General features: G+C 40.3%; 1 protein-coding gene across 3 annotated transcripts; it reads right to left on the bottom strand.

The window, feature by feature from the left end:
* Positions 1-10,227: 10,227 nt before the first annotated feature.
* On the bottom strand, positions 10,228-94,936 carry LOC136386863 (eukaryotic translation initiation factor 1A, Y-chromosomal-like). 3 transcript variants are annotated; one of them, XM_066357981.1, is made up of 7 exons: positions 94,470-94,936; positions 89,359-89,442; positions 86,668-86,771; positions 82,437-82,487; positions 57,209-57,290; positions 55,778-55,869; positions 10,228-10,349 (listed from the first exon to the last, which is right to left on the bottom strand). In XM_066357981.1, the coding sequence occupies exons 1-7, from the start codon at positions 94,483-94,485 to the stop codon at positions 10,329-10,331; spliced, it is 450 nt and encodes a 149-aa protein (XP_066214078.1). In that variant the 5' UTR covers positions 94,486-94,936; the 3' UTR covers positions 10,228-10,328. The 3 variants fall into 3 exon arrangements, with proteins under 3 accessions (XP_066214078.1, XP_066214077.1, XP_066214080.1); XM_066357980.1 differs by lacking the exon at positions 10,228-10,349 and adding an exon at positions 15,225-15,425; XM_066357983.1 differs by lacking the exon at positions 10,228-10,349 and adding an exon at positions 52,447-53,488.
* Between the last annotated feature and the right edge of the window lie 36,915 nt (positions 94,937-131,851).

Here is a 131,851-nt window from a genome sequence, read left to right as displayed (position 1 = left end):
TCTCTCTCTCTCTCTCTCTCTCTCTCTGCCTCTCCCTCTCTCTCTCTCTCTCTGTCTCTCTCTCTGTGTGGATCACACACACACACACACACACACACATATTATTTTTCTCTTGCCAACTGACTGGAAGGTGGAGACCTAGGCAGTGATGTGAGCATGAATCTGTTGCCAAAATTGCTGAGACTGCCGCTGCTGAACACAGCGTGGGGACTAAAGGCTGAATTCTAACAAAGCTGCTCCTCTGTGCCCTCTTCTCACTATTTCTTGTGGGCTAAAGACTGAATTTTGATAGGATCAAAGCTGCCCTTCTACGCCCTCCTGTGCTGCAATGAGAACGTTGCAGTGCCGCATCAGTACCAAAGGCTGATTTCTTACTAACGGGTGCTGCTTTGTGCGCCTCGACGTGGTGACTTAACAACATTGCAGAACACCAGCTCCGCGTGCCCTGCTAGCCTGCTATTTGCCCATTATGCAGTCTTCTGGCATCATTAGTAAGTTTCCTGTGGAGCATATGCTGTGAAAGCTGTCATATGGAAGAACCCTCTGCAGGTCCACAGTTAATATTATCCTGTTTTGCTACAGACACCTGGCTAGCCTGCAACTCCAGTGCATAGTACAGTATATCTGCCTAAATATATTTATTTATTTATTTATTTATTTATTTACTTTTTACCCCGCAAGTGATGTGAAGGTGGAAAGCTAGGCAGTGATGTGAGCATGAATGCATTCCATGGATTCCTGAGACTGTCTCTGCAGAACACAACATGTGGGGAGAAACGCTGAATTAATTCCTATCAACTCTGCTCTTTGGCGCCCTCTTGTGGTGTAATGGGAACATTGCAGCCCGCCAGCAGGACCAAAGACTCCATTCTTCCAAATGGTAGCTGCTAGCTGCGCCATCTCGTGGTGAATGAGCAACATTGCACCACAGCTGCTCCCTGTGTCCTGCCCGCCTGCCGCTTCTCCACTTGGCTGCCTTCTGGCATCAATAAGTTTACCCGAGAGCAAAAATGTGCAGACAGTGTTGTTCAGACAGAATCCAAGCAAGACTGGGATATCGGTAACAACAACATTATTAACTTTACGAAGGATTTGGACCAGGCATTAGGTTGCCGCATCAACAGAAGTTGCTGACCATTTGGTCTAGAACAGCGATTTTGAACCTTTTGACACTGATGGCACACAATCTATTAATATTCTGCAGGACACTGATCTGACCCCCCAAAAAAGTAGGTACAATTTTGATTTATTCTCACCAGATGGCGATTGTTGTGTTGGCTGTTGTCTTCGTTTTTTATTGGACGATGTGAGGATACAGAGTTCAGCGCCCCTGACTATATACTGTGGTATTGCATACTTTAAAGATTGCTGTGGCATACTGTTGGAAAATCCCTGATCTAGAAGGAATACGTACTTGCATTGCCAAGAGCACGCTCATGGGCCATTTCTCTAAGCACCGAAAGGAACCTAAGCGAGACGCTGTGCCATGATGATGACAGCGAGCCTGTGGGACGCTCTCTCCTGACACCATGGAGATGGGAAGGCAAGAACGCGATTCTAAAGCATGAGAAATGTAGTCAGAGCATATGGGCTAAGGGCCATGCCACAGCCCTCTCAAAGCTCTCCCTGGATTTTCGAAATAGATTCCATCTCCTTCAAGCTACAAGACCCAGTTTCAATATGGCTTTCGATTGTGCAAGCAACGGAACCGGGAGTGGAACAGAGAAAGGGTTGTGATGGTGTCAGTGTCCTGGCAGGTGTCTCAGACGCTTCAGAGAGGTTGCACTTAGGAAAGATATCAACGTGCATTTTTGCGGTTGCATGGCCACCTGCCCTCAACTCCGTTAGGTCACCAAAGACAGGGAAACCACCCCCTTTTCCAACTAAGACAGCTCCAAGTTGTATTTTCACAGATGATGCCACTGGTTCCCAGAGGGTGGAGGGAGTCGGTTATCAGTAGAAGAAATGCAAACGTTTTCCTGCTCAGACCCATCCTAAAGGGCTGCATAATCATTCCAAGAACACACTTTCCAAGACCCGGTGCGAGTCCTTTGGTAAAGGTATCTGAATCTTTCCTTCATTTGCAAACACCCTGGTGGCTGACGGGTTCTAGGCTGCGTGTGAAGAATGCAGAGTTGGAAGTCAGAAAGCACGATGCTCTTTAAATACGTTTGTGGGGCAAGTGACTATCCTCTGTGCATATAGCCAGCACACCTACAACCTCCACAAAGGGGCCTGGCTGATAACTGCAGCCTCCGCCCATGTCCCCCAGCTAGCCCGGCCTCTTGCTCTTTTACACCTCAAGTTCACCACGCCAATCGTCACTGTACCTCTCTTTTCATCCTGATTAGTCTCAGGGTTTGGTGCTACACCTCCTCCAAGTCTGAATTCTAATGTTATCTCATCCCCAAAGAGGCATCGGGGCCACATGCCTTAAACGTCCTGCGCCCTCCTGACTGTTTTCCTTCATAGGCTTCATAGTACGTGGAAGAGAACGTAATCACTTGTGGTTTTTCTCAGTCTCTCAGCAGAATGGAGAGTGTCAGTGTGTGTAGTGCCTCACGGGACTCCGGACACATGGAACCAACTGAAGGACAGGTGCTATGTCGTTAAGTCCAGCCCGGTGCGTGGCTTCACAGCACTGGACAAAGCCTAAATTCATGAGCGAGGGCCACGGAGACTGGTGAGTAGGAAGAAAGGCAGAAACGGCCCTGGCCGGTTAGCTCAGTTAGAGTGTCGTCAGGAAACTCCAAGGTGGTGTGTTTAATCCCAGGCCGTGGCACAGAGGGTATGAGTAAAGGTAATTGTGGAAAAAACAAAGCATTGTGGGAAAGATAAAGATTATAGCTGCTCCGGGAAGTTGTGGATATATAGTGTATTGTGGGAATGAGAGAAGTGTGATGGAGTCAGGTGTTCATGGGCGTGAATAGAGAAGTGTCGGCCACTGGAAGCATATGGGTCGTTGGAGAGAGGGAATTCTGGTCAGAACAGGGAACTGTGGGATAAACAGCGAATTGGGGGAGACAGGAGACACTGTTGTAGAGACAGAGGCAGGTTGCCCACTCCCGTCACTATGTTCTTTATAGGACATGACACTCAAATCAGTGTCCACGACAGCTTCAGTCCCCCAAATGCCCGTGCGTCCTACGTACAATTCCTAGTGAGCCGAAACGCAAAATTGTTTACAGCCGAGCCCCATATCCATGGCCAGCCCTTCCCCTTGGCCAACGCAGGGAAGGACTGCCGTCTTCAACGCCTCTTTCACCCTTTGTGGCTCTGCCCACCACTCCGCCTGTATTGGCCCTCCTTCCCCAATGCACACTGTTAAAGCTGCCCTTCTGCGCACTCCTGTAGTGCAATAGGATCGTTGCAACACCGCGTGAAGACCAAAGGCTGACTTCCTGATCAAACTGGCCCTTTGGATCCCTGTGACGGTGCACGAAGATGACTAAAGTGCACCTGCTCCATGTGTATTGCTCACCTGCTGCTTCTTCAAATTTGCTGCCTTCTGACATCATCAGTCACTTTACTGGGGAGCATTTCCTGTAAAAGCTGTAATACCTCACAAGATAGTATTCTGCTTTGAGCAGGCACCTGGCTGGCCTGCAACTCCAGTGTACATTACTGTAGTATTTCTGCCTACACGCTTGACCGCACGCGGGCACACACTCAGACACATACACACACACACAATTTTATTTTAACAACTGCAGGTAAGGTGGAGACCTAGACAGTGATGTGAAGGTAAATCAGTTGCAGGGGTTCCTGAGACTGTCAGAGCTCAAAACAGCGTGGGGACAAAGGCTGGAGTTTAGTTAAAGCTGCCCTTCTGCGCCCTCCTGCGCTGCAATAGGAACAGTGCAGCACCGTGTGTGGAACCATGGCTGAATGCCTAACGGAAGCAGCTCTTTGGCGCCCTCTCGTGGTGCACCGTGGACATTGCAGCACTGCCGCTCCGTGTGCTCTGCTCACCTGCTGCTTCTTTCTCCAGCTTTGCTGCCTTCAGGTATCATCGGTAACTCTACCCAAGAGCATTTGCTCTAAAATCTGTCACATGGCACAGCTGTCTGCAGTGTCTTCAGAAAATAACATCCTGCTGACCTGGCTGGATGGCTTAATTGGTTAGAGTTCCATTTCACGGCACAGATGTTGCTGGTTCTATCCCTGGTCAAGGCACATACAAGAACAGATTGATCTTCCAGTATCACTTTCTCTTTTTCCCTTCCTGTCTTTATAAAATAAATTTTTTAATCTTTTTTTTAAAACAATGCAATCCTTTTTTTCCGCTGACACCAGGCTGGCCTGTATCAGCAGGTATTTTTACAGTATTTCTGCCTAAAAATAAACGCACATATACTCTCTGTCTCTCTCTCTCTCTCTCTCTCTCTGCCTCTCCCTCTCTCTCTCTCTCTCTGTCTCTCTCTCTGTGTGGATCACACACACACACACACACACACACACACACACATATTATTTTTCTCTTGCCAACTGACTGGAAGGTGGAGACCTAGGCAGTGATGTGAGCATGAATCTGTTGCAAAAATTGCTGAGACTGCTGCTGCTGAACACAGCGTGGGGACTAAAGGCTGAATTCTAACAAAGTTGCTCCTCTGTGCCCTCTTTTCACTATTTCTTGTGGGCTAAAGACTGAATTTTGATAAGATCAAAGCTGCCCTTTTACGCCCTCTTGTGCTGCAATGAGAACGTTGCAGTGCCGCATCAGGACCAAAGGCTGATTTCTTACTAACGGGTGCTGCTTTGTGCGCCTCGTCGTGGTGACTTAACAACATTGCAGAACACCAGCTCCGCGTGCCCTGCTAGCCTGCTATTTGCCCATTATGCAGTCTTCTGGCATCATTAATAAGTTTCCTGTGGAGCGTATGCTGTGAAAGCTGTCATATGGAAGAACCCTCTGGAGGTCCACAGTTAATATTATCCTGTTTTGCTACAGACACCTGACTAGCCTGCAACTCCAGTGCATTGTACAGTATTTCTGCCTAAATATATATATATATATATATATATATATATATATATATATATATATATATATATTTACTTTTTACCCCGCAAGTGATGTGAAGATGGAAAGCTAGGCAGTGATATGAGCATGAGTCCATTTCATGGATTCCTGAGACTGTCCCTGCAGAACACAACATGTGGGGATAAAACTAAACTGACAATTAGAGGCTTTTGGCAAGGTAGCCTGTATCATATCTAACTGGATACTAGATACGACTCTTTTCAGTTTATTTGCCTCTGTCCATTCTTTTTCTCCATCAGACCAGGTGTGGGTCAAGGACTGGAATTCAACTCTCCTGTGACCCAGGTGGAAAAGACCCTACAACATAATCCTGACAACTTTCACTCCAAGGTGGAAGGCATACCTGCCTGGATTCACAACAGCCAGCTGAAGCTTGTGGCCCCTGTGGAGATGCTGTTATGGACAGCAGAGACAGACCCCATCAACCCTTGTAAGTGGACATTGAGAAAGGCAACATGCCCTGCTCCAGCCACAAACCAGAAGCTGGGTGGTCCATGCATGGTCAAAGCCTAAGGAACTTATTTTGGGAATTCTTATTTTTGGACCTTGGTGGGGGACAGGAATTCAGGCAGAGGACTGTGAGCTATATATATTCATATCACCAAGGGAGATTAAAAGGTCTTCACCACCTTGCTTTTTTATAGCTTCTGTGAATGTAAGGGAACTCAGAAAGGGACCTGTACCTAAGACTCAATACTCAGTTTTTGACTCAGGGAATAATCAGCTCTATGTCTGTTATAATCCTACAGATCCTCCTACCACAATAGTATTTGAAGTAAAAATAGTAGCAGGAAAATGGAGAAAATGGATAGGACTAGCAATATCCCAAACCAAAGTTAAAGGATACCCCAAGTCAAGTTACACTGAGATTTGATATATGTGCAGCCATAAGCCAGGCACCATGGGTAGACAAAAGGACCAGCAGTCCTCTCAGCTGAAAGAGAAGCTACAAGGTAAAAAATAAAAGTATATATGCTCACAAATGTTTCACATTGTAAACAATGGTCATGTGTCTTATGGGCAGCCTGGGAAAAACATAGCTCCAAGAAAAGGGAAGTATACCTGAGAAAAAGAACAGCTCTGTCAAGTTGCACCCATGAGTACAATCCCTTAGAGCTAGTTATAACCAATCCTCTGTACCCCTGCTGGAAGAATGATGAGATTTAACACTTGGCTTAATGAAGCTGGCCTAGACACTGATGCTTAGCTCATCATCCAAAGCCAGGTGCAGAACCACTCAGTCCGAGCCTTCCAAGTATAAGTAAGCAACTTAGTTGAGGAAGCAACTAAGCCCCTATCCCCATCACCCCAGTCTCTAAAAACTTATTCCTCAGGCTATCAGAAGGGATAGCTCATTCCCTAAATATCATCTCCTGCTATGTGTGGGGAGATACCTTAGTAGGGAATTGGTGGCCATGGAAAGCCAAGGAACTGGTCCCCACCAAGGCTTTACCTAATGCCACAGCCACCCAGATCTCTGAAGATAGTCAGTGGACTTTGAAACATACTACCGTATGGTAGTACTGCTTAGCCAGAGGAGGAGGAAATCTGACTGAATCAGTGGGGAACTGACTTGCCTTGGGCAATGGTATTATAATGCCACCTCCAAGAAAAGCATGTGGTAGGAAAACCAGATGGAGAGAAATTCATTGGCCAGATTCCCAGAGCTAACTGGAGTTTGGCAGGACCTAGGCAAGATCCAAGACTAGATAGCACCATGTGAGCTTTACGGGACCTGTGAAAACAGGGCCTTTATTTGCCTCCCCAGGAATTGGGAAGAGAGCTATATAATTGGTGTGATAAACTGATTCATCTTCCTCCTGCCTCTGAAAACAGGGGAACTGCTTGGCTACCAGGCTCTGTAGCCCTTAGAAAGGGTAAAGAGATAACTCCAGACAGGGGACTGGAAAGATGATGAGTGTCCCCCAGGATGGATAATCCAGTATTATGGGCCTGCCGCCTGGGCAGAGAATGAATCTTGGAGATACCTTATTCCAATTTCCATGCTAAACAGGATTATCCAATGGCAGACAGTTCTTGAAATTATTATCAATGAGAATGAGAGAACCTAACCCTTATTGCACATCAACAAACCCAGATGAGAAATGCCAGGTTGGCACTAAACTACCTATTGGCAGCAGAAGGAGTGTGTGGAAAATTTAATCTTAATAATTGTTTCCTGCAGATAGAAGACTATGGCCAGGCATTTGAGGACCTTGTCAGACAAAACGACAAAACTGGCACCTGTGCCTGTGCAAGTCGAGCACAAATGGAATCATGATAGCCTTTTTGGGGGATAGTTCTCAGCCTTTGAAGGGTTTAAAACTTTAGTAGATGCACTTTTACTGCTCCTAGGGTCTGCTTGATAGGTTTGTGTGTGTTTCCACTGTTAATGAACAGCATAAGGAACATGATAGAGGCCACAGCACAGCAACAAACATGGTCCATGTATACTTTACTCACCATAATTAGGCATATGCCCAGGGCTTAGACGAAGAACGTGAGACTCCAGTATAAAAGGAATTTCTAGAGTCTCAAAGGGGGAAGTGAGGAGGGAGAAAACCTCCCTTCTGATTTGAGAGGAAAGAAACCAAAAGAATACAAGGAAAAGGAGCCAGCAGAGAAACCAAATCAGACAGTTACAAATTAACTACAGCAGGGATAATTGAGCCATCCAGTTATAAATTAACTACATCCCATAATACTCTAAATGGTTGCCTAGGTCCACTGTAGCACAAAGCAAGAAAAGTAGCATCTGTATGTAGCTATGACCAGTGATCCACAAACCCCTTCCCACTTGCCGACCCCAGCAAAATCCCCCCTTCCAATATCCTTGAGTCCTGGGAAACCTTAAACAAAGGAATCACATGGTTATTCCTTGGATGCTGTAAAGGTATATAACCTGTAAGAAAATCTAATTCAGGGAGCTCGTGCTTTGGTGCTACTAGAGCCACATGCTACACTGGCTACTAATAAATTCTCCTTCCTCTATTAATCAAGTTGTCTGAGTGTTGCCTCCATTGATGTCACTTCCTGCAACAACACAATTAGGAATATGTGTTGGGTAGATTCTGTCAATTAAGGAGATCTTTCACATATGTTGATTACATATTCCAAGTAAAGATGTATATCAAAACCAAGAGTAATTTCTTGGTGTTCTGTGAGATGATCTTTTAAATATGGAATATTTCATGATAAAAACTGAAGTTAGCCCCAGGCTTTGAGAATATTCCGTCATTATTAAATGTAGACATTTGTATGTTCAAGTTCTTATAAATCTCACTTTTTTTTTTCTAATGGAAAGCTATCCTTGGAGATTTTTCTGTGAAACTAATAGCACTAACAGTTCAAGGTCTTTCATTTTTACATTCTCTTTCCAAGACCATGCAATGGATCTCTTTATCATCTATATGGTAAGCCTGAAATGCCAAGGAACTAAAATTCTCTGACATTAACTAATATGCATTTCTTAAATACTTATCTATTTGAACCAAAACAATTGAGTAATAAATACTTAACTAGAAGTGAAGTTGGTGCTTAAAAAGATAAAAAATAAACTCTAAAGTTTTATGCAGAAAGCAACCTCAGGAAGCAGCTATTAGGGCTGCTTTTCTAAGGATAGAAAACAAAGCTAAGATTATCCATAGCATACAGACCACCTGCATTAATTAAAGAAACTAACAAAAATTTTGGCAAAGAAGGAAAAGCTCATTGCCTGAGCTACTACATTATTAAATTTAAATGTTTAGTTTTCAACAACTCCAAACTGGTGGCATATGGGAAAATAGAAAAATTTGAACCATTCATTGGAGAAAAAAATAAAATAAAATAAACCAATAGCCTTGGCCAGTTCGCTCGGTGTTTAGACATCCTGGGTTCAATTCCTGGTCAGTGCACACAAGAGAAGTGACCATTTGCTTGTCTCTCCTTCCCTCTCCCCCTTCTCTCTCTCTTTCCTTCTTGCAGCCAATGGCTTAATTGGTTGCAGTGCATGGGCAACAGGTGCTAAAAATAGCTTGGTTGATTAGAACATTGGCCTCAGATGAGTTCTTGTTGGGGCATATGTAGAAGTCTGTCTCACTAACATCCCCTCCTCTTACTTAAAAAAAAAATCTAAAAAAATAAATTAACAAATAGCTTCAAAGAAAAATCAGATGTCAGATCAGTTTTAAAAAATCACTTTAAAAAGACTTTTTAAAAGATGCTCAAGCCCTAGCCAGTTGGCTCAGTGGTAGAGCGTCGGCCTGGTGTGCAGGAGTGCTAGGTTCGATTTCCAGCCAGAACACACAGGAGAAGCACCCATCTGCTTCTCCACCCCTCCCCCTCTCCTTTCTCTTTGTCTCTCTCTTCCCCTCCCACAGCCAAGGCTCCATTGGAGCAAAGTTGGCCCAAGTGCTGAGGATGGCTCTGTGGCCTCTGCCTCGGGTGCTAGAATGGCTCTGGTTGCAACAGAGCAATGCCCCAGATGGGCAGAGCATCGCCCCCTGGTGGGCGTGCTGGGTGGATCCCAGTCGGGCGCATGCGGGAGTCTGTCTGCCTCCGTGTTTCCAACTTCAGAAAAAAACAAAACAAAACAAAACAAAAAAGGATGTTCAAAAAACTAGAAGAGATAGAGATTTTTTTTAAATGTATGAATAGAAGAGAAATATCAATACAGACAAAACTTAAAATTCTGAAGCTAAAAATTACAATCAAAATAAAAAATTTACTGAGGAGTTTCACAGGCAATTTTGAGCTGGCAGAAAAAATAACCATTAAACTTTACAGTAGAACAATTAAAGTTTCTGCATCAGGGAAGAAAGAAAAAATATAAAGTGAAGAGAACCAAAAGGATTTATGGAATACTTATCAAGTAAATCAACATAAAGTATATGGGAGTTCAGAGAAAAAGAAGTAAAAACATTATTTATAAAAAATATAGGGGTCAAAGTGTTCCAGAATTGAGGAAAAACATGAACCTTTTCCAACTCTAAGTTGGACAAACTCAAAAAGACTTACATGAAAACACATTATAGCTAAACTATTGCAAGCCAAAGAGAAACAGAAATTTTAGAGCAGCAAAATTTTTGACGCATCACATGAAAGAAAAACTGTTCTTCAAAAATGTGAGGGAAGTTAAGAAATGTCCAAATATGTAAAAGCTGAGACTGACCTGTGGTGGCAAGGTAGATAAATTGTCCACCTGGAATGCTGAGGTTGATGGTTTGAAACCTTGGGCTTGCCTGGTCAAGGCATGTATGAGATGCTTCCTGCTCCTCCCCTCTTTCTCTCTCTGGCTCTCCCTTTAAAATGGATAAATGAAAATCTAAAAAAAATCAAAACACACAGAAAAACAGCTGAGAGACTTTTTTTTTAAATCACTATATGATCCCTGCAAAAAATGCTAAAGGGAGTCCTGCAGGTTAAAATGAAATTACTTAAAACTGTAATTTTAATTCTTATGAAAACATAAAAATCAGAGTAAGGTAAATTCATGGGCAGTTATAAAATCTAATTTTAATATTAGTGGCTTGTAACTACTTCTGATTTTTACATAATTTAAGAGATTTAATATACACACGCACATGCACAAATTATTGAGTTGACATGGTTTCAAGTGTTCCACTATATATAATGCCTTCTGTACAACACTTCATGCCACCCTATGTTCCATTCAAAGCCTCTTTCTTTCCACCCTCTTTTTTCTCTTTCTACCCCCCCCCTTTTCTTACCTCTAACCCACATATCTGGCTATTGTTATGTTACCCTGTAATATATATATATATATATATATATATATATATATATATTAGCTAAAATTATACCATGTATATACATACATATATACATGGTATAATTTTAGCTAATATATATATATATATTATATATATTCTTTACCTTTGTTGTTCCTGTTTCCTTTCCCCCTTTCCTCTGACAATTCATCTGTTCCCTGTGACCCTGCCTCAGTTTCTGTTGTTCTTCAGTTTATTGTGTTCATTAGATTCCACATATAAGTGAGATCAAATGGTACTTGTCTTTCTCTGTCTAGCTTATTCCACTTAACCTAAGCTCCAGGTTAATCCATGCTGTTTCAAAAGGTAAGATTTTCCTTTTTTTTCAGCCACATAGTATTCCATTGTGTATGTGTACCACACCTTTTTTATTCACCCATCCACTGATGGACATTTTAGCTGCTTCTAGATCTTGGATATTGCAAACAACACTGCAGCAAACATGGAGGGGCATATTTTATTTTAAATTAGTGTTTTGGGATGTTTAGGATATATTCCTAGAATTCAGATTGAATGGTAATAAGGAACTTCCATTTTTAATTTTTTTGAGAAAATGTCATACCATTTTCCACAGTGGCTGCATAAGTCTGCATTCCCACCAGCAGTACAGGAGAGTTCCCTGTTCTTTACACCCTCACCAGCACTTCTTTGTTGATTTGTAAATAAAGGCCATTCTGGCAGGTGAGAAGTGATATCTCGTTGTGGTTGTAATTTTGAATTTCTCTCACAGGTTAGTGATGTTCAGCATTTTCCCACATGCCTATTAGCCATTTGTATATTCTATTTGGAGAAATATCTATTCAGGTTCTTTGCCCATTGTTAAATTAGATTGTTTACCTTCCTGGTATTGAGTTTTAGAATTTCTTTATACATTTTTTGTTATTAACCCTTTGTCAGACATTTTCACAAATTCATTGTTCTAGTGAATGAGTTGTCTTTTTTTTTGTTAATGGTGTCTTTCTCTGTGCCAACTTTTTATTTATTTATTTATTTTGTATTTTTCTGAAGCTGGAAACAGGGAGGCAGTCAGACAGACTCCCGCATGTGCCCGACTGGGATCTACCTGGCATGCCCACCAGGGGGCGATGCTCTGCCCATCTGGGGCGTCACTCTGTTGCAACCAGACCCATTCTAGTGCCTGAGGCAGAGGCCATGGAGCCATCCTCAGCACCTGGGCCATCCTTGCTCCAATGGAGCCTTGGCTGCGGGAGGGGAAGAGAGAGACAGAGAGGGAGGAGAGGGGGAGGGGTGGAGAAGCAGATGGGCGCTTCTCCTGTGTGCCCTGGCCAGGAATCAAACCCAGGACTCCTGCATGCCAGGCCAACGCTCTACCACTGAGCCATCCAGCCAGGGCCTTGCTGTGCCAACTTTTTAGTTTGATATTGTTCCCTTTATTTGTTCTTTATTTCACTTGCTTGATGAGATATGTTGAAAAGTATATTGCTACAAGAGAAGTCTGAAAGTCTACTGCCTATGTTTCTTTTAGGATTTTTATGGTTTCACCACTAGCATTTAAATATTTTATCTATTTTGAGTTTATTTTTGTGAATGACGTATGTTGTTGGTCTTTTAAATTTTTTGCAAGTACTTGTCCAATTTTCCTAACAACAGTTATTAAAGAAACTGTCTTTACTCCATTGAATACTCTTGACCTTAAAGGCATGGGTTTATTTCTGGGTTCTCTGTTCTATTCCATTGATATGTATGCGTATTCTTTTGCTAGTATTGGGCTATTGTTAGTACAATGGCCTTGTAGTATAACTTGATATCAGAAAGTGTGATACCTCCCACTTTGTTCTTTATTTTCAAGCTTGCTGAGGCTATTCAGGTTCTTTTTTGGTTTTATATATAGTTTTGAAATATTTGTTCTAGATGTCATTGGTATATTAAAAGGCACTAAAATGAATCCATTAATTGGCTTTGGGTAATACAGTGATACCTCATTTATCATTGGAGTTAGGTTCCAGAGCCCCATAGATTTTGTGATAGGCAAAAATCTATGAAGTAGCAACCTTATATTTATTTTATTATTTAAATATTTTAAGGCTTTATAAACCTTTCCCATACTCTTATAAACCTTTTCCACACTATTTGTTATTAACCTTTCCCAAACTTTTATACACACTTCCTATGCTCTTAAACATTTTCTAACTCTTAAACCTATGTAATTTTAACAACATATAAAATTCTGTATGGGTACTCACAAGTGAATATACTACAAGTTGAATGATGAAATGAGGGTGAGGATAAGATGAATGTACTGCACAGCTATTCTGAAGGAGTCACTTTAACCGATGCTTCATCAGGTGGTACAGTATCCATAGGTGCAAGTCTTTGTCTATTCATCTGCTATATGTTACATATTTTATTTCAATTTAATATTCTTTGTATATGTTTTAATTAATATTTTTATACTTTTTAATATTGTTTTCAACTTTTTAGGCTAGAAATTGCTTATTTTACCACAAAAGTAATTAAAATAATTAATATTAAAAAATACCTGTATACTGTAAAATCCTATGATATAGCAAAAAATCCGTAATACAAAAATAGATATATACAAATTAAAATTTTTCAATACAGTGAGATTGTGAAAACTGAACTGCGATATGGTGAAGAATGACTGTATAGACATTTTAATTAATGAATTAATTAAGAGGAGGATATGCAAAGACAGACTCCTGCATATTCCCTGACTGGGATTCATTTAGCAAATCCATTAGGGGGGTGATGCTTTGGAGCCCTTGCTTTGTTGCAACCAGGTTCATTTTTTAGTGCTTGAAGCAGAGGCCAGGCCATGGAGCCATCCTCAGTACCCAGGACCAACTTGCTCCAATAGAGCCAAGGCTGCAGGAGGGGAGAAGGAGACAGAAAGAGAGAGAGGGAGAGAAGTGAAAGGGGGAGGGGTGGAGAAGCAGATGAGTGCTTTTCCTGTGTGCCCTGACTGGGAATTGCTTCTGGGACATTCACATGCTAGCTGACACTGTACTGCTGAGCCAACTGGCCAGGGATGGTATAGACATTTTAATGATGTTAAGTCATCTTATCCTTGAACACAATATATGATTCCATGTGTTTGTATGATCCTCTATTTCTTTTCTCAATGTCTTATAATTTTCTGATTACAATTCTTTGACCTCATTGGTTAAATTTATTCCTAGATACTTTACTTATTTGGTTGGAATAGTGAATGGGATTATTTCTTTAATTTCTCTTTCTGAAACTTTATTGGTGTATAAAAATGTCACTGACCCTGAACTGGATGGCTTCACAGACAAATTTTACCAAACATTCAAAAAACTAACACATATCTTTCTTAAGCTACCATATTTTTTACTCCATAAGATGCACCTGACCATAAGACACACCTAAGGTTATAAGGAGGAAAATAAGAAAAACAATATTCTGAACCAAATGTTGTATTAAAACATTTAATAAAATATACCACAATAATATTTCAACAATGTAAACTCAACAGCAGTATTAACAACCATTAGCACTGTTATTAACAAATGAGAAGACACTGTAATATTCAAATACTCTTCTAGTTGTCTGGGAACCCCAGGAACTCATCATGGCTAGTGTCAGAATTTAAGAAACTCAGTTGCTCACAATCACTGGTATCACCTTCTTTGCTATTTTCATATATGATACCATCTCCAGTGCCATCTAAGGCATTGCTAATGCCACATTTTTTGAATGACATACCATGGTTTCATTCTTCACTGACTGCCATGATGTTTCTACCCACTCACAAACTTGAGTGATAGTGGGTCTCTTCATTTGTCCAGCTGGTGTCAGATCATGATTATCAGCGGCCATCCATTTGTTCCACTCTTCTCTCATGAAGACTTTAAATGGTTTGTTGATGGAAATGTCAAGAAATTGCAACTGGCTGGTAAAACCCCAGGAATTACAGCTAGATGAGTCTTCACTTCTTCAAGGTTTATTTTTGTGTGTGGTTTTCACTAATATGTGCTCTAAGCTGGTAAGCACTAATAGGGCAGATTATTTTTTTCAGAAGCCCTCTAAGACATTTAAATCAAACCTTTTCAATCCACACTCTCATTTAATTTTCATCCACCCATCCTTTCTCATGAACCCCCTGCTGCTGCACCAGGGAAAGTCCAGTTATTTATGACTCTAATGTCCCTACATAGGTAAACTACCTGGATTACAGCTGGAATGAACTGATGGAGATGAGCAGGATAGCCTGTTCATCTGCCACTGCTTTGCCTGTGCTCACACTGGCTTCCCAGCTCACTGCTCTTGCCTCGCACCCTTGGACCCTCCCCTATCTGCCAGCCAGCCAACGAGATGTTATTAGGCTGGCAACAAGTGACGCCAGCACTTCACACAGAGCTCCAGCGGCTGCAGCACAGCCCTCCACCACTGCAGCATATCTCTCATGTCTGCCCTCCATGACACCAGATGAATGCGCCCACACAATGTCGCTTGCCTTTCCTCCTGTGCTGCATGCAACTGTGGAAACCGGAACCAGCAGATCACTCAGTAGAGGCCGGGGCTCCACATGCTGCCATGATGGGTATGATTATGCTCCCAATGGTGCTCCTTCTATATATGTTTATCGGTATAGCACCACACAGCAGCTAAAAAAAATGAACATTTGCTCCATAAGATGCACGGGCATTTTCCCCTCCACTTTTTTGGGGGAAAAAGTGTGTCTTATAGAGAAAAAAATACTGTATTTCAAAAAATTCAAGGGATGTTATGACTTCCAAGCTCATTTTATGAGGCAAGCATTATCTTCATTCCAAAAGCAAATAAAGGCACTACAAAAAAAGAATACTATAGGCCAATAGTCCTGATGAGCATAGGTACTAAAATTCTCAACAAAATATTAGCAAACTGGAGCCAGCAACACATTAAAAAGATTATACATCATGATTAAGTGGGATTTACTGTATTCTATGGAGGCAAGGCTGTTACAATATTAACAGATCAATAAATGTGCTTTGTCACATAAACAAGAGGAAGGATAAAATACATAATTATATCAAATTTAGAAACAGCAATTGATAAAATCTAGTACCCATTTATGACCAAAACTAAGAGCGAAATTGGTATAAAGGGAACACACCTCAACATAATAAAGGCCATATATGACAAACTGACAGCCAGCACCACACTCAATGGGCAAAAATTAAAATCAGTTTCCTTAAGATTAGGAACAAGACTGGGGTGTTCCCTTTCACCACTCTTAATCAGCATAGTTCTGGGAGTTTTAGCCACAGAAATCAGACAAGGGAAGAAATAAAAGGCATTCAAAATGGAAAAGAAGTAAAACTGTCATTATTTGCTGATGACATGATATATATATATATATATATATATATATATATATATATATATATATATATGACTCTAAAGTCTATTAAAAAAAACTAGGCCTGATAAATTTGGCAAGGTGGCAGGATATAAAATTAATATTCACAAATCAGTGGCATTTTTATACCACTGAATACATTGTCAGAAAAAGAAGTAAACAAATTCCTTCACTATTGCAAGAAAGAAAACCCACATAGGAATAATTTTAACCAAAGAAGCAAGAGACTTATACTCAGCAAATTATAAAACATTGAAAAAAATTAAGAAAGATAAAAACGAGTGGAATCATATATTGTGTTCATCAATAGGAAGAGTTAAAATCATTAAAATGTTCCTATTATCCAAAGCAATCTATAAATTTAATGTAATTCCTATTAAAATACCAATGGCATACTTCAAATATATAAAACAAATATTCCAAAAATGATATGGAACAAAAAAAAAAGAACCCGAATAGCCTCAGGAATCTTAAAAATAAAGAATTAGAAGGTATCACACTTTTTTATATCAAGTTATACTTCAAGGTCATGTATTCAAAACAGCTTGGTATTGGAATATGAAGAGGTATACAGATCAATGAAACAGGACAGAGAACACAAAAATAAACCCATGCCTTTATGATCAATTTATATTTGACAAAAGAAGCAAGAATATACAATGAAGTAAAGACAGTCTATTTAATAAATGGTGTTGGGAAAATTGGACAGGCACATTAAAGAAAAATAAAACCAGACCACTAACTTATACCATTCAGAAAAATAAACTCAAAATGGATAAAAGACTTAAATGTAAGTCATGAAACCATAAAGATCTTTAAAGAAAACAGGCACTAACTCTCTGATATCTCTTGTAGCAATATTTTTGCCAATGTATCTCCATAGGCAAGTGAAATAAAAAATAAACAAATGAAACTATATCAAACCAAAAAGCTTTGGCACAGTAAAAGACGCCATTAACAAAATAAAAAGACAACCCATACAGTGGGCAGACATATTCACTGATATATCTGATAAGGGTTTAGTAACAAAAATTTATAAGGAACTTCTAAAACTCAGCACTAGGAAGGTAAATAATGCAATTAAAAATAGGCTAAGATACTGAATAGACATTTCTCCAATGACAACATACAAATGGCCAGTAGGCATATGAAAAAATGCTAAATATTACTAATCTCTTAGGGAAATACAAATTAAAATCACAACGAGATACCACCTCACACCTGTCAGAATGATGCTCATTAAAAAATCAATAAACAACAAGTGCTGATGACTGTGTGGAGTAAAGGGAACCCTCCTGCACTGCTGCTGGGAATTCATACTTGTGTAGCCACCTTGAAAAACAGTATGGTGTTTCCTCAAAAAAATAAAAAAAATAGAACTGCCTTATGACCCAGCAATCTCAATTCTAGGAATATATCCTAAAAATCCCAAAACAATAATTCAAAAGAAGATATGCCCCTTCATGTTTGCTGCAGTGTTGTTTGCAATAGCCAAGATCTGGAAACAGCCTAAGTGTTCATCAGTGGATGAGTGGATAAAAATGTTGTGCTACATGTACACAATGGAATAATATGCAGCTGTGAAAAAAAAAGGAAATCTTACCTTTCGCAATGGCACAGATGGACCTGGAGATTATTATGCTAAGTGAAATAAGTCAGAGAAAGAAAGATAAATATATGATCTCATTTATATATAGAATCTAATAAACACAGTGAACTAAGAAATGAAATAGAGGTGGGGTCACAGGGAGCAAAGGGAGAGCTATCAGAGAGAAGAGGGATGAGGGGATGGAATTAAAAAAGGTGAAGAAATTAGCAAAATTATGTATATGCTAGCTGTACCTGGCCACGTGTTGCTGTGGCTCAGTCTGGTTAAATGGAAAAGAAAGACAAGAGAAAGCACCCATTTCTAATATATTTAATTTCACAATGCTTGTGGGTATACACTATTTTTTGTTGTTCCAGTTTCTGTGCAGATACAGAGATTGTCTGGTTTGCCGAGTCTAGAACACGAAACATATAATTGTCCATGTGAGAAGCAATCCATGTCTAGATCTAAACCACACAATTCTAAAGATTGGCCCTGACCTTTGTTGATGGTGATTGCAAATGCCAGTCGAATTGAGAATTACAATCTCTTAAATTGAAATGGCATATCCGTTGGAATCATAGGAATGCGAGGAATGAGGACTTTACCTTTGAAAGGTCCTGTCAAGATTGTTGCTTCTACAATGTTGCTCATTAATTTTTTACAGCACACAGACCCAAACACTTCATGTTTTACCATGAAATCCATCAGTGATTTCAGCTTCTGTCTGAAAACACGTGCTGTGATGTCATGCCTATCCACCCACTATTGCCCGGTAAGTAAGGGCTGTTGTATATCATCCCAAGCTGGGTTGTATGTGAATGTAATGAATAGGTCTGCATGCCCATAGTGACGAACATACACAATTGCATCTTGAGCATACTCATGCATATGACATGGACTGCCTGTATATGAAGATGGCAAAATCATTAGTCTTCCAACATTAGTTGTATTACTGTCATTTACAACTACATCTCACAAAAGAATGTATTCTTTAGAGCGAAGGTTGGTCTGATTCAAACAGATGAATATCAAACGTTCTGTTTCGATTTTTGCATACATATCTATGATGTATTGGTGAAACAATTGACGGTATTTCAAAATGTGATTGTCTTCATTCTCTCCAATCATTAATCAGTATGAATAAAGGTTTTTTGTGCCGCATTTCATACTTGTTTCTTTGCCACTGACTGGATTTATCATCTTAACATTGAAGTGATACCCATCGGCACCATCCCAAAAAATATGATTGGATATTGCAGGGCGTTGTAGCATTGATGAGTTTCTGCAACTTTTGTCAATTGATTGTTTCTCCCATGAAGAACAATATCTCTAGGTTGGAACTGATCTCCAAGTATAACAATTGCCACTTCTTCTATAGTTGGAGCATTGAATCTTCACACACGTTCTCCAGCAGCCATTTTGTCAGAATGAATAATTATCTTGTGTGTATCAGATGGCATCATGTCAATTGCTGTTTTAAACAAATGCACTAAATTGTTTTTTCTGTGAAGAAGCTCTTGCAGTTCAGAAACGATGGACATTTTTGTGCCGGTAGAAATTCTGCAGCATGCATTCAATTCATCATTGCCATCACTGATGAAATACATTTGTAGAAATTTATGTTGACCATCTGGGAATGGAAGTAGGGAGCCGGCTTTATGATAAATTTGTTCTTTCACTTTGAAAGTTGGCATGAATTGAGCTGTTAACAATTTCTGTGCCAAATGATGTCATTTGGAAGCATGAGTTTTTTTTCCTGATGTTAGTTAGATAGGAAATGCTTTGATTTGGCGGTATATCAGCACTCAAAGTTTTTAATGGCTCTGGCGGTTCTCCAAGTTGAGGCAGTTAAATTTTTCTGGCAGCACAACACATTCCTTTTGTTTCTCAATAAAATTTCAGAGCCTTGCAATAAGGACACACTTCAGTCATAGTGCCGATGAGAACATGCTGGCTCAATCTATAATCATCAGCTGGGTTGTACCAGAATGCAAGGCGATTGTAATCACGTGATTGCTGAGTACGAAGTCATGTTTGATGCTGATCTGCTGTTTCTCGATGACGTCTTTCAGCCACTCTCAGCCTGTCATGTTCATTTTTTTTTGAGAATGAAGCAGATATGAAGCTGCAGTACACAATCGCCATGCTCACAACCATGCATCCTCAAGTCTGGCTGCACGTAAATGGATTGTAAATTGAAAACATTGAAATGAAATTGTAAAATATTTAGTATAGTGTGGGTTGCTTTTATGTCTAATAGATGGAGCTGTGTTTTTTAAAAAGCATGTTTTTAGCTATCACAGGTGTGACATCTATAGCTATATATTAAAGTATATAGCTTTATATATAAAAAAGAGCTCATTGGAATGCAATGTTTTTTCAAAATTTCAAAGCAATCAGTGAAGAACTTTCAGAGATTTAAGGTTTTGAACAAACATTTACTTTTTTTATATATATATAGAAGATAACACATAGATACAGATAACAGGACAGTAAATTCCAGATGGTAGGAAGAGAGCAAGTCAGGGGAAGGCGTCAATGGTGGTGTCATGGGGGACACATTGTTGTGGGTGAGAACAGAGATGGATTAAGGTCAGTTGAGGCACTCAGGGCAGAAGAAAATATTGGGCCCCTCACATTAGAAAAAAGTGTAAAGTTTTGTGGGTTCCTTCAGAAGTCAAGGCCCAGGGCATATGCCCAGTGCATCCACCATTAACTTTGCCTCTGGGTGAGGATGTTATATTGAGTGGGACACTTGAATTTATGTTAACCAAAACAATTTAAAAGTAAAAAAAAAAGTTAATGCCACTGATTTCAAATGCCATTGATCATAAATGGGTGCTGGATGTTACTGAATGCTTTTTTCTGCATCTATTAATATAATTATGTAATTTTTATCTTTCATTTTGTTTATGTGATGAATCACATTTTTTGAAATGTGAATATTGTTCCAGTCTTGCCTCTCTGGAATCAACTCCACTTAATCATAATGTATAGTCTTTTTAATGAATTGCTGTATCTAGTTTGCTAATATTTGCTAAGAAATTTAGCATCTATATTTATTAAAAATATTGGCCTATAGTTCTCTTGCTTTTCAGTGTTTTTATCTAGTTTGGGAATTAGATAATGCTTGTTTCATAAAAGGAGCTTTAAAATCTTCCCTTTTTGAAGGTTTTGGAATAGCTTAAAAAGGATAGGTACTAATTTTTCTTTGAATGTTTGGTAAAATTGGCCTGTGAAGCCATCCATTTCAGAAATTCTGTTTTTAAAATTATTTTTAAGAGTTGTTTTAAGTCCATATTGTAATCAGTCTGTTTAGGTTTTCTGATTCAATTTTTGAGCACTGTATGTTTTTCAGAACTTATCCATTTCACCCAGTTTGTTCATTTTTTTAGCATTTGGTTCTTCATAGTGTATTTTTCCAATCCCTTGAATTTCTGTAATGTCAGTTGTTACTTCTTTTTTATTTCTAATTTTATTTATTGGATCCTCTTTTTATTCATGAGTTTGGTGAAAGGTTTTTCAACCTTTTTTTTTTACCTTATCAAAGAATCTGCTCTTGGTTTCATTGATTTTTTTGTACTTCTTTTTAGTCTTTATGTCAATTATTTCTGCTCTAAATTTTTTTCTTTTTTCTATTTACTTTGGGCTTTGTTTGGTGTTCTTTTTCTAGTTCTTTTAGGTTCAGGCATAGATTGTTTATTTGAGGGGTTTTTTCTTTGCTCTTTAAGATATGTCTGTAATGCTATCTAGTTCTCTCTCAGGACTGCTTTTGCTCTGTCTCATACATTTTTTTGTTGTTGTTGTATTTTTCTGAAGTTGGAAATGGGGAGGCAGTCAGACAGATTCCCACATGCGCCTGACTGGGAACCACCTGGCATGCCCACCAGGGGGCAATGCTCTGCCCATCTGGGGTATTGCTCTGTTGCATCCAGAGCCATTCTAGCACCTGAGGCAGAGGCCATAGAACCATCCCCAGCGCCCGGGTCAACTTTACTCAATGGAGCCTTGGCTGTGGGAGGGGAAGAAAAAGACAGAGATAAAGGAGAAGGGGAGGGGTGGAGAAGCAGATGGGTGCTTCTCCTGTGTGCCCTGGCAAGGAATCGAACCTGGGACTTCTGCACGCTAGGCTGATGCTCTACCACTGAGCCAACCGGCCAGGGCTCTGTCTCATACATTTTTATTGGTTGATTGGTTGTATGTTTATTTGTATTTGTTTAAGAAAATATTTTATTCTTTTTTGATCTCTTTATTAACCCATTTGTTATTTAATAACATGCTATTTAGACTCCAATTATTTGAATGGTTTTCAGTTTTTCTATTGTAGTTAATTTCTAGTTTCATGCCATTGTGGTCAAAGTGGATGCTTGATATTTCAATCTTCTTAAATTTATTAGACATTTTGTGTCTTTACATGTAATCTATCCTAGAAAATAATCCATATGCACTTTAACAGATGTATATTCTGCTGCTTTGGGGTAAAATGTTCTAAAGATGTCAATTAAATTTAATTAATCTAGTGTTTTTGATATTATTAAGTGAGAAGTGGGGAGGCATAGAGACAGACTCCTGCATGTGCTCCAATTGGATCCCACCTAGCAAGCCCACTAGGGGTGATGCTCTGCCCATCTGCAGCCCTTGCTCCATTGCAACCTGAGCCATTTTAGCACCTAAGGCAGAGGCCATGGTGTCAACTTCAGCACCTGGGCCAACTGGCTTTAATTGAGCAATAGCTGCAGAATGTGAAGAGAAAAGAAAATGGGGGGGGGGGGGAGAGAGACAAGGAGGAAGGGATAAGAAGCAGAAGTGCACTTCTTCTGTGTCTCCTGACCAGGAATTGAACCCAGGACATTCACAAACTGGGCCACCACTATTTCACTGAGCCAACCAGCCAGTACCTAGTTTATTTTTTCAGACTGCTGCTTTTTTGTTAGTTTTCTTTGTGGAGGATCTATCCATTAATATTAATGGGTGTTAAAATCCTCTACTATTATTTTATTGCTGGCAATCTCTCCAGCAATATGTCTTATGTCTATCAAAATCTGCTTTATAAACATATTTAGGATCTCCTATATTGGGTGCATAAACATTTATAATTATATTCTCTTGTTGGGTTGCTTTCTTTATCATTACTTAGTGACCTTCTTTGTTTATTCCTATAGCCTTTGTATTAAAAGGTTATTTTGTCAGATATAAGGATTGTTACTCCAGCTATTTTTCCATTTTCATTTGTATTAAATATCTTCTTACATCTCTCCACCTTTAGTCTATGTGTATCTTTTGTTCTGAGGAGGGTCTCCTGTAGACAGCATATATACAAGTCTTGCTTTCTTATCCATGCAGCAACCCTATGACTTGATGAGAGCATTTAACCATTTACATTTAAGGTTTTATTGATATGTACATATTTACTGCCATTTTACCCTTTAATCTTATAATTCTCTTTCTCTGAATTTCTTCTTTCCTTTTTTTTTTTATAGCAGGTCTTTTAACATTTCTTGCAGTACTGGTTTGATAGTAGTAAACTCTTTGAGTCTTTTTTATTTTATACTTTGTCTGTTAAGCTCTTTATTTCTCCTTTAATTTTAAATAAAAATTTTGCTGTATATAGCAGTCTTGGTTGTAGGTTCTTGTTTTGAATTCCTTGGAATATATCTTGCCTATTCCTTCTGGCCTGAAGTGTTTCTGTTGAAACATCAAATGTCAACCTTATGAAAGCTGCTTTGTAGGTAATTATTTGCTTTTCTCTTACAGCTTTTAGCATATTTGTAGGGCTCTTAACTTGGCATTTTAATTTTATGTGTTTTCCCCCTGATAACCACTTCACTTTTTTTTATGTCCAAGAGTCTCAGTTTTATATCCCACCTATGTGTCAATTATACAGTTCTTAGCTTTTTCTGTTTTACTTATTTCACTCATAATGTCCTTAATGTTCATTCACATTGTTGTATATGGCACTATGTCATCATTTTCTGTGGCTAAGTAGTATATAAAGAGGGCAATTATAAAGTGATAGAACATAGTTTGACTTTGGTTGATGTGTATACATAATAAAATGCTATAGAAATGTTTGCTTAAACCTATTTACTCTTATTGATCAATGTCACCCTGTTAAATTTAATTTTCTAAATAAAAAATAAATTTATATGTCTTGATGTGGGCCTTTTGGGGCTCATATTTAATGGGACTCTGTGCTCCTTGAACTTGGGAGACTTTTTCCTTTGTCAACTTAAAGTTTTTCACTATGATTTCTTTAAATGTGTTTTCTATCACTTGTTTGCTCTCTTCTTCGGGAACCCCTATGATGTAGATGTTATTTTACTACACATTATCACAGAGCTCTCTTAGCATTTCTTCTGCCTCTTCAGCCTCTCTTCTTTCTGCTGCTCTGCTTCTGTTTTAATGTTTACTTTGTTCTCCAAATTTCTGATTTGATCTTCGCTTTATTCAACCTACTGTTGAATTCTCTAGTGCAGTCTTTATTTCAGATATAGCATTTGCCATTTTTGACTGAGACTTTTTTATGGTTTTAATATCCTTTTAATACTTCTTATCTCTTTAAGTTCTCACTGAGATCATCTATTTTTGCTCTAAAAACCTTGAGCATCCTAATAACTATTATTTTAAACTCTGCTTCTGTTAGTTTGGTTACTTTCAATTTATTATATTTATGAAGATTTCTCTTGATTCATTTAGGCCATATTTGTTTGTTGATTTTACCTCTGTGTTAGGTAATTCTTCACTGACTTTTAAATTTGTTTTGGTGTAGTTATGAGGAAGATGAGCTCAGTGGTACTATCCTCCAGACTGCTTGAGTTCCTTGTGCTAAGAATGCTTTTTGAGGGCTATACTTACACTCTGGTTGTATTTGAATCTTGAATACAGTTGGCTTTTATTTAGGTGAGGTTATCTCTTCAGGCCGGCTTGCTCTAAGCATTAACCTTGGTCATGTGTATTAGTTGCTGTGTAGTGTTTATCCATGGGGCATGTTCATTCTCCACAATGCCTGGTGCCTGTTGGACTCCTCCTTTTGGAATGCTACTTGTGTAGCTACCTGACTCTAGCATCGGTTCAGTCTGCCACCCACTACTGGTTCTGTTGGTCTGGGTCCTTTTGGGTAGGGTTCAGGTATTGGTTGGTGTCAGCTATTATTTGGAACTTGCTATGAACTATCTGTCAGGAGCTACTGTTCTATTGACTGTTTGTGTCTGCATTTTGTTTGCCTGGGTGGTATGGGAGGAATCAACTTGTGTACAAGAATCAGCTTTCTCATGCTTATAGCTGAAGGCAGCTTGGTCAAATGGCCCAAGTTACTTAAGGTTTGCCTTTACTTTTCAGGTGCTTCACCTCCTTTTGCAGCTGCCAGTTTCCCCCACAAGGTCTTCTGAAGAAAGTGTGAATTTAGACTGACCTTATCCTATCAATCCCTCTACAGGTTGAAAAGTTGCTGGGTTAAGGAAGCTGATTGTGAGATGACTACATTAGTGGGACCTCCGACATCAGAGGTCTCTTGATCAGGAGCTCAGTACAGGGAAAGTGACCTCTAATCCAGAGTTGATCACTCAGACCCTGCTGAATGTTCCACTTCTATTTCTTTCCAGTGAGTTGGGCAGCAGGTTCATATTGGGAGGGGCTAACAGTCCCTTCTTCAGAAGTTCTTCCAGCTGGGTAGCCCCTGACTCAGAGAAAAAGATCTGAGAGAGTCTAGGCCCCCCAAAAAATGGGTAAGCCCCTTGACCAGCCCCAATAATTGGCTCTACGGAACCCACACCTTGAATGTCTGTGCTCCAGGCCTCTCCCCTTGCTCCCTGTGTAACCTATTTCAGTGGAGCAAGATATCTGGGACCCAGACCAAAGGTGGTAGGTATAGTTCCTGCTTTCAGGGTTCCATGTATCTATTTGTTTTAAATAACTTTATAGAACTCAGTGGGTGTGAGCTGCAGTAGTCCAGTGGGTATGGTTTCTAAAATCCAGTGATTTGGTCTTCCCACAGTCTAGGCAGCTTCTACAGATTCTCCATGAGGCAAAAACATGTTCATATTCTCAGAAAAGTGAGGATAACAGCACTACCTTAACACTAAATGACTCAGTCACTGTCATTGCCTGAGTCTTTTCAGCCCCCTGCTTTCTTCTGGTCAAGGTTGCTTACATCTCAGTTCTGGTGACTCTCCCCCACTATGTTACTCACCAGAGACTTTCCTCATGTAACTCTAGTAATCTCAGCCTTCCATTTGCTGGAACTCAGTGTAAGTGGCCATAAGTGAGATTATTTTGTGTTGGCCATTTAAGAGGGTGCCTGAATCAAAGATACTAATACATTTAAAAAAACAATTATTAGTCTAAAATTAGTATTATTGTAATTTAAGTTTGTAACTCAACAGTTTGTTTTCTACATAAGACACGGATGTAATTTTAAAAACTTATTGATTGAAGGTTTTCAATATTATGTAATCTTGTAAGATCAAAAACTGGAAAACATAAGGAAAAAAGTGTAAAGAAGTAGATATCCTTGTATGTTATTTAACTTAACTTGGTAAATTCAAATTATAATGTTAAATGTGATCTGTATGGTAAACACAAAAACTAGCAATAAAAATACACAAAATAAATAATAACAGAATTTAAAAACTTTACTATTTAAAAAAAAAGAAAGTAGACTCCTGGAGACAAGATGGCCACAGAGTAAGTGGACACTCCATCTCCCACTTCCCAGACCCAAGGTGGATTATAACAATTCTGAGAACACTCATCTTTTTTTTTTTTTTAAATAAATTTTTATTAATGTTAATGGGATGACATTAATAATTCAGGGTACATATATTCAAAGAAAACATGTCTAGGTTATCTTCTCATTAAATTATGTTGCATACCCCTCGCCCAGAGTCAGATTGTCCTCTGTCACCCTCTATCTAGTTTTCTCTGTGCCCCTCCCCCTCCCCCTAAATCTCTCCCTCCCTCCCTCCTGGAGAACACTCATCTTGAAAGACAAACTTTGGACTAAACTAAGAGTATTCTACAGCCACAGACCACCAAAGAACCCACACTCAGCCTGGTAGGAAAGGTAGAGATGTGGAAAGGGCTGCCCCGCTCCCAGGAGTGAGTGGTGGCCGGGAGGGACTCTCACAACAGGGGGGGTTCCCAGAGAGTTGTGGATCGTCAGCCCCCAGACCGGAATTGCAGCCTAGCGCCCTGGAGCCTGGAAGGGGCTTACAGACTGTATTTGGCTGAGAAAAGAACCTAGATACTGTTTCAGAGATGGAGGCAGAACTCTCAGACCCAGGCTCCATATTAAAGGGACTGCATGGAGAGCCTCACTCACAGCCACTTTCCTAGAGCTCCAGGATTGGGGAGTACTGGGAGGACTGGAGTTGCCAGGGGAGAGAGTGGTCTCAGAGGCACAGGGGGAGACACTTTGAGGGATGGACACCCTAACCCCTGGGCTGAATCACTTCCCAAATTTAAAGTGAACATTTTTCCTTGGAGCAGCAACACCACCAAAGGAAAGAAATTATCCCATCCACTGAAGCAGGGGGCGGGAACCTATGGCTCGTGAGCCAGATGTGGCTCTTTTGATGGCTGCCTCTGGTTCACAGACAAATCTTTAATAAAAAAATAATAACGTTAAAAATATAAAACATTCTCCTGTATTACATACAATCCATTCATTTCCTACCGCTCATGTTGATGGTTGCGAGTCGCTGGAGCCAATCACAGCTATCCTCCAGGACAACACCAAATTTTTATTGGATAATGCATAATGTACATGGGTCATTGTGAAGTCAGGAACTAAACTTTCCTCCTTTTAATCAAGTAGCTAATTGCAGAAACCCTTTTAATGAAGAAGGTAGCTAAAAAACAAAGATGAAAAGTAGCATACTTTTCAGCAGGAATGGACAGAGGAATTCAGCTTTGTGGAGAAAGCAGGTTCTGCAGTGTGTCTAATATGCAATGATAAAATTGCATCGTTGAAATGGTCAAATATAAAGCGGCACTTCGACACACGCCATACTACATTTGCATCAAAATATCCAGTGGGGGCCCTGGCCAGTTGGCTCAGTGGTAGAGCGTCGGCCTGGCGTGCAGAAGTCCCGGGTTCGATTCCCAGCCAGGCCACACAGGAGAAGCGCCCATCTGCTTCTCCACCCCTCCCCCTCTCCTTCCTCACTGTCTCTCTCTTCCCCTCCTGCAGCAAGGCTCCATTGGATAAAGATGGCCGGGGCGCTGGGGATGGCTCCTTGGCCTCTGCCCCAGGCGCTAGAATGGCTCTGGTCGCAACAGAGCGAGACCCTGGAGGGGCAGAGCATCGCCCCCTGGTGGGCAGAGCATCACCCCCTGGTGGGCATGCTGGGTGGATCCTGGTCGGGCGCATGTGGGAGTCTGTCTGACTGTCTCTCCCTGTTTCCAGCTTCAGAAAAATACAAAAAAAAAAAAATCCAGTGGGGGACAGCAGGAAGAAAGCATGTCAAGAGTTACTGTGCAGAGTGCAAGCTGGTCAGCAGCAACTCCATGTTTGGACCCAACAAGGTGACAGAAATTCAGCTATCTTTGCTGGTGCTTTAGCAATTGTGAGAAATGGAAAGCCATTCACAGATGGGTTTCACCAAAACATTCATGCTTGGTGATGTCAATGAACTTTTTGATGACTTTTTGGATAAAGACAAGATAATCAAACAAATAAAAGACATGCCTCTGTCAGCAAGAACTGTTTATGATCGTACCATCTTGATGGCAAATCAAATTGAGGCTACACAAGTGAAGGACATAAATGCAGCACCATTCTTTTCTCTCACTTTGGATGAATGAACAGACATAAGCTATTTATCCCAGTTCAGCATGACTGCAAGGTATGCTGTTGGTGACACACTACATGAGGAAAGTCTTGCTGTTTTGCCTATGAAAGAAACAACAAGAGGGGAGGATTTATTCAAGTCTTTTTACTGAGTTTGCCAAAGAAAAAAATCTACCGATGGATAAACTTATTTTGGTGTGTGATGGTGCTCCATGCATAGTGGGGAAAAACAGAGGATTCGTAGTGCTTCTTCATGAACATGAAAAGAGACCCATCCTAAGTTTTCACTGCATCCTACATCAGGAGGCACTTTGTGCTCAGATGTGTGTCAAGAAGCTTGGTGAGGTGATGTTGCTGTTCATTCGGGTGGTAAATTTTCTTGTTGCCTGAGCTTTAAATAATTGCCAGTTTAAAACACTGCTAGATTAAGTTGGGAATAATTATCCCGGTCTGCTTCTGCACAGCAATGTGCATGGTTGTCAAGAGGGAAGGTGCTCTGCCATTTTGCAGCTTGTGTGAGCAAAATTCAGACTTTTCTTGAAATGAAAAACATTGAGCACCCTGAGTAGCTAACTCTGAGTGGCTCCTGAAGTTCTACTATCTCATGGACATGACTGAACATTAAAACCAGCTCAATGTGAAAATGCAAGGCATTGGAAATACAATCTTATCCCTTCAACAAGCAGTGTTTTCATTTGAAAACAAGCTGGAGCTCTTCATTGCAGACATTGAAACAGGTCATTTACTACACTTTGAAAAACTGGGAGAGTTTAAAGATGCATGCACAGCAAGTGACTCTGCTCAACATCTGATCTCCAGCCACTAGCGGGCTTCACATATAATCTCCTGCAGTCATTCTAGCATGCTTTGGAAAATTTCGTGAGCGCACTCATCTTTTTAAGTTCATCACCCATCCACACAAGTGTGCAGTGGACAGTGCAACCTGAGTTACATCCCTGGGGTCTCCGTCAGAGATTTTGAGCTACAAGCTGCTGACCTGAAGGCCTCAGACATGTGGGTGAATAAGTTCAAGTCATTGAATGAAGATTTGGAAAGACTTGCACGACAGCAAGCAGAGTTTGCGAGCAAACACAAGAAATGAAAAAAATTCAACCCACGGAGCAGCTGATTGTCAAAACTTAGAAAGCGCTTCCCATCACATACCACACACTGCAGCGTGTGAGTATTGCTGTACTGACAATGTTTGGCTCTACATATGCATGTGAGCAGTCTTTCTCACATCTAAAGAATGCTAAGACAAACCTACAATCACATTTAACGGATGGAAGTCTCAACGGATGCATGAAGCTTAATCTCACCACGTATCAACCAGACTACAAAGCCATCAACAAAACCATACAGCACCAGAAGTCACATTAATAAGAAGTACTTTATTCATCATTGGTTAACAACAGCATAACAATGTTATTAAAAAGCAATCAGAGACTTATTGTACTTTAAAAGTGTTGGTCTTACATAAAATGCACAAATTCACTTGTATTTGGTGTTAAACATATTGTATGGCTCTCATGGAATTACATTTTTTTTTTCATTTTTCCGAAGCTGGAAACGGGGAGGCAGTCAGACTCCCGCATGCACCTGACCAGGATCCACCCGGCATGCCCACCAGGGGGCAATGCTCTGCCCCTCTGGGTCATCACTCTGTTGCATCCAGAGCCATTCTAGCGCCTGAGGCAGAGGCCACAGAGCCATCCCCAGCACCCGGGCCATCTTTGCTCCAATGGAGCCTTGCTGCGGGAGGGGAAGAGAGAGACAGAGAGGAAGGAGAGAGGGAGGGGGGAGAAGCAGGTGGGCGCTTCTCCTGTGTGCCCTGGCCGGGAATCGAACCCGGGACTCCTGCATGCCAGGCCGACGCTCTACCGCTAAGCCAACCAGCCAGGGCTGGAATTACATTTTAAAATATGTGGCCTTCATGGCTCTCTCAGCCAAAAAGATTCCCAACCCCTGCACTGGAGGCTCACCTGCCCCAGTTAGAACAAAGAGGTGCTTAGGGCCAGGCAGTACGTTAGGGACATAAATATGAAATGCAGAGGTTTATTTAGCCTACACCACCTCCTGTACTGCTGAGTGCTCAATGGGGGGGGGGGGGCGAGTGGGCCAGAGGTGGCAGGGAACAGCTGCAAAAGCCAGTATGTAGCTGAAGAGACCAGGATGATTTGAGTCAGCAGGTCCTGGAGTTGACAACTGTGGCTGCCACTGCAGAGTTCCGGGTTCACACACAGACCTGCTTGTAGCATGGACCTGCCCTCTTTGGGGGTGGAGACACAGGTGACAGTGGAGGGCATGCATGAGCCAGTCAGCAAGGGCAGAAGTCGTGAGGACCTCTGTGGAGGTCCCAGCCAGAGCACAAAACTGCCGGTGGTGTGGGTGCGCCCTCAGTGGCAGTGGAAGCTGGGCGAGCTCGGAAGGTCCATGCAGTGTGTGCAGGTTTGCCAGCACAGGTGGAAGCCATGGCAATGGCTGAAGAGGTCTGAGCCCACATGCAACCCCTCACCCACAATGTGGACCAGCCCTCAGCAGCAGCAGAGTCCAAGGCAGCCCTGGAAGTAGAATAAGTGGCATGTGTGGACCCACCCATGGGTGTGGAAGCCACTGCAGATGCTGCAGAGGCCCAAGTCCTTATAGGCCCACAGTGCAGGCCAACCCTCAGCAGCAATAGAGGCCGCAGCAGCTGTGGGACAGGCTGGTAGAAGCAGCACCTGAGTCCAAATGCCCCAGGCAGCAACAGTGGTGGCAGCCCAGTGGACAGACCACACAACAGGAGTACAGGGGCCACACCCACTGGACCCCTGTGACTATACCCTACTGAGAGCTGAAAAAGAAAAACAAAACAAAATAAAATAAAGTTTGAATAGAATGACACTTAAGCTTAAGGAGCAGGCCACATCCAATAGCATGCCTAATCACTGAATTACAATACTGAGATCAACAAGTATCCAGCAATAAAAGGCAACAGAAAGAGGATCTCAAGGGAACTTGAACTTTTAAAGAAACTTTCCGCAGGCCAAGAGTAGACAAAAGCAAACCGAGGAGTGCAGCTGATATCTACAACAACACCTCAGCCCAGCAGAGGCAGCCACAAGATCTGGATTGCCTCTAGTTCCAAAAAGGTTGATAAGACCCAGTCATAGGCAGTGACCCCCACTGATCTGCGCCAGGTCCCGGCCAGGGAGGACAAGAGCAGGCACATTCAGCAGCCAGATATAGAAAGCACCAGTTCAGGACCTAACAACCCTTGTTAGAGTGGAAGCTTAAGAAAAAGCTACTCACACCTGACCCAGCTAAGACACAAAAAACGCTGACACAAAAAGCAAAAGACCAGTGATAGCAGATAAGTAGCCCACAGAGGATTACAAAAAGCTGATGGCAAACTAAGAAGACCTAGAAATAACACAACAGAAAATTGGAGGCAGACAATATCAACCCTAGACTTAGCTAGCTTCACAAACCCAAGTAAGGAGTGTATACATAGGCAAAATGGGAAGACAGAGAAATGCAATCCAAATGAATCAAGAAGAGAAACCCCCAGAAAAATAACTGAGTGAGATGGAAATAACCAAACTACTGAAGACAGAGTTTAAATAGTGATTATTAGAATGCTCAACATTATACAGAGTGAAATAAGTAAATCAGAAAAAAACTAAGAACTATATGAACCAATGCATAGATGGGACATAAAATGAGACTCAGAGACATGGACAAGAATGTGATGGTAACAGGGAGTGGGGTGGAGAGTGGGGAGGGGCAAGGAAGGAGGGGGAGGGAGTGGGAAGAGGGTAGGGGCACAAAGAAAACCAGATAGAAGGTGATGGAGGATAATTTGACTTTGAGTGAGGGGTATGCAGCATAATCAAAGGTCAAAATAATCTGGAGATGTTTTCTTGGAACATATGTATCCTGATTTATCAATGTCACTGCATTAAAATGAATAAAAATAAGATAAAAAAGATCTTAGAGCAATAATGGATGAACACAATAAGCACCTAAAAAAGGATATAACAAGCATCAAAAAGGACATTGAAATAATAAAGAAGAACCAGTCAGAAATGACAAATATTATATCAAAAATAAAGACTACAATAGAAACAATTAAAAGAAGTTGGATGAAGTAGAGGATTAAAACAGCAATTTAGAAGACAAGATAAATGAAAGCACAAAAGCAAAGCAGAAAAAAAAAGGCTCAATAAATCTGAAGAAACTTTCTAAGAGAGCTCTGTGACAACCTAAACATAAACAACATCCACATCATAGGCGTTCCTGTAAAAGAAGAAAAAGAACAAGAGATAGAGATTCTGTTTGAAAAAATCATAGCTGAAAACTTCCCTAAGTTGATGCAGGAAAAAGTCACACAAGTTCAAGAAGCACAGAGAATTCCATTACAGAGAAACCCAGAGAAATCTACACCGACACATTATAATTAAAATACCAAAGCAAAGAGATAAAGAAAAATTACTAAAAGCTGCAAGAGAAAAAAAGTCAATCACCTACAAAGGAGCCCACATAAGGGAAACATCCGACTTCTCAACAGAAACACTTGAGGCCAGAAGAGAATGGCAAGAAATATTCAAATGCAGAAAAAGAGCCTACAACCAAGACTTCTTTATCCAACAAGGCTATCATTTAAAATTGAAGGAGAAATAAGCTTCCCTGACAAAATAAAACCAAAACCAAAAACAAAAAAACACCTAAAAAACTCAAGGAATTCATTATAACCAAACCAATGCTGCAAGACATGTTAAGGGGCCTGTAAACAGAATAAGGGTGGAAAATAATATATACTAAAAGAGAAATGTAGCTTTAAAGTATAAAATGGCAATAAACAACTACATATCAATAATAACCTTAAATGTAAATGGATTAAATGATCTAATCAAAAGACATAGGGTAGCTGCATGGATAAGAAAACAGGACCCCATATATGATATATGCTGTCTACAAGAGACACATCTTAAACAAGAGACACACAGATTAGAAGTGAAGGAATGTAAAAAAATATTTCACACAAATAAAACCAATTACAACAAATGAGATCGAAACAGTTATCAAAAAACTCCCACCAAACAAAAGTCCTGGGACAGATGCCTTCACAGTTGAATTCTACCAAATATTCAAAAAAACCCTAACTCCTATTCTTCTCAAGCTATTTCAAAAAATTCAAGAGGAGGAAAGACTTCCAAGCTCCTTTTATGAGGTAAGCATAATTCTGATTCCAAAACCAGGCAAAGACAACACACACACACAAAATTATACTCCAAAATTTCTGATGAGTTTAGATGCTAAAATCCTCAACAAAATATTAGCAAAGTGGATCCAACAATACTTGAAAAAAACAATACATCATTATCAAGTGGGATTTATTCTGGGGAGGCAAGGCTGGTACAATATTTGCAAATCAATCAACATAATTCATCACATAAACAAAAGAAAGAAGAAAAACCATATGATAATATCAATAGATGCAGAAAAAACATTTGATAAAATCCAGCACCCAATATGATCAAAACTCTCAGCAAAGTGGGAATACAGGCAACATATCTCAACATGATAAAGGCCATTATGTCAAACCCACAGCCAACATCATACTCAATGGATAAAAATTTTAAAAATCCCCTTAAAATCAGGAACAAGGTAGGGGTGCCCCTTGCACCACTCTTATTCAACAAAGTTCTGGAAGTCCTAGCCATAGCAATCAGATAAGAAGAAGAAATAAAAGGCATTCAAATTGTAAAAGAAGAAGTAAAGCTATCATTATTTGCATATAATAAGATACTGTACATAGAAAACCCTAAAGTCTCAGTCAAGAAACTACTGGACCTGATAAATGAACTCTGTAAGGTGTCAGGATATAAAATTAATACACAGAAATCAGTGGCATTTTTATACACCAAGAATAAACTCTCTGGAAGAAAAATAATAAAACAATCTCGTTCACTATTGCAAGAACAACAACAAAAATAAAATACCTAGGAGCAAATTTAACCAAGGAAGTAAAGTATTTGTACTCGAAAAATTATAAAACATTGATTTAAGAAATCAAGGAAGATACAAACAAGTGGAAGCATATACCATGTTAATGGATAGGAAGAATAAACATCATTAAAATGTCTATATTACCCAAAGCAATTTATAACTTTAATGCAATACTAATTGAAATACCAATGACATACTTCAAAGATATAAAACACATATTCCAAAAATTTATAAGGAACCAAAAAAGAACACAAATAACCTCAACAATCTTGAAAAAGAAGAATAAAGTGGGTGGTATCACACTTCCTGAAATCAAGTTATACTACAAGGCCATTGTACTCAAAACAGCCTGGTACTGGCATAAGAACAGGCATATAGATCAATGGAACACAACAGAGAACCCAGAAATAAATGCATACCTATGGACAATTGATATTTGACAAATGAGTTAAGAGCATACAATGGAGTAAAGACAGCCTCTTCAACAAATGGTGTTCAGAATATTGGACGGCTACCTGCAAAAAAATGAAACTAGACCACCAACTTACACCATTCAACAAAAATACACTTAAAATGAATAAAAGACTTAAATGTAAGTCGTGAAACCATAAGCATCTTAGAAGAAATAATAGGCAGTAAGCTCTCCTACATCTCTCGCAGCAATATATTTGCTGATTTATTTCCACAGGCAAGTGAAATAAAAGACAGGATAAACAAATAGGGCTGTATCAAACTAAAAAGCTTTTGCACAGCTAAAGACAATATGAACAGAAAAAAAATACAAACCACACAATGGGAAAACATATTCGACAATACATCCTAGAAGGAATTAATAATCAAAATTTATAAAAAACTTGTAAAACTCAACACAAGGAAGATAAACAATCCAATCAAAAAATGGGCAAAATAAATGAATAGACACTTCTCCAAAGAGGACATACAGATGGCCAATAGGTGAAAAATTGTTTAACATCACTAATTATTAGAGGAATGCAAATGAAAACCACAATGAGATACCACCTCACACCAGTCAGAAATTCACTCATTAACAAAACAACACAGAATAAGTGCTGGTGAGGATGTGGAGAAAAGGGAACCCTCCTGCACTGCTGGTGGGAATGCAGACTGGTGCAGCCACTGTGGAAAACAGTCTGGAGATTCCTCAAAAAATTAAAAATGAAACTGCCTTTGACCCAGCCATCCCACTGTTAGAAATATGTCCCAAGAACACCATATCACTGATTCAAAAGAAGAATCCCCCATGTTTATGGCAGCATTGTTTACAATAGCCAAGATCTGGAAACAATCCCACATGCCAGTCAGTGGAGGAGTGGATTTAAAAAGCAGTGGTACATATACACAATGGAATACTATGGGGCCATGAAAAAGAAGAAAATATTACTTTTTGTGACAACACGGATGGACCTGGAAACTATTATGTTGAGTGAAATAAGCCAGGCACAGAAAGAAAAATATCATATGACCTCACTCATTTGAGAAATCCAATGAACAATGTAAACTGAGGAACGGAATAGAGACAGAGGAGGGATTAAAGGAACCAGAGGAAACGAGGACAGAGAGAAAGGGGACGAGAGGATGATATAATCCTGAGGGGAATGGAGGAGTGCACTGTGGGGATGGAGGCAAGAGTGATGTTGAGTGTAATATGGGGGGAGAGGATGCATTTGGGGTGACACTCAAATCTCTGTAAATACAATAAATTAAAATCAATAAGAAAAATAAAAAGGAAAGTTAATACAAAATACAGTAATGCAGATGAAGGGAGAAAAGAACCATATAGAAAATAATAAATAAATAAATAACAAAAATAATCTCAGCCCCTTGAAATTACTTCAGTGTAAAATGATAAAGTATTCTAATCAAAAAACAGATAGAATAATTAAACCACTATAAAAGGTATGGAGATGAATGAAAATAAAAGTTAAAATAACACATACCAAAACATGTGAAAAAATCAAAAGCAGTGCTAAAAGGAAACTTTATAGCTATAAAAACATTTAAAATAAAGAGATCTCAAATCAACAACCTAACTTTGTAATTTGAAGCAGGAATTAAAACCAAATTAGAACCAAAGTTTACAAAAGAAGAGGAATAACATTTGAGCAGAGAGAAATTAAAGATGAAAAACAATAGGCAGCCTGACCAGGCGGTGGCGCAATGGATAGAGCGTCGGACTGGAATGCGGAAGGACCCAGGTTCCAGACCCCAAGGTCACCAGCTTGAGCACAGGCTCATCTGGTTTGAGCAAAGCTCACCAGCTTGGACCCAAGGTCACTGGCTCAAGCAAGGGGTTACTTGGTCTGCTGAAGGCCTGTGGTCAAGGCACATATGAGAAAGCAATCAATGAACAACTAAGGTGTCATAACGGCAACGAAAAACTGATAATTGATGCTTCTCATCTCTCTCCATTCCTATCTATCTGTCCCTATCTATCCCTCTCTCTGACTCTCTCTCTGTCCCTGAAAAAAAAAACCCCAAAACAATAGGCAATATCAACAAACTCAAAAGTTTAATTTTATAAAAAAGATTAAAAAAAATTGAGCCTGACCTGTGCTGGCGCAGTGGATAAAACATTGATCTGGAATGCTGAGGTCACAGATTTAAAACCCCAGGCCTACCCAGTCAAGGCACATAAGGGAGTTATTGTTTCTTGCTTCTCTCCCCTTTCTCTTTCTCTCTCTCTTTCTCTCTCTTTCAAACGAATAAAGTCTTTAAAAGAAAAAAAACTTGACAAAATTTTAAATAGATTTATTAAAAGAGAGAGAATTTAAATTACTAAAATTAGAAATGAACATGTAAACATTATGACTGCTTCTTTAGGAATAAAATGGATTATAAGAGAGTACTTCAAATTGATTCTGAGAGTACTTGAAAAATGCCAACACTTATATAGAAGGTACGTAAAATAGACAAGTTCCTAGAAACAGAAATTCTGCTTAGATTAAGTCATGAAGAAATAGAGAATCAGCCTAAACCTACAAATAGTAAAAGGATTGAGTTAGTAATCAAATACAAAGAAAAGCCCTAAGCCAGAAGAAATTACTGGTAAATTCTACAAACAAAATAGAAACACCAGCTTGACCAGGCAGTTGCACAGTGGATAGTGTCGGACTGGGATGAGGAGGACCCAGGTTTGAGACCCCGAGGTGGCCAGCTTGAGCGCAGGCTTATCTGGTTTGAGCAAAGCTCACCAGCTTGGACCCAAGGTCGCTGGCTTGAGCAAGGGGTTACTCGGTCTGCTGTAGCCCCACGGTCAAGGCACATAGAAGAAAGCAATCAATGAACAACTAAAGTGTTGCAATGAAAAACTAATGATTGATGCTTCTCATCTCTCTCCATTCCTGTCTGTCCCTATCTATCTCTCTCTCTGACTCTTTGTCTCTGTAAAACAAACAAACAAACAAAAAAACCCACCAATCTTTCACTTTTTTTTGTAAGAGAGAGAGAGAGAGAGACAGAAGAAAGAGAGAGGAGAAGCATCAACTCATAAGTGCAGTACTTTAGTTATTCAGTGATTGCTTTCTCATATGTGCCTTGACTGGGGAGCTCCAGATGAGCCAGTGAACCCTTGCTCAAGCCAGCAAACTTGGGCTTTAAGCCAGTGACCTCTAGACCCAAGCCAGACACTATGGGGTCATGTTTATGACCTCATACTCAAGCTGGCTAACACATGCTCAAGCTGGATGAACCTGCACTCAAGCCAGTGACCTCGGGGTTTGCACCTGGGTTCTCAACACATTAGGTTGATACTCTACACCAGTGGTCCCCAACCCCTGGGCCGCGGACCGGTTTCCGTCTGTGGGCTATTTGGTACCGGTCTGCAGAGAAAGAATAAATAACTTACATTATTTCCATTTTATTTATATTTAAGTCTGAACGATTTTTTATTTTTAGAAAAATGACCAGATTCCCTCTGTTCCATCTATCTAAGACTCACTCTTGATGCTTATCTCGGTCACATGATACATTTATCCGTCCAACCCTAAAGGCTGAGCCATGAAAATATTTTCTGACATTAAACCAGTCTGTGGCCCAAAAAAGGTTGGGGACCACTGCTCTACATACTGCGCCACCACCTGGGCAGGCTCACATTTTTTCTTTTAAAAAATAAAGTTGAGGCCCTGGCTGGTTGGCTCAGTGGTAGAGCGTTGGCCTGGCGTGCGGGAGTCCCAAGTTTGATTCCCAGCCAGGGCACACAGGAGAAGTGCCCATCTGCTTTTCCACCCCTCCTCCTCTCCTTCCTCTCTGTCTCTCTCTTCCCCTCCTATAGCCAGGGCTCCATTGGAGCAAAGTTGGCCCCGGGCGCTGAGGATGGCTCCATGGCCTCTGCCTCAGGGGCTAGAATGGCTCTGGATGCAACAGAGCAATGCCCCAAATGGGCAGAGCATCGCCCCCTGGTGGGCATGCTGGGTGGATCCCGGTCGGGTGCATGCAGGAGTCTGTCTGACTGTCTCCCATTTCCAGCTTTGGAAAAATACAAAAAAATGAATAAAAAAAAAATAAAGTTGAGGTAACATTTTTTGAATTATTTTATAAGGACATCACTACCCTGACACAAATGGTGTAAGAAAGTGGTTCAGTTTTACTCTTGCATATAACTGTCCAACTTTTCCAACGGCATTTATTTATTTATTTATTTATTTTCATTTTTCTGAAGCTGGAAACAGGGAGGCAGTCAGACAGACTCCCGCATGCACCCGATCTAGATCCACCCAGCATGCCCACCAGGGGCAATGCTCTGCCCCTCTGGGGCGTCGCTCTGTTGCATCCAGAGCCATCCCAGTGCCTGAGGCAGAGGCCACAGAGCCATCCCCAGTGCCTGGGCCATCTTTGCTCCAATGGAGCCCTGGCTATAGGAGGGGAAGAGAGAGACAGAGAGGAAGGAGAGGGGGAGGGGTGGAGAAGCAGATGGGTGCCTCTCCTGTGTGCCCTGGCCGGGAATCAAACCCGGGACTCCTGCACGCCAGGCAGACGCTCTACCACTGAGCCAACCGGCCAGGGCCCCAACTGCATTTATTATAGAGACTGTCCTTTCTTCACAATATATTCTTGGCTTCTTTGCTATGAATTAATTAACTTTATGTTTATATAGTATATATATTTCTGAACTTATTATTCTGTTCTTTTGATATATGAATCTGTTTGTCTTCCCAATCAATAATGTTTTAATTACTGTACTCTTGTAATATAGTTTGAGGTTGGAAAGTGAGATGCTTCTTGTTTTGTTCTTTTTCAAGATTGTTGTGGTTTTTTGGAGTCTTTTTGTAGACACAAAATTTAAGACTGTTTTTAACAAAACATTTTGTGTATGGAAAATGCAATTGAAATTTAAATAGATATTTGTGTCTTCAACTTCTTACACCAATGATTTCATACTTTTCAATGTAGTTTGTTAAATTAATATTTAGATATTTTAAATGGAAATTTTTCTTCTTTCTCTTTCTGACATTTTATTGTAAATTTTAAATAGAAATTTTTCTTCTTTCTCCTTCTGACATTTTATTAGTATATAAAAATGAAACTGATTGACTTTTTTTACTTATTGATTGTTCAATAGTTTTAAAAAATCTTCATATTTGTGAATTTTCCATTTCTTTCTAGTAATTGATTTCTAGTTTAATATAATTATGGTTGAATGTGCTTCATATTGTTTCAAAGTTTACTTTATTAAGATTTACTCTATGGTCTAACATAATTATTCCTAAGGAATATACCATTGAGATCAATGTGAATTATTTTGCTTTTAGATGGGAAGTTTAGTGCATGTCTGTTTAGTCCATTGTTCTAATGTTTATTTTTAAACCCTATCTTTACTTATAGTCTTTTTTGTCTTGTGGGTCTGAAAATATTTGCTTTATATATTTAGGTGCTCAAATATTGGATACATAAATATTTATAAAAACTATATTTTCATGTTGGATTTCACCCTTTTCATTATGTAATACACTTCTTTGTTTCTTATTATGGTTATTTATTTTAAAGTCTATTTTGTCTGATATTGTATAGCTCCCTAGATTCTTTTTGGTTTTTACTTACATTAAATATATTTTTCTATTTCTTCAGCTTTAATCTGTGTGTGATTTTTTTTTTTTTTTTTTTTTGTGGCAGGGATAGAGAGTGAGAGAGAGGAACAGACAGACAGGAGGGAGAGAGATGAGAAACAATTCTTTACTGTGGTTCCTTAGTTGTTCATTGATTTTTCATAGGTGCCTTGCCCGGGGAGTTACAGCAGACCGAGTGACCACTTGCTCAAGGCAGTGACCTTGGGCTCAAGCTGGTGAGCCTTGCTCAAACCAGATAAGCCCATGCTCAAACTGGCGACCTCGGGGTCTCAAACCTGGGTCCTCCGCATTCCAGTCCGATGCTCTATCCACTGTGCCACCACCTGGTCAGGCTAATCTGTGTGTGATCTTAAAGTGGAAGTGAGTCTCTTTTAGATAGCCTATATATTTTTAAATCAATTTATTTACTGAATGATTATTATAGAATTTAGTCAATTTAAAAACCTGTTAATAGACGACATTTTAAAATGTTTTTGGCTATTTTTTAGCTTCTCTTTTTCTTCCTTTTTTGTTGCTCTACTTCTTTAGTATTGATGAGTTGCTTTTAGTGCTTGCTGTTTCCTTCATCTTTATATATTATGTATTTACTTTAGATTTTGCTTTGTGATTCTCACAAGGCTTTCATATAATAATTTATATTTATAAATATTTTCACTTGCTAACATCTTAAGCTTTAACATAATCATTTTACTGTTTGCAGTTTTCTGATTATTTACTTATTTTTTATTTTTTTTTTATTTTTATTTTTTTATTTATTTTGGTGGCAGAGAGAGTCAGAGAGAGGGACAGACAGGGACAGACAGGAAGGGAGAGAGACGAGCAACATCAATTCTTCGTTGCAGTTCCCTACTTGTTCATTGATAGTTTTTTTTCATTCATTATTGAGAAGGGGGAGAGAGAGAGAGAGAGAGAAGGGGGGAGGAGCAGGAAGCATCAACTCCCATATGTGCCTTGACCAAGCAAGCCCAGGGTTTTGAACCGGCAACCTCGGCGTTTCCAGGTTGACGCTTTAGCCACTGCACCACCACTGGTCAGGCTATTTACTTATTTTTAATAGAATTTATTGGGGTACATTTTTAGGTTGAAACTCAATAAAACATAATTTGTATAATAAACCATGTGTCCATTACTTCAAGAAAAGTCTTTCACATTTGCCCATCTACATCAACTCCAGCCCCCAACCCTTTTCATTTATCTGGCTATCACCTCATTCCTTTCTATGTCTATATGTTACGTATTACATATGTGTATATATATATAGGTAACTATACAACCCAACAACAAAAAATATTTTGCTTAATCCCTTCACATTCAGTATTCTAGTCCCTCAAGCCTTCTCCCAGTCAAAACTATCAGTCTGTTCTATGTGTCCATGTTTCTATTTTGTTTGTCACTTTAACTTGTTCATTAGATTTCACATATAAGTGAGAGAGCAGATAGCATTTATCTTTCTCTGACTGGCCTACTTCACTTAGCATAACAATCTCCACATCCACCCACGTTGTCACTAAAGGTCCATTGTGTAAATGGTAGCATTCCATTGTGTATATGTACTAATAGCTTTTTATATACTCATCCTCTGACGGACATTTGGGCTATTTTTAGCTCTTGGCTATTATAAATAATGCCACAATGAACATAGAGGTGTATAAATTCTTTCAAATAAGTGTTTCAAGATTGTTTGGCTACATTCCCAAAAGTGAAATTGTTAGGTCAAAAGGCAGTTCCAGAGTGACGTCACAGAAATGGCGCCGTGAGCAGCGCGTCCGACAGATCTCCCCAAAATCACAACAAATTTATCAACTAGAAACAGAAAAATTTATCCTCGGAGCATTCCGGAGTTCCACACAAACTGAAAGCGAAAGGACTGTTATCACTTGAATCTGAGAGAAGAGGGTGTGGAGGAAGCTAACTACCGCAGGGACGTTCATTCAAGCCGCGGAGGAAGTGCGCCTGTGGTGAGTCGGCGAGCAGCCGCCGGCGCACGCCCGGTCCAGTTGCAGAGCGAGCACCGCTAATGTTCCCAGCGGCCCGCGCACTGCGAGTGAGAGTCCCCAGCCACCGGTGCCTGGAGCACCCCAATCGCGCGCGTGCCCTACTGGCCCGCACACCCAGGGTGCCACATTATCCTGCGCCCGGTGCGCCCTACTGGCCCGCACACCCAGGGTGCCCCATTATCCTGTGCACGGTGCGCCCCAGCCGCCAGCGGTGGGGCGAGCGGGAGAGGCGCCAGGGCGGTCTTCCCTACTTGGGAGATTCTCTCCACGGGCGGGGCACCTCACCCAGCCATTCAAGCTAACAATCAAGCGTTGGGGGAGGGGCGCACAGGCAACCTGAAATACCTTCGGGAGCACAGCTGCGGACCCAATCACTGAAATTAGCTTAACCCATGAAATCTGTGCACCCACGGGCTCTAATTGATAAGATCTCTCTCAGTTCAGCGATCCAAGACAAGAGGCGTGATATTTCTTAGTACCTCTCGCTAAAGGGGCGGGGGCAAGTTCTGATTGATAGAGCCTCCATATTCAGGGATAAACGCTAACAACAGGGACTTGGCAGATAATAAGATCTTTACTACACTAGTCGCAAGCAGAGACTAGTGCCTCTTCTTCCCAGCCAAAACAGGCTACAAAGTGTGGAAAGCCTGGGTTGAGTGGTCCAACTGAATGTTAGGCGCTGAACAGTCACCTTGACAGCAATTGACTCCCACCCTCGCCTGATTACACTGGAGGCTCTGACTGCCAGAGCCTTTCCCAAAGCCTTGCACTGAGTGGGGATAGAGTGGGGATTTCCTAGCTCTTTGAGCCTCTTACTCCCCAGGCTGAAGCAGTAGCAGCCTTATAGCTGGATCACCAGGCTGCTAATTCAGGAAGGGGGGACTAGGAGAGAGACTCCAGGAAAGCAAACTCTCTCATCGTTGGACCCTGCAAACGCCAACAAGCCTTGACTACCAGCAAGACTAAAGCCAATTATATGACATTGCCATAGAATCCCATCAACTGCAAATCCCTACCTAAATGTGACACAGGGGCAGAGCCTGGGGTACAGAGTCACCGACCAGGAAGAGGGAGATAAAAGAAAAAGGAAGAAGTTAACCTCTCAAAATCAAGAAAAATCCACAGACTTTACAACTTGTTCCACTAATTTTTTTTTTTTGCTGTTGTTTGTTTCTTCTATCTTATTGCCTTTATTATTATTATTTCTATTTCCTCCACCTCGGTCCTTCTATTCTCTGCCCATCTTATGCTTCCCTTTTCTTGAACTACACTACCCATGAGTGTTACATTTTATTTCTTATCTTCATCCTCACCCTCCTTTAAGGTTATACTCCAAAACACTTAACTCTCACTCTCTCCTCTTTTGTTTTTTTTTGTTTTGCTTTATTTTGTTTTTTTCTCTTCCTTTTTTTTCCTTCCTTCGTTTTTCTCTTTTTCTTATTTTTTCCTTTCTCTTTGTTTTTTCTTTTCTCATTTTACTTTTCCTCCCATTTAATCCTCAATCACGAACAAATTAGTTAATTTGGGACTCAAGGGTTTTTTTGGTTTTATTTTTCTTTTTCGCTTTTGTTTTTGTTTTTTTGTTTGTTTATTTTTGTGGCATTTTGGATACTTTTTACGTTGTTTTTTAACTCACTAGCATTCCTCCCAACCCAAGGTCTCCATTGTATTTAGTCTTCGCTCCACTTAATACAACAGATTTTTACTTATTATTTTTATTTTTTTCTTTATTATTCTTTTTTTTCTCCTTTTTTCTGGTTCCCTCTTATCCCTCTCATTATATCTCTTAGTCGACCATCACTTACAAGCAAATCATCTTATGCTTGTCTAATATTTTCTTCTTATTTTTTTTTTTTTTTGCATTTAGTAGGACCCTACTCCCTTTTTTTGCCCCTTGAACTCTTCACCCCAAATCAGGCCCTCCATTATAGGCAGTTTATGTTCCATTTAGCATAATATAATGCACAGGTCATCACGATATTTCCCTGAGGAGGGGAGAGGAGGGAAAGAGAAGAAAGAAAAAAAAGGGGGAAATAATAAATTATTACTGTTTTTTTTTTGTGGGGTGTTTTACATTTTTTTTTTCTTTTTCTTTTTACTCTTTATTAATTCTAATTAGTGCTCTCAACAAGACCACCCTCAGATGCCAATAAGAAAGAGGAAATCGAATATTATGAATACAAAAGAAAGAGAGGTAACACAAATAGATGTGGAAAAATCTATGGAGAAAAGACTTAACATATTGGAAGCCTTGGAGCTAAATGACAGAGAATTTAAAATAGAAATCTTAAAAATACTCAGAGATATACAAGAAAACACAGAAAGGCAATTTAGGGAGATCAGAAAAAAACTCAATGAACACAAAGAATATATTACCAAGGAAATTGAAACTATAAAAACAAATCAAACAGAAATGAAAAACTCAATTCACGAGCTGAAAAACGAGGTAACAAGCTTAGCTAACAGAACAGCCCAGATAGAAGATAGGATTAGTGAAATAGAAGACAAACAACTTGAGGCACAACAGAGAGAAGAAGAAAGAGACTCAAAAATAATAAAAAAACGAGAAAGCCCTACAGGAATTGTCTGACTCCATCAGAAAGAATAACATAAGAATAATAGGTATATCAGAGGGAGAAGAGAAAGAAAATGGAATGGAGAATATACTCAAACAAATAATAGACGAGAACTTCCCAAGCCTGTGGAAAGAACTAAAGCCTCAAATTCAAGAAGCAAACAGAACACCAAGTTTTCTTAACCCCAACAAACCCACTCCAAGGCACATCATAATAAAGATGACACAAACCAACGACAAAGAAAAAATTCTCGGCCCTGGCCGGTTGGCTCAGCGGTAGAGCGTCGGCCTAGCGTGTGGAGGACCCGGGTTCGATTCCCGGCCGGGGCACATAGGAGAAGCGCCCATTTGCTTCTCCACCTCTCCGCCGCGCTTTCCTCTCTGTCTCTCTCTTCCCCTCCCGCAGCCAAGGCTCCATTGGAGCAAAGATGGCCCGGGCACTGGGCATGGCTCTGTGGCCTCTGCCTCAGGCGCTAGAGTGGCTCTGGTCGCAATATGGCGACGCCCAGGATGGGCAGAGCATCGCCCCCTGGGGGGCAGAGCACCGCCCCTGGTGGGTGTGCCGGGTGGATCCCGGTCGGGCGCATGCGGGAGTCTGTCTGACTGTCTCTCCCTGTTTCCAGCTTCAGAAAAATGAAAAAAAAAAAGAAAAAAAAATTAAAAAAAAAAAAAAATTCTCAAGGCAGCCAGGGAAAAGAAGAGTACAACATATAAAGGAAGGCCTATTAGATTATCATCAGATTTCTCAGCAGAAACTCTACAAGCTAGAAGAGAGTGGACCCCAATATTTAAAGCCCTGAAAGAGAGGAACTTTCAGCCAAGAATACTATACCCATCAAAGCTATCCTTCAAGTACGAAGGAGATATAAAAACATTCACAAATACAGAAAAGATGAGAGAATTTATCAGCAGAAAGCCCCCACTCCAGGAAATACTAAAGGGGGTTTTCCAACCAGATTCAAAGAACAAAAGAAAACAACACCACAAGTAACAGCTCCACCAAGAACACAATAAAACCAAACTTAAACTGTGACAACAAAGGAAAAAAGGGGGGGAGAGGATGGAGATTAACAGTAGCAAAGGACGATGAAGTGCAGAAATACTCATAAGATAGGGTACTACAATGAATATGGTAGGTACCCTTTTCATTACTTAATGGTAACCACCCTTGAAAAAACCACCACAAAAACACTTGACTTAAAAAAGGCAGCAACTGAGGAAAGAAGTATGGAACACAAACAAACAAAAACAAATGATAGAAAAACAAAAGAGAAGAATCAAACAAGATACAAAACTAACAGAAAGCAATTTATAAAATGGCAGTAGGGAACCCACAAGTGTCAATAATTACACTAAATGTAAATGGATTAAACTTACCAATAAAAAGACACAGAGTAGCAGAATGGATTAAAAAAGAAAATCCAACTATATGCTGCCTACAAGAAACACATCTAAGCAACAAGGATAAAAACAAATTCAAAGTGAAAGGCTGGAAAACAATACTCCAAGCAAACAACACCCCCAAAAAAGCAGGTGTAGCAATACTCATATCTAATAATGCTGACTACAAGACAGAAAAAGTACTCAGAGACAAAAATGGTCATTTCATAATGATTAAGGGGAAGTTGAATCAAGAAGACATAACAATCCTTAATATATATGCACCAAACCAAGGAGCACCAAAATATATAAGACAGCTACTTATTGACCTTAAAACAAAAACTAACAAAAATACAATCATACTTGGAGACCTCAATACACCGCTGATGGCTCTAGATCGGTCATCCAAACAGAGAATCAATAAAGATATAGTGGCCTTAAACGAAATACTAGAACACCTGGATATGATAGACATCTACAGGACACTTAATCCTAAAGCGACAGAGTATACATTCTTCTCTAGTGTACATGGAACATTCTCAAGAATTGACCATATGTTGGGCCACAAAGACAATATCAGCAAATTTAGAAAAATTGAAATTGTACCAAGCATATTTTCTGATCATAAAGCCTTGAAACTAGAATTCAACTGCAAAAAAGAGGGGGAAAAACACACAAAATTGTGGAAACTAAACAACATACTTCTAAAAAATGAATGGGTCAAAGAAGAAATAAGCGCAGAGATCAAAAGATATATATAGACAAATGAAAATGAAAATACGACATATCAGAATCTCTGGGATGCAGCAAAAGCAGTAATAAGAGGAAAGTTCATATCACTTCAGGCCTATATGAACAAAAAGAGAGAGCCAAAGTAAACCACTTAACTTCACACCTTAAGGAACTAGAAAAAGAAGAACAAAGACAACCCACAACCAGCCGAAGAAAGGAGATAATAAAAATCAGAGCAGAAATAAATGAAATAGAGAACAGAAAAACTATAGAAAAAATCAATAAAACAAGGAGCTGGTTCTTTGAAAAGATCAACAAAATTGACAAACCCTTGGCAAGACTCACCAAGGAAAAAAGGCACAGGACTCAAATAAATAAAATCCAAAATGAAAGAGGAGAGATCACCACAGACATCATAGATATACAAAGAATTATTGTAGAATACTATGAAAAATTATATGCCACCAAATACAACAATCTAGAAGAAATGGATAAATTCCTAAAACAATACAACCTTCCTAGACTGAGTCATGAAGAAGCGGAAAGCCTAAACAGATCAATCAGCAGGGAGGAAATAGAAAAAACTATTAAAAACCTCCCCAAAAATAAAAGTCCAGGCCCAGACGGTTATACTAGTGAATTCTATCAAACATTCAAAGAAGACTTGGTTCCTATTCTACTCAAAGTCTTCCAAAAAATTGAAGAAGAAACAATACTTCCAAACACATTTTATGAGGCCAACATAACCCTCATACCAAAACCTGGCAAGGATGGCACAAAGAAAGAAAACTACAGACAAATATCTCTAATGAATACAGATGCTAAAATACTAAACAAAATAGTGGCAAACCGAATACAACAACATATTAAAAAAATAATACATCATGATCAAGTGGGATTCATCCCAGAATCTCAAGGATGGTTCAACATACGCAAAACGGTTAACGTAATACACCATATCAACAAAACAAAGAACAAAAACCACATGATCTTATCAATAGATGCAGAAAAGGCTTTTGATAAAATACAACACAATTTTATGTTTAAGACTCTCAACAAAATGGGTATAGAAGGAAAATATCTCAACATGATAAAGGCCATATATGATAAACCATCAGCCAACATCATATTAAACGGCATAAAACTGAGGACTTTCCCCCTTAAATCAGGAACAAGACAGGGTTGTCCACTCTCTCCACTCTTATTTAACGTGGTGCTAGAAGTCCTGGCCAGAGCAATCAGACAAGACAAAGAAATAAAAGGCATCCATATTGGAAAAGAAGAAATAAAGATCACTTTTTGCTGATGATATGATCCTATACATCGAAAACCCGAAGGACTCCACAAAAAGATTATTAGAAACAATAAACCAATACAGTAAGGTCGCAGGATACAAAATTAACATACAAAAGTCAATAGCCTTTCTATATAACAACAATGAAATATTAGAAAACGAACTCAAAAAAATAATCCCCTTCACGATTGCAACAAAAAAAATAAAATACCTAGGAATAAACATAACAAAGAATGTAAAGGACCTATATAACAAAAACTACAAGGCATTATTAAGAGAAATAGAAAAAGACACAATGAGATGGAAAAATATTCCTTGTTCTTGGATAGGAAGAATAAATATAATTAAAATGGCCATATTACCCAAACCTATATATAAATTTAATGCAATTCCCATCAAAATTCCTATGAGATTTTTTAAAGAAATGGAACAAAAAATCATCAGATTTATACGGAAATATAAAAAACCCCGAATAGCCAAAACAATCCTAAGGAAAAAGAATGAAGCTGGGGGCATTACAATACCTGACTTTAAACTATATTATAGGGCCACGATAATCAAAACAGCATGGTATTGGCAGAAAAATAGACACTCAAACTAATGGAACAGAATAGAAAGCCCAGAAATAAAACCACATATATATGGTCAAATAATCTTTGATAAAGGGGCCAACAACACACAATGGAGAAAAGAAAGCCTCTTCAACAAATGGTGTTGGGAAAACTGGAAAGCCACATGCAAAAGAATGAAACTCGACTACAGCCTGTCCCCGTGTACTAAAATTAATTCAAAATGGATCAAAGACCTAAATATAAGACCTGAAACAATAAAGTACATAGAAGAAGACATAGGTACTAAAATCATGGACCTGGGTTTTAAAGAACATTTTATGAACTTGACTCCAATGGCAAGAGAAGTGAAGGCAAAGATAAATGAATGGGACTACATCAGAATAAAAAGTTTTTGCTCAGCAAGAGAAACTGATATCAAAATAAACAGACAGCCAACTAAATGGGAAATGATATTTTCAAACAACAGCTCAGATAAGGGCCTAATATCCAAAATTTACAAAGAACTCATAAAACTCAACAACAAACAAACAAACAATCCAATAAAAAAGTGGGAAGAGGACATGAACAGACACTTCTCCCAGGAAGAAATACAAATGGCCAACAGATATATGAAAAGATGCTCAGCTTCATTAGTTATTAGAGAAATGCAAATCAAAACTGCAATGAGATACCACCTCACCCCTGTTAGATTAGCTATTATCAACAAGACGGGTAATAGCAAATGTTGGAGAGGCTGTGGAGAAAAGGGAACTCTCATCCACTGTTGGTGGGACTGTAAAGTAGTACAACCATTATGGAGGAAAGTATGGTGGTTCCTCAAAAAACTGCAAATAGAACTACCTTATGACCCAGCAATCCCTCTACTGGGTATATACCCCAAAACCTCAGAAACATTGATACGTAAAGACACATGTAGCCCCATGTTCATTGCAGCACTGTTCACAGTGGCCAAGACATGGAAACAACCAAAAAGCCCTTCAATAGAAGACTGGATAAAGAAGATGTGGCACATATACACTATGGAATACTACTCAGCCATAAGAAATGATGACATCAGATCATTTACAGCAAAATGGTGGGATCTTGATAACATTATACGGAGTGAAATAAGTAAATCAGAAAAAACCAAGAACTACATGATTCCATACATTGGTGGAACATAAAAACGAGACTAAGAGACATGGACAAGAGTGTGGTGGTTACCAGGGGTGGGGGGAGGGAGGACATGGGAGGGAGGGAGGGAGAGAGTTAGGGGGAGGGGGAGGGGGCACAGAGAACTAGATAGAGGGAGGCGGAGGACAATCTGACTTTGGGCGAGGGGTATGCAACATAATTTAATGACAAAATAACCTAGACATGTTTTCTTTGAATATATGTACCCTGATTTATTAATGTCATCCCATTATCATTAATAAAAATTTATTTAAAAAAAAAAAGGCAGTTCCATTTAAAAATTTTAAAGAAAACTCCATTCTGTTTTCCACAGTGGAGGCACAAATCTGCATTCTCACCAACAGTGTATAACATTTTGTTTCTGCACACCCCTGTCAACACTTTTTTGTTGATTTACTAATAAAAGTAATTCTGGCAGGTGTAAGGTATGTTCTTATTATATTTTTAATTTTTACCTCTCTGATTAGTGACATTAAGCATGTTTTGTATGTCTGTTGGCCATAAATATCCCCCTTTTGGAGAAGTGTGTATTTTGCTCATTTTTTTATTATTTATTTGAAGACTATTCATTTTTAGAGAGGGAAGAGAGATAAAAGGGGAAGAACACAAAGCATTAATTTCCATATGGACAAAACCAGGGTTTCAAACTGGCCACCTCATCTTTCAGGGTTGATGCTTTATCTACTGCACCACCACAGGTCAGACTGGGTTACCTGCTCATTTTAAATTGGATTGTTTTTCTTCCTGAAGTTGAGGTGTATAGTTCCTTATGTGTTTTGGAAATTAACATCATATTAGATATATCACTGTCAAATATTTTCTCATTCTGTTAGTTTCCTCTTTATTTTGTTGATAATTACTTTTGCTGTATAAATGCTTTTTAGTTTGATATAATTCCTCTTGTTTATTTATTTTTGAATGAGGAGGTATACTGGCAATAATATTGCTGCAAGAGATATCAGATATTTTACTGCCTATATTTTCTTCTAGGATTTTTATCGTATCATGACCTACATTATTTTTTTTTAAGTGAGAGACAGGCAAGGGGAGACAGGAAGGGAGAAAAATGAGAAGCATCGACTCATAGGTAGGTCATTTTAGTTATTAATTGCTTCTCATATGTGCCTTGAGACTAGAGGTGCCTCCAGTTGAGCCAGTGATGTGTTGCTCAAGCCAGTGACCTTGGGATTCAATTCAAGCTGGTGAGCCTGTAATCAACCTGGTGATCTTGGGATTTGAAGCCTGGGACCTCAGCATCCAAGGTTGATGTTCTCCACTCTACTTTGACTGGGGAGTTCCAGCTGAGCCAGTGACCTCTTGTTCAAGATAGTGACCTTGGGCTTCAAGCTATCAACTTTTGAGCTCAAGCCAGCAACCAATCTCAGAGAGCCTTGGACTTTATAATCAGTCCTGGGGTCAGTACTGGTGGAAGCTGGCCCTGGTGCATAGTTTGATTCTTCCGAGTCAAATTCAGGCCCAGCAGAGTAGCCACAAACTGTAACTACAAACTGGTTGCCCAAAGTCAGTCAGACACTACCTGACATTGACCTGCAACAGTTCCTCCTAAGAGGCCCCAGAACAGACACATCCAGAAGCCAGCTTCAGCCAACATCACAGAAGGATCCATTTAGTTTCATAAGTAGCATATCCAAAAAGAGATCTTGGCAGGCACTTGACCCTGGTGAGGCAAAATCCACTTACTGTGGTCTGAACATGCACAGAAGTTTACATATTGTTGGTTAGAATTGATTCTCAGTCAGCAAGCCCGAGGGTCCTCTGCACACTAGTAATTGTATGAAGATTTATTCTGCTTTATATGTTACATATATTATTATTATTATTAAAACCAGGTAAAGGTGTATTCCTATTACATTAATTTTCTCTGCTGAAAAAAATCACTCAGGGTGGGGAGTGATGTTTCAAAAAAAGGAAAGACAACTATAATTTCCTATTAAAGTTGTATAATATTTAACTGTGGCTAGTGTTTAGCTCTTCTCTTAATTTCATCTTACTACAGTTCATAACTTTCAAAACAGAAAAATAGTTTTAAAAAAAGTTATAATGTAAATTCCTAGTAAAATATACACCAAAAAGATAGTTCACACAATAAAATACACCAGTGCAAAGTAAGGCCAAAATACTCAAAGGACATTTTATTACCTTTCTTAGCCGTGGTTCCATCCATTTCCTTACACCAGAAAAAGTTTTTCATTTTATGTAATTTAATTGTTCATTAAACCCAAAACTATAGATTACAAATGCATGAGTTTTGACAATAAATGACATATTTTAACACAATTTTTTTATGTAGTACAAACTATTCTCCATATTTTGCCATTACAATTGCCTCATTCAAGAAATTGTTTTATACATTAAATAAAAAATAGTTGACTAGTATATCTGTACTTCCAATGTTTAGTTAACTGGGTACTACCCAGCATTAAATTTTTGCAATTATTTACCCTATAAATTCAAACCCATGTTCTAAAATCTGCAGTTTGTAAATGCTCTCTATGATGTTGACAACATAGCATGGTGAAAAGAATTTTATCAAATACAATATAAAAATATAGTTACAGAAATATGAAAATAGCCCCTTTTCTTGACTTCAAATTAGTTGAAACTAGTACTTATCATTGATCTTAATGATAAGGCAATTTATTCAAAACATCCACTAACTGGAAACAATTCTTTTCTTTACTCTCTCCCTCTTCTTCTTTCTATTGTTTTAACAGTAGATATTGTGGTCTTTTACCACTTAGTTCCATTACATCAAAAGAATAGAGCATTAACATTTTTTTTCTTAAGATTTATTTTTAGATTTTATTTATTCATTTTTCAAAGAAGAGAGAGAGGAAGAGAGAGAGAGATTGGGGGGGGGGGCGCGCAGGAAGAATCAATTCCCATATGTGCCTTGACCAGGGTTTTGAACCAGCAACCTCAAGGTTCCAGGTCAACACTTTACCCACTGAGCCACCACAGGTCAGGAAGAGACATTAACATTTCAATTAAAGAAATATAACAAATATTTTAAGCAATGAAATAAATTGGTTAATAAACTACATTCATGCTGAAGTTTAAGTCTTCTTAACAGATGATGGTCAAAATCCAAACTGTAGAATATTCTGAAACTTAAGGTCAACTTAGATCTGTAAGTGAAAAAAAATTAGATCCATAGAAAAATAATTCTTATAATAGTCTGAATAAGAATCCCCTTAGACTGCCTAGAAAATAGATCCTTTTATTTTTATTTTATTTATTTATTTTTTATAGAGATAGAGAGAAGAGTCAGAGAGAGGGATAGATAGGGACAGACAGACCAGGAATGGAGAGAGATGAGAAGCATCAGTCATCAGTTTTTCGTTGCGACAGTGAACACCTAGTTGTTCATTAATTCCTTTCTCATATGTGCCTTGACCATGGGCCTTCAGCAGACTGAATGACCCCTTGCTCAAGCCAGTGACTTGGGTCCAAGCTGGTGAGCTTTGCTCAAACCAGATAAGCCCATGCTCAAGCTGGCAACCTCAGGGTCTTGAACCTGGGTCCTCCGCATCCCAGTCCGACGCTATATCCACTGTGCCACACCGCCTGGTCAGGCAAAAATAGATCCTTTTAAACAGAAAATATGACCACCTAATTTTTCTTAATTCCCATTTGCTTCTTTGAGATTGCATTGACAGTGTTGTATACTGCTCACAAAAATTGAAGGGTATTTCAAAATGAATATGAAGCTATAAAATATCTCCTAATTTTTATGAACAGTGATTATTACGCAGATTATTCTTAATGAAATTTAGTATCTCCTTCCTTTAATGAAGTGGTTATAGACCTATGTGTTGAGAGTTGGAACAAACTTGAGGCACTATAATTTTCCTAAGAATGGGATGGAAGTATGGCTTACATTTCAATCAGGCTTACACTCTTTTTTTCAATAAAACTATAGTTTAAAAACTGCTATCTAAATATAATGCATGTTTGGATACTAAGAAGAAATTTTAGAAAATGTAGAACATTTGTTTCTGACAAAGGTTGTGCAGCAAAATTAATAGAGCTTTTAAAAAATACAAGGCCTTTGGAAAGTCTAAGTTGAGAACCACAAGTGATTGAGAATCAGTGATGTAGGACAGGGATCTCCAAATTTTTCAATTACCAACATCTTTATTTATAAAAGCAGTTTGAGACATTCAGAGGAGTTGAAAGAACTGTAAATTCAAGAGAACACAATATAATCACCACCACAATTCTTTTCATCTACTCATGTTTTTTATTATTGATTTTTAGAAAGAGAGGAAGGGATAGAGAAAAAACCCACTTATTTGTTGTTCCACTTATTCACGCCATCACTGTTTGATTTCTGTATGTGCCCTGACCAAGGGGGATCAAACACACAACCTCAGCATGTCAGAAAGACACTCTAACCAACTGAGCTACCCAGTCAGGGCCTCTTAGGAACATTTTAAAGTATACCCAGAAATAGAAAATGGGAAGGATACGAAATTTTTCACATGTAAACATATACGTACTCCAAACAAAAAACCTGGCTAACAATGAGACCTAACAAATAAAACAATGTAATCTCAATATATAACTTGACAACAGGCCTCCATTTCAATAAAGCTTTTTTTTTTTTTTTTTTTTGTATTTTTCCGAAGCTGGGAAATGGGGAGACAGTCAGACAGACTCCTGCATGCGCCCGACCGGGATCCACCCGGTACGCCCACCAGGGGCTATGCTCTGCCCATCCGAGGCATCGCTCTGTTGTGACCAGAGCCACTCTAGCACCTGAGGCAGAGGCCATGGAGCCATCCTCTGTGCCTGGGCCAACTTTGCTCCAATGAAGCCTTGGCTGCGGGAGGGGAAGAGAGAGACAGAGAGGAAGGCGAGGGGGAGGGGTGGAGAAGCAGATGGGCGCTTCTCCTGTGTGCCCTGGCCGGGAATCGAACCAGGACTTCTGCATGCCAGGCCGATGCTCTAACACTGAGCCAACTGGCCAGGGCTCAATAAGGCTTTTAAAGTATTTTACAGTTTCAATGCTTCAGCAAGCTGGTTCAAACAAGATTCTTCTTGTAACATACCAGCATTTCATTTCACAGGAGACACATTCTCAGAATTGTCAGCTTACATTTATGAATAGCTATCTCTGTAGACACTCATAAAAAAATTACCATTAGGGAGTATCCACTGTCAGAGCTAGTGCTGATTTTTTTTAATACTTATCTTTTCAGAGAGAAATGTTTCAAAAGATTGTAAGATTTTCCAAAGTATAAAAAGTTAGACTAGCTGGTGTCTGAATATTCATGAATATTCAGTTTCACGAATAATCCTCCAAATGTACTAAATTTTAGTATTCAGCATTCTTAAAGTTAAGGGAAGATCTGTTTTCCTTGTAGATGAATAAAACAACCTAAAAACTCCAAAGGTTAGCTATTACTACTCACATCATCAATGTCTTCATCATCATCTCCAATGTCATCAAACTGAATTTCATCATCATCTCCAGGACCAAATGTATCCATTTCATTTATTTTAGCTAAAGACATAATAGTAAATATATTCATATATAATCAAGATGTTATGAGACGAATTACTTATTAAAACAATGGGCTTAATACAAAATATTAAACTATAAAAGATTCTTATTGTAAGAGCTGCTCCAATTCAAGTATTTCATTATAAGAAAAATCTTCCTATCATCTAAGAACTCATTATGGAACAAATTCACAATAAAATTCCCAGAAGTTCACTGCTAAGTAATTATAATGAAGAGTATATATTTTAATTTTGTTCAGAAAGGTATTATAAGGCAGGCAAAGTATAATTATGCTCTTAAACGCTTTCCAAATATACTTCACAAAGACTTTGAAGACATGCTAATAACTTCCTCAGCACATCCAAAGTTTTCCTAAGTTCATCAACTGGTAGGAAGACTTACGAAATCAGACAAAAAGACTTAGTCAAATCATGCTCATCCCTTTAACAAGTGATTTGCAAAATTTTTCATCTCATTGCACAAATAAACTAAATATTAAAATTCTGCAGCACACCCTAAAATATACTATATTTTTTGCTGATCTGACAAAAAGAAAGTATAATTTTTATTCATTCACACAAGATGGCTACTGACAATCTAAGGAAAAAGAAGTCTGTGCTACTGACTAAATACTCAGTTATGAAATATCTTTAAAAAAATTCTTGTAGCACACTGGCTAAAACCTGCTGTCCTAAGCAATAGAAGTAAAAGAGGAAGTACTGGTCCAATTCCCACATATTTTTTAAATACCTTAATCAAAAATTTCATGCTTACATAAAAATCTTAAAGTTTCATTATAAAATGAAATAAAACAACTATGGTAGCTTCCAAGTAAAAAAATGTGAGCTAAAAAATAACTTAAATGTTATAGTGAAGTTATTTTATGTTTTGCAGTATATTTCAGTGAGAATGCAATACTTTAGTCATTAAAAATGGAAAGAAACATCTCTTTAAAAAATTCACTAAAATGAAATACAGTATATTATGCTAAGATAAACTGACCATTCTTTTGTATAAAAATCAACACCAGTATCATAACTGCTGTACTGATATAGATGAAATTGGCAAATCTCTTGAGAATTGTTCAAAACACTAAACAAATGCACTCCCTTGAGATTATATACAAGTGCAGAATTTAAAACCTTTAAACTCTCCACTAGAATAACATTAGAAAATGAATTCTATTACTAAATAAATGATAAAGTATAGATAGGCATACTTGCAACTAGTTTTTGTTGATTACATACATACAAATAGAAAAGACAATTCTATAAAAATTGGTTCATGGAAACTTCAACAAATAATGCCATAAGACAGGAAAAAATAACTTAGATATTACCATGTTCTGGAAGCTCGCCATATGCCTTCAGACTTCTAGCTTCATCTGCATTGTACTTTAAAATTACATCAGCTTTGTTATCCTTAGAGATAAAAAATAACTTTTTAAGTGGCTATGACAAAATACCAACAATTGTTTCATAAATTACTGATATTTTAAAATTAAACACACTAAGGAAAAGATCACTTAACTATTCTCATACAAACTCTCAACATTCCTAAAATGTCTTAGAATTAAAGGAGTATAAATCATATTGTGTGACTGACTAGTGGTTAATAGCATAAAAAAATTGCTAACATGGAATTCACTTTAATAAATGAAATAGTAAAAAGGAATAGAAAAGAAAAAGTAGAAAAAAAATATGGGACCTACCCTTTCAGAACTGTTTTTGGAGTTTTAAAAAAAGAAAATTATGTGTGTTGAAGAGGGACAGACCTGTGATGAAGTCCAAAAATCTGTACTTAAAAAGCTTTTTGGTGTTTCTGAAGAAAATGCCCCTGAGAACTGTCCTAAAATGTTCACATTTGGCTGCTTTTTAAAATGAGTCATTTAAAAGACAAAAGAAATATTTGAAGAATAGTTACAATTAACTCCCCAAAGAAAGGAAACTAAAATAATCATGGAGGTACAATTACAAAACAATATAAAACAAGAGTTCTCAAACTGTAATGTGTATAAAAAATAAAGAGGGATTTTGGTAAAATTCAGATTCTGGATCAGGATATACAAAACTGAGCTAACAACTTGCATGTCTAAGTTTCTAACATCCACCAGGTGATAGTGGTGCTGCTAAAATAATCTTTGGGTCATTTTGAGCAACTGTATAAATATTGGATCACTCTTTGGAACTAGGGTATAGAATCTTTGGAGCAAGAATATAAATTATTCCCAAATGATTAAGAATCACTTTAATGTTTGAATATTAATCATTTTTAATTTAGAAAGGTAAATTTAAGGGGGTCACATTGATCAATTAGAGTACCTAGGTTTCAGGTAAACATTTCTATAGCATTTGAACTGTTCATTTTGTTGTGACCATCCCCCAAAGTCAAGTTATTTTCTGTCACCATATATTTGTCCATCTTTACTCCCTTTGCCCTCCCATCACCGTTTCACCTCAACCTCCCACCCCTCATAATCACTTTACTTTTTATCTATGTCCATGAGTCTCAGTTTTTATATCCCACCTATGTGTGAAATCATATAGTTCTTAGCTTTTCCTGATTCACTTATTTCACTCAGTATAATGTTCTGAAGGTCAACCCATGTTGTCATAAATGGCAATGTCATCATCTCTTATGGCTGAGTAGTATTCCACTGTATATATATATGTACCACATCTTCTTTATCCAGTCATCTATCGAGGGACACTTTGGTGGTTTCTGTGTCTTGGCCACTGTGAATAAGGCTGCAATGAACATGGGGGTGCATGTTTCTTTAAATAACATTTTTAAGTTTTGGGGGTAGTTACCTAGAAGAGGGATTGCTGGGTCACAGTAATTCTATTCTTAGTTTTCTGAGGAACCACCATACTTTCTTCTATAAAGGTTGTATTAATTTGCATTCCCACCAGCAGTGAACGAGGATTCCTTTTTCTCTACAGCCTATTCAACACTTATTACCTGTCTTGTTGATAATAGCCAATCTAACAGGCATGAGGTGGTATCTTATTATAGTTTAGATTTGCATTTTTCGAAAAGCTAGCAAAGATGAGCATCTTTTTATATATCTGATTGCCATATATATGTCTTAAGATTTGTGATTTCATTACCCCCCAAAACAAGACTTACTTACTAATCTCAACTTTTGGGGTTTATGTGAAGTTAGGACCAGATTATGGACACAGAAATGACACATATTTTAAAGACAGACCACAGGTCTTATTGCAGAATTTTAAAAAAACATATAGGAAAAATTTATAGATACAAAGAAATGAATTCAGGAAAGTTTCAAAACAGAAAACCAACAAAAACTATGTCAAGTAGAGAAAAACAAATATCATATGATCTTAATTATTTGTTTATCTAAAGAACAAAATAGTCAGGGGGGAAAGGGGTTGACAGTAGGTGGAGGTAGGCAAAATGGAAGTAAAATAGGTAAAATAGGGATGGAAAGAGATTTTACTTAGAGCAGTAAGTACAAGATGCAGTGTGCAGATGCACACTTGACACATGTATCCCAATAAGTTCAACATAAAAAATAAAAATAAAGAACGAAATAAACAAAATTGAAAAAGACTCATAGATACAGAACAAATGGTGGTTGCTGAATGGGTTTGGGGATGGGGTGAAGGGATTAGGGCTGTGATGGCAAACCTTTTTATAAAAACTGCCCACTTTTGCAGTGCTGGTCAACCTGGTCCCTCCCGCCCACTAGTGGGCATCCATCCCAGCTTTCATGGTGGGCCAATTGCGGTGCTGCCCACTAGTGGGTGGGAGGGACCAGGTTGACCAGCACTGCAAAAGTGGGTGGTTTTTATAAAAAGATTCGCCATCATGGGATTAGGAAGTACTAACTGGAGACTCAAAACCAGAAATTCATAGAATATAGGCAGTAAAATCTCAGACATCTCTGATAGCAATATTTTTTTTATATATCTCCTCAGGCAAGGGAAACGAGAAAAAAATGAACAAACAAGACTACACCAAACTGAAAAAGTTTTGTGCAGCAAAGGAAGCCATCAACAAGGTAAAAAGAAAACAAATTTGGCAAGACACCTGAAAAAAGCTTAATACCCATAACTTATAAAGAACTTCTAAAACTCAACACCAAAAAAACCAACCCAATTAAAAATGGAGCAAAGGACATGAATAGAGACTTCTCCAAAGGCGATATAGTGATGGCCTACAAATACGTGAAAAGATGTTCAATGTCACTAATCATCAGAAAAATGCTAATTAAATCCACAAGGAGATATCACTTCATACCTATCACAATGGCTATCACCAATAAACCAACCAAGAAGTGTAAAGAGAAAGGGAACCCTGATGCCCTTTTGGTAGGATATCACATTGGTGCAGTCACTGAGGAAACAGTAAGAAATTACCACAAGCCTGACCAGGCAGTGGTGCAGTGGATAGAGTGTCCGACAGGGATGCAGAGGACCCAGGTTTGAGACCCCGAGGTCACCAGCTTGAGCGCTGGCTCATCTGATTTGAGCAAAAGCTCACTAGCTTGGACTCAAGTTCGCTGGCTCAAGCAAGGGGTTACTAGGTCTGCTGAAGGCCCGTGGTCAAGGTACATATAAGAAAGCAATCAATGAACAACTAAGGTGTCACAACAAAAAACTGATGATTGATGCTTCTCATCTCTCTCTGTTCCTGTCTGTCCCTATCTATCTCTCTCTGTTCCTGTCTGTCCCTATCTATCCCTCTCTCTGACTCTCTCTCCCTGTCCCTGTAAAAAAAAAAAAAAAAAAAAAGAAGAAGAAATTACCTCAAAAATGAAAATGTGCCTTATAACCTAGTGTTCCACTTGTGGTAATTTATTTGAAAAAACCCAAATAATAGTTACAAAGATTATATGCATTCCTATGTTCATTGCAATGTTATTTATAATAGCCAAGATTAGGAAACAACCCCTGTATGGCTGTGCTATGGCCTGACCTGCAGTGGGACAGTTGATAAAGTGTCAACCTGGAATGCTGAGGTTTCTGGTTGAAGACCGTTGGCTTGCCTGAGAAAGACACATATGAGGAACAAGTTGATGCTTCTCAATCCTCTCCCTCTCTCACCTCTCTCTAAAATCTATAAAATTCTTTAATAAAAGATTTTCATAATATAATACTACTTGGTCATAAAAAATATTAAATAAAAGGAAGTCTTACCTTTTGTGACAGTATGGATACACCTGGAGAGTATCATGCTGAGTGATATAAGCCAGCCAGAGAAAGACAAGTACCATATAATTTGACTTATATGTGGAATCTAATGAACAAAATGAACTAACCAGCAAAATAGAGACAAAATCATAGAGAGCAGGCTAAGAGGAAGGGAGAAGGGGGAGGCAGGGGCTGGGTGAGGGAGATAGTGGAATTGAAAAAAAAGGACAAAACAAAGAAAAAAATTCATGAACACCATCAGAGGTAGATTTAATGGTGGGTGCACCTGGGCCCCAACTTCTGAAGGACCCTGGAAAACCCCAACTTTATACTTTTTTCTAATGATACCAAGTTTGGTTTCAAACGTGCAATTTTAACATTAACAGTACATAATATTTTTTATTTATTTGAAAATATGATTAACATGTATTTTCATTTCCCCTGTCTCTCTCTTTTTAAAGGGTCCAATGTTTTCTTCTGTGTCCAGGGCCTTAACTGACCTTAATCCACCTCTGGAAACCACACTTGTGATGACTGGTGGGAATATGAGGTTGAGGAAGTACATGATTGTCTAACCACTATGTTGTATTCCTGAAACTAATATATAATAAAATTGAAATAAAAGGAACCAAAAAAAAAAAAAAAAAGGAAACCAGTTGTGTCTCTATACACTAGCAATGAAGTAACTGAAGAAGAAATCAAGGATACAAGAGCATATATAATAGCATTGAAACAAAATTCTCAGGAAAAAATTTAACCAAGAAGGTAGAAGATCTGCACACTGTTAACTGTAATGTACTGATAAATAAAACTGAAGACATATGGAAAATACCCAGTGTTCTTGACCTGGAATTAAGACTGTTTTCACCCTGGCTTGTTGGCTTAGTGGTAGAGCGCTAACTTGGTATACAGATAGATGTCCTGGGTTCGATTTACTGGTCACACAGGAGAAGCAACCATCTGCTTCTCCTCCCCCCATTCTTCTCTTTTTTTTTTTCTCTCTCTCTCTTTCTTCCCCTCCAGCAGCCATGGCTTGACTGACTCAAGCACGTAGGCCCCAGGAGCTGAGGATGGCTCCCTCCAGCCTCTGCACCAGGCAGCAAAAATAGGTTGCAAGAGGTCCCAAATGGGCAAAGAATCAGTCAGATGGATATTGGTGGGGTCACATGTGGAATCTCTATATCTTCCCTACTCTCACTAAAAAACATTAAAAGACTGTAAGTTTTCAAAGCAAACTACAGTAACTTTTTCATCACAACAGAAAACGCTAACATTCATACAGAATCACAGACTCCATATAGCCAAAGCAATCTTGAAAAAGAAGAAAGCTGCAAGTATCCCATTTACCTATGTCAAACTACACTACAAAACTATAGTAATAAACACAGTATAATACTGATATTAAGAGACACATAGACTTATGAAACAAAATCAAGAGCCCACAAATTTTTACATATATGGTCAATTAATAATTGACAAGGTAACCAAGAATAATCAATTAGAAAAGAACCGTCTCTTCACAAATGGTGCTGAGGAAACTGGATAAACAAAGGCAGAAAAGTGAAACTGAACCCATATTTTATACTACTCACAAAAATTACCTTGAATAGACGAAAGACTTAAACACAAGAACTGAAACCATAAAACTACTAGACGAAAACACAGGGAAAAAACTCCTTGAGACTGGGTTTGTTCATTGGGATCATGAACAGCATAAGCAACAATCACATGTAACATCAAACTAAAAAAATTCTAGTGCCCTGGCAGGTTAGCTCAGTTGGCTGAGTGTTGTCCTAAAACAACAGACTAAGGGTTTGATCCCTGGTCAGAGCACACCTAGGAAGCAGCCAATGAATGCACAACTCAGTGGAACAACATATGAATTCTTCCGTTCCCCCTTCCCTCTCTCTGTCTCTCTGAAAATAAAAAAGAAATTAAGCCCTGGCTGGATAGCTCAGTTGGTTGGGGCATCATCCTGGAGCACAGAGTTGCCAGTTCGATCTCCTGATCAGGGTACATACTGGAGTAGCTCAATGTTCCTGCCTCTCTCTCAAAAATTATAATAAAATAATAAAAATAAAATAAAATATTACAAAATAAAAAGTTCCTATATAGTGAAATAAACAACAAATTAAAAGGGAATCTACAAAATGAAAAATACTTGCCAATCATGTATTTGACACTGAGTTAATATCCAAAATACATAAGAAACTCACACAATAATAGCAAATATTCAGATAATTCAATTAAAAAGTGAGCAAAAGAGCTAACACATATTTTATTCCAAAAACATCCAGAGGCCAACAATTACATGAAAACATGTTCAACTTCATTAATAGTAGGGAAGTGCAAATGCAACCATAAGAAGATACTACCTCACACACTTTCAGGATAACTATTATAAAAAAAGACAAGAGAGAATAAGTTCTGGCCAAAATGTGGTGGGATGTAATCTAGCAAACCTAGCATCAAAAACAGCAGAAAAGTTCCTCAAAAGGTTAAAAATAGAACTATCATATGATCCAGCAATAACCTAAAGGGAATAAAAAACAGTATGAAAAAGATACCTGCATCTCATGTTCACCATAGCCACAACATGGAAATAACCTAACTGTCCATCAATAAATGAATAGATATAGATGTCTTTTGTACAAGCACACACAAACTCCCACATATATTATTAACCATGAGAAAGAAATCCTAACGTTTGTGACAATATCAATAAAACTGAAGGGCATCATGCCAAGTTAAATAAGAAAGAAAATAAAAATACTATATGATCTCACATATGTAAAATCTAAAAAAGTCAAACCCATAGAAACAGACAGTAGAGAGATGACTGCCAAGGGTTGGGTGAAGGGGGAAAGAAGATGTTGGTTAGAGAGTACAAACTTAGTTATAAAATATAAGTAAGTTCTGGAAATTTAATGTAGAGCATTAAATTTAGTTACTGCACAAGCAAAAATTTCTTAAATGTTTTCTACACACATAGAGACACACACAAGTAATATATCATAAAAATATGAACAGAGGTATTAACTAATGCTAGGGTGAGAATATTTTGCAATATAGAGGTGTATCAAATTATCACACTGTACCACCTTAAATACTACTATGCCAATTATATCTCAATAAAGGTAGGAAAAAACCCAGATACAAACAGAATAGTGGCTGAAATGGTGGATTAAGGATTTTTTTAAATCCACTCCTTTTCAGAAAAACAAGAGACACTGCAAAATGTAAAATCAATTTTATCAGAACTCTAGAAATTAGTCAAATGCCTGCAATACTCCAAGAGTTTATTTCAAAAATGGTGAAATATCAGTGATACTAAGTTTTTCAGTGTCTTACCTTGCTTGAACCCCACACCTTCAGCCTAACTCCAGGTAGCCAATAACACCAGCATCCTAGTAGTCACTAGATGAGCAAAACTGTTTGGAATCCTTCAAAAACACAAGTTTTAGAGAACTGTGTTGCACTTCCTAAAAATTCCCACTTGTAGAACTTCTTGTTTCCTTTTTTTTGTGTATTTTTCTGAAGCTGGAAATGGTGAGGCAGTCAGACTCCCGCATGCGCCCGACCGGGATCCACCCGGCATGTCCACCAGGGGGTGATGCTCTGCCCATCCGGGGCATCACTCTGTTGTGACCAGAGCCACTCTAGCACCTGAGGCAGAGGCCATGGAGGCATCCTCTGTGCCCGGGCCAACTTAGCTCCAATGGAGCCTTGGCTGCAGGAGGGGAAGAGAGAGAGAGAGGAAGGAGAGGGGGAGGAGTGGAGAAGCAGATGGGCGCTTCTCCTGTGTGCCCTGGCCAGGAATCGAACCCGGGACTCCTGCACGCCAGGCCGACGCTCTACCACTGAGCCAACCGGCCAGGGCCAGAACTTTTTTTTACCTTATAAATAGCTTATTCTTTTCCCCCAAGGCTTTTATTAAAGAATAATTAAGACAATTTTTTTTTAACACTGCAATGGCTTTACATTATAGCTGATGCAAACAAGTACCTGATTTAAAAACTTTTAAGGAAAACCTCTGTAATGAGATGTCTACAGATTTTAAAAGTCCAGCATACTCATGTCATAGTCTTCTATTTATTTTTCTCCATTTTCCAACTGAAAGGAGAAGAGATAGAGAGATTCCCACATGTGCACCAACTGGGATCCACCCAGGTCACAACTGAGCTATTTTTAGTGCCTGAGGCAGAGGCTTTACAGAGTCATCCTCAGCACCCGCACTCTAACTAATCAAGCCATAACTATGGGAAGGGAAGAAAAAGGAACAGAGAAAAGGGGAGAGGGAAGAAGTAGTAGAAGGCGTGGAAAAGCAGATGGTCATTTCTCCTATGTGCTCTGGTATCAATCTTGGGACGTCCACATAATGGGGATACGCTCTACCACTGAGCCAATCAGCCAGGGCCTCTTGTCATATTCTTGACAAGTGTATTGTGGTCCTGGCCATGTGTCTCAGTGCATAGAGCATCCAACTGACATATGAACATCCCAGGTTCTATTCCCAGTCAGGGCAATTAACAGAAGCAATCATCTGTTTCTCTCCCCCTCCCTCTTCCCTTTTATTAAAACATAATTGAGGCGGGGAGAGAGAAGATGGCAATAGAGTAGGCAGACATTCCAACTCCCACCTCCCAGAACCAAACTGGAATACAACTTAAGAACAATCACCTTGAAAAATCAACTTTGGACTAAACTAAGACGAATCTATAACCAAGGACCCCCGAAAAAGCCACACTGAGACTGGTAGGAAGGGCAGAGACATAGAAAGGGCTGCCTCGCTCCCAGGAGCAAGCGGTGGCCCAGAGAGACTCTCCCGGTGCGGTGGGTTGCACTGAGAGTTGTGGGTCCTCATCCCCAGGACCAGAGCCCCAGCCTAGAGCCCCAGAGACTAGAAGAATCGCAGGGTCAGTATTTAGCTGAGAAAAGAGCCAGGTTACTGTTTGCGAGAAAGAGACAGAACCCTCAGACCAGGCTCCATCTTAAAAGGACTGAGCAGAAAAACTTGTTCACAGTCACTTACCCGGGGCTCTGCTGGTGGGGAGAGCTAGAGGACTGAAGTTGTGAGAGGAAAGTGTAAACCAGGGAGAGACACAGTAAGGGAAGGCCACCAGGTGCTGAGTCATTCCCCAACACTAAAGCGGCCATTTTTCCTGGGAGAAGTAACACCAGCAAAGGGAAGCAATTACCCCACCCACCAGAGAATCTCCCACTCCAGTCAGACCAAAGAGTCACTCAGAAGCAGGGGGTGCGTCAGTGACACAGGTTTTGAGTGCTGAGGTCTGAACTACACTGCACCCCCATACTGCTGAGTACTCACCAGAGGACTGGCCTGGCAGGGGCTACCCGGCAGGCAGACCACACCTCTGGGTCTCAGAGGCCACACCCTTCTGAATGCTGGGGGTGGAATCTGGATACAATGACATCTGATGCTAAGGGGCAAGCCACACCCACTACCCTTCCTAACCTTTGAATTACCATGCTGAGCTCAACAAGCAGCCAGCACTAAGAGGTGGCAGAAAGCAAGACTCAGGGGAATTTGAATTTATAAGCTGACTTTCTCCAGTCAAGAGTAGATAAAAGCCAGCCTAGAAGTCCAGCTGATATTTACAATGGCACCGGAGCCCAGCAGAAAAAGCTACAAATTCTGGATTACTTGCTAAGGACCAGTCATATGCAGTGACCCCAACTGGTCTATGCCAGGTTCCTGACAGAGAGGTCCAGGGCTGGCAAATCCAGTGGCCAGATGTGGACAGCATCAGTTCACAGGACCTAACAACCCTTGTTAGAGTGGTATCTTAAGGAAGGGCTTCTCACATCTGACCCAGCTAAGGCAAAAAAAAACGCTGACACAAACAGCAAAAAGAACAGTAGCAGAAGACAAATAGCCCACAGTGGATTACAAATGACAGCTGATGCCAACCCAAGAAGATCTAGAAACAACAAAACTAGAAGCTGGAGGCAGACAATACCAACTCTAGATTCAGCTAGCTACACAAACAGTGCACCCAAAAAATAAATCTATACAGAGACAAAATGGAAAGACAGAGAAATATAATCCAAAAAATCAACAAGTGAAATCCCCAGAAAAAGAGCTAAACGAGATGGAAGAAATCAAATTACCAGATGAATAGTTTAAAAAGATGATTTTCAGGATGCTCAAGGATCTTAGAACAATGGATGGACATACGGAGCACCTAAATAAAGAGATAGCAAGCAAAAAAAACCAACAACAAACATTAAGTCTCCTGAGGGGTGACAACAAGAGAGGGAAAGAGAGAGAGGAGAGATTGATTTAAGGAGCTGGTTCACACAATTATGTGGGCTAGCAAATTCAAAATCTGTAGTACAGGCCAGCCAGCTAGAAATTAAGGGAAGACGTAATGTTGCAGTCTTGAGTCTGAAATCTGCAGAGCAAACCAGCAGGCTGAAAACTCAGAAAGGTTTCTTGCTCCATTCTTGAGGCAGAATTGATCCTTCTTAGGGCAACAGTATTACCCTTCTTGCCAAACTATATTACCCTTCTTGCCCAGGGACCATACCCTCAATTTTTGTTTGAAGGCCTTCAACTGATTGGTTGAGGTCCATCCAATAAACAGGATATTTTGTTAAAAAGAAAAAAAGGACAGAGATTATAAAAAAAATCATTCAAAAACAACAAATACAGTATCAGAAATAAAGACTGCACTACAAGGCATTAACGGCAGGCTGGATAAAGCAGAGGATCAAATCAGTGATTTAGAGGACAAGATAAAAGAAGGCATGGAAGCAGTGCAGCAAAAGAAAAGAGGCTCACAAAGTCTGAGGAAACTCTAAGAGAGCTTTGTGACAACCTGAAGAGAAACAACATCTGCATCATAGGGGTTCCTGAAGAAGAAGAGAATGAACAAGGGACAGAGAACATGTTTATAGAAATCATAGCTGAAAATTTCCCTAAACTGATGAAGGAAAAAGTCACACAAGTTCAAGAAGCACAGAGTCCCATTAAAAAAGAACCAAAAAAAAAAAAAAAAAAGAACCAAAGGAGGCCTACACCAAGACACATCATAAATAAAATACAGTGATACCTCGGTTCTCGAACATAATTCGTTCCGGGAGAACGGTCGAGAACCAAATTGTTCGAGAACCGAAACAATGAAACCCATAGGAAATAATGGAAACTGGATTAATTTGTTCCAAGCCCCAAAAATATGCCTATTTACTGGTGCTTTCTCACAAATAACGACTTCATTGATGCTGTCACCTGCTAACTCTTTTTCTTTAATGAAAATAAGAAGCAGCTTCTCCATTTCCTTCATTATCTGAGGCCTTTGCTTTGTTAACAATGTAACACCTTTGGCAACATTGGCAGCCTTTATAACAGCTTTATTCTTAAGGAAAATTGAGATAGTAGATCTTGGCATGCCATACTCAGCAGACAGATCTGAAACACGTGTGCCCTGTTCATATTTGGCAATGATTTCTTTTTTCAGCTCAATCGTTGTTCTCACAGCTTTCCGCTTACCTTTGTCTGCATTACCACTTCTGGCTTTCTTTGGACCCATGTCTAAGGGTTAAATTCAGTGTACAAAGCGTGCACAAAGCGTGAGTCTCTCCACAAAGCGTGAGTCTCACCACAAAGCGTGACTCTCACCACAAAGCGTGACTCTCACCACAAAGCGTGACTCTCTCCACAAAAACGTGATTCTCTCTCTCCACAAAGCGTGACAAAGCATGACTCACACTGATGACGCAGGCAAGGCGCGCTCGGCCGAATGAACGCCATTCGGCTCAACTCGGCTAATCTCGGACGTTCGAGTTTCAAATATTTGTTCGGATTCCAAGACAAAATTTTCTCGAATTTCCTGGTCGAATACCGATTTGGTCAAAAGTCAAGGCGTTCGAGAACCGAGGTATCACAGTACCAAAGTTAAGAGACAAAGAAAGAATACTAAAAGCTACAAGAGAAAAGCAGTTAATTACATACAAAAGAGCCTCCATAAGAATGACATCCGAGTTCTCAATAGAAACATATGATGCCAGAAGGAACTGGCAGGAAATATTCAGAGAGATGCAAAACAAGAGCCTACAACCAAGACTTCTTTATCCAGCAAGGATATTGTTTATAATTGAAGAAAAAATAAAAAGCTTCCCAGACAAAAAAAAAAATTCAAGGAATTCATTACAACCAAACCAGTACTACAAGAAATGATAACAGGCCTGTTGTAAACAGAACAAAGGGGGGAAAAAATCTAGAAGAAAAAGGTATATTTAAAGAATAAAATGATAATAAACAGCTACATATCAATAATAATCTTAAATGTAAATGGATTAAATGCTCCACTCAAAAGACACAGGGTAGCTGTGTGGATAAGAAAACAGGACCTGTACATATGCTGTCAACAAGAGACCCACCTCAACAAAAGATACACACAGACTAAAAAAAAAAAAAAAAAGGTACACATAGACTGAAGGTAAAAGGGTGGAAAATAATGTTTCATGCAAATAAAAATGAAAAAAAAGCTGGAGTAGCAATACTTGTATCTGACAAAATAGACTTTAAAACAAAGGCTATAGTAAGGGATAAAGAAAGTCACTACATAATGATAAAGGGAGCAATCCAAAGAAGAATATAACCATTGTAAATACCTATGCACCTAATATTGGAGCACCTAAATATATAAAACAGATTTTGATGGACATAAAGGGCGAGATCAACAGCAATACTATAATAGTAGGGGACTTTAATACTCCACTAACATCAAGGGATAGATCCTTCAGACAGGAAATTAACAAAGAAACAGTGGCCTTAAAAGACATACCAACTGGATTTAATAGATATCTTCAGAACCTCTCACCCCAAAGCAGCAGAATATATATTCTTTTAAAGTGCTCATGGTACATTATCTAGGACAGACCACATGTTAGGACACAAGATGAGTCTCAATAAATTTAAGAAGATTGAAATAATATCAAACATCTTCTCTGATCGCATGGCATGAAACTAGAAATCAACTACAATAGAAAAACTGAGAAACATTGAAACACTTGGAGGCTAAATAGCATGTTATTAAATAACAAATGAGTTAACAATGAGACTAAGAAAGAAATAAAAAATTTTCTTAAAATAAATGAAAATAAACATACAACAACTCAAAATTTATGGGACACAGCAAAAGCAGTTTTGAGAGGGAAGTTCATAGCACTATAGGCATGCCTAAAGAGGCTAGAAAAAGCTCAAATAAACAACTGAATCCTGCATCTAAAAGAACTAGAAAAATAACAACAAATAAAACCCAGAGGAGCATGACCAGGTGGTGGCACAGTAGATAGAGCATCAGACTGGGATGCGGAGGCCCCAGGTTCGAGACCCCGAGGTCACCCGCTTGAGTGCGGGCTCATCTGGTTTGAGCAAAGCTCACCAGCTTGGGCCCAAGGTTGTTGGCTTGAGCAAGGGGTCACTCGCTCTATTGTAGCCCTCAGTCAAGGCACATATGAGAAAGCAATCAATGAACAACTAAGGTGTCGCAACCAAAAACTGATGATTGATGCTTCTCATCTCTCTCCATTCCTGTCTGTCTGTCCCTATCTATCGCTCTCTCTGTCCCTGTAAAAAAAAAAAAATGATCCTTAAAAAAAAAACCCAGAGGAAGTAGAAGGAAGGAAATAATAAAGATCAGAGTGGAAATAAATGATATAGAAGCTAAAAAAACAATACAGAAGATCAAAGAAACCAAGAGCTGGTTCTTTGAAAAGGTAAATAAGATTGATGAACCTTTAACCAGACCCACCAAAAAAACCAGATGACTCAAATGAAAGTAGAGAAGTAACAACTGACACTGCAGAAGATTGTTAAGAAAATACTATGAAGATCTGTATGCCAAAAAACTGGACAACCTAGGTGAAATAGATAAATTGCTTGAAACACATAACTTTCAAAAATCAATCTGGCCTGACTGGGCGGTGGTGCAGTGGATAGAGCATCAGACTGGGATGCGGAAGACCCAGGTTCGAGACCCTGAGGTCACCAGCTTGAGCATGGGCTCATCTGGTTTGAGCAAAAGCTCACAAGCTTGAGCCCAAGGTCGCTGTCTCCAGCAAGGGGTTATTCGGTCTGCTGAAGGCCCCCAGTCAAAGCACATATGAGAAAGCAATCAATGAACAATTAAGGTGTTGCTATGTGCAACGAAAAACTAATGATTGATGCTTCTCATCTCTCTGTTCCTGTCTGTCTGTCCCTATCCCTCTCTCTGACTCTCTCTCTGTAAAACAAACAAACAAACAAACAAATCAACCTGGAAGAATCAGAAAACCTAAACAGGCTGATAACAACAAATGAAATGGAAAGTTATCAAAAAACTCCCAGCAAACAAAAGTCCTGGATCAGATGGCTTCACAGGCAAATTTTACCACATATTCAAAGAAGAACTAACATCTATCCTTTTCCAGCTATTTCAAAAAATTCAAGAGGAAGGAAGACTTCCAAGCTCCCTTCATGAGGCGTGCATAATACTCATTCCAAAACCAGGTAGGGACACTACAAGAAAAGAAAACTAGAGACCAATATCCCTCATAAACCTAGATGCTAAAATTCTCAAAAAACCACAGCAAACCAAATCTAGCAATACATAGAAAAGAAAATCATACATCATGATCAAGTGGGCTTTAGTCTGGGGAGGCAAGACTGGTACAATATTCGTATATCAATCAATGTGATTCATCACATAAACAAAAGAAAGGATAAAAATCCCATGATATCAATAGATGCAGAAAAAGCATTTGATAAAATCCAGCACCGATTTATGATCAAAACTCTCAGCAAAGTGGGAATACAGGGAACATACCTCAACACGATAAAGGCCATCTTTGACAAACCCACAGCCACCACCATACCCAATGGGCAAGAATTAAAAGCAATCCCCTTAAGAAAAGGAACAAGGCAGAGGTGCCCCCTTTCACCACTGTTTTCAACATAGTTCTGCAAGTCCTAGCCTCAGCAATCAAAGAAGAAGAAATAAAAGGCATCCAAATTGGAAAAGAAGTAAAACTATCATTTGCTGAAGACATGATACTGTACAGAGAAAATCCTAAAGTCTCAGTCAAAAAACTATGAGACCTAATAAACAAATTCAGCAAGGTGGCAGGATATAAAATTAATATTCAGAAATCAGTGGCATTTTTATATACCAACAATAATCTGTGAAAAAGAACTTAAAGAAACAATCCCCTTCACTATTGCAACAAAAAATTGAAGTATCTAGGAATAAATTTAACCAAGGAGGTAAAAGACTTGTATTCAGAGAATTATAAAACAATAATAAAAGAAATCAAGGATACAAACAAGTGGAAGCATATGTTATGTTCATGGATAGGAAGGATAAACATTACTAAAATGTCTATTATTTCCCCAAACAATCTATAATATCAATGCAATTACTATTCAAATCCCAACAGCATACTTCAAAGATATAGAACAAATATTCCAAAAATTAGTATGGAACCAAAAAAGAACACGAAGAACCTCAGCAATCTTGAAAAGGAAAAATAAAGTGGGAGGTATCACACTTCCGGATATCAAGTTATACTACAAAGCTACTGTACTCAAAACAGCCTGGTACTGGCATAAGAATAGGCATACAGATCAATGGAACAGAACAGAAAACTCAGAAATAAACCCACAGCATTCTGGCCAATTGATATTTGACAAAGGAAGTAAGATCATACAATGGAATAAAGACAGTCTCTTTAACAAATGATGTTGAGAAAATTGGTCAGGTACACGCAAAAGAAAAAAAAAATGAACTAGGCCACCAACTTACAACATACACAAAAATAAACTCAAAATGGATAAAAGATTTATACGTAAGTCATGAAACCATAAACATCTTGGAAGAAAACATAGAAAGTAAACTCTCCGACATCTCTCGTAGCAACATCTTTGCTGATTTATCTCCACGAGCAAGTGAAATAAAGGGACTATATCAAGGTAAAAAGCTTCTGCACAGCAAAAGACAATATGAACAAAATAAAAAGACAACCTACACAATGGGATAACATATTCACCAATACGTCTGATAAAGGGTTAATGACCAAAATTTGTAAAGAACTTCTAAAACTCAACACCAGGAAGGTAAACAATCAAATTAAAAAATGGGAAAAAGAACTGAAGACACTTCTCCAAAGAGGACATACAGATGGCCAATAAGCATATAAAAAATTGTTCAACATCACTAATCATGAGAGAAATGCAAATTAAAACCACAATTTACATGAGATACCACCTCACACCTGTCAGAATGGCGCTCATTAACAAAACAACACAGAATAAGTGCTGGTAAGGGTGTGGAGAAAAGGGAACCCTCCTGCATTGCTGGTGGGAATGCAGACTGATGCAGCTACTGTAGAGAAGTGTATGGGGTTTCCTCAAAAAATTAAAAATGGACCTATCTTTTGACCCAGCTATGCCACGTTTAAGAATATATCATAAGAGCACCAAATCACTGATTCAAAAGAAGAAATGCACCCCCATGTCTATTGCAACATTGTTTACAATAACCAAGATCTGGAAACAGCCCAGTGTCCTGTCAGTGGATAAGTGGATTGTAAAGCTGTGGTACATATACACAATGGAATACTATGTGGCTGTTAAGAATAAGGAAATCTTACCTTCTGCGACAGTGTGGATGGGCTTGGAGACTATTATACTAAGTGAAATAAGCCAGGCAGAGAAAGGAAAATATCATATGACCTCACTTATATGTGGAATCTAATTTTACAAAGTGAAGTAAGGAACGAAATAGAGGCAGAGGAGGGATCACAGGGACCAGAGGGACAGCGTCCAGTGGGAAGGGGGATGAGGGGAGGGGATCAGAGAAGGTAAAGGGATTTGAGAAATTATATATATATATATGTATATATATACACATAACACAGAGATACAGATAGCAGGACAGTAAAGCCTAGAAGGAAGGGGATAGGATGCTTAGGGGAGGGGGGTAAGGGCAGTATAAGGGGAAACACAGGGGTGGGGGTGAGGGAGTTATATTCAGTGGGACACTTGAATCCATGTAAACACAATAAATTAAAATTAACAATAAAAAAACCAATTGAGGCTTTTTTTTTTTTTTTACAGAGACAGAAGAGAGTCAGAGAGAGGGATAGATAGGGACAGACAGGAATGGAAAGAGATGAGAAGCATCAATTATTAGTTTTTCATTGCGACACCTTAGTTGTTCATTGATTGCTTGACTGTGGGGCTGCAGCAGACCGAGTAACCCCTTGCTCGAGCCAGCGACCTTGAGTCCAAGCTGGTGAGCTTTGCTCAAACCAGATGAGCCCGCGCTCAAGCTGACGACCTCCGAGTCTCAAACCTGGGCCCTCAGCATCCCAGTCTGACGCTCTATTCACTGTGCTGCCTGGTCAGGCGAGGCAATTTTTAAACACTGCAATGGCTTTACATAGTAACAGCTGATATAAACAAGTATTTGACTAGAAAACTTTTAAGGAAAATATCTGAAAAGAGATGTCTACAGATTTTAAAAGTCCAACATATTATTGTCATATTCTTGACAAGAATTATATTGTGGCCCTGGCTTCACTACTCAGTGAATACAGCATCCCCCCCAATCCCTGCATATGGCCATCCAGGATCAACTCCCAGTAAGAGCACACAAGAGAAGAGACCATCTACTTCTCTCCCTGCTTCTTTTCCCCATTCTCTCCCTCTTCCACTCCCACAGCCAGTGGCTCAACTGGTTCACACATCAGCTCCAGGCACTGAGGATAGCTCAGTTGGTCAGCGCAGTTAGCCTCAGGCATTAAAAATAGCTTGGCTGATTCCCAAGACTGAGGTTCCTGGGCAGATCCTAGTCAGTCACATGCAGGAGTCTGTCTTACTATCTTCCCTCTCCTCACTTAAAAATCAAAACAAAACAAAATACAAGACAAAGTATATTGTATCAGATGCCTTGTCCATGACAAGCTCTCTAGAATTAGGAATATTTTAATTATCTATTAATTATAAATAAGTTCACTCTTATCTTCATGATTGTACGCTTTAGAAGAATCTAAGTCAAGAATAGAATATGCAGTGTTGAGTACATGCTCAAGAAAGATGTGAGAAAGTCCTAATCTCTCAACCCTCATTGACCTTGAGAACCTGCATATCATACAATGTAGACTAAAGCAGTTGTCACCCACTGGTTTGAGTGTTGAAAATACACCAACATTCACACAGTCTACATGCAAAGGTTGGGAGGATTACTGGTTTTAAAATCTCAGTCCAAACATCCAGTGGACCACATTCAAGAAGAAAATACAGATCATACAAAATTAGTTCAAGAAAGTCACTAAACAAACAAATAATAGACAGCAAGAACAAATCCTGAAAGTTAAAATCTGATTTCCAGTCTTGCCACATATTAGAAATTTCTAATTTTAAAAAAAATTGTGGGCCCTGGCCGGTTGGCTCAGCGGTAGAGCGTCGGCCTGGCATGTGGGGGACCCGGGTTCGATTCCCGGCCAGGGCTTCTCCACCACCCCCTCCTTCCTCTCTGTCTCTCTCTTCCCCTCCCACAGCCGAGGCTCCATTGGAGCAAAGATGGCCCGGGCGCTGGGGATGGCTCCTTGGCGTCTGCCCCAGGCGCTAGAGTGGCTCTGGTCACAGCAGAGCGACGCCCCGGAGGGGCAGAGCATCGCCCCTGGTGGGCGTGCCGGGTGGATCCCGGTCGGGCGCATGCGGGAGTCTGTCTGACTGTCTCTCCCCGTTTCCAGCTTCAGAAAAAAAAAAAAAATTATGATACCCAAAAAGTAACAGAAAAGTGTGGCTCACAGATTTTTTAAAACGTTAAAAGAAACTGTTCCTGAAAAAAACCAGATATTATACTTAACAATGGCTGTATATTACATCTTATAAATGTTTAAAGAATTGAAAAAAATATATAGAAATAATGTTTCACTAAATAGAGCAAGACAAGATACAGATTCTTAAAATAGGAAAGTCTGAACTTGATGGTAGAATAACTAACTTCCATATGCCTCTTTCAATGATGTACAGAATACTTATCACAGTACAAAAGATCAATAAGAAACCAGAAGAGACTGCTCCACCCAAGAAAGATAGCAACTGCAATATTGGAGAATGACTCATCACAGGGATTCCAGAGGCCACCCCCACAGGGTCTCTCCCTGGGCCTCCAACTTTACACTCTTCTTACACAACTCCAGTCCTCTGTTTTCACTCCACTGGAGCACCAGGTAAGTGGCTATGAATGAGATATTCTGCACTGACCCTTTAAAACAGAGCCTACTTCTCCAAGAGCTCTGTCTCTTTCTTGCAGAAAGAAACATCAGCTCTTTCCACTGCCAAATGCTATGTGGGTGCCTGTTCTAGGTTCTGGGGCTGTCGGCTGGGGCACCGGCCTGGGTTTAAGGTCCTCCCCTCTCAAGGTGAACCTCTGTGCACGGAGAGTCCCATTAGGCCCTCCATTGCTGTTTGCTTCTGGGAGCGGGCAGCCCTTTCCGTGTCTCTGCCCTTCCTACCAGTCTTGGTGTGGCTTCTGTGATCCTTGGTTATAGACTCTTCATTAATCCAAAGTTGGTTTTTCAAGATGATTGTTCTTAAATTTAGTTGTAATCCAATTTGGTCCTGGGAGGTGGCATTTGGAATGTCCTACTCCACTGTCATCTTGGAATCCTCATAAATGCTCAATAATTTAAATGAAGACATCTATAGAAATATTCCTGGCCTGGCCAATTCAGTTTGGCTTGCGGAAGTCCCAGGTTTGATTCATGGTAGGGCACACAGAAGAAGTGACCATTCGCTTCCCCACCTCTCCCTTCTTTCCTTCTCTCTCTCTCTCTTTCTCTCTCTCTCTCTTCCCCCCATAGCCATGGCTCAATTGATTTGAGTGAGATGATCTGTGGCACTTTAGATGAATCTGTGGTCTTTGCTTCAGGAACCAAAAATAGCTTGGTTGCAGAGCAATGGAGCAACATCGAAGATAGGCAGAGCTTTGCCCCATAGAGGGCTTGCCAGGTGGATCCAAGTCGGGGTGTATGCAGAAGTCTTTCTCTCTGCCTCCCCTGCTTTCACTTAATAAAAAAAAGATTACATATGAAGAGTTTTAAAGACATCTATATAAATATAAGCTGTTTAACTGTAAGTATTTTGTTTAACTTTAAATGTAGGTTGGGCCTGACCAGGCGGTGGCGCAGTGGATAGAGCATTGGACTGGGATGTAGTGGACCAAGGTTCAAGACCCCGAGGTCACCAGCTTGAGCTCGGGCTCATCTGGTTTGAGCAAAGCTCACCAACTCGGACCCAAGGTCGCTGGCTTGAGCAAGGGGTCCCTCAGTCTGCTGTAGTTCCCCCTCCCCCATCAAGGTACATATGAGAAAGCAATCAATGAAAAACTAAGGTGTCACAATGTGCAACGAAAAATTAATGACTGATGCTTCTCATCTCTCCATTCCTGTCTGTCTGTCTCTGTCTATCCCTCTCTCTGACTCTCTCTTTGTCTCTGTAAAAAAAACCAAAATGTAGGTTGGGTTTGGTTTCTAATTGAGCGAAAGGTGAAAGACACTTCAGGGTGAACAGGCAGCCCAGTTAAAAAAGAAGTCAAGACCAGGAAAGATGGAAGTGTAGGGAGCTAGCCATGATCTTGAAGCAGAATAAAAGCAAACATGAACAGCACAGAGATTTAGAGCCAGAGAGTTTAAAAGATTTTATAGGCTGGGGTTACTTCATTCCTGCAAGTGCTTAGACATGCTTTAGTGCATGTGTATTACATAGTTCCATACAGAGAAAATACTGTGGCAGTTAGCACCTGCGTTCCAAGCTAGATGCTGTGCCGGAGAAAATGCAGTGGCCACAGGAAGAAGTAAAAAAGTGTTTGAGTTAGCCTATAAGCATAATGGCAACATGTCTATGCAATAGAAAACTATGTAGCTTTTAAACAGAAATAAAATAAAATAAAAACAACAAGGCAATTCCCATATTCACACATGGGACTGATATTGAACCCAGCTTCTGCTGCCTACTGCTCAAAAGCCAATAATAGAGAGACAAGGGCTGGTGGAAGGAAAGTAGGGGTATTAAAGAACCAGCAGCTTGAAAAGCTGGTGGACTCACTTTGCTAAAACCATCTTAACAATTGGACATGGGCAGGGGTTTTTATAAGGAAGCAGAAAGAAGGGGGAAAAAAACAGAACAAAGAAATTAAAAGAAGACGGTTGAGAGTTTTCTACTGAGGGGACGATTTGCAAGCCAACTCAGTCTGTTCAGATGACTGGTTGAAGGTCAGCAAAACATTCCAAAGCTGGAATGTCTTAACAGTGGAGTGTGGTTCTTCTGAAGTTAGTTCCTAGGATTCTTAAGCAAATAGACTGTTTATCTGTGGTCATCATTTACAGAAATAATATTAAAAGAATGATGGCGTGGGTTATAGAACCTCTCCAAGATGGAGTAAGTGATAAAAATAATATGAAGAATACTGCCTGACCAGTGGTGGTGCAGTGGATAGAGCATTGACCCGGGATGCTGAGGACCCAGGTTTGAAGCCCCAAGGTCACTGGCTTAGCACAAGCTCAACTGTTTGAGCGCAGGGTCACTAGCTTGAGCAGGGGTTCACAGATATGACCTATGGTCACTGGCTTGAGCCCAAGATTGCTAGCTTGAGCCCAAGGTCGCTGGCTTGAGCCTAAGGTTGCTGGATTGAATAAGGGGTCACTTGCTCTGCTGTAGCCCCACCCACCCCTGGTCAAGGCATATATGAGAAACAATCAATGAACAACTAAGGAGCCATAACAAAGAATTGATGCTTCTCATCTCTCTCTCCCTTCCTGTCTTTCTGTCCCTATTTGTCCGTCTCTCTGTATCTGTCACACACAAACACAAAAAAACAGAACCAAAAAGGAAAAAAAAAAAAACTAGGTAGCAAAGCTATGAGGCTGTTACAAATTGATTTTAAAGAGAATGGCAGTATAATTTTTGGGTAGAAAAAGACTTAATTCAGGCAGAAAAGGCACTACCATAAAGGAAATTATTGAACTGGGTGATATTAAGAATTCTGTTCACCAAAGGCACCATTAAGAAAGTGAAAGGGTGCCTGACTGGCAGTGGCACAGTGGATAAAGCATCGGACTGGGAGGCGGAGGACCCAGGTTCGAGACCCCGAGGTAGCCAGCTTGAACAGACTCATCTGGTTTGAGCAAAGCTCACCAGCTTGGACCCAAGGTCGCTGGCTTGAGCAAGGGGTTACTCAGTCTGTTGTAGCCCTCCGGTCAAGGCATGTATGAGAAAGCAATCAATGAACAACGAAGGTGTCACAACAAAAAACTGATGATTGATGCTTCTTATCTCTCTCTATTCCTGCCTGTCTGTCCCTATCTGTCCTCCTCTCTGACTCTCTCTTTGTCTCTATAAAAAAAATAAAAAAAAAGTGAAAGGGCAAGTTACAAGTTATGGGAGGAGATATAGATAATAAATATAACTGACAGAATACTCCTCTAAAATGTATAAAGTACTCCTACACATCAATAAGAAAAAGACAATAAAATACAGGCAAAATATTTAAACAAACACTTTACAAAATAGAAATTTCAAATAGCCAAAAGACATATGAAAGGTGCTCCGACTCATTGTTAATCAGAAAAATGCAAAATTTAAACACAAGGAGTTTCCATGACATATCCACAGGATTGACAAAAATTAAAATTGAAAATATCAAATATTGAAGAGAATGAATAATAACAGAAACTCTCATATACAGTACTGCTGACATGAGCAAAAATAAAAAGTGGTATGGTTACTTTTGAAACTCTTTGGCACTATCTAGAACATTTGAAATTACACCTCCCCTATCACCCAGCAAATCCTCTTGTAGGAAGATGCTCAAGAAATGTCTGCTAATATGCACAGAAAACCTACATAGGATTAAATATAGTAGTATCATTGTAGCAAACCAAATTGGAAACAGCCTAAATCTATGTCAATTTCAGAATGTATAAATACATTATAGTATAGTCCCATAATAGAATGTTTTCAGAGAGAAAGAGAAAGGGGGGAGGAGAGGGAGAGAGAAAGATGAGAAGCATCAACTCCTAGCTGCAGCACTTCTAGTGGTTCACTGTTTGCTTCTCATACATGCCTTGATGAGGGGGCAGTGGCCTTAGCCAAGCCAATGACCCCTTGCTTAAGCCAGTGACCTTGGGCTCAAGCAAATAATCTTGGGCTTCAAGCCAGTGACCACTGGGTCATGTTAATGATCCCACACTCAAGTTGGTGACCCTGCAGTCAAGCTGGAGACCTTGAGCTTTCAAACCTAAAACCTCAGCATCCCAGGTCAACATTCTATCCACTGTGCCACCACCGGTCAGGTGGTCCTATAATAGAGTATTATACAGCATGAAAATAAATGAACTATAGCAAAGGCAACACCATGAGCAGGTCTCACAAGCAGGCTGAAGGAAGCCTGAGGCAAAATGAATGATTCCATTTCTATAAAGTTCAAATCCAGACAAATTGAAACTATGGTGTTTAAGAATGCACACCTAGGTAGTAAAACATTTTTTTAAACCAAAGAAAGTATTTACCACATATGTCTGCTGATAATCTTCAGTTGGGAGAGAAGATTGTGATTAGAAAGGGCCCACACAATCAGAGTGGAGGATTTCTGAGCTGCTGTTCTATTTTTTAAACTGATTTATTTTTATGGAGGTATTAACTTTGTACAGTTTCACTAAGCTGTATGTGTTTTTGTATACTCTATGTGTACTCTATTTTCACAATAACAAAGGGCATAAAAAAATAAGACTGAAAGATTATAAGCAAACTAGACCTATGTTTTATATAGATACCTATATAAAACCTAAAACTCACAATATAATTTAACATATGATGTATTCCAATAGACAGAAATAAAATAGATTTGACCCACTTCATATACACTCTGAAGACTGAGATCATAGAGGCAACTATTTCATTCCCTTCTAAGAGCTCATCTCAAATTCATAGCATTTACAACACTGTATTGTAACCATTGAGACACGTCTTATCCTTCTTCCATAGTATAAAACTTTTGGAACATGGAAGGTTTGACTTTAAATTAGCTAAATCCCCTAGAGTAGTAGTTTCTGACACTTCGGTTTTGAGTCCTTTACAAAAAAAAAAAGTCTTGCCTCGTTAGCTCAGTTAGCTAAGAGCACTGACTGGAAATAAAGTTGCAGGTTCAATCCCAGGTCAGGGCATACACACAAAGCAACCAAGGACTGCAAAACTGAGTGGAACAATGGATGAAGGCTTCCCTTCCCATTCTCCACTCTTTCCCTTCCTCTCTGTCTCTCTAAAAATCAGTGAAAATTAAGCCCTGGCAAGACAGCTCAATTGGTTGGAACATTGTCCCAGAGCATGGAGGTTGCCAGCTTGATTGCCCAATCAGGGCACATACAGGAGCAGTTCAGTGTTCCTTCTTTCTCCCTGCCTCTCTCTCTATATATATAATTTTAGGCGGAAAGATGGACTCCCACATGCACCCAGACCAATATCCACCCAGCAAGCCCATTAGGGACGATGCTCTGCCCATCTGGGGTCATAGCTCCATTGCTCAGCAACCAAGCCATTGTTTTAGCGGCTAAGGCAGAGGCCATGAAGCTATCTTCAGCATCTGAAGTCAACTTGCTCGAATCAATCGAGCCATCACTGTGGGAGGTGAAAAAAGAGAGAGAGAGAGAGAGAGAGGAGGGGAGTAGGACAGGTAGAGAAGCAGATGGGTGCTTCTCTTGTATGTCCTGACTGGAAATCAGACTTGGACATCCACATGCCAGGCCAATGTACTACTGAGACAACCAGCCAGGGCCCCTGCCTCTCTCTTAAAAAAAATGGTGATGGGACCCTAACATAAAAAAACTACATTTTTATTTTCACAAATAAAAAACACTAATAAAAGCCAGTAACATACACTACCACTCTCATTTCAGAAAAGGTAATTACAGAAAAATATTTAACTTCATGTAAACAATATATAGTACCTGTATATCTTCTCATAGAACAGTAAAAATCCCCTGGAATACCTAGCTCAGTGCCTTGAATTCAACTGATCTTTAAATAAATAAAATCAGAATGATATTTGGTATTTATCCCAAACTTAAGAGTATTCACTGCATATCATTTAAAACAAAAACAATGACAATACTGAGCCAACCAACTGTCCCACAAAATACATGAACTATTAAGCAATTGTGGAAATTATTCAAAATTAGGAAAATACCACCATCTTGGACACAACTGGCCCTTAATTTTGATGGCAGAATGGTAAGAAGGCATAATTGGACAGAACTGGTCAAATATGTTTATACTATACCTTTTAAATATTAATGACATTAAATACAAGGACACAATACAAATGTATATGTAATTGTTACCTGATAGTCTTGCAGACCAACTAATATGATGTCTGAGGTATTTATCCAAACCTATAAAAGAAAATTTATTGCATATTATATCTAAAATAAAAACAAATTTTAATAAGGAACAATGTTAAACCATTTTTCCCATAAAAAAATATGGACTATTCACTGAGTGTGGAAAAAAATATGTTAAGATTAGGAGAAAAAATAGCCTGACCAGTAAATATGTAGAGTGCAGGCTCATCTGGCTTGAGCTCACGCTCACCAACTTGAGCAAGGAGCTAGGGGGTTGAGCATGGGATCATCAATATGATCCCATGGTTGCTGGCTTGAACCCAAAGATTTCTGGCCTGAAGTTCAAGGTTGCTGGCTTGAGCAAGGGGTCACTGGCTCAGCTGAAGTACCACGGTCAATGTACGTATGAGAAGCAATCAATGAACTGAAGTACCACAACTACAGTTGTGCTTCTCATCTCTCTCCCTTCCTGCTTCTCTTTCTCTCTCTCTCTCTCTCTCTTTCACACACACACACACACACACACACACACACCTTAGGGAAAAACTATAACACTGGCTGGGGAACAAATTTTTTTCATTTCCTGTTGCATGAGGTTTTAGAACTGTTCCTATATATTTCTGCATTGCTGATTCCAAATCTGAAATTCGTTTTTTGGTGCATGCTCTAGATTTTATGAAATTTTAATTTCTTTTTGTTACAGTTAATGGCATGCATTGGTTTTTAAATTGGAGTTAAAGGGCAATGACTCTTGGATTGAACATAATGACAAGGCAATTAATGTTTTACAAATATTTTACATAATTGTAGTTTTTAAATGTGAATAGTTATTATCTGATAAGAACACACTCTTATTTTGTTTTAAGATTGAATCATGGTTTATTCAAGTAGGTGTAAATGTAAGAATAGTCCTTCTGTTCTATATGTGGCTGTTACACACTTCAATGTCAAAGGCTCAATATTTCATCATTTGTGACACGTGCATATATTGCCTATTTTCAAGTTCCCCTTGGCAATCAAGACAAGAATTGGGCTCCTTGTATTGTGTGTCATAATTGTGAGGAAATGCTTCGTGACAGGACAAAAGGAAAACGCAAAGGAATGCCTTTTGGTATTCCCATGGTTTGGCGTGAACCTAAGGACCACAGCAGTGACTATTATTTCTGTTTGATCCATACAAAGGGCATCGGCAAGAAAAAATGGCATATGATTGCATATCCTAATATTCCTTCAGCAATACGACCTATTCCACACTCTGAGACACTCCTGGTTCCAGTTTTCAATGGTTTTATTACTCCTAAGGATGAAGACAGTGAACATGGTGATCAAGTGTATTTTGATAAGATGCATGAGGAAATGGTTGTAGAATCTGAAGGGTCTTCTTCTGATGCCAAGCAGTCATTAACCACTCAGCAGTTTAGCCAACCCGAATTGAATGACTTAGTAAGACATTTGGGTCTATTAAAGAAAGCAGCTGAGTTATTAGCCTCCAGGCTTCAAGAAAAAAATGTACTTCACTGGTCAGCTAAAGTATCCCATTTCAGGAAGCGTGAACAAATTTTTGTGGACTTTTTTTCTGAAGACACTTTGTTTACTGTCATGATATCAGTAGTCTTCTCAGCCAGCTAGGTGTTACCACTTACAGTCCAACAGAATGGGGCTATTTCTTGACAGCTATAAATGGAGCCTACAATGTGTTCTCCTACACAACGGTAATATTTATGCAGTGGTTCCAATTGGTTATTCAACTCATCTGTGAGATTATAATGATATAAAAATTGTCCTCGACTTTCTGAAGTATGAGGAGCATAACTGAATCATTTGTGTGGATCTTAAAATGGTAAATTTCCTGCTAGGACAACAGAGAGGTTTCACAAAGTATCCTTGCTTTCTGTGTTTGTGGGACAGCCGAGCTCGGGAGAAACACTGGACACAGAAGGAGTGGCTGAAACGCGAAGCTCTGGAAGTAGGGATGAAAATATCATGAATGAACTTGTAGTTAATTGAGACAGGATCATTTTCCCCCACTTCACATCAAACTTGGCTTAATGAAGCAGTTTGTTCAGGCTCTGAATAGAGAAAGTGAATGCTTTCAACATATTATTGCTGCTCTCGCTGCCTTGTCTTTCGAGAAGATAAAAGCAGGTGTATTCGATGGACTTCAAATTCCAAACCTCATACATGACGAAGAATTTGCCAGGAATATGAACGAGGAGAAAGCAGCATGGCAGTCTTTTGTGGCAGGTACAAAGAACTTCCTTGGCAACAAAAAAGCAGAAAACTATGAACTTCTGGTTCAAAGGATGCTGTTGGTTTTCCATGACACTGGATGTAACATGGGTGTTAAGATTCACTTCCTGAACAGTCACCTTGATAGGTTTCCTGAAAATCTTGGAGCTGTAAGTAATGAGCAGACTACTGCTGGAGTATCAAACGATATTGTCCTCAACAAGTACACAAACGCAAGAGCTACAAATGCAAATTTTTGCCTGAATAGAATTTAAATAAGTTTTGCGCAAATTTTATGATTAAAATAAGTGTTTTAATATGTTCTATTTTAAAATTGTAGATCAATTCTGATGCAATCATATCTTTTATTGTATTAGTGTATTTACTGCATTATATAAATTATTATACTTTCACATAAATTATACTTTCACAATGATGATGCCCAAGAAGACATTCTACTTTATTATGTTAAACTAAATGTTGAAAATTTTACAATAAGATGAAAACCTAAAATCTTGAATTGCAAAAACATTGTAGCTTACAGAGAGAAGCTAATGTCAGATTTGAAATCAGCACACTCGAATTAGGTAAGAACAACTGTTTTTGTGGATGCAACAAAAATTTTGTTCCCCAGTGTAATAAATGTATTATAATAAAAGGGGTCCTTGGGTTACAACACCGCTCTGTTCCTATAACACTGACATAACCAAAATTTTGGGTGGACATTCCCGAGCCTAAGTCATTTACCTATCCTAATACAGTTATAAAATCATAATCTAGAACATAAAAACACAATAAAGCCACAGAAAAAGAAAAAGAACATACACCACATGCAAGCAAATTAGTTCACCCATGTACTACATAAGTATGATGCTAACAGCAGTAAGCTGTTTGCTTACTCATGTGTCAATATTTTTCAATTTTTATGAGAGTGAGAATCATAAACTTGAATCATCATATGATGAGACTGTCATAACCCAAGGATCCCCTGTACTGTGCATATGTGTGTGTGAATACATATGAAAAGAAAGTTTAGTTAAATACCCAAGGATCCCCTGTACTGTGCATATGTGTGTGCGAATACATATGAAAAGAAAGTTTAGTTAAATATAAGTACGGTATGTTAGGAAAGACTGTAATACGTAGGTAAGTTTTTCTCAAATTTAACCTAAGAATGTTAAAATATATAACAATTTTATTTCAACTATTTGAGAATTTTAAAATTGCTAGAAAATAGTCATTTCTCATAAAAACTATAGACGTTTAATCACAAAACACTCGTAATATTTAATTAGCCAAAGTATATGAAAATCATCCAACAACATAAACAGTCACCCAGGCACCAATCTACCTAAATTCAAGCCCTAAATCCATCATTAATTTGGAAAATGAATTATAAGACCAAAAAAAAATTTAAATCATAAAATCAAAGCTGAAAAAATTTTAACCAATGTGATTTATCAATCTTCTTGAACTATTACAATGAAAAATCAAACATAATATCTAACATATCCCAATTTAAAATGTCCCTAATGTGCACAGCTGTTTCCCTCAAACCACAGTCTAATCATGGAAAATACACTATATTCAATTAGTAGTCTTTTTAGTCTTCTTTAATCTGAAAACATTAGTCTTCTTTAATTTGAAAACAATTCTCTAGCGTTCATTATTTTATGGCATGGTGTTTTTTTTAAGAAACCACATTTTAAAAGAGTTGTTTTGTAGATTAGATTTGTCTCAGTATTTCCTCAATGTTACTCTCAAACTAAAAGTTTCTGACAAATACAACACAGGTGAAGCAAATGATTCTTTGTAAATTCAATTTTTTATAACAAAAGTACCCAACAATCTACTTATTTTATATTGTCATATAAATCACCATTCTTAGAATGGTCTTCAAAAAATCAGAAAAATGAGTTGCTTAGCCTGCATATGTCTAAAGCAAAAAATTGTTTTTCAAAAAAAGAACAAATTTTGTATAAAATAAAACAAATTTCCCTACCTTTTTTCTCAGTTTTCCTCTGATATGACATAACCTCTTTATACCATCAAAGCACACTGCTTCTAAACGTCCATTTCCCAACATTTTGACTACCTGAGCATACTCTGAGGAGGAAAACAGGGTATGAAATACTGTTTGATTTTTTTAAAAATGTTAACAACTGAAATTAACACACAGTCAACAACTTAATTTGTACTGCTCAATTTTTCAAACTTAAAAAAAAAAGTAAGGATAAGCAAAAGCTTAAGTACTCTATCTGGAGAGTAATACATATCTTAATTTTATCCAAGAAAACCAGAGAATTCTTCATTGGTCAAACAATTTTTAACGCCTCTTCCACCGATGCTAATTTACTTCATTCTCTTATTTTTTAAGCAAATAAAAACCCACTTGACCTGTGCTGTGGTGGCACAATGGATAAAGCGTGGACCTGGAATATTGAGCTTGCAGGCTCAAAATCCCAGGCTTCTCTGGCCGGTTGGCTTTGCGGTAGAGCCTCAGCCCAGTGTGTGGGTATCCCACGTTCAATTCTCCGATAGGGCATATGGGAAAAGCACCCATCTGCCTCTCCACCCTTTTCCATCTCTTTCTTTCTCTCTCTGTCTCTGCCTCTCTCTTTCTCTTCCCTTTCTGCAGCCATGGCTTGATTGGAGCAAGTTGGTCCCAGGCACTGAAGACAGTTTTATCGCTTCTGCCTCAGGTACTGAGAACTCTGTTGATTAGCCACAGAGCACAAGGGAGCAACACGGGCAGGGGTCAGCCTCTAGTGGGCTTGCTGGGTGGATCTGGGTAGGGGCGCATGCAGGAGTCTGTCTCTGCCTCCCTCCCTTTCACTGAAGAAACAAAAACAAAAACAAAAACAAAAACCTAGGCTTCCCTGGTCAAGGCACAGAGAAGCAACTAAGAGTTGATGCTTCTTGTTCCTGCCCTTATCTCCACCTTTCTCTTTCTTGAAAATGAATAAATAAAATCTTTAAAAATAAGTAAATAAAACCTACAGAAATCAATATGTCAAAAGTGTCATTTCCATGACAAGCTTTATGTTATAACAAGTATTTTAATTATTTACTTATTTTGAGTAAATAAGCTCACTCCTGTTCCCAGGACTGTATGCTCTACTTTTATACAACAAAGTGACTCATTCCAAAATGTACAATATAATCCTGGCTTATCAATTTCTCTTATTTAGGTACTTGCCAGTGGCTCCATGGCTAGAGCATCAGCCTGGCCTATGGACGTCCCAGTTTGATTCCTGGTCAGGGCACAAATAAGAAGTGACCATCTACTTCTCTCCCTTTTCCCCTCCCATAGCCAGTAACTCAATTGGTTCTAGAGGCTAGACTGGTTTGAGTGTGGCTTTGGGACTGAGGATAGCTCAGTTAGTCCAAGTGTATCAGCATCATGCACTGTAACTCAGTACTCAAGCATCAGCCCCAGACAGGTGGGTTGCTAGGTGAATTTGGGGCACACAGAGGAGTCTGCCTCTTCTCACCTAAAAAACAAACAAACACAATTTCTCTCATTTAGATACTAGGCCTATCTTGGCTCTCCTCAGAACTTTGGTGACAAAAACCATAGGTTAATTATTGATAATTTTTTGTTATTTTAGAACAGTTTGGCAATTAAATTTCTTTAAAAAATGTCTCTGATAAAATGTACAATTAAAATATTTCCAAGAGTCCACAAGATACCAACTGATTCCACTGACTCTAGAAGAGATTGATAATATATATATAAGAATGAATAACTTGGGGCAGTCTCTTTCTAGGTATAAATGTCAAAAGCAGGAGTGAAAGTGAGAAGAGGGAAACAGGTCATTACTATAAAACGTTCACACTAGTAAAATTTGTACTAAGAACCCCACAGAGCACCTGGACAAAATTATAATTCTACTGGAAAATAAATTAGATACAAATTGTGGGACTGCTGTATGGTAGTAAGTCCTTTTTACCACAGCCAATGAGCCCAACTTACTACTCAGTACTTCTTCTACATAGGGGTAATCACATGAATTTGATATAAAAAGCTGGAATTGTTTGAAACTGTTCAACTTAGTTGTGTTTTTACTAATCACTTCTTATATGTGCCCTGACCACAGGTCAAACCTGCAACCTTAGCATTTTAGGACAACACTAAAACCAGCAGTGCTCATTACCCAGGGCCTAACATTATGTTTTTAAAGGAAGAAAAACAAGTGCTTCAGTCAATTTTTTACCTTTGTTTTTGTATCTTAATCTACTCTTACTTAATCTGAAATATTAAGTAAATTATTCAGTTGTTTTATATTATATAGTAGTGTCAGATCACTAAGAATCGAAAGTCATAAAACATCCATGGTCTACTGAACAACATACAATATTACTCACTACTGTACCATATGAAATTTTCAGTGACAGCATTCCAGGCTTAATTTGCTCTGAACCCGAAAATTTACTGTCAGATTATGCTGTTTCACACAAAACAATGAAACGTGTGGTTCCAAATCTGCCACCAATTCATCTTTTACTAACATCTGATATATAATCGATTATTTAACACACAAATTCTGGAGAAGTATATATAAGGAATTACAATTAAGGAAAAGTCAAATATAGACAATGAATAACTACTCAGGATTATGACTATGATACCTTTTATGGTACAAACTAAAATTCACATTAAAAATATGGTAATAAGTTTAAAAAGTCTTACCTTGCCCATTCTCTTTAAAGACCAATTCTCTTTTTTCAGATTCATTCTGATTCTTATCTCTACACCTGTTTTTACCTCCTTTACCTAATTAAGTACATGTAAATTTTAAAAAATCAAATGTAATCATCTATAATATTTTACAAGCTAGAATAACTCATAACTATGAAACAAGCTAGAATAACTCATAAACTTTACAAAATCACTTAGGGAAAAATAAAAATATCATCATTTAACTAGCACTATAACATTAACAAAACTCTAAATAAGATTTTTAAATATTTACCTTATATTTTTACCCAGTTATACTTTCACTGCACCAGAAATTCCCTTTTCGTCATGTGGTAGATTAAGATACATCAACCTCTTATTCTTTCCAATATTTTTATTTGTATTTTTCTGACATTAGAGTATGTTCTACATAAAAGTATGGAAAATAAAATTTCCATTATTAATATATTATGGTCTATGCTTTCCAAAGCAAAATATAGCTCTTCTATACCCCCACTGAATAATTTTTACTAAATATCTTTTGATGTCAATTACCACAGGGTGAGATGGACAATTTAATGATTAGAGTATATATAATCCTTTATTTTCTTTATTTCTAATGTTTTGCGGTTGTTAAATAATGTTGAATTGATGATTATTTCATAAGTAACTTCCAAAAGATAAATTTACATTGAACTTCTGGGTTAAATGCTATGTATCTGCTTCCTTAGGCTTTTGATGAGCTACAACAATTTACATTTCTAAAAGGAAAAAGGACTGTCATACTCTGCTATACCGTATCATGCTAAAGATATAAAATGATTCTTAAACTGGGGTACTTCTCTATAGCATCTTATTCCTAACACAGTAGTTAACCACAAGAACAGTCATTTCCAATAGGTGAAAGAGAAGCTGAGAGTGGAAGTTAAGACAGAACCCTGGAAAGAATCTGAAACAAAAACTTCACATCACAAACAAAATTAAATGTATGCAATTGACCACTGTAAAGAGAAACACCTATCTTCTTGAATATACCTCCTGGGACAGTACCTCTGTAGCAGTCTCACATTGCTCTGTTCTACAGTAAAAGGGAGGTGGGCTTCCCCAAGTTGTCAACCCATCTGCACTCATTATCTTACACGTTATTAGGACACATAAAAACTTATTTCCCAAAAGGGAAAAGCATTCTATATTTCAAGCCATTAATCATGACAGTTCCATTAATAATAAAACTTGCTTTGCTTACTGAAAAATACTTGCTTTGGTAACTGAATTATACATACCAGAGTTTGGCATTTTTTCAAATCAATAAACCAAGAGTAGTTCATCCATTTCTAAAGAAATGGCAATTTAAAACCAAACTGAGCAAATCCCTAAAGCAGAGATCCCCAAACTGCGGCCCCTTGAGGCCATTTATCCAGTGCCCCAAAGCCAAAAGCAGACTCATAGTTCCCATTGAAATATTGGTCAGTTTGTTGATTTAAATTTACTTGTTCTTTATTTTAAATATTGTATTTGTTCCCATTTTGTTTTTTTACTTTAAAATAAGATATGTGCAGTGTGCACAGGGATTTGTTCATAGTTTTTTTTTGTTTTGTTTTGTTTTTTGTATTTTTCTGAAGCTGGAAACAGGGAGAGACAGTCAGACAGACTCCCGCATGCGCCCGAGCGGGATCCACCCGGCACGCCCACCAGGGGGCGAAGCTCTGCCCACCAGGGGGCGATGCTCTGCCCCTCCGGGGCGTCGCTCTGCCACGACCAGAGCCACTCTAGCGCCTGGGGCAGAGGCCAAGGAGCCATCCTCAGCGTCCGGGCCATCTTTGCTCCAATGGAGCCTTGGCTGCGGGAGGGGAAGAGAGAGACAGAGAGGAAGGAGGGGGAGGGGTGGAGAAGCAGATGGGCGCCTCTCCTATGTGCCCTGGCCGGGAATTGAACCTGGGTCCCCCACACGCCAGGCCAACGCTCTACCGCTGAGCCAATCGGCCAGGGCCTGTTCATAGTTTTTTTAATAGTCCGGCCCTCCATCAGTCTGAGGGACAGTGAACTGGCCCCCTGCGTAAAAATTTGGGGACCCCTGCCGTAAAGTACAAGTGTACCTCACCCCAAATGCTCTTCAATGGGTCAGAGGATGTCATTTTTCCTGAATTGAGGAGGGTTTCTAAGATTTCTGAAGGAAACAAACTAAATGAAACTGAGCCCAATGCAAGTTTTCAATATATGACCCAATGTAACTTACCATATTTTTTGCTCCAAAAGACACACCTTTTTTCCCCCAAAAGTGGAGGGAGAAATGCTCATGCATCTTATACAGAGCAAAAAATACAGTATTTTATTAAATATTTTAATCACCATTTGGTACAGAATATTTTTTTTTCTTATTTTTCCTCCTTAAAACCCTAGGTGTGTCTTATGGTCAGGTGCATCCTATGGAGCAAAAAATACAGTATATCCTCACCAATACAGTGATCACTGCGTTTTTAGATTTTCCAGTAAAGAAAAACAGCACTGGTTTTAGGTCTACATTAGTAAACCTTATTTCGTGAAATTTAAGACTTTTTAAAACAAGCTTTTTGGCCCTGGCCAATTGATACAAAAAGGATTTAGACAGTTAAAGTTTAGGGACCCAGAAGTAATTAAAATGAATAGGACAGGCACACGTAGTGTCAGCCTAGCGTGTGGATGTCCCAGGTTTGATTTCTGGCCAGGACACACAAGAGAAGTGACCATCTGCTTCTCCACCCTTTCCTTTTCCCTTCTCTTTCTCTTTTTCTCTCCCTCAACTGCCCACAGCCATGGTTTGATTGGTTCCAGCACATGGAACCCAGGTGCTGAAGATGGCTCCCCTGGAACCTTCATCCTCAGATGCTAATAGCTTGCATAGACAGCATGGCCCTAGATGGGCAGAGCATCCACCAGAGTGGGAATTACCAGGTGGGTCCCGGTCAGGAAACATAGTGGAGTCTGTCTCTACCTCCCCTTCTCTCATTTGGAAGAGAACAAAAAATAAAAATTAAAAAAAAAAAAAAAAAGAATCTTTACAACTAAGTAACCTAGGAGACAAAAGACTAGTTTTACATTCGGACTGAAAACATAAAATTGAGGAAAAATAGGAAGAGAGATTTGAGAGCAAAACACAGGGGCTTGCAAAAAATCTATGTGCAATTTTAAAGTTCAGAAGTATAATTTTAATTTATTAATATAGCTGTTATTAATATATATAATATTATTATAGTGCCTCAAATATAATTTTTGTCAATTTATGTGAATTAATTAACCAAATGCTATATACCCCAATATTGTCATATAGTAGAATCCACTTTAAAATTTAAAATCCAAGTTAAAATCTCTTGAAAAAATAAAATCAGAACTGCTTATATAGCATTATGTAGTCTAATGTTTCATCTTGACATCTTTTTAATAAGTGAAACCAAAATTCCTAATATTCCTTAAATAAATCAGATGTGTTCTGGAGATATTCTCTGATGGAATCTTTCTTAGATATTTAGTTTAAAAGTTAAAATTGGGGAACCTTATTTATCAAGGACGGCATCTACACAGGGAGATAACATCAACAAAATTCATTAGATATCTATTAAGTGCCAAGTTGTAAAAATCCAACGTCCATAAAATAGGACTATTCCTTTTAGAGTAGATGGGTTAGTGAGCTGTATATTTGAAAATCTCTAGAAATAAAGGTGAGAATAAGATTAATTTTAAAGTGATCTAGTTATCATCTTTGAGCTAATCATGAATTACCCAGATTAGCAGAAAGCTATAAGCCTTTTCTAACACATTCTTTAGACACTCTCAATCTCTCCCAGAATAATTAAGAGTAAAACCATTGATACAAAAAGGATTTAGACAGTTAAAGTTTAGGGACCCAGAAGTAATTAAAATGAATAGTACAGGCAAAGAATTATGAAATGAGTACCAGAAGGAGTAAGTGGTGATAACTACAAAAAGGAAATGAAGTAGAATTCCTAGAGCCACCTGTGAAGAATACAGAACATAAGTAGGTCTCGGTCCCAAAAATGAACTATCAAAGATTTTCTATGGGGTGTGGAAGTATTCCTAGCCTATACAAAATACATTTTCAGGTTTCTACTCTTCTCAAGATATTATATGAACATTAAAAGGCTAGAATGGCCTGACCACGCGGTGGCGCAGTGGATAGAGCGTCGGACTGGGATGCAGAAGGACCCAGGTTCCAGACCCGGAGGTCACCAGCCTGAGCGCAGGCTCATCTGGCTTGAGCAAAAGAACCCCCAAAACCAAAAAATAACAACAAAAAGCTCACCAGCTTGGACCCAAGGTCAATGGCTTGAGCAAGGGATTAATTACTCCGGAAGGCTCACGGTCAAGACACATATGAGAAAGCAATCAATGAACAACTAAGGTGTCGCAACAAAAAACTGATGATTGATGCTTCTCATCTCTCTCCGTTCCTGTCTGTCTGACTCTCTGTCTCTGTAAAAAAAAAAAAAAAAGTCAGAATGTTTTTAGTTTATAAAAGAGAATTGTTTTCCAGTAATGGTTGTGCAAGTAAGTGTTCTGCTTTCCCTAGGTTAGTGTCCAATTTTGGAAGTAAACTTGTTCTCAAGTATAATTTGTGAATGGTTCGCTTTAGAATAAGGGCAGATAGAAATCATTACGCCACAATATTAGTGGGAACCAAGGCTGAAAACTTTTAAATATGTAAAGCATCTTTTAAAAAAGAATGTTGAAGCCTGTGTAAGTCTGAAGGAGAGTAAACCACCATGGATTAATTTAACTATGTATCAAGAATGACGTACTGCTGACACAAAAGAGGAAATATCTTCAATAATATTTAACTGCCTATAAAGAAATAAATGAACAAGAATCACCTGTGAAAGCTAAGTTATTCAGGACAGACACAACTGCACGACCAGGTCGCCCAACAACAGCGTCCTATCACGCCCTTGAAAAATGGCGTCTGCTTCACCGCAGTGCGAGCAGGAATAACTTCCCCAGCTACTCTCCCGAGACCAAAACGCCCCGATAGATTGCCCAGCCTGGTCGGGAAGAAAGACTGGTATGTGCGGTTTCCTTCTGAAACAGGGCGAGGGCAGCGGACTACGGAAACTCTGGTTCTAGAGTGTTACCTTTATTCTTGGGCATGACCGTGCAAGCCGATGCCGCCCTTCGGACTCTTTTTCAGTAGTGTCTGCGCAACCACAATTCCACAGGGTCCGGAAGAAGAAACGGTGCAGGGTGCAGGGACACTGTTGCAACTGAGATGTGTAGCCAGCCACTTTCCGGCACAAGCAAATAACGTCGCTGCTGGTGGCGTCAGAGCTCTTGGCGTAATTTTAACGTGCCTTCACCTGGGCGGGCTCGCAGTTCTCCCTCAATCTTTCCTCTAATCTTCTTTCATCTTCTGTGTATGCCCAGCAGACTGACTGATACCCATTAGAACTACAGATATCGACCTGGGAATCTGCAGAAAGCGTTAAACACAAAGCGGATTAATCCTTGGAAAGCCAAGAGCGGGTTACTTGAAAAAAGAAGAGTCAACAGTTCTGTTGAGCAGTTTCACAAATTACTATGCATCCGTTACCGTTAACATCATTACTAAAATTGTACGAGAGTCTTCTCATTCTCATCTAGCTTGTAGTACTGGGGAAATGCAAGATACACTATGTGTAAGATGTTTTTTAGTACTTTTTTCTTTACCTTTTTAAAAATTAAGGTATTTCTTTCATAACATTGCATAAGTTTAAGGTGTACATACAGAATGCTAATTTGATATATTGATATATTGTGATCAGTGGTGCGATTCAGCTGGTTCACACAGGGTTTGGCAGAACTGATACCTAATTTTTGGTTGAGTGGGGTGAACCAGTTGTTAAAATGGCACATGTAACTAGGGTTCTCTCTAAGGGGGAAATGATGAATTACACTCATTCGTTGTTGTTTTTTAGCTTCATCTGCACAACAGCATATTCTAAGCACCCATAGTAACATTCACTCTGTCCATAGGTAAAAAAAAAAGAACAAATGAGGACATCAATTAAAAAACGGTATGAAAATACCTTAAATAACAGTATTACTCTTTTTGTCAGGTATTATTTAATACTTTTTTCATTAGTATTTTAAAACTCTTCCTTATAACAATCTAGTTTTGTGTGCCTGTTTTATTCTCATTTAAGTATTAAATTCATGAAATAATAAGCTACCTTTTTGGTATTTATTTTTTTATACTTAAAACAGTCATTAGGGCAGAAAACTGGTTGTTAAATTATTTGAATCCCACTTTTTTTTTTTGAGGCCTGGAGAGTGTAAGCAACTTGATCAAATCACTCAGAGCTAATGAAACCTGATCTAAACACTGTCCCTCACTCCCACTCAAAGGCTCTGTCAAAAAAACACCTCCATGAGGTCTTTGTGAGGTTTCCAGGTCTTCTTCAGTCTTTTTTATTTTCTTTTTTTTTTTGGTTTTAGTTTATTGTGTTTACTTAATTACATGTGTACACCCAAATCTCCCTCCCCCCTTGTTGTCCTTGATACCCCCTCTACCCTTTCCCCCCCCACCTGGCTAGCTACCTGCAAAAAAATGAAACTAGACCACCAACTTACACCATTCACAAAAATAAACTCAAAATGGATAAGAGACTTAAATGTAAGCCATGAAACCATAAGCATCTTAGAATAAATAATAGGCAGTAAGCTCTCCGACATCTCTCTGAGCAATATATTTGCTGATTTATCTCCACGGGCAAGTGAAATAAAAGACAGGATAAACAAATGGGACTATATCAAACTAAAAAGGTTTTGCACAGCTAAAGACAATAAGAACAGAATAAAAAGACAAACTACACAATGGGAGAACATATTTGACAGTATGTCTGATAAGGGGTTAATAACCAAAATTTATAAAGAACTTGTAAATCTCAACACCAGGAAGGAAAACAATCCAATCAAAAATTGAGAAAAGGAAATGAAGACACTTCTCCAAAGAGGACATACAGATGGCCAATAGGCATATGAAAAAATGCTCAACATCATTAATCATTAGAGAAATGCAAATTAAAACCACAATGAGATATCACCTCACACCAGTCAGAATGGCGCTCATCAACAAAACAACACAGAATAAGTGCTGACGAGGATGTGGAGAAAAGGGAACCCTCCTGCACTGCTGGTGGGAATGCAGACTGGTGCAGCCTCTGTGGAAAACAGTATGGAGATTCCTCAAAAAATTGAAAATTGAACTGCCTTTTGACCCAGCCATCCCACTTTTAGGAATATTCCCCAAGAACACCATAGACCTGCTCCAAAAGGAGAAATGCATCCCCATGTTTGTGCAGCATTGTTCACAGCAGCGACGATCTGGAAACAGCCCAAGTGTCTGTCAGAGGATGAGTGGATTAAAAAGCTTTGGTACATATATACTATGGAATACTACTCAGCCATAAAAAATGATGACATCGGATCATTTACAATAACATGGATGGACCTTGATAACATTATACAGAGTGAAATAAGTAAATCAGAAAAAACTAAGAACTATATGAATCTATACATATATGGGACATAAAATGAGACTCAGAGACATGGACAAGAATATAATGGTAACGGTGGGGTGGGGAGGGATGGAACGGGAAGGAGAGAGGGGGGGAGGGGAGGGGAGGGGCACAAAGTAAACCAGATAGAAGGTTACGGAAGACAATTTGACTTTGAGTGAAGGGTATACAGCATAATCAAATGTCAAAATATTCTGGAGATGTTTTCCCTCAACATATATACCCTGATGTATCAATGTCACTGCATTAAATTTAATAATAATAAAAAAATATTTATCAATTTTATTTACCTTTTCAAAGAACCAGCTCTTGATTTCATTAACCTTCTGTATTGGTTTTGTTTGTTTGTTATTGCCTCTATGTCATTTATTTCCACTCTGATTTTTATTATTTCCTTCTACTTCCTCTAGGCTTTACTTGCTGTTCTTTTTCTAGGTCTTTTAGATGCAGGGTTAAGTTGTTTGAATTTTTTCTTGCTTCTTAAGGTATGCCTGTAATGCTATGAACTTCCCTGTCAGGACTGCTTTTGCTGTGTCCCATAAATTTGAGTTGTTTTATGTTCATTTTCATTTGTTTCAAGGAATATTTTATTTTTTTCTTTGATCTCATTGTTAACCCATTTATTATTTAGTAGCATGCTATTTAGTCTCCAAGTGTTTAAATGTTTTTTAGTTTTTCTATTGTAGTTGATTTCTAGTTTTATGACATTGTAGTTAGAGAGGTGCTTGATATGATTTCAGTCTTCTTAAATTTATTAAGACTCGTTTTGTGTCCTAACATGTGGTCTAGCCTAGAGAATGTACTGTGAGCACTTGAAAAGAATGTATATTCTTCTGTTTTGGGGTGAAAGATTCTAAAGATATCTATTAATTCCAGTTGATCTAGTGTGTCATTTAAGGCCACTGTTTCCTTGTTAACTTTCTGACTGGAGGTTCTATCCATTGATGTTAGTGGGGTATTAAAATACCCTACTATTGGCCCTGGCCAGTTGGCTCAGTGGTAGAGCGTCAGCCTGGTGTGCGGGGGACCCGGGTTCAATTCCCGGCCAGGGCACATAGGAGAGGCGCCCATTTGCTTCTCCACCACCCCCCTCCTTCCTTTCTGTCTCTCTCTTCCCCTCCCGCAGCTCCATTGGAGCAAAGATGGCCCGGGCGCTGGGGATGGCTCCTTGGCCTCTGCCCCAGGCGCTACAGTGGCTCTGGTCGCGGCAGAGCGACCCCCCGGAGGGGCAGAGCATCGCCCCTGGTGGGTGTGCCGGGTGGATCCCGGTCGGGCGCATGCGGGAGTCTGTCTGTCTTTCTCCGTTTCCAGCTTCAAAAGAAAAAAAAAATCCCCTACTATTACAATATTACTGTTGATTTTATTCTTTTTGTCAATCAAAATCTGATTTATATATTTAAATGCTCCTATATTAGGTGCATATATATTTATAATAGTTATAGCTTCCTACTGTAATGCTCCTTTTATCATTATGTAATGACCTTCTTTATCTTTTACTATATATAGCCTTTGTTTAAAAGTTTATTTTGTCAAATATTAGTATTGCTACCCAGCTTTTTTTTCCTTTCCATTTGCATGAAATATTTTTTTCCATCCCTTTACTCTCTGTCTATGTATATCTCTACAAGAGACAGCATATGTATATGAGTCCTGTTTTCTTATTCATGCAGCTACCCTATGTCTTTTGATTGGACCATTTAATCCATTTACAATTAAGGTTATTATTGATATGTAGTTGTTTATTGCCATTTTATTCTTTAGATCTATAATCCTCTTTTTCTTAATTTCTTTTTTCCTTTGCTTTTTCTACAGGAAGCCCCTTGACATTTCCTGCAGTACTGGTTTGGTTGTAATGAATTCCTCGAGGTTTTTTTTTTAATCTGGGAAGCTTTTTATTTCTCCTTTTTTAAATGATAATCTTGCTGGATAAGGTAGTCTTGGTTGTAGGCTCTTGTTTTGCATTACTTTAATTATTGCTTGCCATTCTCTTCTGGCCTCAAGTGTTTCTGTTGAGAAGTCAGATGTCATCCTTGTGGGGGCTCCTCTATAAGTAATTGATTTCCTTTCTCTTGTTGCATTTAGTATTTTTTTTTATATCTTAATTTTGGTATTTTAATTATGGTCTGTCTTGGTGTAGGCCTCATTGGGTTTCTTTTTATCAGGACTCTCTGTGCTTCTTGAACTTGTGTGACTTTTTCCTTCATCAATTTACAGAAGTTTTCAGCTATGATTTCTTCAAACAGTTTCTCTGTCCCTTGTTCTTTCTCTTCTTCTTCTGGAACCTCTACAATGCAGATGTTATTTCTCATCATATTGTCACAGAGCTCTCTTAGAGTTTCCTCAGACTTTTTGAGCCTCTTTTCTTGTTTCTGCTCTGTTTCTGTGTTTTTATTTATCTTGTCCACTAATTCACTCATTCAATCCTCTGCTTCATCCAGGCTGTTGTTGATTCCTTCTAGTGTAGTCTTCATTTCTGATATTGTAATTGACATTTCTGATTGATTCTTTTTTAATGATTTGTGTCCTTTTTGATGCTTGCAATTTCTCTATTTAGGTGCTCATTAAGTCCATTCATTGTAGCTTTGAGATCATTAAGCATCTTAACAATCATTATTTTAAACTCTTTATCCAATAATTGATTACTTCCATCTCATTTATTTTTCTTGGGATCTTTCTTGTTGATTCATATGGTTTACATTCCTCTGTCTTTCCATTCTTTCTGTGTGCGGTTTGCAAGTTTGTTAGAGTTGTGGGTCTGAAGTTGGTTTATGAATCCCACCATTGATTGTGATATAATTACCACTTGAGGAATAGACTTAACAGATCAAATGAATTCACTATAGTCAAGCACTTCCATCACTAAAATAAAAGTTGTTTGAGCCATAAGAAATTATTCTATTTTCATTTTAACTATCCTGGGAGCTTAAGCTTTTGAACATTTCATGCTTGCATCAATGCCTGGATAGACACCAAACCTCCACCAAATCCATTTATTACTCACTGAACTGATAAGATAGTCTGATCACCTGATTTTCATCAGTCATCTAAAGCAATGGTTTTCAATCTTTTTACATTTGAGGGACCAGTGTAAATAAGAGAATTATTTCATTGACCACTAAGACAGAAGTCACCCTGAGCATAAGCAAGTTTAAGTAAGATCAGTGGTTCTGTGATGTTCATACATCAGGGTGTTTAACTGTTTCTCAGAGCTGCATAAAATTTCTGGCAGACTGGTCTATTGACCAACTGGTTGAAAACACTGATCTACAGGATTATCATCACTGATCAATCCAGACACTAATAATGCAAGATTTGTTCTCAGTAATGCTCAGTAATATAATTTTTTTTATATAAGAATCCTTAGCTTTTTTTTCTTCTCTGGGTATTGCCTACTTGTATTTCCAGTTACAAACACTGAGACCCTAAAATTAATTTTATCCTCTCCAGACATTTTTGGACTTCTGTGGATATACATGGCATCAGCACTATTATATCTAAAGAATTCTGTTTGCCTGACCTATGGATTGAGCATTGGCCCAGGATGCTGAGTGCCCCATTTCAAAACCCAAAGGTCACTGGCTTGAGCACAGGACCATTGACAAGATCCCAAGGTTGCAGACTTGCAAGGGGTCACTGGTCCAGCTTGAGCCTACCCTACCCAGTCAAGGCATGTATGAGAAGCAATCAATTAACAACGAAAGTGAAACAACTATGAGTTCATGCTTCTCATCTCTCTCCTTCCCCTCCTAAAAAAACAAAACAAAACAAAACAAAAAACACCTCATATACTGCTTCAAGTATCCTATTGGTTCAAGCCATCTATTGTTTGAATTTTTTCTGCTGTTTTCTCCCTGGTGACTCCAGGGTTCCATTGGAGAGTTCTCTCAATTCCAAACCTCCTTCCTTCTATTGAGATTCATGGCTTTTATTCTTGAGTCCTCTGATACTATATTTTAAATGGAGTACATACTTTATAAGTCTGTTATGGAAGCAACCATCTGCTTCACCCACACACAGACACACACCTTCTATCTCTCTCTTCCCCTCTCGCAGCCATAGCTCAAATGGTTCAAACAAAGTTGGCCCCAGGTGCTGAGGATGGTTCCATGGCTTTGCCCTTAAGTGCTAAAATATCTTGATTGCCAAGAAGAGCTGTGGCCCAGCCTGGCAGAGCATCTCCTGGTAGGTGCTTGCTGGGTGGATCCCAGTCCAGACACATACAGGAGTCTGTCTCTGCCTCCCCACCTCTCAGTTAATAAAAGAAAGAAGTTAAATTATTCAGCTTGACCAGGTGGTGGTGCAGTTGAAAGAGTGTCGACCTGGGGTGCTAAGGACCCAGGTTTGAAACCCCAATGTCTCTGGCTTGAGCATGGGCTTACAAATTTGAGCATGGGATCACCAGCTTAAGCATAGGATCATATATACTACCCCATAGTCACTGGTGTAAGCCCAAACAAAGATCAGTGGCTTGAGCAAGGGGTCAGTGGTTCTAGCAAGGGGTCAGTGGCTCAACTGAAATCTTCTTTCTCTTGTCAAGGCACATATGAAAAGCAATCAATGAACAACTGGCATGCTGCAACTATGAGTTATTGCTTCTCATCCCCCTCATTTTCTCCCTCTCAGTGAAAAAAAAAGAAAAATTATTCAAAGATAATTTTAACACCTCTTGTCTTTTTGTTGGGCTGTGACAGCTTTCAGAAGAACTAATTGTATCTCAATACAGGACACTCTAAACTGTTTCCAAAAAATTCCAGCCTTGGGAACTCTACCTAGCTATATACGAAAACATTTTGGTCCTTTATCCTGTGCCTCTTTAATAAAATGGACTAATTTAGCCAAAAAAACTTTAAGCTCTAATGACCATTAAGGAAGATCTTTGTTTTGTGGAGCCCACCTGTTTGTTCCACAAGGGATTAGACAGTGAGATTCCCATTGAGGTGAAGAAAGCATGCAAGGGGTGATGTATTACATGCCTTCACAACCTAAACCTGAATATGGAACTTCCCTGCTGTAGTCCATAACTACAGCCATTGCAAGACATCTACCCATAAGATACATTCAGAGATAAGATACAGTACACTGCATGGCTCAGGAGGCTATTCTTCCATCTCCTAGGGACCAATTACTGGATTCGCTTGAATAGTCCCACCCCCAAACTGCCGATGGCTTCAGGGTCCCTGGGAACCACTAGAGGTTCCTGAAGTGGAGGGAGCAATTAGCACCTTTATTCATCCAAGCTAAATTAATCCACATTAGGAGGGGACTAATGGAATGCCAATTCCATATGGGGCCTCTGATCTCTGCCTGTCCCTATTAGGTGGGTCCATTGGCCTTCCCCCTATTCAAATTGGAACAACAAGGCTTGGGGTTACCTTACCCCCTCAGAACCTTCCCACCAGTAGTCTCATGGGTGAGCTGCACATACATCGGGTCGCTCATTTCCTCTGCTTCTTCAGTGGCTGAAACTTCTGTTCTGGTTACTGTCACCAGCCTTTTTCATTTGTTAGCAGGAAACGTGGCTTGGGCTTGGTGGTTCTATATTGCCTTTGCTTCCATAGCAGTGTCAAAAACAGCCAGTACACACATCCTGCTGCCTCCTTGTGTTCAGCTTCAAATCCTATAAGGCAGGAGTCCCCAAACTACAGCCCGCGAGCCACATGCGACCCCCTGAGGCCATTTATCCAGCCCCCGCCGCACTTCTGGAAGGGTACCTCTTTCATTGGTGGTCAGTGAGAGGAGCATAGTTCCCATTGAAATATTGGTCAGTTTGTTGATTTAAATTTACTTGTTCTTTATTTTAAATATTGTATTTGTTCCCGTTTTGTTTTTTTACTTTAAAATAAGATATGTGCAGTGTGCATAGGAATTTGTTCACAGTTTTTTTTTATAGTCCGGCCCTCCAACGGTCTGAGGGACAGTGAACTGGCCCCCTGTGTCAAAAGTTTGGGGACCCCTGCTATAAGGCCTTCTTCATGGCATCTAACATGGGTTCCACTATTTCCCAATCAACTGGAGCTATCCAGGTTGACAGGATTGCTGCCACCAGGTACCAAAACCAGTTGGTGGCCACAGGTCACTGTCACCCTTTTGGGGATGCCAGGGCCAAAGAGGTATTCAGCATATTCTGCTCACAGCACCAGATGTCAGACCCACCTGCTCCACAAGGGATGGTTTAGGTAGTGAGATCCCCAAGATGAAGAAAGCAAGAAGAGCTGAAGAAATGTGAGACATGCTGCAATGCTTTATTCATTCATTCCATATTTCTCCTTTATTACTTGTAATTCTAACCTAGCAGTGCCAGAGCAGTAGATATAGTGCCGAGGGACAATAGTGGTATGATGCCAATGTTATAGTAGTGCAAAGATTATATCAGTTGCTGAGTCAGGCATGGGAACCAGAGCTGACTTAAGCAGCCCAGAAAGATGTGGGAGCTGGGGCTGATTTAAGCAGCCCAGAAAGGCATGGGACATACTGATCAGTTGGTCCAGCAGTGCAGCATTGGCCTGGCATGTGGGAGTTCACCTAACAACTCCATCTAGAGCTAATGCAAGTACCGAGCTATTTTTAGCACCTCGGGTTATGCATTCCAAAGGAGCTATCCTCGGTGGCAGTGGCTGCAGTAGGAGAAGAGAGAGACAAGTGGGGAGATGGGGGGGGGGGGAGAAGTAGATAATCTCATCTCCTGTGTTCCCTGACCAGGAATCCAACCCAAGACATCCATACACTGGTTTGGTGTTCTATCCATTGAACCACCGGCCCGGGCCTGGTCTTCTTCAATAACTCTTACCAGTGTCATGTTTTAAAATGCAAATTTCTGTGAGGTAATTCTTATTGCAAACAAATACCCTACTTTTGGAATTTTTAATCATGAATTTTAGAGACACAGACAGAGAAAGAGAGAAAGAGAAGCATTCATTTGTTGTTCCACTTATTTATGAAGTCATTGGTTGCTTCCCATGCCTGACTGAGTATTGAACCCACGCTTTGGTGTTTTGGAACAATGCTCTAACCCAGTTGCTTTCAAGCTTTTTACACTTGGGGAGTGGTAAAAATAGAAGAATTATTTTTGGGACCACTAACGTAGAAAAAAACCTGAGCATAAGTGAATTCAACTAATATTTTTGAATTGATAATCATACATCAGGGTTGTTAATTCTTTAGTTGACTGGCACTAAATTTCTGGAGGCCAGTCCATAAACCATCAGTTGAAAAATACTGCTAATTGTCTGAGCTCACTCGACAGATCTTACTTTTGGCCTTTCATTACAGAGAAGCTAGAAAATAATTTGGAGCTATTAATGAATGTCTTAAATGTTATTAGAAATACATATCTAGCCTGACCAGTGGTGGTGCAGGGAATAGAACATTTACTCAGGATGCTGAGGTCCCATATTTGAAACCCTGAGGTTGCTGGCTTCAGTGTGGGATCATAGACATGAACCCACAGTAGCTGGCTTTAGCCCAGAGGTCACTCTTTTGAAGTCCACAGTTGCCAGCTTGAGCCCAGTGTCACTGGCTTGATTAAAATGTCACTGGCTCAGCTTGAACCCCCAATCAAGGCTCATATGAGACACTATCAATGAACAACTAAAGCAATATGATTACAATTTAAAGCTCATCTGTCTCCCTTTCTATTTGTCTCTCTCTCTTTCTCTCACTCACTAAAAGAAAAATAAAAAATGGTTGATTGTGGAAAGAGAGTTGAGATGATTGGGAAATATAACTCCCATCTCCCCAGATTGCCATTCATCCAAATAAAGCATCCCTTATGATTGAATTCTTCCCTGACCAGATAGCTCAGTTGGTTAAAGTAGTGTCCTAAGGCACAAAGATTGTCAGTTTGATCCCCTCTGTTCCTTATCTCCTCTCACCCTAAAGCATGTGAGTAACATATAGGGACAGAAACATGTTCCTCTCTCACACACAATTGCTCCCTTCACCCCCTCTTTTTAAGATCAATAGATAGGCCCTGGCTGGTTGGCTCAGCGGTAGAGCATCGGCCTGGCGTGCGGGGGACCCGGGTTCGATTCCCGGCCAGGGCACATAGGAGAAGCGCCCATTTGCTTCTCCACCCCCCCCTTCCTCTCTGTCTCTCTCTTCCCCTCCCGCAGCCAAGGCTCCATTGGAGCAAAGATGGCCCGGGCGCTGGGGATGGCTCCTTGGCCTCTGCCCCAGGTGCTAGAATGGCTCTGGTCGTGGCAGAGCGACACCCCGGAGGGGCAGAGCATCGCCCCCTGGTGGGCAGAGCGTCGCCCCTGGTGGGGGTGCCGGGTGTATCCCGGTCGGGCGCATGCGGGAGTCTGTCGGACTGTCTCTCCCCGTTTCCAGCTTCAGAAAAATACAAAAAAAAAAAAAAAAAAAGATCAATAGATAAAAAATAATTGGCCCTAACCAGTGGCTCAGTGGATAGAGTGTTGGCCCAGCCTTTGAACGTCCTAGGTTTGATTCCTGATCAGGGCACACAGGAGAAACAACCATCTGCTTCTCCCTTCTCCTTCTCTCCCTTTTTCTCTTCCACAACCAGTGACTCAATTGATTCAAGTGTGGCCCCAAGTCCTGAGGATAGCTCCTTTGAAGCACATTAGTCTCAGGCACTAAATATAGTTTGGTACTCAATCATTGGCCCTAGATGGGGTTTTCTGGGTGGGTCCCAGTCAGGGTGCATGCAGGAGTCTGTCTCACTATCTCCCTTCCTCTCACTTAAAAAAACAAAAATTAAGTTTTAAATCCAGAATTACAAATAGTACCTGGCATTTTAGCAGTGGGACCACCTCAGACAAAATGTACTGTAAGTGGGGTTTTATTTAATTAAAAAATATTAAAGATTATGTAAAACATGCCAAAAAAAATCCAAAAAGGATTTAATCTCTGTCTTTGAATTGGTGACAGTGTTGTAAAGTGATAGATACGTGAATTCCAAACTGCCCTCTTGATGTTCTGCTTATCTGTCAGACCTCACCCTTACTAGACTAATAACCCTGAGACAGAGGAATTCCAAAAAAGCTGAGAAGCCGCCCCAAGGAGGGGCTCCAGACATACCAGGACTATTGATTCAACACCCACATGCTCGAAGCCCCCCAAGGAGAAGCATTTCGGACATACCAGGACTTTTGTCTCAGTATCCCCTCAGGCTCTCCCAAACACTACATAACTCACCACTAGTCTGTAACCCAGAGCACTTCTCCTGGAGGAGTGCCCCGGCAGGTCTTTCTCCTCTAATAAAGCCTGCACATCTGGTGATCGAGTGCCGTCTCATTCTTACATCTGGTGCTGAAACGCGGGACAGGGTACTAACTGCCTGGACCATCCCTCTTTGCCATCCAAACTTACAACCAGGGAAGCAGTGGGCAGCGGCAGTTCGTTCCGGGCTTACTCCCTGATTCTGTTTGGACGTGTAATTGTGGGTTGATTGGCCGGCAGTCTAACCGTGTCCTGAACCTCTCCTGGACCAGAAAGGTAAGGAGTTTCTCCCTTTCCCTTCCCCGGTTGGCCTCTAAATTTCTCTCTAAAAATACCCCTTTCTGCTTGGACGGTTTTCTCTGACACGCTTCACGTTCTGAGGGGTTTGACTTTCAGTCTGAGTGGACTGCACGGAAGACTAGGCGCCTAGCCAAAACTCTCCACTCTCTCGGACTTCTCGTCCTCGGAGCTCCCTGACAGGTGGTGATGACCTCTATCAGGGATGACTCCCCCACACGGAGATTCTCTCCTCTTGAGACAGTGACAAAAGGCGGGGACGCCCCCTCTTGCTTACCTGTCTCCACTATGGGCTCTTCAGAGTCTAAGCCTTCTGACCAGACACCTCTAGGATGTCTCATAAGAAACCTCACTGTAAAGCCAGCAGCCAAGGCCAGGGCCACCATCACAGCCGCCCAGCCCATGCAGGTTCGCATTGGATTCGGACAGTCGGTAAAGAAACAACGGAGCCAAAAACTGATGGGCTGTCATCTTTAATTCTAGCTTGCACCTGGCGGGAGAGTAAAAACACACACTGGGCTCCAAAACCCACTCACATTCAGTGCTCACAAAGCCACTGACTTATCCGAGTTTCCTAGAATCAAAGGTTTCTGGCTCACCAGCCTTATTCTCCTCAGTTCCCCATCTCCTTCCTTATTCCAGATACAAACTCTGCACAAACTGGCATCTCACTCAGCACTCCGCCATCTTGGCTGCTTCTCCTGGCCACATGGCCTCTTTCTGCTCTCTGCTCTGCTCCCTCTGCTCTCTCATGCTAATCATCCCAGGAACCAAGAGAGCAAGCTCCCGTTCTGCCCCCATTTTATAGTGTAGATTCAAAACCTTTAATCCAATATACAAAATAGGGAAGTCTCTAATACAAAGTCACTTCTCTGAGGTATGATTGGATTGTACCACCCCATATCAAAAAGGGTGGGAAAGGCTTAATCCCAAAACCAAGCCCCAGGCTACAACGATCCTGCCTGCCCCCAACACACATTAATATCACCTGGGCAACGGCCTCCTCGTGGGCAGCGCCATCTTTAACAAAGTGAGCATAATATATTTTATCTGCCCAACACTCACCAAATTCGGTCTCTCAGACCTCAAACCGAAGAAATTAATCTTCTTCTTTAACACAGCATGGCCTCAGTACAGACTAGACAATGACTCTCATTGGCCTGAAAACGGGACATTCAATTACAATATCATAAGAGATCTTGACAATTTCTGCCACCGGACGGGGAGGGCATCAGAAATTCCTTACGTGCAGGCTTTCTTCTCCCTTCTTTCCTGTCCTTAATTTCTGTACCTTCTGTTCCACATGCAGGCCGTTTTTGGCCAAAGAAACCTCACCTAAAACCTCTGCTCCTAATCTTTCCTTCTCCGCGGACTCCCAAACTCTCTCCTTCTCCTGCCTGACCCCCGGGGCACCCCTCTCTCGGGACCCCTCTCTAGTCTCTCAGCAAATCTTTTTTGCTGGAGTCCCTTCCCTCCAGAAAGCCCTTCCCTTCACTAAATCCTGTTTTCTCATTTCACCAGTCTCTCTTTCTCCTCCCCTGCTGGCCAGGGGCCTCTCCCTTCTCCACTGTGTTCTTCATCTTCTCCCCCCTCCTCAGAAGCTGTGGCTCTGGCTGCAGTGCCTGTCCCATCTCTGACCTCTCTTCCCTCCTTACAAACTGCAGTTCTGTCTCCTCTCCGACCTCTCCTCCTTCCTTACAAACTGTGACTGTGCCTCTTTCCTCCTTGCCCTCTCCTCTCTCCTCAGAGCTCTAAATCCTTTTGACTCCTCTGACCATGTGGTGCCACACCAATACTTTAACCTCCTTCTCTCCTCCTGCAGATTCTGACCCTCCTTCTTTCCATCCAGCTGCTCACACTGTCCATCCATCTGCTTTCTCTCTTCCTCCCCTCTTTGCTGGCGACTCCCTGCCATCTTGAAAAACTTAAAAAGCAGAATTGTATATTAAGCTATGTGAGTAAGTAATCTGTCTTGTCTCATTGTTTGTCAGAAAATATTTCTAGTGAATTGAAACAAGTAAAGCATGCTCATTTAAATTCCTTTATTCATAATATGTGAAGTCTTTGTTTAATGTGTAACTGTGTCTATTTCTAAGGCCTTAAACCAGTAATTACCCACCTCATAAACCAGGTTTACTCATCCCCACGAACTCTCCCTGCAATACCCCCATCTTTCCTGTTTGTAAACCTTCAGGAGCTTATCACCTCATACAAGCCTTATACCTAATCAATGAGGTAGTAATTTCTCTCCATCCAGTAGTCCCTAATCTCTACAAATTACTGTCACACATTTTCTCAAACACCACTCACTTCATGGTCCTAGACCTCAAGAATGCCTTCTTTACCATTCCTCTACACCCTGACTCTTACTTTCTGTTTGCCTTTACCCAGACACTAATGCAGCCCAGCAACTTACATGGACTATTTTACCACAGGGGATCAGAAACAGCCCACACCTGTTTCGGCAGGCACTAGCTCAGGATTTAGCAGCATGCAATCTCAAAACTAGTACTCTCTTACAATATGTAGATAACCTACTCCTCTGCAGCCCCTCCCTGCCTGCCTCAAGAAGACACCACCACCACCCTTCTTAACTTCCTCACTATGAAGTGTTATCCTGTCTTCTCTGCTAAGGCTCAACTTTATTCTCAGTCCCTAGTCTATCTAGGCATTACTTTAATCCCCACCACCTGAAGTCTCACCCTAGATCAAACTCAGACCCTCCAGTCTCCAACCACCTACCACAACAGATCAAATCTTTTCTTTCTTCAGTCTAATTAGGCTTCTTTAAACACTGAATTCCCAATTTTGCTCTCTTAGTCAAGCCCCTCAGTGAGATCTTCTGAGCATGGCTTTTAAGGTCTATAATGACCAAGGAAGTAACAGAAAAGGCAAATAAGGCCCAAAAGAAGTCAGGAAATACCAACTTTTGGCTCCAGTGCCCTAAGGGGTTTCATAGTATTCCATCCAGGCCCTGCTCCAGAGTGGAAAGAAAGGTCATTGAACTGAAGCCTGCCAGGCTTCCCGGCCCCACCAGTTGACACACCTGTGCTGTGGAAAGAGGGACATGAGAAGGTAAGCTGCCCCCTTGCTCCATGGAGGAAGGGTTCAGTCTCTTCTAGCCCTGCTCCAGCTACCTGTGACCTGACCTTGCACAGCGTGCTGGGAATTGCCACCGAAGGCCCAAGGACATCGTTCATGAGCCTAAGGTATTTCTCCCAAGTAGCAGATAAGCTAATCTCATTTCTTGTAAACACATGGGCCATCTACTATGCCTTGCTTGAATATTTAAGTTTTATTTATCCCTCAAAGATCTCTACTATGGGTATTGACAGTCTGATTTTATTGCTTTATTTAATGTTTAGTATCTCCTTTGTTCTGTTGCACTCGCCGGGTAAAACAAACACTGGAGACGTTTAGAGAGTTTTAGACAAAGTTTTATGGCCAAGAGAAAAGAAAAAAAGCAAACCTGCACAGGGGTGAGCTCAGGTGGCAGTCACCAGAGTCACACCGAGCGCCTACAGTCTAGGGGTTTTTATAGCGCAGCAAGCAAGCAGTTCATACAGAAGCGAATTTTGTGTTTAGCAATTGGCTCCCCCAAATTAAATTTTAGTCACGTGCCTTAATAACCAGTCATACAGTTGAAAGCCCCCAGCTGGAAATGTCCCTATCTATCCTCTAAAATGTGGTTACACTAATCATCTTAGGAGTTTTTACGACTTCCTTATCTCAAGGACTCATCAGTTCCTAGTCATCCTGGGAGTCTAACGACTTCCTTATCTCAAGGACTCATCTGTTCCGGGAATGAGTTGTACTTACTGGACTAGTTCCTTTGAAGTTATTTCCAAAGCCCATTAATGTATTTTATGGCCTTTATTCGAATGTCACAGTTCCTCTTATCTCAATGCCCCATGCCTATTATAGGCTGGGACCTTTTGCTAATTCCAGCTAGAAGCAGTGATCACTAGGACTTAAACTCTAACTGCAAAGTGTGGAAATGTAACACCCTTTCCCTAAGTACTTGCAGGTTTTATAGGTTACTCAGCAAATTGTTCAAAGACTGTCCAAGAGGCACTTCCAGCATTACATCACCCAAGGACTGACTTTCACATGGACAGGTCTACACACCGTGATCCTGACAACTCCCACTGCTGCTAAAATAGAAAAACGGCATGCCTTACTCCAACCACAAACCTGAAGCTGGTTGGTCTACATATGGCAAATATATGAAAAAACTAAGGACTCTTTTAGTCAGGCTTTGGGAAAAGGGAAACTAGGATAAAAAGAAAGTCAACATGATTGTCACTAGAGGTTAAAATTTTTTAAATCAAGAGTTCTGACTAGAAAGGAATTGTATGGTTTTGATAATAGAAGGTATAAGGTATGGAAATACTTTTGAAAGAAAAAGGAAAAGCAAGTTGTTATGAAGGCCAGTTATTTCTGGATAAGAAAGTGCATGAAAGTTGAAGGTTTATGTAAGTTGTAGAAGGTTTGTGCCGGTTGTAGGAGATTTGTACCGAGAAAAAAGAATTTGTACAGTCAGAAAACTGGTTTTCAAAGAATGTTTAATCAGTCACCCTAGCTAACAATCCTCTACCTTTCCCACTTATTAGGATGACTCTTTCCTCCACCCTGACCAACTGGAGCTCAGAAACAGAGACAAAACCGACCCCTTGTCCTTCTATTCTCTATTCACCTTTCAACCTACCTCACCAAATCAGGAAATTTCTACTTGTGTGGGACCAACACCTATCTGTGTCTCCATACTAATTAGACAAAAACCTGTATCCTAATCTATCTCACCCTAAATATTAACCTAATCCCACCCCATGAGCCTCTTCCAGTTCCTAATACACTATCCATCAATGTAAGGACCAAACAAGTTATACAGGTAATTTCCTGGCAGAAAAGAAACTACCCCCCCCCCCCCCCCATACACACACAAGACTTATCAGGGAGAAGATTAAATACACTGCTCACAAAAATTAGGAGATATTTTATTGCTTCATATTCATTTTTTAAATATCCCCTAATCTCTGTGAGCAGTATATATACTCAAGGGTATAAGCCTGGTTGGGACCACGCAGTCAGGCCTCCGGGCACTGGGCCCCAAGGGGAGGAAACTCTGGAACGAAAGGGACCCAGCTCCAAATGGGAGCCCCCACTGACTTCTTCAGATGCGTTTGCTAGTGGGGGTAGAAGGTACCAGGAGGTCGAGTCTGAACATGCAGAGTGTGAGGCAGGAGCTGCCCCTCGGCTTCTCTGGGGCCAGGTGCCATTGTGTTCTTGCTCGGTCACACCGCCAAGCCCTAGGTGTTTGTCATCATGTGGCCATGGCCTCACCCACTGTCAAGCCTGATTAAAAGAAGACCCAATATGGGGTTACAGGAGAAAGAAAACAAGATTGAGGGGCATCAAAGAACAAACAAATTCATTATACATAATTTACAGAACCCAAACCATGTTGGAGACATTCTTTTAGAAAAAGCAATACTCACAAGGAAATTCCACTGGTAGGAGTCGCCCCAGGTAGAGTCGCCAGATTTAGCAAAAACAAAAACAAAACAGGACTTCTGGGTGCATTTATTTTTAGATAAACGATGCATAATTTTTTTAGTATTTAAATATGTTCCATGCACTGTTAAAAAATTATATGGTGTTTTTCTGAAATCCAGATTTTTATTTTTATTTTTTTGCGAGAGACAGACAGGAAGGGAGAGACATGAGAGGCCTCAATTATTTGTTGCGGCTCCTTAGTTGTACGTTGATTGCTTCTCATATGTGCCTTGACCTGGGGCTCCAGCTGAGCCAATGACCACTCACTCAAGCCAGTGACCCCATGCTCAAGCTGTTGAACTTGTGCTCAAGCCAGATAAGCCTGCGCTCAAGCCAGCAACCTCTGGGTTTTGAACCTGGATCATCAGTGTACCAGGATGACACTCTACTCACTGTGCCACTACCTAGTCAGGCCTGAAACCCAGATTTGACTGGACGTCCTGTATTTGGTCTGGCAACCCAACCACTGGAGAAATTCTCACGCACAGGTTGAGAACACTTGGACAGTGATGCTTGCACAGCCTTGTGGTGTAATAGAGAAAGCAGAAACAACCTAACTAGAAACACAGTCACCCCAAAACCACAGGCTGTTGAGGGGCACAGAGGAGAGAGGGCTTTCTCATCTCACCTCTGTTCTGCCATGCCTCCCACTGATAAAGCCTGTTGGAGAGCAAGAGGGTGAGGGAGCTTGTAGAGTTTGGAAGTCAGCATCCAGGGCTGTGTTGGGGTCAACTGTGAGCATCTCCTCTCGAATCCATGTTCAGTGATGTCACATCCGTAAGCTAACATTAACCATGCTGGGAGTATTTACTCCATGGAAATCTGCAGACAGTATAAATCAGGGTAATTTTTCCCCATAGGGCTTGTGTTAACCAACTACAAGCACACAACATCAGTTTCTGAGGCACCGAGCAGCATGGAGAAAGGCTGAGAATGTCTATGGAAGAGAAAATGGAGACTATCTTGCATAAATGTTGCACTGTATGCCATTGTATGAATGAACCTCCATGTATTTATTCTTTCTCCTAATGAGGCAGCCACTCTCCCATAACTTGGTTTCTCACTCGTTTCACTAGCTGCCCCCTTGCAGCTAGTGTTTAGAAGTGATAACTGTGCATCAGTTTGGGGCCACTCAGGAGAAAGGGGTCACACAGTAGCTTGAACAGAGGAAGTTTAAAGAATGATTCACCATAACAAGGGATTGGAGCAAAAGAGGTTGGCTCATAAGAAGTAAAGAGAACTCTGGAGAATATGAGTGTAGTAGTAGATATGAGAGCAGCCACTGACCCTATGGTTGTCATAGAGTGCCCAGTAAAGACTCCCCCCCAGCCTCATAAGAGAGCACAGCCTTGGCTCACTAAAAGGCAGAGAAGTCACCGTGCTGCAGCACTGGTGGAACTTAATGGAAGTCTGTGATTCGGAATCTGCTGAGCATCGTCCCTCTAAGGCACCAAGCAAAGTGCTCACAGGGAGACAAATTGCCTGAAGCTGCAAACCCCCTGCGGCTGCCAGACTCTGCAGAAGATGTAGGCGCTGCAGGAGCCTGTGAGCAGGGAGCAAAACCCTTCCTCCTGCAATGCCACCGCCCTACCCTCTACTGACCTCACGCCACCTGACCAAGACAAGGTACTGAAAGGTTTCAGTTCCATCGGCACAGAGCTGGTGATGAAAGATGCATTTGGAGCAAAGATAATCAGCGCAAAAGCTTCCTGGCGCTGCTGGTCCCTGGGGCTTTACTATCCTCGTTGGTTCCCTTAACCCTGAGTCTCTTCAGTGGACTCTCTCCAGTTAAATCTTTTGGGTAGGCCATCGCTTTCTCATAGGGACTGACTGATACAAGTGTTACAGTAAATGACCAGTACAATAAATAAAGGTATGAGCATGGATGAAACTGAAAAACATAACCTTAAGTGTAAAAAAGGGTCACATCAGAACAGACAGATACAATATATTATAATTGTGTAAAAATGTAAGATACACAATTCCATTATTTATGGAAATAGGCATATATTGTTAAAAGTACAGATGTTCATAGGAATGAGGACAATGGCCTATTCTGGAGAGAAAGAAGAGCAAGTATATACATAGGGGTTTGAGGAGGAATGTGAATTTTAACTGTTCTCTGTAATGTTTTAATCTTCTTTCTTTTTGAAGATTTTGAAGCAAATGTTAATTATTAGAATATGTTAAATCTGGATGTTGGTAGCCTGGTGTCTGTGCTCTTCTCCATGCTTGAAATATTTAAAAATATAACAATGTTAACTGTTTTTAAGATTCTATTTATTGACTTCAGAGAGAGAAGAGAAAGGGGGGAGGAGCGGAAAGCATCAACTCATAGTAGCTGCTGCTTGTATGTGCTTTGACCCAACAAGCCCAGAGTTTCAAACCGGTGATCTCAGCATTCCCCGTTTACGCTTTGTCTACTGCATCACCACAGGTCAGGCATTATGAACTATTATGCAGGTAGTCGTTAAATATAACTTTTTATTTTATATGGAGTGCTTGCCTGGTGCGGACCATGCAAAGACGTAGAGAAAACGGTTAATTCAACACACCAGTGTAAGAAGTCTAGCAACAGCAGTAGAAGATTGTTGCTCAAGTGAGTGGTATTAGAAATAGACTGCTTTAGAGACAGCCAGAAGCTTGAAGGAACTCCAGGAGGATTCTGGGAAAACTTGGTGGAAGAGTGGGAATGGAATGGGGTCTCAGTATTGGCTGGGATCTGTGTAGTGGGTGGGTGGGAAGAGGGTTACACTCCATCAAGACAGTGAAACCATGTTGTGAAGCACAGTGGTCACAGACTGAGGCATCCTGGGTGGCCAGCACAGTGTTGGGTGGATTCTCGGTTCTGGCCCAACAGAGTGAGCTGGTTGAAAGAGCCCTAAACTTCTCCCCATCTGGATCCTGCTGCTCGTGCCTTCACCTGCCAGGCAAAGAGCAGCCTGCAAGAGGGCCTCCAAAGTCCCTTGAGGAGCCTGGATCTTTCTTTGTAGAGCGTGGGAAGTCATAGCTTTTCTTAGCTACGCACTGACAGGATCAAAACTGTGATTTAGGCAGATCACTTTGGCAACTCCACACATTGTGGTCTGAAAGGAAGAAACAGCCAGAGGCAGAAGAAACTGTTCAGCAGCCACAGCCATTGTTGAATGACATGTGGAGACAATGACCTGAACTAGATCCTGTAGGAGTGAAAATAGGGAAGAAATAAAAAGAAACTGCGAAATCATTGACAGAACTCAGCAACCATTGCATCTGGAAGACTAAGGGGAAATTGGTGTGGGCTCCAAAGGTTGGGAGAATAATGATGCCCTTAAGGACACTAAGTAGCATTGGGAGGGGCAGGCAGCGCTGGGAAGATTAGAAGTTCACTTGTATAAATTTAGAGTCTGAAGTGACATCTAAATGACCGGTCTGTTAAGCAGGAGATTTGAGAGCGGGGACTTGGGAGACAAGGCACAGCTGCCGATTCAGATTTGGGTGCTGTCTTAGACATCCCACCACCTTTTGAGATGAATGATTAAGAGAAAACAAGTGCACCAAAGGCCTTTCCTTGGAGAATAAGAAGGAGGAAGATGCATGGACCAAGGAAAGAAAAGGAGGCAGAACTGTGTCAAAGGGAAAAGCAAATGGTGGAGAGAGTGTTGCCTCTAAGGCCATGCTGAGCAGCGCAAGAGTGTCAGGTTTCCACGGCCTTTGGCAATTGTTTGCCCACCTAGCATCTGTTGGGCAGGACAGAACCAACTCCAGAAGGGTTCTAATGGTCTCTAGCTTTCTCAGCTCTGGTCAGTCACAGACACCTAGGACCTGGAATCTAGGCCAATCCTTAATTTTTTTTTTTTTTTTTGTATTTTTCTGAAGTTGGAAACAGGGTGGCAGTCAGACAGACTCCAGCATGCGCCTGACCGGGATCCACCCGGCATGCCCACCAGGGGGCGATGCTCTGCCCATCTGGGGCATTGCTCTGCTGCAACCAGAGCCATTCCAGCACCTGAGGCAGAGGCCACAGAGCCATCCTTAGTGCCCGGGCCAACTTTGCTCCAATGGATCCCTGGCTGCGGGAGGGGAAGAGAGAGACAGAGAGGAAGGAGAGGGGGAGGAGTGGAGAAGCAGATGGGCGCTTCTCCTGTGTGCCCTGGCCAGGAATTGAACCTGGGACTCCTGCACACCAGGCTAACGCTCTACCACTGAGCCAGCTGGCCAGGGCCCAATCCTTAATTTTTTCAAGAAGCAGTCACTTTATCCTGACCAGGCAGTGGCGCAATGGATAGAGTGTCAGACTAGGACTAGGAGAACCCAGGTTTAAGACCCTGAGGTCGCCAGCTTGAGCGCGGGCCCATCTGGTTTGAGCAAGGCTCACCAGCTGGAGCCCAAGGATGCTGGCTTGAGCAAGGGGTCACTCACTCTGCTGTAGCCCGCCCCCGCAGGTCAAGGCACATATGAGAAAGCAATAAATGAACAACTAAGGTGCCACAACAAAGATTTCATGCTTCTCATCTCTCTCCCTTCCTGTCTGTCTGTTCCTATCTGTCCTTCTCTCTCTTTGTCAAAAAAAAAAAAAAAAAAGAAGCAGTCACCTTACTAGTTTTTTCATTTCTCGTCTCTCTTGAAATAACACTAATAATTAAGTGTGTTTTCCTCTCAGTCCCATAGCACATTTCTCACTCCTCCGTTGGCCATCAAATATGTCCCTCCAAAGAAGATTCTGGAGTCACATGCCTGGGTTTAAATCTGGGCTCTACCAGTTACCACCTGCGACCTTGCGCCAATTACTGAGCTTGCCATGTTGGATTCAGTTTGTATACTGGGGACCTTATAGAGTAATTAGTGCAATTAGTAGTTATTGTGTTTGTTTATATTTAGCAAAATACCTGGCTTCACATGTTGCTCCTACTTTGTCTCCATATTTTCATTCTGTCCACACCATGATATTTCAGCAGAAAAGCAGGGACTATTGACCATGTGTTCAAGAGACAAAGCAGTAAAGAACAGAGAGAAATGGCATGGTAGCTAGAAGAAGCAATGAAAGGCTATTCCAGAATAGGGAAGATCTGCTGTAATTGAAGGAAGGAGGAAGGAACTGATGTAGCCTTTTTTTTTAAGTGAGAGGAGGGAATCCCCGACTGGGATCCACCTGGCAAACCCCATTTGGGGCCAATGCTTAAATCAACTGAGCTATTTTTAGCACCTGAGACTGATGCACTGGGACCAACCCAGCCATCCTCAGAGCCCAGGCCAACACTCAAACCAGCTGAGCTGCTGGTTGCAGGAAGAGAAGAGGGAGAGGAAGGGGAGAAGGTGGAAGAGAGAAGCAGATGGTCGCTTCTCTTGTGTGCCCTGACTGGGAATCCAACCCAGGACTTCCACACGTCAGGCCAACACTCTATCCACTAAGCCAACCAACCAGGGCCTGATGTAGGTTTGAGAGCTGGAAAGGAAAGGAATCTTGTAGGAATGATAACTGGGAAGAGGGCAGGAAGGATTTAAATCCTAAGCCCCAAGGAAAAGAATTTGTCTCTCTTTTATTTAAAAAATATACTTTTTATTTCTTTGGAATCAAAATATCCTATTCTACTCTTTTCTTTCAATGAGGTGATGAGCAGCCTCCCCAGCAGACACAGAGATGCAGATCTTTGTGAAGCCCCTGAATGGCAAGACCATCACTCTTAAGGTAGAGCTCAGTGAGACCACCAAGAATGTCAAAGCTAAGATCCCAGGCGAGGAGGGCATCCACTTTACCAGCTGAAGGATGGCCGCATCTCTCAGGCTTCAGTATTCTGAAAGAGTCCATCCTGTACTTGGTGCTTCGTCTGCGGGGTGCCATCACTGAGCCCTCCCTTTGCCAGCTGTCCCACAAGTACAGGTGTGACAAGATGATCTGCTGCAAGTGTTACACCCTCCTGCACCATTGTGCCGTCAACTGCCTAAGAAGCGTGGCTGCAGCAACAACCTGCGCACCAAGGAGAAGGTTAAATAAGGCTCCTCTACTGCCATCTTGGTCTGCAGGGTGGCCTTTTGCCTGAACCCTGTGACCCTGGGGCCTAAATCAAGTTTCCCTTTCATTGGCTGGAGCCATAAAAAAATAAATCTATTCCAGTGATTTTAACTAGATATGTCCCTCTGGCTCTCCAAAATCCATATGCTCCAAGCAGGGACCTAGGTCAGGTTCCAGGTTCTAAATCTGCTTGCTCTTCTTTACACCGAACCTCCCAAGGCTCCACACTTAACTGTCCACCTTGGTTCAGCACAACACCTAGTGAGGGTACCCAGGTGCACAGCAGCTCAGGGGTCACACCCGTGGCCCACCACGATCCTACCTGATGTCTGATAAGGGGAAGATTTGGAGATCTGGGAAGTTGGTATCCGGGCAGACACAGTTTTTAGCTGAGCCCGGGAGATGAAGGTAAGGAGAAAGCAAAGAATTAGGTTTAGAATGCAAGGGAATTGGCCCACAAAGAAGTGGAGGCCACATCTTCGAGGGGCGTCACAGAACCACCTCGAGGATGGGGGGTGAGACTGGCTAAGTGAAGTCAGGTCAGAATTGAAAGCAGACAGCGACGAGAGGCTGGGAAGGGGAAAGCAGAGCAAAAGAAAAGTTACAGGTGCTCTGGGCAGGTGTCAGCCCAGTGCAGCGCTGCTTGGATACGAGACGGTATTGCTGGTTACTGCATGGTTGGATCTGCTGGACACAAGCCTTGTAGTATCCCAAACAGAGGCTGTAATCTTTGGGAGGCTTGGCCTATGTGAAAATCTGATGAAAAATATGGACCGTCTCCTAAGGAAGGAAAGAGGTGCATACTACCAATCCACATTTTGCATGTAATATGGAAGAGCCATAGAAACCCCCCCCCACACACACACACACATACACAATAATCCGTGGATCTCGGAGTAAAATTTTCTGTTCTGGAAATGTTCTTTTTAATGACAGTGAGCCATTAGAGGTTTTTTACCCCTTGTTTTATTTTTTATTTTAAAATCATTTTTATTTTCAATTATAGTTGACATACATTATTACATTAGTTTCAGATGTATAGTCCAGTGATTAGACATTATATAACTTACTAAGTGATCATCCTGGTAAGTCTCATACCCACCGGACACCATACATAGTTATTAGAATGTTATCGACTATTTTTCTTGTGTCGTACTTTCTATCCCCATGATGTTTCTGTAATTGCCAATTATATTTCTTAATCCGTTCACCTTTTTCACACATCTCCCAACCTCCTTCCATCTGGCACCTGTCAAAATGTGTCTCTATTTCTGAGTCTGTTTCTGTTCTGCTTCCTCACTTATTTTGTTCTTTAGATTTAATTGTTGATATATATGTGTTTGTTGCCATTTTACTGTTCATATTTTTATCTTTTTCTTCTCTTTCTTTTTAAATTTTATTTATTGATTTTAGTGAGAGAGAGAGAGAGAGAGAAACATCAAATTGGTCCTGTATATGCCCTGACCAGACCGGGGATCGAACCAGGAACCTCTGTGCTTCAGGACGGTTCTCTACCTAACCGAGCTATCCAGTCAGGGCTCTTCTTCTCTTAAATAAGACCCTGTATCATTTCATATAGTACTGGTTTGATGATGATGAATTCCTTTAGCATTGGCAGGTCTTAAACACGTAAGTGGAAAAGTCTGGTTCATTATGTTTTTAAATTAAATTTAAATGTTCAAAAATTGAAGTGTATTTAATGTATATTATATTAGTTTCAGGTGTAATGATTCAATATTTGTATGTTCTATCATATTTTTTTCATTTATTGGTTTGAGAGAGAGAGATAAGAAGGGAGAGAAAGATACACTGCTTTGTTGTTTCACTTATTTGTGTATTCATTGGTTGAGTCTTGTCTGTGCCCTGACTGGGGATGGAACCTGCAACCTTGACATGTCTGGGCGACACTCTAACCAACTGAGCTGCCCAGCCAGGGTTGTATATATTATTGCAAAACGACTGCCACAATAAGTCCATGGCACTTTTAACTCTGCCCCTTTTCACCACTGAAATTGACATACTTTATTTCCATAAATTGGAGAATGTTTGAATTAGAAGTGTTAGCAGCAACCTAGTGCTCCCGGCCTCTTCATGTCAAAACTGAGAGAGCTCAGCTGCAGAGGCAATATGCTCACAAATCCTCTTTTAAAATGCCATGACCTTTCTACCATGGAGTTTCCTGCCATTTCCTCTCCTGTGGTCAATTCCCATGGAGGAGTGGAAGAAGAGCAGATGTGATTCAAGTGCTCTGAGAACCTTCAGCTATACTTCTGCATAAGGTGGGTTTTAGGGGTTAAATTGCATTCTCCCCCCAAAACTCCTATGTTGACATCCTAAGCCCCAGTTCCTCAGAATATGACCTTATTCATAAAGGAGGTCATTGAAGATGTAATTAGTTAAGACTAGTAAGGTGGCGCCCTACTCCAATATGACTGCTGACCTTATCAAAAGGAGAAATTTGGACACGGAGGCGTGCACACAGACAGAAAGACATGTGAGGACAGAGGCAGAGATCAGGTGCCAGGGCTGCCCGCAAAGCCCCAGAAGCTGGGAGAGTGGCCTGGAACAGAGGGTCCCTCAGGGTCCTCAGAAGGAACAAACGCTGCTGACACCTTGGTCTCGCCCCCTGGCTTCCAGAACTGGGAGACAATATGTTTCTGTTGTTTACACAGCCCGCTGGGTGAGGCTTTGGTACAGCTGCCCTCGCAAACGCATGCAGCAGAGGAAGTACCTACCTCTCCTGTCTGGGCACAGTGCTGCCCAGACACATGCTGGTGACAGAGTCTTATGGGAAATTGAACGAGCATTCTTTGATTAAAAAAAAAGGCAGGAGGGAAGGGACGTGAAGCATGCTGAGGCCCAGTCACAAAGGCCAGCTGGCCGTGGTCAAGAGGAGGCAGGTTTGCTTGGTTAGGAGTGAGCAGACTTCAGAGCTGGGAAATGATGAGAAATGAGGTCACAGAGTGGAGCCGGATGCTCCAATAGCTCACAGAAAACGAGATGGGCTTTGGATGGATTTGGTCACGGAAAGAGGGCCTTTGTGGGTAGAGGGCTTGAATGCCTTTATGAAACCTACCTTAAATAAACATACAGTCTAAATAAAAACAGTGTGTTGATGTAAACATACAGTCTTTAAAGGGAGTTTGCCTGGACCAATTCATTGTCACACACCCTTTGTATTAGTCCACTAGGGCTGCCATAACAACACAGCAAGCCTGGGCGGCTTAATCAACAACAATCTGTTTTCTCATGATTCTGGAATGTCCAAGATCAAGGTCCCAGACCTCCTGAGTCCTGTCTCGTTGGCTTGCAGACAGCTGCCATCTTCCTGAGTCCTCACGTGGCCCTTCGTCCGCAGGCGCACATCTCTGGTGCCTCTTCATCTTAGTAAAGACACCAGTCACATTGGATTAGAACCTATCCCACAGGCCATGCTTAACCTCAATTACCCCTGTAAAGGCCCTATCTCCAAATACGGTTACACTGGCGATCAGGGCTGCAGCGTATGAACTTGGGGGGTAACACAATTCCTTCCCTGGTACCTCCCATGAAATGCTCTGCCGCTGTCGTTGTGAATGGAGATAAAGAACTGGAGAACTGCAAGGTGCACCACTTTAATATTACTTTGGAAAAGGGAGCAAGAGCTGCTAGCTGGCAGGAGATTGAACAGGAGGACCGGCCAAAAGGGAGACATCGTGCAAGTTAGCTGTGGCAGAGAGATTTTTTAAAAATTGTAAGTGGTGAGTGAGGGATTGAGAAATTCATGGCACTTATGTGATGGGAGAGAGTACAGGTGAGAGAAAAGGGAAAACTGGGTTATAAAATTGTGGGAGGTGCCCACTGGGCCTGCCTTAGCACTCTCAGGGACCCCAGTGCAGTTCAGTTACTGGTGGAGGCGGGATGGTGCTGCTTTGAATGCCAGTATGTAGACTGGATTGTGTGGGGGGCTGGCTTTTACCTGAGTTACAAAAGAAGCCAAGTGCACAAATCAGGAAAGAGGGGACAATATGGGTTCTACCCATGATTTGCACATTTTTGACTCGGGTGCCAGAGTAACAGACACCACTACAACTAGATGCTTTCAGCAAGACAAAATGTGAAGCAAGAAAAAAGAAGAAAAGGAAAAAAGAAAAGTGAGTAGCTGAGACAGTAAGCATAGACAGAGGATTTCCGTGATGGTGTCAGTTGGCCACCATTGCTCCCTCAAATTGCTTAACCATGACTAATTCTTTTTCTTTTTTTAAAAAAAATTCTTTTATTTTTTGAGACAAATGCATTTTTCAGAGAGAGTTAGAGAGAGGGATAGACAGACAGGAACGGAGAGAGATGAGAAGCATCAATCATTAGTTTTTCATTGTGACACCTTAGTTGTTCATTGATTGCTTTCTCATATGTGCCTTGACTGTGGGCCTTCAGCAGACTGAGTAACCCCTTGCTCAAGCCAGCGACCTTGGCTTTGCTCAAACCAGATGAGCCCGTGCTCAAGCTGGCGACCTCGGGGTCTCGAACCTGGGTCCTCTGCATCCCAGTCGGACACTCTTATCCACTGTGCTACCGCCTGGTCAGGCTAATTCTTTTTCTTAATTTCACATTTTGAAAGAAACCTATTGGAATCGTTTAAAATCTGAATTAGAAGCAAAGAAACCTTTGGGTTGCTGAGTAAATACAGGCCTGGTTGCCGTCATTTCAGTTGTAGTCACATTACAGTAGTAGAACCTGATACTTTCTGAGTTCTAACTAATCTCAGTCCAATTAGGAGGAAACCAAGACTTAAAGAGGGGCAGTTGCTTGGCCAGGGCCCCCCAGCCTGTGAGGCCTCTGAGGTGTGTGCAAGGTGATTGCGGCGCTGCAGGTGGGCCTGCGCCCGCCTTCCCTTCCTCATGTTCTGTCCACAGAAATGTGCCACAACTTAATGAATGGAGGAAATTAATGTGCATCTTCTGAACTCGTAGATTTAGAAAATTGCAAAGGTTGTCACCTTTGATGCTTGGTGTGTGTGTGTGTGTGTGTGTGTGTGTGTGTGTGTGTGTGTATAGGAAGAGAGGGAAAAAGGAGGAAGGCAAAAAGGAAGAGGAGGAGGTAGAAGAGGAGAGCGGCTTCAACTTCAACATAAGACATTTTGCTCCAAAAGTTTATTTTTAAATTAATGGCTTTTAATCTCAGAGACAGGGTTATAGCTTAAGAGCCCAGGTCAGGCTGGGAAAGCACATTTAATCGAATTCCCAGGAGCAAGCAGTATCACAGAACCCAAACCCCATTTAATGACAGTGTTTCTGTGGAAACCATGTTGAGGATTCTGACTTAAAATGCCAGGGATATGTGTCCCTATGGACCTTCCTCTTCTCCCCTGCCCGCCTGCAGGTAACTTCCCTAATGCCAGGTGCAGATGGAAGCTTCTGTGCTCAGGAGCAGAGGCATGCAAAATCAGTAGTGGTCAGGGATGGGCTGATAGATAGGGCTGGGAGCAGGCCTGGGCCCCTGGGGGCAGTGGGGAGTGTGACAGGGTACTTTTTGGGGCTTGGGATGCTCCCATACCCACCTTTTAGTCCTTTAGCTGGACCCAGCAATGGCCACCTGCTTCCCTTCTTCCTACTACTCCCAACCCAAGCCTCCAAGAATGTTTTTATCTGATCCCTTCTGGAACAACACTTGGGACTCCATGTTTCTTCTTTATATTCCTGTCCCTGAAGCAAACACTCGACATTGTAGAAATTGAGTCACCTTTAGAAGAATAGTCAGACTTTGGCTGTCCTTGCATTTTATATTAAGACAACTGTACTCAACCGCTTTAGGCGACCCCTGTGTTTTGGTCATTCAACCCCCACCGGGGTTGCAACCCACAGGTTGAGAACTGCTGTATTAAGAGAATCCCTTCTGGTGACAAGTTGGATAAAGCTTGGGACCACTGGGTAGGGAAATGGTTGAGAAATGGGGACATTACTGTGACCAGTACATGTCCCCTGAGGAAGATTTGAGTGGCAGAAAAGGGCCACTAGCCCCCAAATATCCACACTTGATTTTTTTTTAAAAGAAAGATGCAGTGTAAGAAGGCTTTTCCATTTGTAGATTGCTCATGTTACTGTAGACATCATCTTAGCCAGAGTTGCCTAATGAAAATGGAGCTTTGGGATTAATGGAGAAGCTAGCTATCTGTACTGATATCTTGCTAAATTATAAAATGCTCTTTTATTTTTCATTTCCTCCTGTAATGTTTCACTTTTCTACTGAATATGTGATGAATTTTTAGTAAAAAATAATGAGAATTGAGACTTGTCACAGGTTGGGTTCCCCAGAGAGCAGACTCTGAGATAGACACAGGATGTGTATTAGGATGTGCTCTTAAGGTCAAGCCCTGTGGAAGGGAGCGGTGGGCATGTGAAGAGGGAGAAGTCCATCTGTCATACTGACCCAACCACAGTGTCAGGGGTGATCTGGAGCTCTGTCCTGATTTGGGCCAAGATGGCCGGGCATTTCTAACCTCACATCCATAAGTCATCGGATGCAGGCCGCCTGGGCCAGGTGGTTCTCTGCAGCTGAGGCATCTCTGTAAGTGGCCAATGGCTGGAGGCTGCCTGCTGATACCACTCCCGGCTGCTGGAGCTACAAGGCCATCACTGAAGGGGCTCGGGTGGTGTGCCAAGGTGTCTCTTTCAAAATCGAAATGGATCAGAACTAGGAATTTAGTGTGTAAAATCAAAAAGCACACCTATTTAAACTGCTGTTTCCTTTTGTGCAACTCCTTCAGCAGGAGGAGCAACAGACTGCAGTCTGTGGGCCAGCAGTTTTCCACAACTGTGGCTGAGCACAGAACCTGGGCTGAGACCAAGACCTTTCTATTTCCACCAGGGCAACCTCCAGCAGACACACCATGACAATCAGGGAAAGAAAAGCCTGCCTAGCTTCAACACTTGTCTTTAAGGTATGAAATAAATTCAATTATTTATTGATCCTGACTGTAAAAGCAACTCTAAAGAATATGCAAAGTACAAAAATGGTATAATAGCAGGAAAAATATTCACCAATAAGCCCACCCACTAGAACTAATCAGAGAATCATTGTTAACATTTTTGTGTATTTTTCTTAATCTTCTCCGATATATATATCCTCCCCCCCCCATAGTGGAGTTCATGTTGGACTAATGAGAGTCATAACTAAGAACATGAACTCTGAAGGCAGAAAAATCTGGTTTGAATTCTGTCTCTGCCACGTATTCTTAATGAGATATTCATTCAAAAAATAATGATTCTGTAGCACTGGGAATATGAAGGTGAAAAAGATAGTCTTTCCTTCCTGAGCTCACATGTTAATGGAAACTTACTCTTTCTTCAAGTCCCCACTTTCTTACCTGTAAAGAAGAGATAATAATACCTACCCCTCAAGGATTCCATAAGCATTCTTATCTTGTTAAATGAGATAATGTATATTAAATGCCCGCATGGAGTAGTTGCTCAAAAAATGACAACATGTAAATTTTGCCTTTTTTCTCTGAATATTATGTCATAGTTCCCCACGTCATAAAAACCCCCTCTGTTGGGGGCATGGTGGGGTTCTTGCAACATCAGTGGGGATACAGGTGTGTGGCTTTCCTCAAGGAGAACAGCCTTTCGAACTCCAGCAAAGCCAGCAGCGCAGCCCGTGGGAGTTCAAAGGAGCCCTGTTTGCCCATTTGCTTTCCAGCCGGAGGGGTGACAGGGCTTTCTGAATCAGTGATCTTTGGATAAACTCATATTCCCCCTTCACTTCTTCAGCTCTCTCACCTTAAAAAAAATTTACTAATTTGAGAGAGAGAGAGAGAAATATCAACTTGTTGTTCCACTCATCCATGCATTCATTGGTTGATTCCTATATGTGCTCACACTGGGGATTGAACCAGCAACCTTGGTGCATTGGGCTAACACTCCAACCAACTGGGCTACCGACCAGGGCCCTGCCACCTCTTTTGTAGGAAACTTATTCCACTGAGTTCTTTCTGTTTGGTATATCTAGAGTGCGTTTTGTTTTCCTGCTGGGACCCAATGAAGCTCACCATTGTGTTCCATCTTGGTTTCCCATTTTAAATGCAACAACTAAGAAATCGACAAAGGTCAATTGGATAATTGTGAAAAGAACTGAAGACTTGAAAAATGGGGCAGATAAGCAGTTGTAAAAGTGAACAGGCAAAAGGCTGATGGTCATCAATAAAGGATTTAAAAATCTGAAAATTTGTTTTAAGACTTTTATCATTTATTTATCATCTCCGTTAAGAAAAGAACCAGAGGAAAATTTCACAAAGCCAGGAAATTAGACTCTTTTGGAGAAAAAAGCTTTCTAATTATAAAGATGGGGCCAACTATGTCCTAGTCTGTGGTTCTCATTTTGTGCCCCAGGGGACACTTGGCAATGGCTGCCTTGTATGTTCCAGTTGGTACAACTTGGGAGGGGATGCTACTAGCATGTAGTGGGTAGAGGCTGGGGATGCTGCTAAACATCTTATCATGCACAGGACAATACCTACAACAAGGGATGATTCAGCCCAAAAGGTCACTAGTGCTGAGGTTGAAAAACCCTGGTATAAATAAAGTAGAATTTCTAGGCACTGCGAAGTATTATTACCAACTTTATAAAATGCCTCTCCTGCTTGTCTTGCTGACTTTTTAAAAATAACAATTTTATTGAAACATGCAGTAATTCATATATCATAATGTTTGCCCTTTTAAATCTTACAATGCAGCAATTTTTAGCTTATTCACTAAGCTGTGCCTTGAACACCACTAATTCCAGAACCTTTTCATATTTTTTATTTTTTTTTATTTTTATTTATTTATTTTAGAGAGGAGAGAGAGAGAGACAGAGAGAGGAGAGAGAGACGGGGGGAGGAGCTGGAAGCATCAACTCCCATATGTGCCTTGACCAGGCAAGCCCAGGGTTTCGAACCGGCGACCTCAGCATTTCCAGGTCGACGCTTTATCTACTGCTCCATCACAGGTCAGGCCAGAACCTTTTCATTGCCCCCAGCCAGAATACCATACTCATTAGTAGTCACCCTCCATTCCCCTTCCCCAAAGTCCTACAGTGCTATCTGGTCTTGGAAAGCAATTACTTTACCATGTATTTTTTTTCCTTTTTTTTTTTGTATTTTTCTGAAGCTGGAAACGGGAATAGACAGTCAGACAGACTCCTGCATGCGCCCGACCGGGATCCACCAGGCACGCCCACCAGGGGCAACGCTCTGCCAACCAGGGGGCGATGCTCTGCCCCTTCGGAGCGTCGCCCTGCAGCGACCAGAGCCACTCTAGCGTCTGGGTCAGAGGCCAAGGAGCCATCCCCAGCGCCCGGGCCATCTCTGCTCCAATGGAGCCTTGGCTGCGGGAGGGGAAGAGAGAGACAGAGAGGAAGGAGTGGGGGGGGTGGAGAAGCAAATGGGCGCTTCTCCTATGTGCCCTGGCTGGGAATCGAACCCGGGTCCCCCCCATGCCAGGCCGACGCTCTACCGCTGAGCCAACCGGCCAGGGCCAACCATGTATTTTATAACAGCATTTGCTTTTTTTTTTTTTTTTTTTTTTGCAAGAGAAACAGAGACAAGGGCGGGGGGGGGGGCAAACAGGAAGGGAGAGAGATGAGAAGCATCAACTGGTAGTTACAACACTTGAGTTGTTCATTGATTGCTTTCTTATACGTGCCTTGAGGAGGGGGGTTGGTTCCAGCTGAGCCAGTGACCCCTTGCTCAAGCCAGCAACATTGGGCTTCAAGCCAGTGACCATGGATGGAGTCACATCTGTGATCCCACACTCAAGCTGGTGACCCCACGCTCAAGCCGGCCACCTCGGGATTTTTGAACCTGAATCCTCTGCTTTTCAGGTCGATGCTCTATCCATTGTGCCACCACCTGGTCAGGCAGCATTTCTTTTTCTTGAAGGACACAATGATTATTTCCTTGCTTTGCTTTGCTTGATTTGTAACATGACTGAAGACTTTTCAAAAGTTTTAGGTCAGCTAAGAAGACATTGCCCGAGGAGTCAAGTCTGTTGCAGGGGTTTGGGCTTGAGATTTTGCATTTCTCACAAGCTTTCAGGTGATGCCACTGTTGCTGGTCTAAGGACCACATTTGAGTAGGGAGGGGATTGACAAGAGTAGCAAACGTGCCTTGGATGGGGGACTTTTACAGTGTAACCTGCTGTATATTCTCTTGCACCCACTAAAATTTTTTTTTATTAAGCTATAATTCACAACCTATATAATTTATGAACTTAAATAACATATTCCAGTGGCTTTTAGTATATTAACAGAGTTGTGCAACTATCACCACCATCAATATTTTTTGTTTTTATTGTTGTTTGTTAAAAACAACATAAAAATAGCATTCAGACTTCCACCCCTTTAAAGTGCTCTTCTCTGTCTCTCTCTCTCTCTCTCTCTCTCTCTCTCATACACACACACACACACACACAATTTGCTTTTTATTTAACATAGCAATATATCATGGATTTCTTTCCTAACCAGTACATAAAGATTTCCTTCCTTTTAAAAATTTTCTTTTTTTTTTATTTTTTTCTTTTTTCTTTTGTATTTTTCTGAAGCTGGAAACGGGGAGAGACAGTCAGACAGACTCCCGCATGCGCCAGACCAGGATCCACCCGGCACGCCCACCAGGGGCGAAGCTCTGCCCATCAGGGGGCGATGCTCTGCCCCCTCCGGGGCGTCACTCTGCGGTGACCAGAGCCACTCTAGCGCCTGGGGCAGAGGCCAAGGAGCCATCCCCAGCGCCCGGGCCATCTTTGCTCCAATGGAGCCTTGGCTGTAGGAGGGGAAGAGAGAGACAGAGAGGAAGGGGGGGGTGGAGAAGCAAATGGGCGTTTCTCCTATGTGCCCTGGCCGGGAATCGAACCCGGGTCCCCCGTATGCCAGGCCGACGCTCTACCGCTGAGCCAACCGGCCAGGGCTAAAAATTTCTTAATTTAGAAATTAAATTTAATGAGGTGGCATTGATAGGAACACAGAAGTTTCAAGTATATATCTCCATAGCATGTGAACTATTCATTTTGTTGTGTGCCCTTCACCCAAAGTCTCCCATCCAAGTACTAACCAGGCCCGACCCTGCTTAGCTTGAGATCAGATGAGATCGAGAGTGTTCAGGGTGGTATGGCCGTAGACCATCACCCAAAGTCAAAACACTTTCTATTTATTTATTTATTTATTTATTTATTATTATTTATTTATTTATTCATTCATTTATTCATTTTAGAGAGGAGAGGGAGAGACAGCGAGAGAAAGAGATAGACAGAGAGAGAGCGAGAGAGGAGAGACAGAGAATGAAAAGGGGGAGGAGCTGGAAGCCTCAACTCCCATATGTGCCTTGACCAGGCAAGCCCAGGGTTTTGACAAAACACTTTCTGTCACCATATATTTGGTCCTCTTTACTCCCCTTCGCCCCCAACCCTTCTATATATTCTTACCTCTATCTGGTTCGCAGAAGAGAATAACATACAGGTAGGCATATCCCCAAATATAAGAAATAAAACAAATGAGAATATATATATATATAATATATATATATATATATATATATATATAGCCTGGTGTAGTTTTAAGTCAATTTTTGGAAGGTTCTATGGTGCAAGTAATAAGTGAATTCAGTGGAGAATGTTACTTATGTGTAGTATAGTCTCTCTATTTTGGAATTATCATGGCAATATAAGTTAATGATTTATGTTGTGTGTGTGTATGTGTGTGCATATGTGTATTTGTAGCTGGTCCTAATTAATGTTGGAATACTGAGGCTGGCTAGCTGTAATTTGGTTGTGACTTAGTGTGAAATCCTGAATTTGAAATCATAAAGCAACATATATATTTCTATCAAAGTAGCATTTTCCCTGACATTTTAACCAAAAATTTCAAAATACAAAATGTTTAAAGAATTACAGAGTGGACATCTACACATACCCACCACCCAGATTCTACAATGAACGTTTTACTCTATTTTCTTCAGCACATATCTACTCATCCATCCATCCGTCTCTCTACTCATCCACCAATCTCTTGTTTTTTTATACACTTCAAAGTAACTTGCAGTCACCAGTACACTGGTGAGTTCTGTTTAAAAATGTGGACACTTTCTCTTTCTTATTTTAGTCTACCTTGTAAAAATCATATTTGACAAAGATGTAAAATCAGGTAGACTTGATCTTTTGTCATCATATTAAAAATGAAATCTGGCCCTGGCCGGTTGGCTCAGTGGTAGAGCGTCGGCCTGGCGTGCAGAAGTCCCGGGTTTGATTCCCAGCCAGGGCACACAGGAGAAGCGCCCATCCGCTTCTCCACTCCTCCCCCTCTTCTTCCTCTCTGTCTCTCTCTTCCCCTCCCGCAGCCAAGGCTCCATTGGAGCAAAGATGGCCCGGGCGCTGGGGATGGCTCCTTGGCCTCTGCCCCAGGCGCTAGAGTGGCTCTGGTCGCGGCAGAGCGACGCCCCGGAGGGGCAGAGCATCGCCCCCTGGTGGGTGTGCCCGGTGGATCCCGGTCGGGCGCATGCCGTAGTCTGTCTGACTGTCTCTCCCGTTTCTAGCTTCAGAAAAATACAACAACAACAACAACAAAAAATGAAATCTGTGAGAATTTGGTAGCAAAGTTGCTGGAGAAGCAAACTGTACAGAGTGTGCTCTGTGATACACATTATTTAATGTGCTTCAGATCATATCTTTGTCTTCAGTTGAGGATGTAATAAAAACTTATACATTTTAAACTGAATAGCTGTGTCCCTTGACAGTAAAAAGGCTGACAAATGAATAAAATAAGCATTGTACCTTCTCATTTCCTTCAGTATGTTGGAAGCCAAATTGGATTTTTTTAATCTGTAAAACTGGTCAAGAATTTCTTTTAGAGAAATGAAACCAAGGCTCAAGGCAATTATACAGGTAGATGAGGTTCATGCACAGCTCCCATACCCTTCTATTCCAACCTACCCCTCCAAATGGTAGAGCCTCAATTTACCTAGTCACTTTGTGTTGATCTTTCTTTTCTTCTCTTTAAAAAATTATATATATTCTTCAGGTACTAGGCTGAATCCTTAATTTTCCTTTCTTGGGTATCAACACAGCACAAAATAATGTGAAGACTCATTAATCAGTTCATTGATTCATTCATTCTTTCAACAAATGCTTAGTGAGTGTCACGTCCTGTGCTAGGTATTGGGAAAACAAAAATGAAGAAGACACAATCTGTATTTCCAATGCAAAGCGATGAATATGGTACATTGGTCAATATATAGATGACAAAACTGGGTAACTGAGACCTGTTAGAAGATTTTTCTCACTTTTCCAATGGCAGTAATTGTTGTTTTTACCCATTCTCTGCTTTATGTTGTGCAGAAACCCAATAGGAGCAAACACGGAAAACCAATGTTATACTAATGACTCATTATTATATCAGAACATTTTTAAAAAGCAAGAATTGTTTTACAGTTTTGAGAAGAAGCAAGATCAATATGTTTTCCATTATGTGTGTATTTATATAACTAGCAGAGAATTCCAAGGTGTCTTATAAATAGTATGTGAAATTGCATTGAATCAGGTCTGAATTAAACCTAGAAAATGAAAGCTATAGCCGTTTTATTACTTTTTAGTACTTAGACTCTATGAACTCACTTGTTTCCTTTAGAAGGTAAATGCTGTGTGTGTTTTTAATTTTTTCATATTTAATTAAAATCTTGAGAGAAGATTTTATATGCTGTATCTCAGTCTATCTGCGTATTTTCAAGGCAAGGACATCATTTGGGGTCATTTAAAATTTTCAGAACCCTTTGAGAGAAGGCTATTAGTAAAGTGCTTCTTAAGTCACCTCATACTAGAGCTAGACAAGTAAGCAAAGGACAAAAATGAAATGGATGATAGCACTGCTTCCTCTTATAGCTTCCTGCACATCATTAGCATTGATTCTCATAAGAAGACAGTAACTGATGGCTTTG

This window comes from Saccopteryx leptura, unplaced genomic scaffold (genome assembly GCF_036850995.1).
Source record: "Saccopteryx leptura isolate mSacLep1 unplaced genomic scaffold, mSacLep1_pri_phased_curated manual_scaffold_18, whole genome shotgun sequence".
Taxonomy (NCBI): Eukaryota; Metazoa; Chordata; class Mammalia; order Chiroptera; family Emballonuridae; genus Saccopteryx; species Saccopteryx leptura.
This window is presented reverse-complemented; position numbering and strand designations above follow the sequence as displayed.

Excerpts from the sequence above, each read along its gene's own strand:
- LOC136386863 (XM_066357980.1), bottom strand. Across the intron at positions 82,488-86,667 it reads GAGGAAAACTGAGAAAAAAG|GTTTGGATAAATACCTCAGA; the intron begins GTAGGGAAATTT and ends TTTCTTTTATAG. Across the intron at positions 55,870-57,208 it reads TGGCGAGCTTCCAGAACATG|CTAAAATAAATGAAATGGAT; the intron begins GTAATATCTAAG and ends TTATGTCTTTAG.